The sequence below is a fragment of the Pteronotus mesoamericanus genome, unplaced genomic scaffold (assembly GCF_021234165.1).
Source record: "Pteronotus mesoamericanus isolate MK-2021 breed Mesoamerican mustached bat unplaced genomic scaffold, CSHL_Meso_final scaffold_167, whole genome shotgun sequence".
Classification (NCBI taxonomy): Eukaryota; Metazoa; Chordata; class Mammalia; order Chiroptera; family Mormoopidae; genus Pteronotus; species Pteronotus mesoamericanus.
Genome location: NW_026555308.1, coordinates 22,168,357 through 22,274,721, shown reverse-complemented (window position 1 = coordinate 22,274,721; position 106,365 = coordinate 22,168,357). Strand labels below are relative to the sequence as shown.

The window sequence follows — 106,365 nt, the reverse complement described above, 5'->3', positions numbered from 1 at the left end:
CTGCGGTGCCTACCACCTTGTGTGCCTTCTGACTGTCAGAGCCGGCCATAAGCTGATGCTTGGCTAACCTGAGCCTTCCTGTTCCCCTTTCAAGCCTCTACAGCAGTTAACAGAAAGCAGCGAACAGGGCAATTTTTGCACCCTCCATTGCCCCCACGCATTTCAAGGGTCATCAATGCACATAAGCCGAGGCTTCACCTTCTACCTAAATCTCAACTCAATCATAGGCGAGAGTATTAGTAATCATGTAACTGTTGCATGCCAGGCGTTATCACCCACCCACTTGCCCTTTGTGGGGCGGGGTCGGGGGGGCGGGTCCTCACTGCAGCCTGACCGCTGAGTGATCCAATCCCATAATCCCACCCAAGGGACTGCTTTTATGAGTCACTTCCCAATACCAACTATCTCAGCCTGGGTTCCCTCCAGAAGTGTGAGTAGTTTATTTTGGGACGTGATCCCAAAGGGACAGAAAGTAGAAGACTAAGAAGGTTGAAATAGCGAAGGGGGGAAAAAAAGCCAATACAAGAAGTAATTATTGAGCTGTTCACTGCTATGAGCATTCTTGGGCTCAAGCCAGCTGACACCCTCGGAGAAGCCATGTAGAAGACGTCTCAGAATTTTCCACCCAGGGAGGGGGAGAGAGAAGCATTTATCCACCAATTCCTGTCCCCACTGGTTAAGCGCCCCACATGTAACGCTCACTTCCTTGCATGGCTGGCTCTGGGCGTGTGTGAATACCGAGTGGGCCCCAGGGCACAAAGCAAGAGATGTGCAGTGCACCCAAAGCAAGGTGTGTTAGAAATACCCGGAATAAAAGTTGGATTGAGATTTGAAGTGAAACACAAGAGCAATGAGGAAAGGCAATTTTTTCAATAAATAGTTCTGGGGCCCTGGCCAGTGTGGCTCAGTTGATTGGGCGTCACCCAGAAAATCTGGAAGGTTGCTCATTTGATTCCTGGTCAGCACACATGCCTGGGTGCACTGTGAGAGGCAAACAATCGATGTTTGTCTCCCTCTCTTTCTCCCTACCTTCCCCGCTCTCTAAAATAAATACATGACATCTTTCAAATAAATAAATAGTCCTGGGAAAATTAGATACAGATATGGAAAAAAATGAAATCAGAGGCTTACTTTATACCAAACCCCCAAAACAACTTGAGGTGAATTGTACATCTTGATAAAATTGGGTTAAGAAAAGATTTTTAAAACTAGAATACAAAAAGCTCTAAACAAAGGAAATGGTGATAAATTTTATTACGTTCAAATAAAGAGCTTGTTTTTGGAGGACAGGTACTAGTAAGAGAGTAAACAGGTTAGCCACAGAGTAAAAGGAAGATATTTAAAAAGCATTCTGATCGAGTCCAAGTATGTAGAGTTCCCAAAACTGGACAAACTAAATCAGCTTTAGAGATGCATGGTTAGGTGGTAAACATATAAAAACATAAAGAAAAGCAAGGAAACAATTACCATTCGAGCCGGGAGAGTGGCTGCCTCTGGAGGAACGGCGCGGAGCAGCTGTTTTGGGGTCCGGGGGGGGCTCCGGGGGCAGGCCATTTCGCTTCTCGACCAGAATGGTTTTACACTGGTGTTTGCTTGCGGTCATTCATTGAGCTATCTGCTTTGTTTTTGTACATTTTTCTAAATGCACCTTTCACTCATGACATAAAAGTTTAAAATAGCATCTATCTCGTAAAATACTGTCTATTACATAAGTATCTATCTCATGAGATCGTTCATAGGATCCAGCTGCAAAGAGCCTGACATGTGAAAAGTGCCCGCTAAAGCTCGTGACTTTGATTACCATTGGATTGGGGGCATTTTGAATATGATCTGCTCATGCGTGTGGAACTCAGCAGAGGATTTGTGGGTGGCCCACATAATCATGGGAGGTCACCCAGGGAGGGTGTGTGAGGCACAGGTGAGGTACACAATGTCAGGGGCTGAAAGGACTGGGCCAGCCCAGGCAGGGCGATGCATCTCTCCCACTGGCTCTTTCAACCAGCAGACCGCAGAGTCCCCCACACATGGGGATCCAAGTTCAGGGATGGGGGCGTGTTTTAGTGAGTCAACCTGAAAGTTCTGGAGGATGGGGTCATGCCAGTTGTAGCTCTAATCCCCTCCTACCATTGCTCAGTGAGGCCTGGGTCAGAAACAGCCCTGGCCTGTGAGTGCTAACCAGCCTTGGCCAGAACAGCCGGGCCCCTGTCCTGTGGGGGTGGGGGGTCCAGAGGCAGAAGTGTGGGGACTTTATCCACATTAGCCTCTATGCTTCAGGAAGCTTCTCACTGCCACCCCACACTGGATAGTGCAGGGCAGGGCAGATTTACAGAGTGTGAGCCACCTCAGGCAGGCACCTCAGTGGGCCAATGGCTGGTGGTGCTCCCCAAAGCCACTCAGGCAATGAGGGGTCGGCTCCCCTGCAACCTGGCCAGACAACCTTTATTTATTATGTCAAGGGTACTGCGGTATAATTTTTATTCAATTAAATACACCCTTTTAAAGCATATAGTTTAATGAGTTTGACAGATATGCATGTTCACACACCACCATAATCCAGGGGTATATGTCTGTCACCCAGAAATTTCCCTTGGCTCTTTACAGTCAGTCCCCTCCTCCTACACTTGGCCCTTGGCAGCTGCTGATCTGTGTCCTGTCCCTATCATTTTGTCTTTTCCAGAGTGTCAAGTAATGGGATCATTTGGGTTGCAGCCTTTTGAATCTGGCTTTATTCACTAAACACATTTGCTTTTAAGAATGATCTGTGTGGTTGCAAGTATCAATAATTCCTTCCTTTTTATTACTCAGTAGTGTTATCACTGTATGTATATATCACAATTAGGTGGACATTTGGATTGTTTCCAGTTTTGGCAATTATGAATCAAGCTGCTCTATTCATGCACATACAGGTCTTTCAGTGGACACATATTTTCATTTCTCTTGGGTAAACACCCAGGAGTGAGATCGCTGGTTTGTATGGTACATGTGTGTTTATGTTTTGCCAAAGTGGTATATCCATCTTTGTTTTTATTCCCATTGGTAGAGCCGAACTCCCGTCATCAACAGCAGGACCGCTGTGGAAAGACCACTAACTCACTAATTCAGAGAGAAACTCAAGTTATGAAATAGTTGTAAAAAGTTTTGCTGTTTTAGTACTTTAAGTACCAACCCGAGCTCTAAGGATTGAGGTAGGAGTACCCACCCTTTCTGGGTGACAAACTGTCCCTGTTTGCCCAAGACTCTTCTGGTTTTTAGCCCTGAAAGTCTTATGTCCTGGGGAACCCCTCGGTCCTAGGACCAGACTGGGACAGGAGGTCACTCCACTATTGGGTGTCAGGTGCTGTGCCAGGCACCGTACCTCCCTCACATCATTTTATTGATAGGCTAATGTCAAGGGTAGGGTTTCTTGTCCCATCCTGAGCATAAGGAAATAGTCTCTGAGAGGTTAGGTTGATTTTCTAGCCCACATTCCAGAATGGGTAGAGCCAAATATTGGCAACAGGCTCACCAGACTCCAAAGCATCGGTGTCTTTCAGCACAGGAGACCTCATTCCCCAGGGGCTAAGATATGGGCCGCCGGGGTCTGGGCCAGCAGGTAGGCCTGGGTGGAGCTTTGCTGCCCTCTGGTGGCAGATATGGTGGCACTCTGGGTCTGAGTCCATTCTTGTGAGGCAGAGAGGCTAGGGAGGCATCCTTTCCCCCCAGGGAGCAGGACCTCAAATCTGGCCTCAGCCCTAGAAGGGTGCCACGGGGATGGCTCCCCCCAGTGTCTGCTGAGGGTCTTGGTCCAACCATCCATAAGTCACATCATCACTTAGGGCCTCACAGACCTAGGGCCAGACTGCTGGGTTTGAGTCTGTGACTCCGCCAGTCATTGACATCTCTTGGTCTCAGTTCTTTATCTATAAATAAGGATGACAATTATGCCAACACACTTAGACTAGGCTTAGAATGAGGGTATTACCAGTTCCTTCATACTCACATGGCTTAACTCTTCCCCACCTTTATGCACTCATTCACCTCATTCATTCGCTTGACTTCCATCCCGCAGCTGGTCTCTTTTACCAAGCATCACCTCTGTGCCACACCCTGAGCTGAGGGTGCCAGGGAGACCGCTGCCCTCCTGGCTCTGTAATTTTCCACTAATGGTCTCATGTATCTATTCCTTCCTTCTTTCATTCATTCACCATGATGTATCCATTTATTTATTGAATGTTCATTTTTTTCAATTACAATTGACATTCAATATTATTTTATAGGGTGTTCATTCATGTCTCATATTTTCACTCATTTAACTTCCTTATTCATTTTTGATCATCTCATTTACATGTTCCTTCATTATTTTTTCCGGCAGTTGTTGAGCGCCTCCCTTCCTCTCGCCTCGTCCCCTCCCCCATATCCCATCTGCCACAGCAACCCACCCCCCTCCCACCCACCCCCAGTTCTGCAAGCATTCTGGAAGCACCACTGTACTCTAGGCCAGGATTAGATGCTGAGATTTTGACTCAGCTCTCCCCTCAGACTTGTGGATAGGCAGATGATAAGGACATACCTGCCAGCCATTGGGACTCAGAGCAGAGGAGAGAACCAAAAAGAAAGCAACTGTTGCCGGGAGGAAGGGGCTGGGGCAGTCAGAGGATTCATGGAGGAAGAAGCATTTAAACTGAACTAAGAAGGGTGTGTGGGAGTTCTCCAGGGAGGAAAGGACACTCCTGGTAAAGTGTGTGTTTGTTTTGGTGTGTTTGGATAAAAACGAGGTGCCTGGGTGGCTGGAGTCAGTGAAGATAGAGTCATGTGTCCCTGAGCACACCCAGGCCAAGCCTTCCCTAGGGTACAGTGACAGACCTGGGCCACTCTAGACCTTCCTCTAATTTGTCACTCTTGGCCCCTGGAAAACCACCCACTACCAGGCAGCCAAGAATGGTCTGGTAGTGCTCAAACAGCACCCCGTCGCAGGAGCCAGCGGTTCCACCCCTGAACGCTCAGTGGGCGAACCACCCTGGGCTGAGCGGGCTGAGCAGGCAGCAGCACTGACAGTACCTGAGATGCCTGGCCCCCAAGATCCCATGGTCACCCTACAAATGTTTGAGTGGCTTTCTGGGAGCTCGGCCTTGCCGCAGACATTGGGAATACAGTAGTTTCAGACACAACTTCCGCTCTCTAGTGGGCAACAAATGATAAACGAGAAAACCAATTGTGAAGACCACCAAGAACTTACCAGTGGGTGAACAAGTTGGGTTTACTACCTCTTTCTAGGATGACTGCACTAATTTTAGCAAATGGGTGTTAAAGAGGATTTATAGGATTTAGGTTTAGGTTAAATGATTTGGGGGAGGGTTCAAGTACCTGGGTTTCTATTCTGGATTAGATGCTCCCAAGAAGCAGAGACAATTCTATGATTAGATGTCTTAAATATTTAAAGCAGGAGGAATGAATAAATATTTACAGCAGGAGGCCAACGCTGTAAAGTAGCAGCAGTTACTCATTATTAGCCAGAGAAGCGAAAATGTGCAGTCTTTTTCTAGTTCCAGAGATATTCTCGTTTTCGTTTGAGTTCAAACATGATTACAGAACATTCTTGTTTACATCTTGCTCCATCACGGTCACGGAATAGCCTGATGTGATGTTGGTGTTCTGGGAAATTGTTGATGTCCAACAGGAGAGCGCCAGCACCTAGCTGTGAAGGCCAGGTCAGCTCCTAGAAGTGAGGAACAGCTTTTCTCTTTCTCATAAACAAGTCTCATTCACTTGGCATGGGTATGGCGAGGTGCCAGATGCAGAGTAATTCAAGGTGGGCAAAAGAGATAGGCCCCAGTCCTTAGGGAGTTGTTTGCGCTCTCCTAAATAAAGATAGTCAGAAATAGATGGGGGAAGTGGACCAGACCCAAGGATCAGAACAAAGGCCGAGGGAGGGAGGGGAGGCTGAGAGACAGCATGGGAGCCAAAAGAGCGCTGAACCGCACGCAACTGGAGAAGCCGGCTGGGGAGGCAGGGCCTCTTCTCGCCCCGGGTTGTGGGCGTTTCGCTGCCGGGATTTGCCCAGAAACAGGAAATGAAATCAAGCAGCGAAGATCAAAACAACCCACCGGACTCGGGTTCATTACCCGAAAAAATTCATGAATATTCAGCAGCCTGGTTCCAGTTTGAGATTCCGTCCCAGTCCCGCCCAACTGGGAGACTGCGCTTGCGTAGCTGGCTCTCGGCTCTGTCGTCATACGTGTGCGCCGTCGTCGCCGCTGCTCGCTAGGAAAGCAGGAGAGCTGTCATGGCGAGTTCGGCAGCTTCCGCGGTGCGACCGCCGAGGCCGAAGAAAGAGCCGCAAACGCTCGTCATCCCCAAGAATGCGGCGGAGGAGCAGAAGCTCAAGTTGGAGCGGCTCATGAAAAACCCGGTGAGACAAGGCGCGGGCTCGTCGGCCCCTCCGAGTCCCACGCCCTTCCATTCCGGCTACTCTGGGCCTGCCTCCCCCGCCTCCAAACTCAGGAACTCAGTGCCCGAACGCCAGCGCCAGTCCTTAGTAAAGGGTAGGCTGCTCCGGAGAGAGTGAGCTTCTTTCTGCCCTTATGTTACAGCCCAGCCAGGATTGGGGGGTGGGGGATGGGGGGAAAGCGCTGTGGAGCGGCTTTCCGTGTTCGAAGACCTTTTCTAGTTAAACATTTTGGGAACAGGAGCGTCAGAAACATTAGACTGAAAAGATAGAACCCTTGAATTAGCAAAGGGTTATTTTTTTTTTCTAAACAGTATCTTGTTGGAGGTATTAGCACAAGGCGCTCCCCCCGCCCAGGCTTCAGCCCCCTCACTCATAAAAACAGTTGGATGAGGTCTCATCCTTCAGTAGACAGAGCTGACTTTGATCGTGTAGCAGGGTTTAAGTTGGAGGCGTCCAGCCATAAAATATGGTAATTAACGTTTCTGAGTTCTTCTCTGGAAAGTTAGTGTAGCTTTGACAAAGCTGTGGGCTGCGATAGACCTCAAAGTATACAGGGTGAAGTAAAGAAGATAAAAGTCAGCTTTGAGTCCGAGCAGCGAAGCAGCCCCACTATATTGTCTATTAAAATTCTTTGGTTATAAGAGATGTCACGTTGTCAGTAGGTTTATACTTACAAATGCTTTCCTGTTTAAATATTTCAGGACAAACCAGTTCCAATTCCAGAAAAAATGAGTGAATGGGCGCCTCGGCCTCCCCCAGAATTTGTCCGGGATGTAATGGGTAATGTCTTCTGGGAGATATGTGTGCATGTAAATATAATTTTTGAAATATAGATATAAAAACCCTGCAGTCAGTATATGTTAATTAGATCTCAAATAGGAAAAGCTGTTCACGTGACCAATATTTTGCTTTCACAATGAAGGGATTTGTCATTAGAGTATTTTCTTATGCATTGTTTTTAATAATGTCTCATATTGGTTATTCTAAATGGAAACAGTTTTATTTTGTTGGGTTGTAAATTAACATATGCTAACTGTAAAGAAAAATAAATAATAGAGGCATTAAGAAAGTTGGAACCACCTGCAATTTCATTGTTCGACTTGTAACGTTCTGATAGAGCCTTCTAAACCTCTTCATAGTCAAAGCCACCGCTGCTTAAGAAGAAATTTTCTTAGAAAAATATGATTGTTCTACACATACTAGTAATAGTCAAATTTTTTCACTTAATACATCATGGGCATCTTGAGCTTAGTAGAAATTTAGCATGTCAGCCCTGGCTGGTGTGGTTCAGTTTGGATTGAGTGCCGGCCTGTGAACCAAAGGACGGCCAGTTCACTTCCCAGTCAGGGGCCATGCCTGGGTTGCGGGCCAGGTCCCCAGCTGGGGGCATGTGAAAGGCAACCCCCACATTGGTGTTTCTCTCCCTCTCTTTCTCCTTCCCTTCTCCTCTTTCTAAAAATAAATAAATAAAATCTTCAAAAAAAGAAAAAGATATTTAACATGTCATATGTGAGATTATCTGGCAGGGAGGGAAAGGACAGAGGCTCTCAACTAGGTTTTCAGTCACTGAACTGCATTATGTTTGTCCTCTTATTAGTGCATTAGGGTGAAATTTTTAGTGACTTCACATTCACCATTCATGCAACAAGTATTTAATGGGCTAGATTCTGTGGTACAGTAGGGAATAGGACAGGCCGCCCATTGCATTATTTGAGTTTCTTTGGTCACTTTTATTTTATTTATTTGTTTTACTTATTGACTTTTAGAGAGGAAGGGGGAGAGAGAGAAACACTCATTTGTGCCCCCACTTATTGATGCATTCATTGGTTGATCCTCATGTGTGCCCTGACTGGGGATCTAACCCGCAACTTGGGCCAGGTAGATGCTTTAACCAACTGATCTACCTGGTCAAGGCCCTCTTCGGTCACTTTCATTTATTTTTTATCTTATTTTTATTGATTTCAGAGAGAGAAACATCTCTTTGTTGTTACACTTATCCATGCATTCACTGGCAGTCTTATATGTGTGCTGACCAGGGATCGAACCCACTACCTTTTTGGTATACAGGACAGCGCTCCAACCAGCTGTGCCACCCTTCCAGGGCTCTTTGGTCACTTTTAATTAAAGTTAGTCTATGTTGATAGCTGGAGCTCATCAAGAACTCAACTGTCTTGGCTATAGGTTCAAGTGCTGGGGCTGGAAGTGGAGAGTTCCATGTGTATAGGCATCTGCGCCGGAGAGAATATCAGCGACAGGACTACATGGATGCCATGGCTGAGAAGGTCAGTGAGCAAGGAGGCTGGCTGAACCCTTGTGTTTGGGCAATATGTACATACAACTTTTAGGAAAAAAGCATTTGAGTAGATACACCTGTTTTGGGTAAGAGCTACCTTTTAAAGTCAGCACCAGAAACAAACATCAGGTAGAGTCCTAGGTCAGACTCAGCACAAGATAATCACACTAGTTGATGAGTGAGGGGAGGGAGGGTCCCCTTCCCCATCCAGGTCATTTGTCATGAAGTGGAATAGAAAGCAAGGTCTCCTGCATACCATTATTCTTTCTCTTTTTGGCTGCATGCTGCTAATTCAGTTAGCAGTGTTTTTTGTGAATAGTAGTGTGCTCATCCGTATCTGCTTTTTGTTTTCTAGCTTGGAGGCTGGCTATTTTTCATGATGAGTGTCAAATAGTAATTGATTAAAAATTGAGAATTGCTTTAGAAATTGTACTGTAAGAACTGTTAAGCTTTCTGTTACTTGACTGGAAGAGCCAGACGTCTCCTGTTCAAAAAAATTCTCTTTTGAACATATCACTTTTTTTGTTTTTCTAATTAAATTTTGCGGTTATTTTATCCACACCAAAAATCTTGTTGGGTTTTTTACTAGAATTGAGCCTGTAACTTAACTTGAATGAGAATGGACGTTATAGTGTTTAGTCATCCTTTCAAGAAGCTTTATCTTTTTCATTTGTTTAAATCTTTTTCTGTCTCTCTGTGATGATTTATGAAGATTTTTTATATATCTCACCACAATTGGTTCAAAGATTTTAAGTCTTTTGATTGCAGTAATGCTAGGTGGTCTTCTTATTTTATTATTTGATATTAGCAAGATGCAGAAAAAAAAATACTGACTTCTGTATCGTGTTCCTATATTTGCCCACCTTACCATTAATAAAAATCCAATATTATTTGGTTTCTTTGTGATTTTCCAAATCTGATTTTGTCCCTTAACACTGTCCATGAGAGATTGCCCCTTGTTCTAAATCTTAGAGCATCACTGGAAAAGTCCTTTTCCTCAGTCTTATAATGTTGTCATTTCATGGAATACATTTGTACATGTAGAGAGACTCAGATACTTCTAAATGATACTAATTTGTTTGCTTTTTAATGAAAGAGGAGATTACCCAATAGTATTTGATTTTCCAGTAATTCAGTTTTTAAAAACTAGAATCTTTGTAGAATTTATTTCTATACAAAGGAATAAAATACTTTTAAAAAGTAAAACAGCATTCATTAAAAATAGAATACTATTTAGCAACAAAAAGGAACAAATTACTGATATATGCAGTACCATGGATAATTCTTTAAAACATTATGCTAAGTAAAAGCAGTCTTGCACGAAAGAGATCATACTATATGATTCCACTTACATGGAAACCACTTTGTGCGGGGAAGAAGCCTAATCTGTGGTGGTGGGGGGCTCAGAACAGTAAGCCGTCTCGGGGGGTTGGATGAGGGGTTAGCTGGGAAGAGGTGTCAGGGAGCTTTCTGGGCTGGTCAAATTGCACACTCAAGATTTAGGCATTTTGTTGTGTGGAAGTATTACCTTCATGGAAATAGACAAACACTACACTCTAGTCAGTGATGCGTCTGCTTAAATCCTTAGAAGTGAAATGCATTGATGACTGCGACTTACTTTGAAATGCAGCAAAAAGATGGACTGATGAATGGATAGACATGCAGATTGGTAGGTAGATATGTGATAAAGCAAGTAGCAAATGTCAATGGTAGGATCTAGGCGGTGGGTATATGCACTGTATAATTCTCTCAACTTTTCTGTGTTTGAAATTTTTCAATATGACACACTAGGGAAAATATTAAACCAAAGGGGCAGGCAAAATATAGGAAAAAATGTGAAAAATTATTGGAATGGGGAAAAAATGGTTCAAAAAAATATCTTCATGGTTTTGGGATTATCGTGCTGCTTTTCAGCTGGTATTTGCCTGTCCCGCAGCCTTTCTCAACCCCCAAATATTGGTGGTTCTTCTCCGGCTCCTGTTGTCCCCTGGTTGTAACATTGTTAATTTTAGTAGGAAGTTTCAGGTGGCTGGTCACACAGCTATACCAGGTCACTGTGATGGATTTGCCACTGTCAGAAATAAACAAATCTGTATAAAGAAAGTATCAGAAGCACTTTTTTATTTTTAAACTATTTTAGAGGGGAGGAAAGAAGTAGAGCATAGAGCAGGCTGTTACCTCAAATGCCATCAGTTAGTCTGAAGTTCCCATACGTTGCTTAAAGTCCCAGAGAAAATAAAGAAAATGTTTACAAACCTTGAAACCATGCAGATGCAAAGGTTTTTATTTCACATGGTGAAAGACAGGCTCTGGGATAAAGAAAAAAAGAAAGAAAAAAAGAGGCAAGAGTACCTTCATCAGTCACAGTGACCTGTGACAGAGCACGTCTCGCTTCCACCCTCGCCACAGCCAGGGTCAGGCAGCCAGTGAGGCCTCTGTTTAGTTCACCTGGTCAATGCAGCTGCTTTAGCAGCACAGAATAAGACGTTTACAGCTCAGCTTCTAAATAAACCCAGTTCTTGTAGCTTTAAGTCCTTTGCTTTCTAGTTGTCCTCTAATTAAAGCTAATTTTCTCCTTGGAAAAAAGACCCTATTTTATTTTATACTTTCTTTATCACTCTAAGTAGATCCACAGAGGCTTGGCAGTGCAGACCAGCAGAGGTGTTGCCACCTCTTCCTCCTTTGCCGGCTCCTTTATTGCTCCATTGATCTTTATGGCTATGACTAGAAGAAACAGAGATGACACTTTATATCAGTAGATGTCTTCATAATTTATAAGTGCTTTCCTGTAGGTTATCAACTGCATTTCATTATTCTTCCTAAAGGCCCTGGGAGAGAAGTTTTGTTCTATTTTGTTTTTCCCATTTTATAGATCATGAAATTAAGACTTAGAAACAGGAAACTTCTAGGAGGAATACTAGGGATGGGGGGGGGAGAGAACGAGAGAACTAGCAGGTGATGACAATATGTGTCATGCCGCTTTAGAATCAGTCATGATAACCAAAGCTGGTTAGGACTTGAAAATTCCATGGTTCCAGGCAGAGAGGCCAATTCATCTAATGAGTCCCTGTCACTGTAAAGAAAAAACACACTCCTTTGTGTCTCTTCTATTCTCAGTATCTACTATACTTCTGACACTTATGATCACCAGGTATGTGAGAGTTTTCCCACACCAGGCAATTCTGTGCAACCAGCTAGGAGTCGTACAATTTAACTTAATTCCACTACGGTCTACCTGGAGATAGTGGCAGGTCCCTCAGGTTCAGGGCCCAGTCCCAAAGACAGTCCTCCCCCCCCCTTGAGGAGCCTATCAGAAGTCCAGGTTGTCGTCTGTGCTTCTGACCAGCTGGGAATCCGAGGTTTCCCATGACCTGCTCCTCGAGTTCAATTAACTTGCTTAAAGGGGCTCACAAAACTCTGGAAAACATCTTATTTACTAGATTAAAGGTGTATTACAAAAAAGATAGAACTCAAGAACAGCCCAATGGAAGGAACGAGGAGCTTCCATACCCTCTCCCAGCATTTCCACATATTCCCCAACCTGGAAGCAATCCAAACCCTATTCTTTTGGATTTTTTGGAGGCTTCATTATGTCGACACCCTTGATCGAATCATTGGCCTTTAGTGTCTGATTCAGCTTCCAGCCCCTCTTTCCTTCCTGGAGGTCAGGAGGTGGGCCTGAAAGTTCCCCTGTCAACCAGCCCTCTCCCTCAAGGGTTTTCCAAAAGTCACTTATTAACATAAACTCTTGTGGTTGAAAGGGGCTTATTATGAATAACAAAAGACACCCTTTCACATTTATCTCTTGAGTTCTTTTTAAGAACTAGGAACAAAGCTAAATATTAAAAGATATCCCTGTGGCCCTTCTGTGGGAAATTTATGAATTTCTATGTGTCAGAAACAGTGGATGAAGATCAAATAAGTCAAAATATTGCACTAAGGCCCTGGCCGAACCGCTGGTAGTGCTGCCTCTTCCCTCAAGGAACAGTGCGCTTTCTCTTAGCTTTATATCAGCAGGTAATTGTAACCCCACCCACCATTCTTTTGACAGAGTTTCTGTCAGTACAGACTCTGAGTAATGGTTAGTTTATAGATAACATGTTTGTATAAGAATCCTAGGAACTAACCTCAAAAGATACAGACTCTGACTTTCAGACATCCCAGCTCTGGAAGATTTGCGGACCTCCTACCATGGAGCCAGAATGATGTAAAACCAGGATGGCGTGAAGCCAGGATGCCTAAACCAGGATGATGCGCACCAGACCATCACTTTCCCTATCGGAACGCACTGTGCTCATCTACGTGTAGAGAACTTTACAACCCCCTCCCTTGATCTCTTTGTTCTGTCCCCTTTCCCTCATAAAAACTTCTGTGCCACCTTAGCTGGTAGGGCTCAGTGGATTGAGCGACTCAAAGGGTCGCTGGTTCGATTCCCAGTCAGGGCACATGCCTGGGTTGCAGGCCAGGTCCCCAGTAAAGGGCGCTCGAGAAGCAATCACACACTGATGTTTCTCTCCCTCTCTTCCTCCCTTTCCCTTCTCTAAAAATAAATAAAATATTTAAAATCAACAACAACAAAAACAAACCTCTGCATCTACTGAGAAGTGCAGGTGGACTTTAAGACAGGAGTCCCCCATATTCCAGATGGCTGACATCTGAATAAATCACTTTGCATCAGCACCTACCTGTTGAGTATTGGCCTCCCTAGCAGCAGGCAGCCAGACTTGGCGTTTGGTTACAGTTTCTCCTAAATTTTGTTGTTCACAAGTAGTACTGTTAACAGACCGCTTCCATGCCGGGGCTTGCTCTGCCCTTCCGTGGTTCAGAACCTTTTGTATGTCAGGTGACCTCCAGGTTCTTGACTCATGCAGGAACAGTTTCAAGACACGAGTCCAGGTGAAAGTGAGAGTAACTTTATTAAAGCTTGGGGTAGTGAAGGAAGGTAAAGGGTCCCCATTGGCAGGATCAGGGGGTAAGCCCGGGGCGAGCTGCTGCTACCCATTGCGCTCCTGGGTGCAGGTCCCATTGGGATCCTTAGCGCTTAGGCTAGAAGAAGCAAAGTACTCACCTGAGGAAAGTGGGGGTGCAGATGTGCTCAGAGAAGAGCACATTCTGGCAGTCTTCATCCTGGGGGCTTTATCTGTTTTCTATAGGTGGGAATTTTAAGGAAGTTTCCAGGAGAATTCCGGTGTGTCCTTAAGTCTGCTGATGCATTAAAATGAGTATAATGGGGTCTGGATCATTTTCTGGTGTTTTTTACCTTTATCTTGGATTAGTCTGGCTCTAATTGGTTGTTATCTGGCTCCCTGAATATGGTGATTTAAACCATCTGCTCTTAGGCATCTTCAGTTAGGGAGGATAGGGTCTGGTGATTTATTAGCTGGCTGTTAATTGCTCAGCCATTCCCACCATTTGTTCAACTGTCTGTCTTAGTTTCCTCATTCAACTTGCCAGGGAATTTTCCTAGAGTCTTGCTAACCTTCCTTAATACCTTAATGAATTAAAAGAGTTAATTCATCAGAAAGTCCTGTGTTGATTTCCCACCCCTACCTGTGGGGCAACCACTTAAAGTGGCTCTGGAGACCTAGATATGCTTGTAGTATACCACTTGTGTGATTTCTCTAGCTCTCATAGCCCACAGTGTTTCTAAATGCTGTGGGATTTTTTTGCAGCAAAAACTGGATGTAGAGTTTCAAAAGAGACTGGAAAGGAATAAAATTGCTGCAGAGGAGCAGACTGCAAAGCGTCGAAAAAAGCGGTAAGGGCCTTGTGCCATCCCATAACTAATGAGACTTAAGGGCAGGAGACTTAAGGGAAGGTAGATGGTTGATGAATGGTCCTTGCCGTCAAAAGCTGACCTCTGTAACCTGTAGAGGTCTTAGTGGTTACAGTCCACCATGGAGCCGTCCAGTAGAGGAATGGCTTTTTTCCCTGTACCTGGGGAGAAATCAAGTCACTTATTGTGCCCCTCCCCCAGCTTGTTACAGATTCTCCAAAGGGTGGAGGTCAGCACTTCTGTGATCAGGTGGATTTCTGTCTTTTTCACTTCTGTATTTTAACATCAGGTTTCATTAAGTGCTGTGAGTGAACTTCTTGATTTAGCTTCTTCCTAGGGTCTGTGACTTCCCTAGGTCACTGTATGAGTATACAGGCTGCATGTGTGTGTGTTTTATTTAATAATGCTCCCTTGTAGATGTAAGCAACATCCCAATCTGTAGAGAATTTTTATAAGAATTTATTTGAGCCAAACTGATGACAGTTGCTGGGAAGCAAGATCTTAAATGCTCCCCAGGATGGCAGTTTGCAGCTTCTTTTATGCATTTGAAATGAAGGAGGTAAGGAAGGTTAAATGAAGGTTGAAGAAAACAAGGTAGAGACTGGATTGATAGCAGGATAGTTCACCAGATTGTGTGCTCTCTTGAGCCTGGATTACTTCTAAAAAGAGTCATTTCAAAGTTACGTTAATTTAGATGCACTGAAACACTGGACAGGACTTGGTTGAGACAAAGATAAACCTTTTACTAAAGAAGTTACATGCCTGGGGCATGACTACCTGCCTTGACCTACACAATTAGGAATTTATAATCAGATCACCCTGTGATGTGACTTTCAATAGAACCCCTTTTTATCTACTCCCATAACTTCTAGGGAGCTGAACGGGATTCTTTAAAATAGTGCCTACGTATCTTGGAATGAAGAAGCTTCTCCCAGTATTTCTAGATTGTTTTAATCACCTTAGGACTCCTGAGGATTTATCTTGATTTTTGAAGAAAACAGCCTGATAATGTTGATGTTGGAGTAGCAGAATCAAAAGAAAGTATTTCTTTCGTTTTATTATTTGTTTGTGTCCTTATAAAGACTTTAAAGATCCTATAAGTAGATGTTCCTAAAATACACAATAAGGTATCTAAAGAACTAATGTATTTATATTACATTTGTAGCCAAAAGTTAAAAGAGAAGAAATTATTGGCAAAGAAGATGAAACTTGAACAGAAGAAACAAAAAGAAGGTGAGTGGCACCTACTTTTCTTGGTTGTGACCTTTGTTGGTGTTGATCACAGAAGCAGGAATCTGTCAGGAATGAGATCTGGAATTTAAAACTGGTTGGCTGACCAGTGAAGAAATGAGGGCTATTTCTATTAGTTAGGGCTCATTTAATTGCAAGTGTCAGAAAGCCAAACTGGGCTAAGCACAAAAGAAAGATACTAGCTCACGTTAAGTCCAGACAGACCTTTTTTCAGGCAGGACTAGTAAAAGAGTTTCATTTAGATCTCCCTCTGTCTCCTGGCACCCTGTCCTCAGGGGGTCCTCCCTGTGATTGTGAGGTTCCCAGGGGCTGCAACCATGTCTTATTCTTGTCCAGGAAGAACAAGTAAGGGGGTGTCCCTAGCAAATGTGGTTTTTTTGTCCCTTTGTCTCTGATTGAGTCATGCGGCAAATTAAGAATGCTTTTGGCAACAAGAAACGGAAGACTAAACTGCCAGGTAAAAAGGAGTTCATTTTTCTTACATAACAGGAAACCTGGTTGTAGGTGCCAGCCTGGTATGGTTCAGCAGTTCAGTAGTGTCAGGCCCAGCATCCCTCTAGCTCTTTTGGCCTTTATCCTATGGGCATGATAGGGCTGCTGCAGTTCCTGGCATCATACCTATCTTCAAAACAGGAAGGAGAGGGAAAAGAAGTGCTGCTTGTCTGGTGTGTCTGTCTGTGTGTGTCCCCTCCCCTCCCCTCCCCTCCCCTCCCCTCCCCTCCCCTCCCCTCCCCTCCCCTCCCTCCCCTCCCCTCCCCTCCCTCCCCTCCCCTCCCCGCCCCCCCCTCTTTTTTAAGATTTTATTTTCAGACAGAGGAGAAAGGAGGGAGAAAGGGAGAGAAACATTAGTGTGTGGTTGTCTCTTTTGCGCCCCCTACTGGGGACCTGGCCCGCAGCCCAGGCGTGTGTCCTGACTGGGAATTGAACTGGTAACTCTTTGGTTCACAGGCCAGCACTCAATCCACTGAGCCACACCAGCCAGGGCTGGTCTTTTTCCTATCTGAAGAACAAAACTTTCCCAGAAATGCTCAGCAATTGTTATCTTATGTCTTACTCATCAGTACTAGGTCACTTTGCTATGTCTTGCTGCCATCAGGCCAGATGAATAGAAAATAGAATTGTTATGACTGTGTTTAACCTGTCATGATCCATCACTGGGAACTGGGCACGTGGCAACCCAAGACACAATTGAGACATGGTTAACAAGGAGGAATAAAGGGTGAGTAACATGGCAGCATCCCACAGTGCTGCCAGTCTTGCCTACCTCTGAACCCATCATAAGGCCAGAGGTGCCAGTCACTTTCTTGGGAGCCCCTGGGCTGAGAATCAGGGACGGGGAGCCCCAGATAGGAAGGACCAAAGATGCTAAGAGACCAAAAAAAAAAGGGGGGGGCAACTCTCCACAACATTACTGAATCTGGCAATTCCCTAGGCATAATTTCTGATTGGACCATTGTGATTTTGGGTTTTAAGATAAAGTCAGACTGTCACTGACATACTGGAATATGATTGACCCCTTCCAGGACCAGTTTCCTTATGAGTTGTAAATGCACCGTGAGACCCCCTAATACAGCGTGATTTTTATTTTCCCACCATTTCCTAGGAGAAATTACAATGTCTGGGGAAAAAGCAGTTCTACACCCAGTCAGGTGGAATAAAGAAAATCCTTGCTGAGTGTAAGTTTCCAGGGAATTAACACTTAGGTCCAATAAGGACAGACCTCTGTGTGGAACTTCTGAGAAGCCCTCCACCCCCTTCCTTTACCTCCAGTAGTTGGTAGGCTAATAATTTTCATAGCTACTGTGAATATGAGGCTGTTGGTTTTAGGGGCTGCCTTGGGTCTAGGGAGAGGGTAGGGAATAGGGCAAGTTAAAATACCACAGAGCTTGCTGTCCTGACCAGGATTCAGCCATTTTCCACAAACAATCCAAAGAACATTTCTAGACTTCTGAAAAAGTTGATTTTGATGATTATTGTCAGTGTTCATGATGCTTTCATAGAGGAGCAGATGTTGACAATATCTTATTGATATGTTTGGATTTTATTTGATTTTTTTTGTTTCCTCTGTTTCCCCTTTTCTGTCTTTTTTGGAGAGAGGGGATTATTTGAATGATTTTATTCCATTTTAATTCATCTATTGTGTTTTTAACTACAGTTGATGCTTCAATGTGGAGGTTAGGGGTGCCAGCACCTCCATAGGCAGTAAAAAATTCATATATATATCAATATAATTTCAGTCAGTCCTCCACATATGCAGGTTCCCATCCTGGGATGGAAAATACTATTTCCAATCTGTAGTAGGTTGAATCCACAGATGTGAAACCCAGGGGATACTTGGAAAAATCCATTTATAAGTGGACACTGTGTAGTTCAAATTCATGTTTTTCAAAGGTCAACTGTATATCCCTTTTTGTAGCTTTTTAATTGTTCCTTTAGAGCAGCAGTTTTCTACTGGCGTGCTGCAAACATTTTTTAAACATGCAGTACCTATTTAGTCAGGGGCACTGACCTATTTTCCATTAGATTGTAAAATTGAAAAATGACAACAGCCAACACAATAGATGTCCAGTATGAATGAATCAAAATTGTACCTATTTGTTTTTGTCAGATTGGCAAAAATATATTTTTTGGTGTGCTACAGATTTTTAGTAATTAGTTTATGTGTGCCATGAGATGAAAAAGGTTGAAAATCACTACTCCAGAGATTACTGTATATGTATTATTTTCACAGTCTACTTAGAATCAGTATTTTACCACTTTATTTGGAATGTAGAAACATTTTGCTACACAACTTATTTTACCCTTTATGTCGTAGCTGCTTTATATATTGCACTTACATACATTGAAAACCCCATCAGATATTATTATTTTTTAAATTATATTTTATTGATTATGCTATTACAATTGTCCTGATTTTTTTCCCCTTTGCCTCCTCCACCCAGTACCCCCTACTCCCTTAGGCAACCCCTCCACCATTGTTCACGCCCATGAGTCATGCGTGTAAGTTCTTTGGCTGCTCCATTTCCTATACTGTGCTTTTCATTCCCATGGCTATTCTGTAACTACTTATTTGTACTTCTTAATCCCCTCACCTCCTCACCCATTCTCTCCCTCACTCCTCCCTTCTGGCAACCTCCTGGTAACTACCTTTTCTCTTGCTTTAAGAGTCTCTCTTTATCTTTATCCTCTGGCTTTTAAATGATATATCTTGGAGTGGGCCTCTTTGTACGCATCATAATTGGGACTCTCTGGGCTTCCTGGACTTGCATATATATTTCTTTCACAAAATTAGAGAAGTTTTCCTTCACTATTTTTTTTCAGGTAGATTTCCAATTTCTTGATCTTTCTCTTCTCTTTCTGGCACCCCTATAAGGCCAATATTGGATCTCTTAAAGTTGTCCCAGAGGCTCTTCATGCTATCCTCATTTTTTGGATTCTTTTTTCTTCTTCTTGTTCTGTGTGGTGGTTTTTTGCTTCCTTATTTTCCAAATCATTTATTTGATTCTCAGCTTCATCCACTCTACTGTTGTTTCCCGGTGAATTGTTCTTTATTTTAATTAGTGTATCCTTCATTTCTGACTGGGTGTTTTTTTATGCTGCTTTTTTATCCTAAGTTCCTTGAGAATCCTTATAAACAGTGTTTTGAACTCTGCGTGTGATAAATTGCTTATCTCCATTTTGTTAGCTCTTTTTCTGGAGTTTTGACCTGTTCTTTTTTGGGGGCCATATTTCTTGGTCTCATTTTATCAGCCTCCCTGTGTTTATTTCCATGTATTGGGTAGAGCTGCTTTGACTCCGTGTCTTGTTGGTATGGCCTAGGGTGGTAGGTGTCCTGTAGGGTCCAGTGGCACAGCCTCCCCTGTCACCCAAGCTGGGTACTTGAGGTGCACCCTATGTGTGGGCTGAGTACACCCTCCTCTTGTAATTGAGCCCTGGTTGCTTTTAGCAGATCAATGGGAGTGATTTACCCAGGCCAGTCAGCTCCAAGGACTGGCTGTGACCACTGATCACCTCCACCCTCAGTGGAGGATCAGCTGTGCAGGGGCAGGGTGGTGGTGCTCTGACGTGGTCTGTAGCTGCCCACTCGGTGCACTGGCCCTGGGGATTCCCAGGTAGTGCAGGCCAAGGGCAGCCCCGACCTGTGTTTTGGCCAGGGTACCCTGCCTAAGCTATGAAACAATCTGAGATGACTGCTACTTGTGCTGGGCTCAGAGATTCCCAGGTGAAGCCAAGCTGTGCATCTATCTAATCTGGCTGCCATTAGGGCTCACTGAAGCCAGCTGTTGCTTGTTTGATAGGATTTAGGAGCCAGAACCAGCCATTCTTAGGGGAAAACAGCTTAGGTCGGCCGGTAAGTTGGGTGGGATAGAGCTTCTGTGGATCTCCGAGGTGGGCCACACAGTGTTAGCCAGGTTGATGGAGTCTCAGATACTGTACCAGCCTACTGGCTCTATGAGGGGAGGGCTCAGCAAAGGGACAATGGCCTCTGTTCACCCTGATGCCAGACACTTCAGCTTTTCCCTGTGCACCACTGGTGCCCTTCAAGCTGCCACCCTGGTGCTGGAGCTCAGGAGGAGTGAGTGTGAGTAGGTGCGTCTGTGTGTGGGTTCCCCAAGAGGAATGCTTAGGGCTCCAGCAGCCTCCTCCACCAACTCAATCCCCACTGGTTTTTGCATCTAGAAGTTGTGGGGACTTATTTTCTTGGCCCTGGAATCCTGAGCTGGGAGGCCTGGTGTGGGTCTGGGACTCCTCGCTTCCCAGATACCCCTCCTGAGTTTTTATCCACATGGGTGTGGGGCCAGCCCATCCAGTGTCCATGCCTCTCCTACCAGTCTGGATGGATGTGGTTTCTTCAATTCTCTAGCTGTCAGAATCCCATTCAACTCAATTTCTGACATTCCTGAGTGATGGTTGTTCTATACTTTAGTTGTAATTTTGATGTGGTTGTGCGAAGAGGTATGCCTTGTCTGCCTACGTTGCCACTCTGACTAGAAGGCCCAATGTTACTATTTCTGTTTTCAGTCATCAAGTATATTTTAAAGGTCTCAAGAGGAGAATAATTTACAACAGAAAACAAGATAATTTCTGTTGTTCTTCCCTTGTTCCTAATGTTCCAACCTTCCCTCTGGTATCATTTCCCTTATGTGTGAAGAACTTCCTTTAGTCATCCAGTTAGAACAGGTCTGCTGGCTATGAATTTTCTTAATTTTTCTTTCTGTGAGGCTGTCTGTATTTCACCTTTGTTCCTGAAGGACATTCTCACTAGATATAGAATTCTGGGTTGGCAGTTATTTTTTTCTTAGCACTTTAGAAATGTTCTATTTCCATGGTTTCTGTTGAAAAATATATGTTCATTCATATTCTGTCGTCATTTTTCTCTGGTTGCTTTCAAGATTTCTGTTTAGATGTCAGCAATTTGATTATGATGTATCTGTACATGGACTTCCTTGGGTTTATCCTGTTTGGAGTTCACTGGGCTACTAGAATATGTAGGCATACATCTTGTGAAATTTTTTCAGTCTTTTTTTTTTTTCTCTTGTTCATAATAATTTCCTGTTGATCTCACTTCAGGCTATTTCTTTCCCGTGTCATCTCCATTCTGTTATTGATCCTATCCAGTGAACTTTTTTCTCAATTATTGTGTGTTTCAGAAAAGGTCTAAAATTTTCATTTGAGTCTTCTTTATACCTTCTATGTCTTTTCTGATGTTCCATTTGTTTCTAGATTATTCACTCTGACCTGAGTGGCGTGGCTCAATGGATTGAGTGCTGGTCCACAAACTGAAAGGTCACTGGTTTGATTCCCAGTCAAGGTACATGCCTGCATTGCAGGCCAGGTCCCCGGTTAGGGGCCTGTGAGAGGCAACTGATGGTGTTTCTGTTGCACATTGATGTTTCTCTCCCTCTTTTTCTCTCCTTCCCCATAAGTAAGTAAGTAAGTAAATAAATAAAACCTTTTTTTTTTTTTTTTTTTTTTTAAATAGTGTTCTCTTTTACTCCCTGGAAAATTTTTTAAATAGCTCCTTTGAAATATTTGGTAATTCCAACATCTGGGTCATCTCAGCCTTGGCATTTGTTGGTTGTCTTTCCCCATGCAAGTTGAGGTTTTCCTGATCCTTCATATACCACGTAATTTACTATTTTATCCTAGACATTTTGAAAATTACATTATGAGGCTCTGATCTTGTTATTTGTTTTAGCAGGCAATCATCCTGGTTGTGTTTGGAGTGTAGATTCTGACCAGCCTTCTGTGGGTTGTGGTTCCAATGTCATTTCAGTTTTCAGAGCTTTTGTTACGCTCTCCAGGCGTGTCCTGCACATGCCACCCAGTGTCCAGTCAGGGTTTAGTTCTTTAAGTTTGGTCCTCAAAGTGTTTGGTATGATGATTCGGCCATATTCATGCGTGCACCGTCAGGGTGAGCCCAGGAGTTCATAAACAGCTCTGTCGTGTCTTTTCTAATCTCCTCCCTATCCCTGATCTCCCCTGTAGTTTCTGGTCTCCGGGAGCCAGTCAGAAAACGGGGGCTTTAGTTACTCTGCCACACACTCTGCAGCTGCGTTGGCACCCAGGGCCGAGCAGTGGGTGGCAGAGAAGAAAAGGCAGCCAGGGCTTGCCCAGCCACCTTGGGACCACGGCTCCTTTGATGAAGGTTCCCCTCCAAAGTTTGTGTGCCTGCAAGCTCCTGTTGCTGTGGCAGCTGCTGTCGTCGCTGCGACCCCAGTGGGACTGCCTGGCGGCCCAGGGTGTGAGAGAGTGGAGAGAAGAGAATCAGCACGAGGATTTCCCTCGCTCTGAGCATTGAGTCCCCCTTCATACTTGCCAAACCAGAACTAGAGAGTTTCTCTTGGAGCTCTGCCTGTCTGTGCCCAGCCTCCACTTCTGAGTGTCAGTCTCACCCTGAGTCCAGGCTGGGGGACAGTGGAGGGGAAAAACAAAAAACAGCAAATGCAGTGCTGTTTCTGTGACACTTTGTATTCTTGTTTGTCTCCAGTCTGCCTACTTTCTGGAATCCATGCTTTCTGTCCAGGTTCTGCAGTTGTATTCAGTGGAGAGACGGGGTTGAATGTGCTTCCTGTATCTTACCGGGAATCCAGTTTTTGGTTTTTGAATCCAAATACCGGACTTTACATTTACCTCTTTTGCATTTGAACCTGATGTTATTGACTCCTGTGACTCAGGTTTCCAAAATCCTTTTGAATTCCGAAATTCAGCCTGTTAACCTTATCTTTCTGATGTGATGGATAGCTTCGATAAACATACTTCCAAAATGTTGAGCCAGAGTGGGCCAGGGCCAGAGCCCTCCAGCATCTCCTAGGGAGCTGAGTCTAGGCCGGCACAGACCTTTTCATTAAACTCTTTTGGTGGAGTTACTCTCCAGGTAAGAGTCAGCCAGACTCACTTACTTCACCTTACCCACAGAGGTGTCGTAAGAAACTAAGAGGGAATTTGAGGTAATGGATAAGTGTAGTAGGTGTAGTCTGGCTCACCCTGGCTGCTTTTGTTTGCGCAGTTTTGGTTTTTTAGGGGTTTTTGTTTTTTAGCTTATAAAATGGTAAGTTCTTTTTAGGTCTAATATTCTGCATTTGGTAACTTCGCTAAATGCCCTGCTGTAATTAAGATATACCATGTTGCAGAGGGACCTTCCCTGACCAGTAGATCTAACACCCCTTTCAGAACAAGAAACTGAGGTTATTTTGCTCTGAGTTTGTGCTTAGCCTGTTTTGGATCTTTGGAAGTGCACGTTAAACCTTTTAGTAGTTGGCTCTAGAATTGAAAGAGACAGGTGGCAGCATCGCAAAATGGGGGTTTCTTAAATTCTCCTCTCCTAATCCTTTTTAGAATCAATTTGCCCAAGGATATAAAGAATATTTGAGATCATACAACAGGTTTTAGTACTTTCAGATACATTTTATCCAGAGCCTTCAGCTTGTTTAAAATGGCCATGCACCCTTTCACGGGGTCTCTCCCCTGGTCTAAGTTTCACTTGTATCAAAGAGACTTGTTTGTGCCCATATCACATCATGGAGCCCCACCATGGTAGCGTAGTGCTGTTTTCAGACTGAGTGTTGTGATCCTTTGCTCACCGGATCATGAAATCGTTTTAGAGGTTGCAGCTATTGTTTTTTCCAAACGTGAAATAGGTAAGAAGAAATCAGAGTACGTTACACTCGGAATAAGTATTTTGTGAAAAATTCAGTTTCTCAGTAGGCTGTGGGCTATGGGCCACAGTCAAACAAATTTGAAAATCATTGGAGTAGTGCATGGGCCCTTCCTGCTCTTATACTCAGGTGTGAAGTTAGCACCTGTATGTATTTTAAAATGATTAGTAATCATACATGGTTGCATGTGCCTCTTAAAATGAGCAAGATAGAGAATGCCATAGGGAGAACTGTCATTAAAAAAGGTTTGTGTGCTTTTTACCTCACCTTCTTAGTTTCCTTCCTTAGTTTTTGTTTTGTGAAAGAGAAAATAGATTTTCTAGCTGTCAGTTTGAAATGAATAGAAACTTAATGTCATGATACTCCATTGTGCCACAAGGTGGCTTCTCTGTGCTGCTGGGTTCTTGATGGCCTCGGATGTAAATCACTTGAGCTTTTTTGGCTCTTCTTTTTTTTTCCCTTTTCCTCTTTTTCTTTTTTTCTTTTTTCGCTGTGTAACCTGCTTCAGGGCCTGCGGGCGGAGGCCAGGCCCTGGTTCGCGGCCACAGGTTGCTCTGGCATGGGGCACTATGAGAGACCCATGGGAACGGGGCTTTTTTGGCTCTTCTAAAAAGCAGTAAGGGGCAGCTGGCTAGGAGTTCTGTTCTGTTGTTGGAGAGGAAGTATCCCCACTTGTTGTTGGTGCTGGTCCAGCAATTCAGTGAAGACACCATGTAGCACAGGGCTCATGTCTGAATGACACCATGGGATTGCATTAAGCCAGTTTGGATTATTGTGAAGGCTTGAATTCCCAAAACGACGTATTCTAACACCAGTGTTATTTATCCTAACAGAGGCCTGCCTACCAAAGAAACCCAGGGTGACCTTAAGGTGATTTGTTACCAGGTACATTGAGAGCAGTTTCACAGCCTCAGCACTAGTGAATTGACATTTTGGCCCAGCTCATCCTTTGCTGTGAGGGGCTATGTTCTGTTCATGATAGTATGTTTAACAACATCCTGGCCTCTATCCACTAAATACCAGTAGCACCCATCCTCGCCTCAGTCATTGACAGGCAAAAATACCTTCAGACGTTGCCAAATGTTCCCTCGTGCGGGGAGGGAGACAAAATTACCTCCAATTAAAACTCATCTCTATTGGTATCTGGAATTCAAAAAGCACTCAATAATGTTTTAGATAGAACTGTTTCTTTTTTTTTTTTTTATTGTTCAAATACATATGTCTCCATTTTCCCACCAAGAACTGTTTCCTTCAATGACAAAATTATCATATATGTTGAAAAACTATTCCTGTCCTTTGTGTCTTTTGAAAATAAAGGTAATAATGATCACTTGGTAATTTTTTGAATATGCAGCAAACAATAAAATAAAATATAAAAATTATCCATAATTCTTACTAAAAATAATCACTTCAATATTTTAATGATGTTATGTCAATTTTCAAATATGTTATATAAACTTTATATATAAATACTATTTATGGTTGTACTAATTTTATCATAAAACATTGTATCACAAATATTTTCCATTTCCTTGCAATTCCATAGTACAAGAAGGGATTTTGTTTTAGTCTAGTCATTCATCTGTTTGTTTTTAAGAAAAACGTTAATATCAGTTTCAGTTACATTCAGTGGTATTTTACCTAGTATTCCTGTAATCTGTGAATAAAATTTCAGATTCTTGGATTTGAAAACATGTAAACAATAGTATAAAAGTAATGGGAAGTCCTGATCCATGTGGCTCAGTTGGTTGGAGGTCATTCTGCAAAGGGAAGGGCCACCGGTTCGATTCCCAGTCAGGGCACACACGAAAAGCAACCAGTTGATGTTTCTCTTTCACAATAATGTTCTTCTCTTTGACCCTCTCTTTGCCCTGTCTCTCTAAAAAATAAAATGAAATCTTTTTTTTTTTAAGTACATTAGTCACCAAATACAATAGAAAATAGCTTTAAATAAATAAGTGGAAAAGCTCAAATATCATTCAAGTAGATTACCTTTCTGTCTTTTAATCTTTTCATATGCATACATCATTTGTATATAGTTATAACATGTATGAACAGTTTTCCATTTTGTTTTAATTTTATTTAACAGTATAAGCGTATCCGGTCCTTTATAATTTTTCGAGTGACTGATAATATCCAGCAATTGACATAATTGTGATATACCGAACCTTTTCCTTTTTGTTAGGCATTAGATTGGTTCCAGTTTTTGTCTCCTTTAGAAGACACTTGAATGACTAGTATGTACCTGTCTCCCTTCCCCTTTTCTGGATGTTTTCCTTAAGATAAATTTCCAGCAGTGGGAATGGCTAGATCAGAGTATAAAAAGGTTTCAGGGGTCTCGAAATGTAGTACCAGTTTCTTGTCAGAGAAGTAGTACCAATTTTTACTGCCACCAGCAATATGCAACTGTGTACACTTTTACCATATCCTTGCCAACATTGGCTTTTAAAAGTTATTCGTCCACATGGATAAGAATGTGACTCTAGGGGAAGTTACAATCTCAGTGAGGACTTAGTAAAAACCTTACAAAAATATGGATTCACTCACCCTGGCCAGGTATCTCAGCGGTTAGAGCATTGTCCTGAGAAGCCAAGGTTGCGGGTTTGATTCCCTAGTCAGGGCACATATAAGAATCAACCAATGAATATATCAATAAGCTGAACAACAAATCAATCTCTTTCTCTCCCTCTCCCCCATCTCTCTCTCTAAAATAAATTTAAAAAATATATATATATATATATATATATATATATATATATATATCCAGATCTGACAGGACCACGGTAGCTTCCACTGTCTTCCCACCTTGCCACCCCTCTGTGTACAGTCTCCAAAACTCTTTTTAAAACATAAACTGGATTGTCATTTGCTCTTTTGCTTATGTAGTAACAATAGCTAATATTTGTTGAACATGTATTAAGTACGTTCTCCCAGTTCTACATGTTTTGCAGAAACCAAGATCTGGGAACTAGATTAGGTAATGTATTTTTCACAGCAGCTCTGTGATAGTGGTGGTATCTCCATGGTGATGATACCTGCAGAGCTAGAGGTAGTAGCAAGGTGACAGGGTGGGATTTGATCCCAGGTAATGTGTCGCCACTGGCTTTGGCTTACCCACAAGGTGATTCTGCTTAAAACCTAGTCACCAGCCCTTGCATTTCTGACACTGCCTGTCCGGCCCTTTCTGGTCTCTCTCCCCCACCAGTTCGGTCTGGCCACTCCCTGCCGTGAGTCCTCTGCCCTTGCCAAGCTTACAGCTCTGCTCTTTCACTGCGCTGTGCATGTCCAGGCCTCTGTGCTCTTTTCATGCTGCCTGACTCTCCATCTACCTGGAGAACATCTGCTCGTCCTACACCTTCCTCTTGGGATGTTTTCTTTCTTTGTAAATGCTTTCCTGGCCTCCCTCCCCGCCCCAACCGATGCAGTCTGGCCTTTCCCTCCGGCCCTTGCTTCCAGAAGGTTTTGTTACAGAATCTGCTAAATCATATGACATTCTTATCTTTTCAACTTTAATGTCAGTTCCATGAGGGTAGGACAGTGTCTTCTTTCAATAAAAAGCTTTTTGTTTTAGAATGGTTTTTGATTTATAGAAAAATGATGAAGATAGTATAGTGCAAAGATTTCCCATACACCCCATTTATGCTAGTGTTACTATCTTAATATTGATCCTTTGTCAGAATAATGAACCAATATTAATACATGTATTAGCTAAAGTCAATGCTTTATTCAGATTTCCTTAGTTTTTACCTAATGCCTTTTTCTTGTTCCAGAATCCTATCCAGGATATCACATTACATTTAATCATCACGTCTCCTTAGGCTCCTGTTAACTGTGACAGTTCTTAGATTTTACTTATTTTTGATGACCTTGAGAGTTTTGAGGGCCAGGTGCTCTGTAGAATGTTCCTCAGTTGAGATTTTTCAGATGTTTTTCTCACGATTAGACGGATTCTGTATTTGTGGGTGGAAGACCGCAGAGATAAAAGTGCCACTGTCATCACCTCAAGGCTTTGTGCTTCACGGTGGCTCCGCACTGTTGTGTTGACCTCGATCACCTTGCTAAGACAGTGCTCATGAGGATTTTCTACTCAAATTCTGCACAAATTCGTTTCTTCTCCCGTTTTTTTATTTGTATCCATATGGGCTCATGGATATTTATACTTTAGGGTTAATCTAGTACTACTTAATTTTGTTGCTCAAATTATTCCAGCCTGGCCACTGGGAGCACTTTCATTTGGTTCTTGTGTTCCTTTTATGTATTCCCATCATTGTGGGGTTTTTTGGGAGGGAGTGAGGGCAGGGTTGTAGTTGTTTTTTAGCATTTCCTTACTCTGGCACTACAAGATATTCCAAATTTATCTTGTATGTTGCCTGCCCCAGATCTGAAAACAGCCATTTCTCCAAGAAGTCTTGGTTCCCTTTATTGGAGAGTGATGTTAGAAACCAAGATCTGGGAACTAGATGTACTCTTTATACTTCTAGGGTGGTGTTATTTTTATGCCCTCTTAACTGATAGAGCAAGGAAATAGATATTCCCATATATAACCATCATAAGCTAATAAGCATGAGTTCATACTGATGTCTCCAACTCTCCATTGCCACATGGATTCTAGCGTTTTTAGCCTATTTGCCTGCACCCTCCTACTCTGACAGTGAGTAACCTAGCTCCCACCATCCATCCATTTAATTGTCCATTTCCAGTATACATGGATGTTCGTTTCAGAATTGTTAACCTGTTAGCTGTGAGAAACAACTTTTTGTCAACTAGAATACAGTGCTCTGTACAGTTCTTTCTGCCTTAGTCTTACATGCTCCACTATTTCCCAAATTATGTAGGTTAGCATCTGTCCTCCAACCCCCTCACACAGGTTTCATCCATTTGTAATTCAGTAGGATTCATATATCACATTTTGCACTTCATCCTGGGATCCTTGACATCCTAGAATTTGCATACATCGAGGTTTGTTCTTTGTGCTGTAAAGTTCTGTGAGTTTTGATAAATTCATAGTATCATGTATCCACCATTACAATATTATGCACAATAGTTTCACTGCCTTAAAAAAAATACCCTGCGCTTCTGCATTCAGCCTTCTCCCTATCCCTAGCAAGCACTGATCTGTTCACCGTTCTTAGAATTTTGCCCTTTCCACAGTGTCATTTGATTGGAATTGTGCAGGATGTAGCCTTTTCAGACTGGCTCCTTTCACTTAGCAGAAGGCATTTTAAGATCCATTTATGTCTGCATGTCTCTGTAGCTCATTTCTTTTTACTGTTGAATAGTATTTCATTGTATTGGATATACTACAGATTATTTATCCATTCACCTCTTGAAGGACCTCTTGGTTGTATCCATTTTTTGGAGTTTCTGAATAAAGCTGCTACAAACATTTATGTGATGGTTTTTGTGTGAATGTAAGTTTTCTAATCTGTCAAATGTATATTCAATACCTAGGAAGATGATTGCTGGATCATATGATAAGAGTATGCTTAGCTTTGTAAGAAACTGGCAAACTGTCTTCCAAAGTGGCTGTACCATTTTGCATTTCTATCAACAATGAATAAGAGTTCCTCCACGTCCTTGCCAGCAATTGGTATTGTTAATTTTTTTTTAAATTTTAGTCATATTAACATGTCTGTTGTGGTTTCTTGTTGTATTTTGTGGCAGCATTTTTTAAAAGATTTTATTTATTTAGTTTTTTTTTATTGTTCAAATACATTTGTCTCCATTTTCCTGCCACCACTTTCCCCTGCCCCACCCACCCCCGCCTGTTTGTTTAGTTTCAGAGAGAATGGAAGAGAGGGAGAGAAACATCAATGTGCAAGAGATAGACTGATCAGTTGCCTCTCGCGTGCCCCCAGCTGGGGACCTTGCCTGCAACCCAGGCATGTGTCCTGACTGGGAATTGAACCAGCGACAACTTTCAGTTTGCAGGATGGTGCTCAGTCCACTGAGCCACACCAGTCAGGGCATGACAGCACTTTTTAAATACTATGTTCTCAACATTAAACATAGTAGTAGTAGTAGTAGTAGTAGTAGTAGTAAGCACTTTATTTATTTATTATTTACTTCTGTTGGAAGAACGAATAGGTGAAATAAGTCTGTTGAGTTACTGAATGATTTGAATGTGACCAGATGCCTAGGTTTCTTCTCTTTGAGAGTGATACTTCTAGGCCCTTACAGCATCTTTCCCACACACAGGAATCAATTTTGTTTACTACTGAGGTACTACATTTTCGGGGGATTTTCAGTCACAAGGAATGCTTTGAGCCCTCCTCTGTTAAGCAGCATCTCAGACATCTAAAACACCCCATTTCACAAACATCCACGTTAATATTTTGCTGTTTAAGATCAGAATTAAAGATCAAATCCTTTGCTCTGGTCCTGCTGTCTTCAGACTTCTGCAGGTGTGTTTGGAGGTTTTTAAGCTTGAGGCAGACAGAATATGCAAATTTATGGAATAAAAGAGAAATAATAATCGGTTTCAGCCTTAGATCGCAAGTTCTAGAGCTGAACTCCCCAGCTGGCATGTGGGTAATTAGCTGTGAGTGGCAAGACCTGGATCCCCTCAGCCCTCCAGGTGGAGATAGCACCCAAGGCCGTGGACCACTTGCCTCATGGACCAGAGAAATAGTGTCCTTCCCACGTGTGCCATGACATTGGAAAGCTTGGGGAGTACTTGAGTGCTCAGAACTAGGTTTTTGATCCCTCTCTTTTTCCCCTCTATCTCTCCATAGTATGCATTTTTTTATTGCGATATAAAACTTATCATCTTAACTATTTCATGTGTATAGTTCATTGCTGTCAAATTGTGCCACCATCACCAGCATCAATCCCCGTAACTCTTTTCATCTCGTAACAAAAATTATGCCTATTAAACAGTATCTCCCATTCTCCTTCCCCCAGCCTCTGGCAACTACACTTTATTTTCTGTCTCTATGTTTTTGACTATTCCAGATATCTCACATAAGAGGAGTTATACAATATTTATCTTTCTGTGACTGGCCTGCTTCACTAGCATAATGTCCGTAACATTCATCCATGTTGTAGCATGTGTCAGAATGTCCTTCCTTTTTTTTTAAATCCTCATCCAAGGACATGCATATTGATTTTAGAGAGAGAGGAAGGGGGGGCTTGAGAGAAATATCAATGAGAAAGAGAAACATCGATCAGTTGCCTCTCATACATGCCCCAACCTGGGACCAAAACTACAACCTAGGCATGTGCCCTGACTGGGTGGTTGAACCTGCAGCCTTTTTACGGCATGACACTCCAACCAACTGAGGCACACCAGCCAGGGCGCCTTCTTTTTTAAGGCTGAGTAATTCTCCATCATATGGCTAGAGCACATTTGCTTACCCATTCAGTATGATCACCTCCGTGCTGTCTCCACCTTGTTTTTCTTTTGCTTGAGTTTCCTTAGGTATTTCTGCAGGCACGGTGGTTAGAGGCCTAGAGAGTCAAATAGTCCGGGTCTGAATCCTGGATCCTTGTTTTATTGATTATGAGAGCCTTGTAATCAGTAATAATAAATAATAAATCTCTTTATTTCTCTTCTGTAAAATGGGTATATGGTAGTGGTACTTAGAGTTAAACAAGACAGTAAACAACACAGTGCCTGGCATATATTAGGTGTCCAAATATTAGCTATTAAAATATGCTCATCATTTGTACTTTTGAAACTTACTCTTTTTGGCATGAAGTTGAGGAATATCCTAAATTTATTAAATGAAAATTTAGAGATGATTTCACCCCATTGCCATTAGTGTGTTTTAGGTCTCATCCTAGTGTATGAACGTGATTTTTAGACTATACTTGTGCCTGGGCACCCCAAGGCCTCCTGCTTTGAAGCTCGTTGTCTGGCCTGGTGATGACAACGGAAGCAAATCTCTGGGGGCCCGTTAACAGGCTGGGGTGAACCCACTGTGCCTGCAGGTGGCCACCTGCGCTGGACTGTGAGCTGGAGGGCGGGTGCTGCCTTGTTCCAGCTCTCAGCCACTCCCCTGCTCCCAAGGAGAGGAAGGAGCTGGGAACAAGTTGTCTTCGTGCTCTGCTTTTGGCCAGCCCAGTGGCACTGTGGGTACTGGTAGTCACGCCGGGGAAAACACTGGAGTTCAGAGCTACACGTGGAGTGTCAAGAGAGGCCTTCTGGATCTGTGGGAAGAGCCGGGAAGGTAGCATATTGGTGTGGGCAGAGCCCACTGCTACACAGTTTTAGAAAATCCTTTTGCAGACTGCAGTGTGGGAGCTTGAGACAGCAGCAGCAGTATTGTCAGCATTAAATATTAAATCTTACAGACCTGGTTGAGGATATTGCCATGCCTTATAAAACCAGTGGAGCTCGATTTATGGGGCATCAGGCTCTTTGTGTACTGCTGGATCTTTTTAATAAGGATGAGAGCCACCCACAGGCAGCGGTGGGTAAGTTCTGTGACTAATGCTTTGATTTTAGAGAAAGGAAGGGGGAGAGAGAAACACTGATTTTGTTGTTCCATTTATTCATGCATTCATTGGTTGATTCTTGGATGTGCCTTAACTGGGGATCAAACCTGCACCCTTGGTGTATCAGGACAACGCTCTAACCACCTGAACTACCTGGTCAGGGCTGTGACTGACTCTTCATACTGGGCAGTGGCATTGAGGGCTGATGGATGTGAAGACGTCCTCTAGCTCCTCACTGTCCGGAAACTGTCTGTTCCTAATGTTTTCACATCGCTCCTCCTTTTCTGAAGCGCCCTAGATTATCTGAGTGAATTTGGGTATCTCTAATCTGAATGTCTTATGATTGCAGGATCCAGAGAGTCCCAAGAGCAGCCGTCCAGCAGCTCTGAGGAGGCATCCGGAACAGAGGAGGAGAAAGAGGAAGAGCCCAGCTTCATCATGGGGCGGTGACTGTTGGTCACAGTGGCTCTCTGGGGCCCAGGGCCTCAGAAGGCCTTCCACCTGACCCAAGGAGAAAGGAGGCTGTTTGGACTCAGTTTCTCTCCCAAGCCTCGCTGGGTAGAAGCACGTGGGAAGCCATGCCGACTGCTCGTGGCCCTGCCAACAGGCAGGACTCGGAGCCTGTGGGACAGAGAGGACTGTCTCCTGGACACTCAAGGGCCGTGCCATATAGAGTTTGTTCATGTTTCCACTAAAAGGGGGAAAATTTATAACCTTCTGCCTGTGGTGCCTGTTTTCACATATTTAGACATTAATGAACTTTGGGCTGATTTCCATGAAGGAATGTTTATTAGTAAAGAACAGAAAAACTTTAGGTTTTGTTTGGCCCTGTGAAATGTTGAAGCTGTAGGGAAGGCTATGAAAAAGAGGTGATGGGGGTGGGGCCTTTTCCCAGGGTCGCTGAGGGGAATGGCCTTGGCTCTGGAGCTGACTCCCTGCCCGGCGCCTGCCCTTCATTTCCTTCAGCTGAGGGTGCAGACTGCGCCTCAGAGCACATGCTCCCGCCCAGGAGATCCCAGTACGCCCATGTGTTTTGGGGAGCCCTGGGACGTGCACAAGAAGTTGTAGGACGCAGCCAGGGGCTGGGCCATAAAAGGGAACTGGGTGTGTGAAAAGAGCTTTAGGGAAAGTAATTGGAGATGAGAAAAAGAAGCAGGGGGGGCCTCCAGCTGGGCTGAACCAGAGGAGAGGGCCTGGGGAGCCCAAGCCAGCCCGGGAGGGGGGATCCATTGGCCGAAAGCTGCGTTTTCATCCTGAGGTCGAAGGACTTCTAAACAGAAAATTTGAGGTAGCCTTTCAGGCAACATGGGGGACAGAGATGGTTTCTAATTAGAGCCTTTGGTCACTTTTTGGATTATTTCTCTCCATCTCCAAATTTCTAAGAATATTTTGTGACTTTTATGGAATTTGATACAATTAAGGAAATCATGGTTTTGATTGGACATTTTACTTTTCTTTCACTTTTGAGGTATTGATTTTCCTGGTGCTGCCCTAGGCTAGGTGACATCCTTTGGTGACTTCTGTCCTTTCAGCAGTGAAGTCACAGGAGGGTTTTTTTAAACAGTTCCCTTAAATTGTGATGTATTGAAGTCCAGTTAATATTTATTAAGTGATTCACAGGAATTTTTCTTTCCCAGGAAACTGAAATGGAAAGTCAACCCTAATAAATTAGCACACACCCTGGCCGTACATTTTGAAACCGATGTTTCTCTTGGTCAGGGACTGGCTGGTTAGTTTGTGTTTTGTCTTTTGTTCCATCTTCGACTTGCTGGTTTCCTTATCCCCACCCCCACCCCCACTCGAATGTGCGTCACAACTCTTGGCCTTGAATCCAGCCTGGATATTGTGGGTTTTGTCTTTCACTGGAGACTGTGGAGCCAGGTCTCAGAGTGGGAAGACCTGGGTTCAAACCTTAACCTTCCTCTGATGAAAATTGGGAACTTTAGGCAAGTCACTTCCTGCCTCTGCCTGGTGCACCTGGCAGAGAGCCTAGTGAGACGTGTGTTGGACAGGTGGACGGAAAACTAAACGAATAGGATTCCAGGCAGGGTGTTTATGTTTTCTACCTTTACTAGATACCAGAAGATGATGTTTAGGTAGGAAACATCCTGTACTAGTTTCTGACAGTTTTCAAAGGGTCATGTATACCTTAGGGTGAATGACTCAGCCTTTCTTCTTCAGAGTATTTACTTGGGAAAGGGGAACAATTAGATGTCATCAGTGAGAAGGCAGTGGGCGATACTGAGAGGACAGCCCCCGCTAAAAAAAGCCACGACTGGGGAGAATCATTAAGTAATGCCCTTATTGATTAGCTTGTAGGTGAGGAGAAATTAAACAACAAACGTATACATAACCTTGTTGTCTCAGCAAACCTCAGGTATAAGAATTCTGACTCACCAGATATTAGATCTCTGTTCACTAAGTCACCAAATATTCATTGAGCACAAACATTTAGTGGCAGGCCTGTGCCTAGTTATTTGTATTAAAATACTGTTTGCCCTTTAATTAGAGGTCCAATATAGGTTAACCAAACAAGATTTATAAACACGGAGAGTTCTGGAAACTTGCCCAGGTCATCCAGCAAATAAGTAGTAGAGCTGGCCTTTGAACCCACTTACTGTCATTCCAGAATCCACCAGCCTCGCCCCCACACCGTGGTGCTGGGCCGCGCTGGGGAAGAAGCTGTGCACAGCCCCGCCTGGTGGGGCGGGGTTCCCAAGGGCTGCTTTTTTGATTCCAGGGCTGTAGGCTACAGGCCCCTCCTTCCATAAGCCCCCTGGTGTGTGTGTATAATAATATGTCATAAAATGTCATAGTTTTAAATATAACTGATCCTCATTTTTCACAAATTCCTTGTTTGCGACTTCACTGAAATTTATAATCCCAAAATTAATGCTTGTGCTTTTGTAGTCATTTTCAGACATGCACAGAGTAGTAAAAATTTGAATTGCCTGAAGCACGCCTCCCCAGCTGAGGTTAAACAAGGCTCTGCCTTCTTGTTTCAGCTCAAACTTTATTTAATGGCAGGTTATTTCCTAATTGGTGGTTGCTGTTTAAAATGGCCCCCAGTTTCACCATGTGAGTACACAGGAAGTGGGTTCCCCAGATGCCTACTCCGACAGCACCCTGATCTTAGACTTCCAAGCTCCAGAACTATGAAAAGTAAATTTCTGTCACTTAAAATAAATACATAAAATAAAATGGCCCCCAAATGTGCTGAAGTTCCATGTAGTGGTTTTGGGTTTTTTTTTTTTAAAGATTTTTTTATTTTTAGAGAGAGGGCAAGGGAGGAAGGGGGAGAGGGAGAGAAACATCAATCAGTTGCCTCTTGTGTACACCCTGATGGACCGGACCCCGAACCCAAGGCATGTGCCCTGACCAGGAATCAAACCAGAGACCTTTCACTTTTCGGAACAGAGAGAGAGAGTCCCTCCACGAGAGAGAGAGAGAGAGAGACCCTCCTTCACCTGAGAGAGAGAGAGAGAGAGAGACCCTCCACCTGAGAGAGAGAGAGTGTCCCTCCTTCACCTGAGAGAGAGAGAGAGAGAGTCCCTCCTTCACCTGAGGATATGTTTGTTGATTTTAGAGAGGGGAAAGACAAAAAATACATCTCTTGGGTGCCTCTTATACAGCCCCCAACCAGGACTGAACCCACAATCTGCGTAACCTGACTGGAAATCAAACCTGCAACCTTTGCTGCACAGGATGATGCTACATCCAACTGAGCCACCCTGCCAGGGCTATTTATTTATTTTAGAGAGAGAAAGGGCTGGAGAAGGAGAGAGACGTCGATTTGTTGCTCCACTTACTGATGCATTCATTGGTTGATTCTTGTATGTGCCTTCTCTGGGGATCAAATCTACCACCTTGGCATATGGGGATGACACTCTAATCAACTGAGCTACCTGGCCAGGACCACCCATCTAGTGTTCTTAAGTACAAGAAGGCCATGATAAGCCTTAGATAACCTTCATTCAGGAATGAGTTACAGTGCTGTTGGCTGTGAGTTCAATGTTAATGAATCAATAATAAAACCTTAAAAAACAAACAAACAAAAAACCTGGCTGGAGTGACTCAGTAGATTGAGTGCCGACATGCAAACCAAGAGGTCGCTGGTTCGATTCCCAGTCAGGGCACATGCCTGGGCTGTGGGCCAGGTCCCCAGTAGGTGGCGCACAAGAGGCAAACATCAATGTGTGGTGTGTTTGCCACACCACACATTGATGTTTGCCTCTATTTCTCCCCTTCTCTCTAAAAATAAAATCTTTAAAAAGTAGTATGTATTTATCATTGACAAAGGTGTCTTTAAACAAAAACATAAAATAAGGTCGTGTTGACCAACTAATGTGACTAGAGGTTCTCAGGAACCCAGCCCTCTTATTTCCTGATCAACAGTGGTTTGGTACTTGCAACTTCAGTGTTAGCAGTGACTTTATTAAACATAATTACTGTGAATAATGAGAATCAAATGTGTCTGTGTGTGGGGGGGGGCAGTGTGGGTGTGGAGAGGGAATGAATTCACATTCATGAGCAATTCTGGAATTACGGAGATGTGTTTTCTAAAGCAAGGAATTGTACTTTGTGGCTGTATTCCTGATAACAGTACTTTATTTCGCCTGGAGAATTGGGCGGTGGACTGAGCCATCCCACTTTGAATGCTGGATCACAGATGTCACATAGCACTCCTCACTTCTTAGATCTTCCCTACTATAATTGCCCAATGTTCTAAAATGCATTTTTACGTGTCCTCTCTCCTTAGGTGCCCCCCACCCGCCCCCTGCATTGGAGCCATTGCTCCCTGCCTTCTCTTCTGGCCCCGCGCAGGGCCCCTCCCAGTGGCAAGCATCTCAGGGGGCTCCCGTGGTGAAACAGCAGCACAGAAGCCTTTGTCTTCGTGTCCTCCTGTTACCACCCATTTCTCCCCTCCCTTCTCAGCCGCATACCCCAAGAGTTCTCTCTCCACTTCCACCTCTTCTCCCTCATCCCTCCACGTTTCCATCCCCGTCACTCCACTGAATTCCTAGTCTTGCCAACTCCAGCCTTTGGTGGCTGGCCGTACAATTTTCCAAACTCCTGCACGTTCTTGACAGTACTGCCTTTCCCTTGCTTGCTTCTCTGCTCAAACTCCAGATGTTGGGGTGACCCAGGGGGCCGTCTTATGTCTTTTGTCAAACTCAGGCTCCAGGAAGTCTTAACTAGTCCATGGCTTTAAACACCATCCTTGCTGATGCCTTCTGGGTTCGTCAACTTCCCTTTGGAGTCTCAGACTCGTGTCCACCTGCCGTCTTCGCTTGGATGTCTAATGGGCACCTTGCAGTTGGTATAAGAAAAAAGTTCTTCTCCCCTAAGCACATTCCTCTTCCTTTTTCCTACTTGGTAAATCGTGCCACCATCCACACAGTTGCTCAACGCCCTAACCTATGAGTAAAGGTCATCCTTGTTTCTTGTTTCTCTCATCCCCTCCCCGCACCCATCCATCAGCAGGTCCGGGGCCGGCTCGCTCTCATAGTTCCCTGTTCACTCCCAGTAGAGATAGGTGGTGTAGAGTTACTTCACCACTTCGCCACCCGTATCTCTAGCTTGGATGGATGCCATGGCCTTTTTCTACTTACGCACCACCACCGCCAGCCCTCCGTCACACACACACACAAAAAATTTTAAAAAATTCTCCTCACACAGCAGCCAGAGTGATCTTTTAAAAGCAGAGACCGTATCTTGTCACCCCTCTCTCATGCATTAAGTCCCTGATGGCTTCCCTCACACTTTAAATAGGAGCTGCAAGGCTCTGCTACCCAGCCCTGCCTCCTCCCTTATGCCTTGCTACCCTCCTCCCGCTTCCAGAAGCCCCATGTTGAAGCTGTTCCTGCCTCAGGAACGCTGCACTTGTTCTGCCTCTTTTTCTCATGTCAGGCCTCAGCTTTCTGCCCACCCACCACCACTGTTTTGGTTCATTTTCTTCCATAGCACCCATCACTTGTTTACTTATCCTCACCCTGCCCCATCTGCACCCCTGCATTCCCAGACCCAGCTCTGAGTTCATGAGAGTGAGGACCTGCTTGTCCAGCTCTTTGCTGCATCCCTAGGGCCAGCACAGTGCTTGGGCCATAACAGATGCTCAGTAAGTGTCACATGATGGAACAAATTCCAGTGACTGAAATAAGTTGTTCATGCCTGAGAAACTGCTTCTATGGCAGGAAGATCCTGCGGTTAGATGTCTACACGTTAGTTGTGTTTGCTGGAGAGGGCTAAAGTGGGCCCCACAGCGCAGGAGTGCCAGACGGGGAGCCTGCCTGAAAGCTCCAGACTCCCTGCCCATACATTTTATTCTTTTTTTTTTTTTTTAAAGGTTTTATTTATTTATTTATAGAGAGGAGGGAATGGAGGGAGAAAGGGAGAGAAACATTGATTGGTTGCCTCTTACATGCCCCCAACTGGAGACCTGGCCCACTACCCAGGCGTGTGTCCCGACCAGAAATTGAACCAGCGACCTTTCAGTTCACAGGCTGGTGTTCAATGCAGCGATCCACACCCGCCAGGGCCATGCCCGTGCATTTTAAACAGATACCCCAGGAAATTGCACTACGAATCCCCCCACCCCATACCTTGAGAAACACTGGTTTGGAGCATATTAAATATCGTTACTATTTCATTTTATTTTTTAAATATATTTTATTGATTATGCTATTACAGTTGTCCCATTTTTTTCCCTCCCCTTTACTCCCCTCTGCCCTGTACCACCCCTTTCCCAGCATTCCTCCCCCTCTCAGTTCATGTCCACGGGTCGTACATAAAAGTTCTTTCACTTCTCCATTTCTCATACTATTATTAACCTCCCCCTGCCTATTTTGTACCTGCTATTTATGCTGCTTATTCCCTCTGCCTTTTCCCCCATTCTTCCCCCTCTCCCCACCCCATCTTCATTTCTATCATTCTGTTCCTGCTTGAGTTGTTTACTTAGTTTTTAGGTTCAGTTGTTGATAGCTGTGAGTTTGTTGTCATTTTACTGTTCATAGTTTTTATCTTTTTCTTAGATAAGTCCCTTTAACATTTCATATAATAAAGGCGTGGTGATGATGAACTCCTTTAACTTTTCCTTATCTGGGAAGCACTTTATCTGCCCTTCCATTCTAAAGGATAGCTTTGCTGGATGGAGTAATCTGGAATGTAGCTCCTTGCCTTTCATGACTTTGAATACTCCTTGCCAGCCCCTTCTTGCCTGCAAGGTTTCTTTTGAGAAATCAGCTGATTGTCTTATGGGAACGCCTTTGTAGGTAACTGTCTCCTTTTCTCTTGCTGCTTTTAAGATTCTCTCCTTATCTGTAATCTTGGGTAATTAATTATGATGTGCCTTGGTGTGTGCTTTCTTGGGTCCACCTTCTTTGGGACTCTAAGAGCTTCCTGGATCTCCTGGAAGTCTATTTCCTTGGCCAGATTGGGGAAGTTCTTCATTATTTTTTCAAATAAGTTTTCAATTTCTTGCTCTTCCTCTTCTCCTTCTGGCACCGCTATGATTCAGATGTTGGAACATTTAAAGTTGTCCCAGAGGTTCCTAAGCCTCTCCTCATTTTTTTTGAATTCTTATTTCTTCATTCTGTTCTAGTTGAATATTTATCTCTCCTTTCTGCTCCAAATCGTTGAGTCCCAGTTTCCTTCTTTACTGTTGGTTCCCTGTTATTTTTCTGTTTCACTTTGCATAGCCTTCACCTTTCCCTCCATTTTGTGACCATAGTCAACCAATTCAGCAAACATCCCAGATGACCGGTGTTTTGAACTATGTCTGGTAGGTTGGCTATCTGTTCATCACTTAGTTCTATTTTCAGAGCTTTGACCTATTCTTTCATCTGGGCCATATTTCTCTGTCTCAGCGCGCCTCTTACGTTGGAAAGGATGGAGCCTTAGGTATTCACCAGGGCAGGGCAACCCAGGTCACTGCGTTCTGACGCTGTCTGTGGGGGTGGGGTCCGAGAGGGAACAGTGCTGCTTGCTTGGCTGTGAGCCGGCTTTCAGTCACTACCCACAAGCAAATTGGGCCCTTCTAGTGCTGATTCCCAGGTGGGTGGGTTTGTGTACATTCTAGGACCCTGTGGGTCTCTAATGGACTCTCCTGTGAGGCTGGGAGTTTCTCCTGCCATCATCGCAACCCCCACAGGTTTTTACCTCCAGGGGTTTTGAGGCTGGCTTTTCCCCCGCACTGGAACCCTGGATTGCACAGTCTGTCTTGCTCCCCAGCTGTTCCTCCCAGTTATCTGCACACAAATGTGGGACCACCTGGGCCGCCAGCTGCCTCCTTGCCATGTGTCCTCTCTGTCCCTCCTACTGGTCTGGGTGAATGTTTCTTCTTTAGCTCCTTGGTTGTTGGACTTCCATACAGTTCAATTTTCTGGCAGTTCTGGTCACTTTTTGTTTCTAAATTTGGTGGTCTTCTTTTGGTTGTGCGAAGAGGCAAAGTGCATCCATCCATCTACGCATCCATCTTGGCTGGAACTAAATATCATTACTATTTTAAATTTACTTTTCTGCTCCAACATTTATATTTTGGGAAAAAAATTATTAAACTGAGTTAGAGGAGGGATGTTCTGTTGTTGACTTTTGGAAATAGGAATATAACTAGATCTTGTTTCCAGGGTACATGGTAAAAGAGCTGTGTGGAAGTATTTCCTTTGGAATCATTACTGGAAAAAGTCATGTTTTCTCCTTCCCTTTGTAAGTTGATTTATGTTTAATGTTAAGCATACTTGATTAAAGTGGGCTACAATTACCATATATTAACATCTCATTGAAGAAAACATCCTTAGAAATTAACTTGGGGCAGATCCTGTGAGATAGTGTTCAGTCTTCTGTAAGATTGTATTTATTCATTTTTAGAGAGAGGGGAAGGGAGGGAGAAAGAAAGGGAAGGACCCATTAGTTGCCTCTCACAAGCCCCCAACTGGGCATGTACCCTGATTGGGAATCAAACCCAGGACCTTTCGTTTCACAGAATGACATCCAATCCACTGAGCTATACCAGTCAGGGCAAGTTCAGTGTTCTTATTCCATAGAATGTAGCAAATGTTTATTGAACAACTACTAAATCCAAAAGGATCCCTAAGTGCACTTTGCTAGGCAATGGGAATGATGGCAAGCAAGACACAGCCCTTGCCTTCACGAAACTCCAGATCTGATCAGAGGCAAAAAGGCCAATACAGGGTAGCACACGGTGCTGTGTGGGCATGTGACTCAGGCCTCTGGAATGCCAGGCAGCTGAGATAGCAAGCTGAGGAGGGAGCAGATGCTCTGCCTCTAAATCACATTAAGGGGCCAAGTGGATCCAAGGCCCCAGGGACACTGAAGGGCTGCGGGTAGCGGGGGGAGGAGGGAGACACAGGGGGATTTTTCACTTTGCAACGTGAAGAATAGATTGGAAGGGGACAGGCGGAAAGCTCTTACTATAATGTAGACTGGAGGCGATGGTGGCCTGAATTAGTATAGAGGCCCCTGGGGACAGGGGGAAATGGGGGAAATTCTGGAGACATGTAGGCAGGAGAATTCACAGCACTTGATGGGAAGGGGAAGAGTCAAGAATGACACTAGATCTATAGTAGTGTCACCCGCTGGGTGGTTGACAAAAGCCCCTGAGACAGGCGATCCAGGAGGTGCGTAAGGAGGATTCAGCTGTGGGCATGGTGAAGTTGGGGCGCCCCTGCCAAGCTAGGAAAAGATGAGGGCTGGGGGCGATTTGAGAGTCATCAGGCTCCTGAAACAAGGGAGGTAGGTGAGGCCAATCGGGAAGAAGTACAAAGAGGGGGACCCAGACGACCCTCAGAAATACCCACATCTGGGGGGGACACAGCAAAAAAGCCTGCACAAGGAGAAAAGGGAGTCAGGTGGAGTCACCAGGGCAAAAAAAAAAAAAAAAAAAAAAAGTGTGTTTCCAGGTAGAGGGAGAAATGACAGGAAAGGCAATGGCTGAAATATCTCCTGGGTGTAACACAATGTCAGTGGGTCACAGAAATGAAGGAAGTGACGATGATGGCTCCCTTGTGAAGTTTGCCCTGACTTCTCTTGGGGAAAGATGGAGGCAAGAAGGGGTCGGGCTGAAGAGGAAAGGAGGCTGAGAGGGAGAAATGGGGGTCTCCGCAGGGTGGAGGAAGAAAGGCGATGGGTTTAGAACTAAGTGAGAAAAGGTCAGAAAGCAGGATATTTGAAGTTAAGATTTCACTGAGGGGCATGACAAGGGCTAGGCCGTAACAGTGAACGGCCCAGGGGACACCTGGTGTGTCAGAGGACTGGACCCATTGTTCCCGCCAGTTGTGAGGCCAGGCTGGATAATAAGATCTGGGGCGGAGAGGAAAGCAGGGACCACGGTCTCCGCTGAACGCAGGGCATCCGTGGGTGAGGAAGACCAGCAGATGGTTGACCCCAGGGCTATGCCTCAAAGAATTGGTCTGTTTAAAGTGTGGGGTAGCTTGGGCCTTGGGGGAGGAAGTCACTTGCTGAGGTGAACCAACTAGGAAAATAACAGCACAAACTGTAGCCCAGACGACTGCTGAGTGGCTGGTGCTTGTGGACCTTTATTCGAACCTCTCAACACCTTGTGGAACTCTCACTCAGCTACCTGGGCGCCTCCAGCCATTAGTACTGTGATCATTCCATCTCTCTCCTTTCAACATGGTACCATCGCCTTCCTTAATCTTCTGGGGGTGGGGAAAAGCCATTTTCTCTTTTATAGGAAACTAGCACTGGCAATTATGACACATTTTGCTTCTGCTCAGACATGCTGGATAAAGGTGCTTGGGGTGGAGGCATCGTTGACTAGCACAGGAAGCTTTGTGAAGAATGTGCTCTCAGGCTTCAAGGCTGAGAACTCAACCAAGCAAATGACCACTGCTGAAAGAATCCTCATCTATGACACAACTACTGTAGTTTACAGTGTTTTTCTTCTTGTTCCCCAGGTTGTTTAATGAAGAGCTTTGAGGTTCGAAAGCCACAGTGTGCTTGCTTTCTGAGGATTTTGCCCTCTGAAATTCAAATAACCCCTTTCCTGTAACCATGGAGGCGGGGCAGTAATCAGACTCCAGGATTTTCCTATAACCTTTGTTAGGGCAGTAACCAGAGGGGGAACTGGCTTAGTCTGTTTTGTAAGTGTCCTCCTGGATGGAAAGGTATCCTTTTTGGATAAATGTGTCACGGTTCAGTGCAGTGACAGATGGAAAAATCCTATGTAGGGCATGCAGGAAGGACTCTGCGGGGCCGTCTGGTCTCACCCCGTAGTGAATCATGCATGTGCACTTCCTGAAAAGAACGCTCTTGTTTGAATGTCTCGGTTGTAAAACCGGAGAGTTTACCATTGCGGGCGCGAGAGCTTCCCTGCAGCAGCGGATGGAGGGCGCAGGAGCACCGCAGAGACACGTTCACCCCAGGTGCCATCTCTCCGTGCGCGTTCACCAGGGTTAGAACTCCGAGTGCGCGCGGCACTCGGGTTAGATCCCCAGCGGATTTCAAGGAGCCTGGGAGAGGGGCGTGTGCTTTGGGCGATCACTTGACAGTTCCAGCTAGCGATCTGCGTAGTGTCACCGTCCACCTAGGCAAACTCGCCCGTGGCTGCCTGGGCCCTTCCCAAAGAGCCTGCCCTTTCATCCATTTTCCCCACCTCACTCCCACCCTCCCTGCAGTCAGATAACAGGAACCCTGTTCCCTCTCTTCACAGGACGCGCCCTTTTGGCCTCTCTCCACTCCTCGATAGGGACAGTGATCGGTTTTGGACATCTTCTGGAACTCACCCTGGACACCCCGTGGTCCCATTCTGGTCTTAGACCGTCACACATCGCGTTGGGCAGGGCCTGTCTTACCCTGGACTTGCTACCCAGGCCTAGGCTGAGACCACACGGCTTAACAGCTCTGTTAGGACGGGGCCTAGGACGGCTGCGCGGCTGGCCAAGGAGCCAGAGAACGAGGGATGCCCGGGCTTCCGGCTCCCGTGGCAGCAGCCGCAGCAATCCCTGTCCAGTGCTACCTGAGGCGCGCCTGGCGACAGGAGAGGTGTGGACCTTTTGAGGGTTCTTGCACCTGGCCAGGGCCAGGGTCTAGCCGGCACGGCGTCCCTGGACCCCCAAGGAGGGCCGCGAGCCCCGCCCCTCTGGGCCCACCGGGTCACGTGGCCCGCAGCGCCCCCGCGGGCGAGTCACGTGAGGGTAGCGGGCGGTTGCCTTGGCAGCGGCTGCGGCCTGCTGGCTGGAGCAGGGCACCCGGAGAGGGCGGGGCCGAGGGGGACTCTGCGGGACCGGAGAAAGAAGGGAGGGGGCCACACTCTGTGCCCTGGCTGGGACACCAGGCAGCGCTATCGCCGCCACCGGCTGCGAACCCGAGCCCAGTCGGAGCCGAGAGGGACGAATGGGCAGAGAAGCTCGGTGAGTGCGCGTCGCGGGGGGTCTAGAGGAGGCAACTGGCTCCCCGCCTCATCTACGGGACTGGAATTGCACCAGGAGACTCGACGGGGTAGGGCTCCGGCTCTCCTTTGGGCAGGCTCGGAATGGGACGGCTGCAGGGTAGGGAGGCGGGCAGGTAACCCCAGCCCCACTAGATCCCCGGGTGGGGAGCGGCGTGGAGAGGACTGGGAGGTTGGGGGCACGGGCCGAGTCAGGGTCCTGCGGCCGCTGGGGCTTCCCTGGCTGGGGGAGGGACGTAGATGATGATGGATGCCTCTAGGAGACCCCTGTGGGAGCTGCTGGGCCCCCCGCAGCCGCCGCAGCGCGGGTATGACAAAGAGAGAATGAGAAACAGACGTTTCTGCGGGGCGCTCACCATTGCTCACGCCCCAGATGTTTAAAGGAAGTTAAGATAGGCAAACCCACCCCCTGTCTGTGTTTCAAACAGGCCTGCCAAGGAGGGTAACTAATGCAGAGGGAGTCCCCGTAAGCGTACTAGACCTCGTTTCTCTGACTTCCCTTATATAGAAACAAACGAAGTCCCTTAAAGATTCCTCCAGGAGAGCATCCTTTAGAGCCTCTGCCACCTGACTGAAATGTCGGGCTCCATCTTGTCCCTCCCTACCCCCAGCTCGAGTTGAGTGTGAGGACTAAACTCTGCGCCTCTTCGGACAGGGTACGCCTGGCACAAGGGAGAACAGTGGGGCTGGTAGAGGGATAGGATGAATTTGAATCAGGTCTAGGCTGCTCCCTCCGCAGGAAGTGAATTTCCTATCTTCAGGATCCAGGCTCCGTGCAGACAGGCAGCCCTTATTCCTTCCCTCCGCAGTCACTCTGAGGATGTTTACAGGGCTTCTGGGATTGCCCTGGCCACTCCCAGGAGGTCACCATAAGACCTCACTGCCGTCAGACCCCGCTGCCTCGAAAACTCTTCATCACCCTCCGGAACTTGGGCCCAGCCGCCTGCTCACTGATGGCCCCAGGGCTTTCCTCTTCTTCAGCACTGCATGCCTTTGTCTTTTGGGAGGCCACCAGGCCCTCCTGCCATTTCATTGGGCAGACAGACTAGACTGACCCCAGATTGTTCCCTTCCCCTCATTAACTCCTTCCATGACTCACGCCAGGCACCGTCAGAGAAAGTCCAGCCCGTGCTGCCCTGGAATCCAGCACCACCTACGTCCTGTGTCCCTGCTCCCTGTTTTCTTGACTCTCTGCAGCCAGCCTTCCTGCCATGTCCCCTGCCTCTCAGAACCCTCCCGCAGAGGGAGCATCTTGTCTTTGAGGGAGGTTCCCTCTTTGCCAATATTGCCTTCATTACCCATGGCCTTGTCCCCTATCCTAGCTCCCTAAAAGGACCTTCTCCCTGCCCAAAGCTGAGGCAGGCAGCACCTCCTCTGCTCCCTTGGCCCTCACACCCCTCCCCCAAAGCATTTAGCTCATTGGATGAGATTCACACCCTTATCTTGCTCCCACAGTGGGCACAGGAACTCACAGGATCCTCAGCTTTTTCATCTTTGATGCCTAGATACCAAATGCTGTCTTACTTTAGGGCCCAGTAAGCATCTCTTTGATGCAGGATGTTGGGTGGAGAGACAGGTGCTCTGAGGGGGCAAAAGTTATGCCTTTCACCCCTCCACATGCAGTACACTGTCTTTATCATGCCTGTAGGCCCACTTCTTTTACATATGGAAAAAAGAAAGAAAAAAAATGCATTTTCAAATGACGCCATTCTAAATTAGTTGGAGCTAACCACGGGATTGGTTAGTGAGCAACATTACTCAGAATTCTCCCCCAGGGAAGGGACCTTCCAGTAATTAAGAAAACAGTGCTGCTGGCTGCAGATGCGGGCAAGGGGGCAGTGACCAAGGCTTCCAAGTAGGCCTTCCTGGTAATTGACCTAGTAATTGACATCCCTAGCAGAAATAGGAGAGCACAGAACTGTTCCCCAGGGTCCAGCTGGCCAGTAAAAGCTGTGCCTCCACAGCCTGGCAGTGAACAAAAGAGGAAAGCACACTGAAACGGAGCCCTTCCGACCTCCAGGACCTTCCTGTGGAGCCCTTTCAGGGACTGGCATGGACGGACCGGGTGCCGGGCATTTCCTCAGCTGCTGGCCCTGGCAGACACTCCCGACCGCACCCACCCATCCCCAGCCACGCTCCTTGGTCTGTTGTAAGAGCTTTAAGTAGGCTTTTCATGGGGCCTTTTTGGGGGCCTAACTGCACAAATTAATATCTGATGCCAACTGAGCTGTGAGGTGCCCGTGCCCTTGAAGCTTGCCCTGCATAATAATTACAGCTGATCCCCATGTGCAAGCCACACAGGACCAGACCCTTGGGCCACAGGAGACCACCAATCCTATTTGAATTAGTAGAGATTTGGGTTTAAATTCATAATTCTTGACAGATCAGTTTTTCTGACCTTCATTCCGTGTTACTGTCACACCAGATGTCTACCTGGGATAGCCCCAGGGATCTCCAGTCTCCATTCTTCGTAAAACATTCTCGTGTCAGTTGGGGGATTTAATTTTTTTTTTAAAGATTTTATTTATTTACTTTTGGAGAGAGGGGAAGGGAGGGAGAAAGAGCAGGAGATAAACAGCAATGTGTGAGAGATACATCCATGCCCGCATCTGGGCACCTGGCCCACAACGCAGGCATGTGCCCTGACTGGGAATCGAACTGGTGATCTTTCTGTTCACAGGCCAGGGTTCAGTCCACTGAGCCACACCGTCAGGGCTGATTTTTCATTTTGCTAAAGGTTTCAAATTCAGTCTGCATGTGGCTGTACTTTAGGTATACAACCAAGTATTTTTTAGGGTGAGCCATGCTGATTAAAATTTAAGTTGGGTTTGAAAAACTAGCAGCTGCTTGGAAAGGTATATTTCACTGGCGACACTTGGACATCAAAATACAGTTCTGAGTTCATTACTTTGTTTAAGAGCCCTGTAGGGCGGGATGTCCTCATTTGAAGATGAATGAGGTCAGCAAGGTCAGGTGTCATGCCCAGCATCACACAGGTCAGATCCAGACTTGGTAATGAGGTTCTGGGATCTTTCTAAATGGTACAGCTCCCTAGTCCCCGATGATGGGTGCAAATTGGAGAATCATCTTAGGTGCTCTCAGCCAGCCTTGGAATTCCATTCACCCAAGAGCTTGGGATGGGAGCCTGAATTCCTGCTTTGCAGAGGAACAATGTTGGATACTGTGGCGGTTCTTGGAAATGCATCCCTGACCCTCCTCTCCTATAGCTGGTGTGGGGGGCTGCATCAGAGACCAGGGCCCCCCACTCACACTGGTCTCTGGTCCCCAAAGCTCTAGTGTAAGGTGTATTCAGCGGGCCCCAGAGAAGATTAACTGGGCTTGGATTCTGGATTTTCCAGGCCCCAGGAGCCATTTGGGATGCCTGAGTGTGTCCCTCTCCTGCCCCCAGTCTGGCTCCCATCATGAGTGCCGAGCTCAATGTGCCTGTGGACCCCTCCACTCCTGCCTGCTCTGAACCAGGCCACAAGGGCATGGATTACCGGGACTGGGTCCGCCGCAGCTACCTGGAACTGGTCACCTCCAACCACCACTCCGTGCAGGCCCTCTCCTGGAGGAAGCTCTACCTGAGCAGGGCCAAACTGAAGGCCTCCAGCCGCACCTCCGCCCTCCTCTCCGGCTTCGCCATGGTGAGTGCAAACACTTGGTGGGAATGTAGCCTGTAAAATGGGCTGGCTAACTGATGTCCCGTGATGCAGCGGGGAGCAAAGTACTCCCTTTGGGCCCCCCTGGCAGCCAGGATGGACCATTGGGAAGTTTCCCCACATGCCGTCTCCTCCACGGTGAGTGCTCCATCAACCAGACAGGTTGCTGGGGGACACAGGGGAGTTCCCAAGCCTCAGAGCCCACAGAAAGCATCACTCTCACATGTACATAAAACGATTGCTTGGCAACGAAGTTAGAGTGGTAATTAAAATAGCTTCAGGGCATAGGGTTTCCTGGAGAAAAGGACCCACATCTGCCCATGTCAGGCACCACCCCAGAGTTTGAAAATCTCAAGGACTTGAGCAGGAACTGTGGGATTGATTGGGGTTCGCACAGTGTAGCCCACCTGGGGTGCAGATGCCCTCAGACTCGGCCTCTGGGGTGACTAAGCGGAGCCTCTGACTTCATTCCCAGCCGCCCGGCTGTGACATTCCTTCTGAGTCATCTTCCAGGACAAGAGTCTTTCTCAGGCACTGTTGACTTTAAAGCCCTCAGCCCACATCCCTTTTGGGAGTTGCCCTAAAGTTGCAGATGTCAGGGGTCAGAATTCCTGGGGCTGCAGCCACTTCTCTGTCTTGTAAACTCAGAGGTCATTTTGGGCCGGAAGCAGGTTTTTTTAAATGCAAAAACAATTGTTTTTCCACAGTCCAGGGCCTCAGTTGTCAAATTGGTAGTGCAGAAAATAAAAAGCTATCAGAGTGAGCGCCTGTGGCCACTCTGACAAGGGCCTGCCTGGTCACTGGTAGGGCCACCCTTAGAAAAATGACATCCTACACCGTGAGGGTGTGACTGAATCCAGGGTGGGCAGAGGTCCCCAAACTGAGAAGTGATAAATTTGGGTTTAGGTCTAGGTTAAAGCAAAGCTTTATTTAGACCTTGCATTTTCTTTTTTAAAAATGTTATTACAAAAGTGTACAATCACATGGCATCCAACTTTGGCTCATAGTGATTTTCTGTCTGTGGTTTTCATCACATGAAAAAGAATTTTCTCAAGCTTCATTTTAAGGAATGCGTGTGAGAAGTTTAAACATCACTATTAAAATGAGAGCTTGTTTTTGACACTACAGAAGAATTACAGTATTGCATTACATTTTGCTGGCCTGTATTTAATTATTTTTTTAACTTTGGAGAAACACTACCTGTGAGAAGTACTGCGTGACACAATGCAGTGGAGTTTCCTTTTTGTGTGGGGCTCTGATCGGAAATCGCTTCCTGTCTGCAGCTGTCTTTTTAGACCCCGGCCTTGCAAACCTAGGGCAACTTGCCTGTTTTCCGGCCAACAAAATGCTCGTCCAAGTTGAAGGTTTTAAAACCACTTATTCAATATTTGAAAATAAGCCCTTGAATAAAGTTATCAAACAAAGAGTAAATTCTAGAAGAGTAGTTTGAGGTGCACTGGCAGCCTTCAGGGGCATGAAGTGAACTTAGACTGAGAATAGTGACCGCTGAGAGACGAGGATCCCCGGATGGGGGCCCCAGGGTGCTGTCTGTCCTTAGCTTAGCAATGGCAGTTATACTTCCCAGTAGGAATTCATTTCTTCAGCATTGATGGAGTGTCTTCTGTGTACCAGCAAGTTCTTCACTAAGCAGCCTGGGGATACATTTTAGAAGCCACACAGTGCCTTTGCCTTCTCTTCTAGACGGTCCCTCTTAGGGAGGCTGCCCCAGCCTCATGTGTACCAGAGATTCCGCCATAGCAGTGAAAACTGGGAAGCAAGGGAAACAGCACGGAGCCAAGACGGGGCGGTGAAAGCAGCTGTGTCACTTGATGAGTTTCACAGACCACCGGTCAATCAGACAACTGTTCAGACTGTGGTGCAGCTTGGGAGAAAGAAGTGACCAGTACTGATTGTCCGGTAGCATTTTGGCCATGGGAACCCTAGCCAAGCAAGGGCTGGGACTTGGAGAAAAGAGGCAGTTTGCTAGGTGGAGTCCCCTCTTTATATTATGTATTCCCTAATTAGAATTGCAAAACTGTTTCTCTGTCCAAGAGTAAGCACTTATGCCTAACCTTAAGTGTATTTCCTCCTGTTTAACTTTTATAACACAGAGACCCAGAGATCTGAGACCCTCTCTTAAAATCTTCACTTAAACACAATGAAAAATGGCCTTTTGGACTTTTCTCCTCTTGAAGCAGAATAAAACTGCTTCCTAGTAGGCCTTTTAACCATCTCTGTTTCTTATCTCAGTGCCCTCTGTGGTTTGCAACATCCTTTGGTTGGGCCATATCCTTTGTGGTAACAAGAGCCTACCCAGGCCACAGGGGCACCAAGAAAAGACCACCCCTCGACTCCTGGTGTTGGCCACTGTCTTTTTGGAGCAATGATCACTGCCGAGTTTCTGTTCAGGTGGCCCGCTAGGATGGCCGTGTCTTCTTGGTAACTACCAAACGTTCCATCTCCACCGAGGGGATGAGGTGCTCGCTCTAAGAGGTGGCAGTTGCTAGAAGTTGTGAAATCTTTCTTGGTAGTCGTTAAAAACAGGGATGGCTCAAATCTAGAAGGCAAACACAGTGGGCGGAAAAGCCTTCCTCCGGCTTCTTTCTGCCTTCCCACCCCTTTCCTTGTCTGGTTTTTTACCTTCAGGTACTTGGGAGAAGGCCCTTGGTGAGCCCCAGAGCCCTAGCTGGGCCTGGACCACACCCTCCGCTGGGCAGGTCCACAGTGCTGAGTGCTGGGATGGGGTTCTAGGCGGGGCTGGGCCTCAGAGGGGGCTATTCTGGGTGAATGGAGTCTGGCCCGGCAGGGGCAAGGGCAGAAGGAGGAGCAGGCGCATGTTGCTTGGTCTGCAGCTTGGGAGCCTCGAGGCCTGGGGTGAGCAGGTGCTGCCTAAATGGCTACAAGCATTCGCTGCTACAGAGCTAAGCTCGGGGTTCTTCTGGTTCCCCCTGTGGGCCCTCCTCCTCCTTTCATTTAAAAATAATTTTTGTTTTGTCAGTTATGACATGTTTAAAAACTAAGTACAGTTGACCCTTGAACGACATGGGTTTGAACTGCACGAGCCCACTCACACACGGTCGGTGCCCCTAACACTCTCGTTGCTATTCAGGGGTCAACTGTACTGCGACAAGACTTATCACAATGCCGGCAGAGCCGTGTTCCCCACTCCCCGAGGCAGCCTCTTGGTGCTTTCTCAGTCCTAATGTTTCCAAATAACATGCGGAGACGGCTGTTTCTTGATTTATGCATTTTAGGTGTTGCCTGTTGGCATCCTGTGCCTGTGGTTGATGATTCAGCTCACCCCCCTGCCCAGCCTCCTTCCCACAGCTGCCCCTTCTCACCCCGGCCCTCCTGTCCATCCCCATTCCTGGCCCTGAGACATGTCGATTTCCCTCGCTGGCTTTTGGTGTCACCTGAGAGATGCACCCTGTGGCCTATGTGAGGCTGTCTAGGTGCGCAGTTCTGAGTCTGGGCACCATGAGGAACCTCAGTTTTCACTTTTTTTCTTTTTACCTTTTGAAAGGTCAGTTTTAATTTTTCTAAAAGAACACTTTTTTTGCATCTAAGCCACACTGCAGCCTGGCTGCGATACCGACAGTATCCCCCGGGAAGTAGTGGCTCATAGCTCAGCACCTCAGATACACCCTGCATTCTGTGTCTGCGAAGGCGTCTGGAGGGTGGCCTTGCCCTGCCCCGTGCTTCCTTTAATCTCTTCTGTATTTTAGATTCTTTTTCCTAGTGAGATCTTCTTTAGCTGCTCAGAAAAAAGAAAAGTTCAAAATATTTTTTTAAACGGAGTTTTTTTTCAATTATGAAAACATTTTATTTATTTATTTTTAGAGAGAGAGGGGAAGGGAGAGAGAAGGTGAGGGAGAAAAACATCATGTGGTTGCCTCTTGCACACCCCTAACTGGGGACCTGACCCGCAACCCAGGCATGTGCCCTGACCGGGAATCAAACCGGCAACTTTTTGGTTCATAGGCTGGTGCTCAATCCACTGAGCTGCACAAGCCAGGGCCAAAATAGTTGAACAGCAAGGAGGACGCCCTGTGCGATGCAAGGGTCTGAAAGTGGGTGCCCAGCCCAGTAGCACCCGCTCTGCCTTACAGGTAGCCATGGTGGAAGTGCAGCTGGAGACACAGTACCAGTACCCAAGGCCTCTGCTCATCGCCTTCAGCGCCTGCACGACAGTGCTGGTGGCTGTGCACCTCTTCGCCCTCCTCATCAGCACATGCATCCTGCCCAACGTGGAGGCTGTGAGCAACATCCACAACCTCAACTCCATCAGCGAGTCGCCGCATGAGCGCATGCACCCCTACATCGAGCTGGCCTGGGGCTTCTCCACTGTTCTCGGCATCCTGCTCTTCCTGGCTGAGGTTGTGCTGCTCTGCTGGATCAAGTTCCTGCCTGTGGATGCACGCCACCAGCCCGGCCCCGCACCTGGCCCCGGCAGCCACACGGGCTGGCAGGCTGCGCTCGTGTCCACCATCATCATGGTACCCGTGGGTCTCATTTTCGTGGTCTTCACCATCCACTTCTACCGCTCACTGGTGCGCCACAAAACTGAGCGGCACAACCGTGAGATTGAGGAGCTGCACAAGCTCAAGGTGCAGCTGGATGGGCACGAGCGCAGCCTGCAGGTCGTGTGAGGCCACGGCGCCCCGGGGGCTGGGCGCCGACAGAAGCAGCCTGCCTTTGAGGGAGTTTCAAAAATGTAAATTGCCGGGAGGCTGTCTGGACACTGTCAGGTAGTTCAAGACCAAAGTTTTACTTCTGTCTTAATGCTATAAAACCTGGATCATTTTCCTCAGGAAATGGAAACCCTAAAATGAGAGACCCTGTTGCAAAGAGTTTAGGACAAAGAAAGGCTGAGTCGTTGGCCCTGGGGAATCCTGAGACAGGAGGCAGGGCTCTAGCACCGTGATCATTGCACAGACGCGGAACCAGCGGCCAGCACTGCAGGAAGCCTGGCGAAGGCCTGGAGCATCAGGGTAGGGCTGTGAGTTCAGAGGAGGATCGCCCCATGACTGAGGTGAGCTGCGTGGCAGCTGGGTGGCACATCTGATAGTGGCAGCCTGCTGTGATTAGGTGGGGACTGTAGCGATCAGATGGGCACAGGATTGCAGCTGGGCCTGGTGCTTCCCTCCTCTGCTCTGGAGGGCATTGGGTGGCCTGGCTTGTGGGAAGGGCCGGAACCAAGGGCACATGTCAGCTCAGCGGGTGTGCTGGGTGCTCCAGGAGGTGATAGACTTGTCCGGGCCTGGGGGAGACTTCCAAGGGTGGAGGCCTGGCAGGGCCGGTGGCGGGGGAGGGGCAAGTCTGGGAGCAGCCCACTTGAGGAGGCTGTTAACTGAGAGGTGCTCTGAAGGACACTGGGCTCAAATTCTTTCTTCCTAGCCAGCCTGGAGCCCTGGCCACATTGACCCAGCAAGGCCACCAGGTTGAGAAGGGCCCACAGTCCAGAGGCCTCCATCTCTTGGCCACAGAATGCCCTCTGAGCCTGAGGCAGCTGATCCTCGGGCTGGGCTGGGGCACTTGCTCAGGTGGCAGAGCCTGATCTCCCTGCTACCTGGGGTGCCAGGCAGCAGAAGGGGCAGCTTGGGGGACTTCCTATCTGTGGGTGGTGGCACCAGGGTCCAGCCCTGGCCGCATACAGGTCTCACTCATGACATAGAACAATTACAGAGAAGGCACAACCCTCCATAGTGCTTCCCCTGGGCCCCCAGGCTCTCAGCCTTACGCCAGGGCCCAGCTCACACGTTTACTGCCTCCGCAGTGTGGGTTCTGGTGTTTGCACCCAGGGCATCTGGCTGTCCTAGCTCGTGTTGTTGGGCTGTTCACATGCAGGCTACAGCTCAGCTTCTGTGTGAGCATGCTATACCCAAGCTGCTTTTAAAAACCATGTTTACCACATTGGCCAGCAGCCACCTGGAGAAGGGGACCTTTTTATTTGTTTTCACAAATTGTCGTTGTACTTCGTGCTCTGATGGCATTTCTGTCAACAAGCCTAATACCTCTGTGGGGTCTGGGTTGCCTGTGTCAAGAAATCCTGACTGGCCTGGCTGAGGTTTCTGGGAATGCGACCTACTGGTGAGAACATAAACCTTAACCTGTAACTTGGAAATGCCAAGGGGCCCTCTGGGAATTGTGCTGAGCATCAACGGTGTCCGTGGTGACACTTCCAGGGAGCCTGGATGTGGGGTCCTGCTCGGCCTGAGTAGAGCCCTGGCACCTTCTAAGGGTTGTGTCTCTTGCATCTCCTGCCGACATCTGTTGCGACTTCCTTGCTCTCTAGTGCATGTTTCCTCTTTTCCGCAGCCTCGTTGAAAAGGCTTATCTGGTTTATTATCTTTGCTTTGCAAAAGAACGTCAGCATCCCCGCAAGACAGCTGCTTTGTGCCCTGGCAGTGACAAGCAAACTGGCGTTTCCCCACAGCTGGGAGCAGGCAGCAAGCCCTTACTCTGGCCTGAGCCTTTTGAGGGGCCTGACGCACCCCGGCAGCCACTTTCCTGGGCCATCTGGTAGCCCTGCCCCAAGTGTGCCAGCCCCGTGATGTGCTCCCTGGACTGGAAAGCTCGCCCGCAGTGCCAGCGGGCCCATTCTGCTGACCTGTGAGTGGAGCTTTTGGCCGCAACAGGGTCTGGTAGTAGGTGCCCAATGCGTGAATAGGAAAGATGCCACAAACCATGTTTAAACACTCAGTTCTTATAGTTCCTTGTTCTCTCATCTGCAGTGCTTTCCCAGCTCCAGCCTTCCAAAGAATTTCTGTGGGAACAGAGAGTACGAGGGGTCTGGGGACTGGCAGTGGGTGGGGGTGGGGGACTGACAACCTCAGGGTAGACCTGGAGCTGGTCAGGAGATGGAGGATAAACTGCGAGCTAGAGCAGCAGGAACAACTCAGCAGGGCACTGTAGGGAAGGGGCTGGCAAATTACAGGCTAGAAATTTGGATTCTGGAGGTTTAATGTGATTGTGGAGTGGTCCGGTACAGCGGCAATTCTGTGGCGAGGTGCCGTGGGCCACCCTGGGGCCAGTGTGGACTTGCCCTATTTCCCTCCTAGCAGAGCCTTCCTGGTGCTCATAAAACAATTGCCTGAAAATACTTGAGGCCCATTCCAAAGTGGAACACAGTCTCCATTTAGTACCTGACCAGAAGTTTCAAAACTCAAGTGTTTCTATTTTAGAAACTGTGAGGGCAGAATGTATTTTCGTGTCTTCTAGGAAGGTCTGTGGAGGATAAAACGGCAGAAGCCCGAGTGGATGGAGGTTCATCTGCAGTCTTACCTGTCTTGTGCTAATTAGTTCATTATGCATGACTCTGTGCAGATCATGTATGGTGTGCAGAACTGTCCTGTGTACAGATTTTTAAAACAGTTGCCCTGGATTGAATAAAAGAACTCTCTCTTCTTGATGGAATGCTGTGGGTGTTCCCTCCTTCTTCAATGATACTTGCTGCATCCTGGATCCTTAAGCCCCTCCTGCCTCCTCCTAATTTTTGGTCACCAGCCAGTGTCCCAACAGGCTTCTCAGGTGAGGGACTTCTCTGATGGGGCACTAGGCCCCAGACAAGCCTCAAGGCTCCTGCCAAGTGGGGGGCCCCCTCCCTGCAGCTTTTCTTCCCAAGCAGGGCTCTCTTTCCAAAAACACAGCAAAGGACAGCCCCACGTATAGCCGAGGGCCAACAGGGCCATCTGGACAGGGGCAGCTAGGCGCCCTCCAGGAGAGGAGCCATAGAAACTCTGGTCCCACGGGGCTTTCTGCAGCCCCGGGAACCTGTGGCTCTGGGCTGAGGCCAGGCGTCCAGCTGGGTGGCCTGGTGATACTCAGGAAGAAACTCCCAGACTTCCTGTTTTCTAACAGTTGCCCACTGAGGTAGAGGCCCCATTCTAGGAAAGAATTTTCTGTCCATTATTGATTTTCTGGCACTTCAATCCAGATGCTCCTAGGAATTAGGTGTGCAGAGCAGCTGGCAGAACTATATGGAAAAGTTCTGCCAATACAGGGGGCCTACCTGCCTCTATAGCCCAGGGCAAAGACTGCCCAGGCCCTAAGGCACCGGGGCCAGCCAACTGGCTCTGTGGACCAATTCTCCAGTGAGTCTAGCAAACCCACAGTGGCCAGGCCCACTTACCATCCAGCTGACCTGCTGAGAGAGCTCATTCCTGACTCAGATGCTTCCAGAAGGTTGAGGGGTGGGGTCCACAGAGCCCGGGGTAGGGCCCAGCAGGGTAAGGTGCGATGGGACTGAGCCCACTCCATTCTAGGCCCATTTGGAACATGCTAAATCCTTTCTAGCCCCTGCTGTCCCAAGGTGCTGGGGACACGGTACAGGCAGTTTCTGCAAAAGTTTGGCAGAATTAACCCAGAGAGTTCTCCCTAGACTGAGTTCAGCCCCGTTAGGACCAGCCTTGGCCTCACCAACCCTGCAAACAGATAACTGGCCCTAAATTTCCTCAACATCTTTCCAAAGCAGGGTGGGCTGAGGAACGTCAGCCAACTCCCCCCAACTTAGGAAGAGGATGCTGCTGTCGGGATGTTCCCATAGGCTCCTGCCTTCTACTGAGACCACAAGATCATTAGCACAGACCAGCCTGCACAACAAACATCTGGTGTTTAAGGAAAACAGGAACAGCTACGTAAAATATGGGTGTTAAGCAGACACCATACCCCAGGCTGTGGCTTCTGGGCTGGTGCCTGACGGTCTTCACGTAGCAGCCTCAAGGACGAACTCATCTTGGGATCACCAACTTTACTGTGTGATGGGGCATTTCCTAACCTGTGCTCTGCGGGATTGTAGGAAGGGCCAAATGTCAAATATCTGGCAAGCACTAGGAGATTCCAGGAGAAACGAGCTCTGTTGAGTGGCTCCCCAGCCTTAACAGGCCTCTCCCTAACAAGTCTTGGGTGCAGCATTTCCCAAACATCCACTCCCACCTTTATTGGCTGAGCATCTTGCAGGCTCCTCCCAGGGGTGGGTTGCTCTAAGGCCCGGCCTCCATTGGGCCCTGGGGAGCAGACCACCTTGCCTGCACGTCTGCTTAGCTGCTAGTACGCAGCAAGATCAGCTGGAATTCCGGCCGGACTTGGACCTAACTGCCCAGTATTAGGGACCCAGAGTGGGGTCTACGAGGGCTTGCATGGAGGTTACAAGACCTGGGAAGAAGCTGTCCTCCACCCTCCTACTGAGTGAATTGACTCAGAAAGTGGCAGTTAAGGCATCTGGGAGCCCACCAGCCCCCACCCAGCAGCTAGGCTCACGCAGCCACTAGAAGCCCTCGCAGCCTCTCCATGGGGTCTTCACAGGGTTCTCTCATCCCAGCCAGTGGCTCAGCAGCTGGATGCCACTTCACAGGCACTGCGGTGGCCAGTGGCTCCCCCAACCTCCCATCTCTTAGAAAGTTCCTGAGTCACTATGAAGACCAGTGCTGCCCATACTTTCCAGGCTGTGACAGGGCTCTGGTCCTTCAAGTTTGGCTCCCAGCATGTGGCGGGCAAGCTGTGTGTACTCTGTCACATCAGCAGTAGGAGAGGGCTGGCCATGCAGGCCCAGGGAACACTGCCCTCTCCCCGCACCTCCCTGGGCTGCACGCTGGGCCACAGGCGCACAGGGGCAGCCGCCCACACAGGCACAGCACCAGCCGGCGAACCACCTTGTGCTACCGTGGGGGCTGAGGAGAATTTCCCCCCTACTTTTTCACACCATTATGTGGGGCAAGGGTGAGGTGGGCTATATGTGTATTAAAGTCTCAGATTCCCCTGTCCTCACTGCACCCCGCACCCCGAGGTTGGGTCAAGCATGACCCTGGCAGAGTCTGACCCGGAAGCTGTCACCAGCTCTGAAATTTGCAACAGTAATACTTCAATTCTTCTACCAATTCCATTCTCCAATCCAACGTGCTACCCAAATGGAGGGACTGCAGGGTGGGGTATTGGGAAACCTCACTGAGAGAGATGGCTAAAGGAGAAAATGGTTTTAAGTGATGCCAATATTTTTTAAACTCAAATTATGCCACTTCCCTCAAACTGTGACAAATTAAATAACCCAAACAAGTGACGACAGTGCGGCTCAAAGGGGCTGACCCGAGGCACATGCCCATCAGAACCAGGTCCCAGCAGGGCGTGCGCTACCATGCGCGGGGTCAGCAGTCTTCTCTGGAAGCCTGATGAGCTGGGGAGAAAGGCCCGTGTGCCGGGCTCCCCGCTGCAATCCTGACAAGCAGTCACCTCTGGAGCCGGCACTCAGGCCAGGCCCAGCGCCAGCTCCTGTCCCTGGGGAGGCAGCTCACAAGGGTCTCCCCTGGAAGGAGAGAGAGATTTGCAGGAGCTCCTGCCCAAGTTCTTGCTGCCTCCCACCAGGACAGAACTCGGCTGACAGCTCCCTGAAGGTGACGCACACACGGCGGGCCTCAATGTGTCTGCGGTGGATGGCATGCTTCCACTGGTGCCGTGCGGCCCCGCTGAGCACGAGCAGGGAGCGGCGGGGTAAGGGGACGGCCACCTCTACCTCCTGGCACAGGACAGACCTGCTGGGGGCCATCACACCTTCCACCAGGGCTTCCGGGAAGCCGGACGGGGCCAGGCAGAGGAGCAGGCTGCCGGGCGCCTCCCGGGACATGGACAGCACGGTGGAGGACAGGAGGTTGAGGCTCACCAGCCGCTCCCCCCACAGCCAGGTGTCGTCCAGGTGGGGGTCGATGGCTGAGCCCCGCTCTGGGCAGTAGTCCAGGTTACACTGCTCCACGGGCCGGAAGTCCTCCAGGATGGGGTAGAGGCCCATTCTCCGCACCACCTCTCGGCTGAAGCTGGGGAGGCCTTGGAAGCCAGTGGTCTTGAGCTTTTGTTTCCGAAAGTTGACTTTGGGACCATAGTCCTGAAGGATGAGGACAAAAAAGAAGTGGAGTACTGTCTGAGTTTACAGAAATGTTATCACACACTAGGTCTAAAGGATTCAATCACAGTGACCAAGAAAAGCAGAAGTTTCTGACTTCATGGGTCTGACATTCCAGCAGGAAGAGGCCGACACCATAGAGACAGAAAGAGCCAACAGATGACAATAAATACTAAGGAAAAAAATAAAGCCGGGAAGGGGGATATGAAGTGCTGGAAGATGTCTTAGGCTAGGTACCCCAGAAAGCAGAGCTAGAGACAAAAGGCCCACGTGCAGGTAGTGTATCCAGGACATGATGCCGAGGAGTGGGGATCTCAGAAGAATGAGCAGCAAGGGAGGGAAGGCCAATCCAAGGTAGCATTACCAAGGTGGGCAACACTGGGCCCAACTGGGGTTCAGAACTGTGAGGGACAACAGTTATCATGTGACCCAGCAGCTCTACCTAATATATATCCAAGAGAAATGAAAAGTCCACACAGAAGCTTGCACATGAATGTTCACATCAGCACTGTTCACAATGGCCAAAAACTGGAAACAACCCAGGTGTTCACCAGCAGATGAATGAATAAACCAATGGTGGCATATTCATACAACAGAATATAATTCAGTCACAAAAAGCAGTAAAGCACTTTAACACGCTGCAAAGTGATGAACCCTGAAAACATTATGCTAAGTATGACACCAGACACAGAGGTCATATACTGTATAATCCCATTTATATGAAATGTCCAGAATAGCCAAATCCACAGAGACAGAAAAAGTAGATTAGTGATCACCAAGGGAAGGGGGAATAGGGAGGGACTGCTAATAAGTATGGACTTCCTTTGGGATGATGAAAATGTTCCTGAACTAGCCCTGACCATTGTGGTTCAGTTCGTTGGGCATCATCCCACAAGGCGAAAGGTCACTGGTTTGATTCCCAGTCAGGGCACATGATTGGGTTGTGGGTTCAGTCCCTAGTCAGGGTGTGCATGAGAGGCAACCGATCAATGTTTCTCTCTCATGTCGATTTTTCTCTCCCTGTCTTTCCCTATCCCTTCCCATCTCTCTAAAAAGGTAAATAAAATCTTAAAAAAAAAAGTTCCAGAACTAGACAGTGGTAATGGTTGCACTATATTGTGACTATACTAAAAACCGATCCACTGAATTGTACATTTTAAATGGATGAATTTTATGGTATATGGCTTCTATCTAAAAAACAGCAAAACAAAAACAAGGGAGGAGGAGCCTTCTGGAATATGCCTCAGATTTTTGGCCTGAGGTATGAGAAAGGGGAGCATTTATCTGCCGACTCCTGCCCTCTCTGGTCTCCCTACAATAAATAGTGGCTCCATCTGGTGGAACTTTCTCCTTCCAGGCACGTCTCACAGTGCACAGGTGAGCGCCTCCTGCAGGGCAATGCTAGGCAGCGGCAGGCAGAAAGCCTGAGATGGGGGTGCAGCCTGCAGAGGGACCAGGAGCTGGAGCCCTTAAGGAGCACTGAGGAGGCTGGTGTGACTGCTGTAAGGGACACCAGAGGGCAGCCGTGAAATCAAAGGTCGCCCTTACGGCCAGAGCAGGGCCTGCCAGGGCACTGGAAGGGCTCTGTGTGTAAGCTGGGATGGGAGCACGGGAGGGTTTGTAACAGAGCAGTGACAGGACCTAATGAGGCTTCACTGAAGTCACTTTCCTCTCTATTGGAAACTGACTGAAGAGGGGTGAGGGCTACCCCAGGGAGGGAACCAGGGGCTGGCATGCATGCGGTGGCAGCGGTGGGGAGGGTGTTCCCGGAGTCAGATAGGTTTTAAAGGAAGAAAGAGCTCACAGGAATGAAAACAAGAGACAGAAACCTGGAGAGATCCATGTTTCCAGCTGCACAGGTGGAAGGTGGACGGAGCCTGAGAACTGGCTGCTGGGTTTAGGGCTTGGAGGTCAGTGATGGAAGCAGTTTTTGAGTGGATTAAGCAGAAATGGGAGGAAAGGAACTGAAGACAGAATAAACAACTCTTTTGAGGAATTCCACTGCAGAGACGAGAGCTTACTGGGAGGCTGGTAGAAAAGATCTAGTTGAGGCAAAATTCATCTTGCGGGGAGAGGGGAGCAATGCTGAACATTGCTTCTGAGTAGAAGGGACCAGCACACAGCTGGCATGGGGCTTGGAGAAGCCCTGGGCCCGGCGAGAAGGGAACAGCACCCCCTCACGGCAGGCAGGTGTGCTGATACGTCTCTGCTTTCTCAGAGAGGCAAAGCCATCAGCCCGAGAGTGAGGAGGGGAGAAGAGGTTTGGAAGGACAGCAGCAAAGCGATGACCTGGGGGAGGCAGGTACGACTGCAGGAGCAGGGAGACCTACTAGCAGACTGCACGTGGGTGCGAGGGAGGGGGAAGCTGGACTTGACGAGGGCTGTGGTTGAGCGGAAAGAGTATGAAGTGAAGGACAAAAGGTCGAGGGGGCACCCAAGGAAGTAACTGTAATAAAACTGTAATAAGGGTAAGGAAAGACGATGGGAAGGGGCAAGAAAGTGAAAATGTGGCCGGATGGATGGCTCACGGGTTCTGGTGGGGACAAGGATTGTCGGAGATGAGGAATGGAAGGAGCGACCTAGACAGGGAGGAGCAGGACTGAGGGGACAGGGAGCTGTGATCCCGGAAAAAGAGGCGGCCTGGGACTTGAAGTCTGAAAATGAGCGAGACTGATGGGGAGTGGACTTCAGACAGGAAGGCACCTGGCAGCCTTCAAGAAACCCTCCCTGACAGTCACCAGCACCAGGCCAGTGAGGCGAGGGCAGGACGCTGCGGGGCCCTCTGCTGTAGAGTCCCGGCTCACTGGCGTCCTGTGGGGAAGGTGAGCCGGCCAAGCAGGCTGGGCACACCCCTGGTATGGCTCCGGAGGGGGGTGCTGAGCAGGAAGTGAGCAAAGGGACCCAGCGAGTGACTGTCCTCTTAGACAGCCCCAACTCTCCTCCCCGGCTCTGGGCCACCCTACCTGCTTCCTCCGTCCAGACTGTGAGAGCTTCCAAGGCTCACGGTCCATCAGCTGCACCATCTCAGCTTCTTCCTCTTGGGTCACAAAGTCCTCTATCAGTGTCACACCAGGGAAGGGGAAGGCCCAGCCTTCAAAGTCAGACTCCTCAGCCCCCACCGCCCAGCCAGTGTCCGAGTAGTAAACAAAACGGTGTGTTTTCTGTAAAAAAAAAACAGGGGTCCTGGAGCCATTGGAGCCTGCCCTCTGGAGATGCTCTTGGGAGCAGGGCCTGCCCAATTTCTCATCCACCCCTGAAGCCACTTTGGAAGCAGTGAGAGTTAAGAGGGAGGCCAAACCCCTGCTTGGGGCTGCCTCCCGGGAAAGGCTCTCGTTTTCCTCACCCATGAAAGGGAAGTGCATCTGCATAATCATTCTTCATTCTCCATTTTATAGCTGAGGTGACCAAGGCTCAGCAAAATTAAGGAACTAGCCCGAGGCCGCACAGCTGGGGAACAGCCTGCGAGTGCACAGTTTGTGTGCCCCTATCGGGTATTTTCTGTCCTCAGCCTTGTGAAAATTAAAGAAGACAGGTGTAAAAACATCCAACCTAGACCAGAAGTCTGAGAAATAACCCACCCCTAAAGCTGAGGCCCTGGGGCTGCCCAGGGGGTGAGCAGCCCGAGCTGGAAGGCGAGAGGAAAGACGCCCTCTCCAGGGCAGGTGCGGCTGTCTCTGGGTCCTGCCCCCTTCTGTGGCGGCCAGAGACACCGCCCGAGTTTCCTTCACTGAGAGGAGAGCTGGGCTGACTGTCTCCTGCTGCAGTGCCCCAGGATCTGCCCCAGGTTGTGAGGGGCAGCCATCCTCGGCCTGGCAGCTCCCAGCCGGGGGCTCAGCATGGGCCAGGCCCTTTCTGCCCAACATGGGACCCCTCTAACGGGCAGTGTTTGCTCGGGAGCTCCCACTGGGTTGGCCATGACGTTGTCCAATTTACATGGCGGTCTGACGTCCTCCCCGACCAATTAATTCTGCTTCTCCCTCCTTTATGTTCCACAGGCATTGCTACCACCCCATCTCTGAGCCACCATGCCCTCTGTCTCTGGCACCTCACAAGGGACATGTTAAAAGTGGGAGTTGTCTTGGACCTTTTGCTCATCCCTCAGCCATCAGATTGGGAGGGTGCTACCCCCAGAGTGTCCTGCGTCTCTACACCCACAGCCACAAACACAATTCAGACCTTTGGTGCTTTTTACAAAAAGTTTTTGTGGTAAAATATACGTAACATAAAATTTACCATCTTTAATAATTTTTCCTGTATCCAGTTCAATGTGTTAAGCACATCCACTCTGTTGTGCAACCAATCTCCAGAGCTTTTTCACCTTGCAAAACTAAAGCCTTGTACCCTTTAAACAACAATTCCCCTTTCCCTCCCCCAACACCTGGCAAACACGGTTCTAGTTCCTGTCCCTATGATTTTGACTACTCTAGGTAGTGTAAGTGGAACCAAGTGGCATTTGTCCTTTTGTGACAGACATCTCACTCAGCATAATATTTTCAAGGTTCACCCACATTGTAGGATATATAAAAATTCCCATTTTTTAAGGCTGAATAATATTCTATTGTACGTATTGCTTTTGTTTACCCATTTATCCATCGGTGGACACTCGGGATGCATCCACTATGGGTGTGCAATTATTTCTTCAAGACCCTGCTTTCCATTCTTTTGGGTATATCCCCAGAATTGTTGGATCATATAGTAATCCTACTTTTAATTTTTTGAGAAACCTTTACACTGACTTCCACAGGATCTTCCACACTTTTACCAGGGACAATGCAACAGTTCCTTCACTGGCTTCCCAGCCTTCATACCTTCCTACCAGCTCCGAGGAGTGTTCTAAAATTCACGTGTAATTTCCTTTAAAACCCTTCATTAGCTCTCCATGCCCCCAGGACAAGTTCCGGCCTGCCCAGTGGCCACACACAGGGCCCTCTGCGGCCAGGCCCCACCGACCTCCTCTCCCTCACGTTGAAGCATCACCCACCTTCTAAGCACACGCCTGTGTCCCAGGCCTATACTCAAGCAGTTTCCCCCGCTGGAACGCCCTTTCTACCAATTAAATTCTTGCAGGCCCAGTTCGAAGGCTGAGTCGGTTTTCGTTAATTAATTGGGATTAATTTCCTCCTTGCTCATTTCCGTCCAAGGCCTCTGGGCACTTTTGCCCTGGTTTTCAGCACCCTCTACTCTTTCCATATCGTCTCGCCACGTCCCCGTGAGGCTCCCGGGCCCAGACGGCGCGGGGTGGGGGTGGGAGGTGGTTATGTACAGGTTTCCTGTCAGACCTCCCCCAGGTCCCAGAGATGAGGTGTGGTCAGACTGCACCCACGTCCCAATCCCTTCTCCACTCCAAGCCCACTCCTCAAAACCAGCGTCTCCTTACCCCTGCAACGTCCTCACGGCGAGGGCCCCCCAACACGGTTTGATCCAGGACAGTATTCATGGGCAGTCTGGGCCTCAGGTTCCTCAGATGAAGAATAAAGTTGTGGGCAGGCCTCCTCATCCAGCCCTTACCTGTGGGGAGTGCTGCCAGGGTGGGTCACCTCCACGCTGCCGTTCGCAGATTAGACAGGTCCGGATGCCCTTGCAGCCGCATTCCCGAAGGACCTCGGGGGCCGCCACCACCGCAGCCGCCATCGCTGTGTCCTGGCGGCCAGCGCGCAGGCGCGGGGTCGTGGGGACCAATGGGACTTGTAGTCTGCACGCGGTGCACGAGGCCTGCTGGGCCACTTCCTTCCGGTCATCGGCAGTAAGAACTCGCGGGGCGCCACCTTCTGGGCTGCGCCAGCCGCCTGCGCCAGCAGCTGACTCCGAGAGTCGCGGGCTACACAGGACGCTGGTATCCCCGATACGCCGAGCGCGGCCCGGGCCTCCTCGCCATGGGCCCCCTCTCGGCGCGGCTGCTGATGGAGCGGGGGCGACCCAAGAGCGACCGACTGGGGAAGATCCGGAGCCTGGAGTAAGAGGCTGGCCGGGGGCGAGCAGGGGTGCGGGAGCGAGGCTGAGACCCTTGCCTGGTCCGGTTATCTCCCGGTCGGTTGGGCGGAGTCTGTAATCACTCAGGCCAAAACCCCGTCCTCTCGTCAGGAGATGGGCCTGGTTGGCCCCGAGTGGCTTCATCCCTGGGGAGGGCCCGGGCTGCTACGAACAGTCGTGCGGAAAGAGAATTGAACAACCTGTTGAGATAGTTACAGAGGGCCTGGGGAACACAGTGGAGTCTCCTCCAGAGGATCAGGAAAAGCATCCTGGAGGGGGCCAGCAGCCCGGAATTCTAAAGTGGTTACAAGATTTTAAAAAGTTGGGTGTTGGGGAGAGGCCATGTTTGCACAAGAAATGCCGGGTGAAAAAGCCTTTGGAGGCACCCCCGGCTGTCATAGTGTGGGGCTGGAGGCCTGCCTGCCTGCCCGCTGAGCTCTCCCCGTCTGTCCTCACCCCAGCCTGTCAGGGCTGAAGCTGCTGTCAGAGCACTTGGACCCCAAGCTCCTGAGCCGTCTGAAGAAGCTTCAGGAGCTAGACCTGTCCAACAACCAACTGGAGACACTGCCTGCCAACCTGGGCCTGTCCCATCTGCGCATCCTTCGCTGCGCCAACAACCAGCTGGGGGATGTCACTGCCTTGTGCCAGTTTCCGCAGCTCGAGGAGCTCAGCCTGGAGGGCAACCCCTTCCTGACAGTAAGTGGGTTTTCCTAGCACCCTGTGCCTGGGACCAGCATTCTGTTGGCCTTGGGCTCAGCAACCCCGGAGCCATTCTTCCCTTGTTCCCCAGGTCAGCGACAACCTGAAAGTCTCCTTTCTCCTGCCCAAGCTGCGTAAGGTCAATGGCAAAGATGCTTCCTCCACTTCCTCGCAAGTGGAGAACCTGAACCGGGAGCTAACCAGCAGAGTAAGGGGGCTGGGAGGTAACTCCGGGGCTTGGGAATAGTTGGGAGCCTTCAGAAGCGAGCAATAGGCTTGGACACTTAGAGGACACTGAGGAAGGTCACAGGGGCTCTCTTCCCTGACACCTAGTGGCCCTTAACCTTAATGTTACATGTTGCTCTGAGCCTGGTTGTGGTGCGAGGCCTCTTGTCCATGGGTGGTGTCCTGCCCTCCGTGTGAGCAGGGCCTAGCAGGGGAGGCTGAGACACTCTCACAGTAACTTTACCCTGGATAGACCACTTTCCCCATTCTGGGGCTGTTAGCCGTGTGTGTGTGTGTGTGTGTGTGTGTTGCTTATATTTGTGCAACATGCAGTTAAGAAGGCTATGGTTTAGGGAGGCTTGAGGTTGAGGCACCTGTGGCCATGAGATTGGGGGCAGAGAGGCCATGGAGGGTCCGGGGTTGGGCTGGGCCTGGATCTGTCCCCTCTTGTCCCAGGTCACAGCTCACTGGGAGAAATTCATGGCCTCACTGAGCCCTGAGGACGGGGCTGAGAAGGCCCAGGAGGACTTTGTGAGGTCTGCCATAAGGGATGTCCGCTACGGGCCCGAGTCCCTCAGCGAGTTCACCCAGTGGCGGGTATGTGCTCATCCCACTGTACTGAGAGTCACCCCTGCCCTGCAGCCTGACGCCTCAGTGGTCCCTCCCTGGGATGGTGGGGGACTACTGTAGCTGGCGGTCTCACTCCAGGCTGCCAAGATTGGCTCCGGCCACAGGAGAAGCAATGCGACTTTGTGGACAAAGCTCCCTGACAGCTCCCTGCCAGCTCCCGTGCCCTGAGCTGCCCTGCAGGTCTCTGGCCCTGAGGCACTGTGGGGAGTGGGGCAGGTCAGGAAAGTCACCACTACTGGTTGGAAAGGCCCTTCCCCAACTCAGGAAGCACAAGCTCCCTCCGACTGGGTGCCAGAGGCAGGCCTGCGGGGCCCCAGGACTGTGCCCAGCTTCTTAATGGCCTGGCCCCAGCAGGTCCGGATGATATCTGAGGAGCTGGTGGCCTCTGGTGGGACCCAAATGCATGAGGCAGACATCCCGGAAAAGTCCCTAAAAGCCACAGCTGCCCAGGAGCGCAGGGTGAGTGTGGTTCTGTGTGACCCCTGTCTTGGCCCTTCCTACCTAGGGAGGCCGCAGGGAAGCAGGGGTCCTGGGAATGAGCCAAGGAGACGGCCTGCAGTTCTCGAGCTGATTCCCTCTGACCTTGGGCCAGTCCTGGCCTGCCTCACCCATGGTCGGGTGCAGGTCAGCCTGTGATAGGGAGGGAGGAAGCCCTGGGCAGATGATCTCATGGTCACCAGCTCTCAGCGACTCCTTCCCCCACACAGGCCAGGCCAGCAGCCTCAAAACGGCCAGATGATGCCCCACCTAACCTCTCTCCCAGCAAGCGGATGTGCAACTCCCCTTTGGCCCAGATGGAGGGCCGCCCCATGGGCTCTGGCGGCAGCCAGGTAAGCTATAGCAAGGTGGCAGGGAGTGTGGCTGGGAGCAAGGGTTAGGCCCAAGTATGACCCCCTTCTCCCTGACAGCCTGCCCTGAAGCTGGAGCCCCTGCACTTCCTGCAGTGCCACAGCAAGAACAACAGTCCTCGGGACCTGGAGACCCAGCTCTGGGCCTGCGCCTTTGAGCCAGCCTGGAACGAGGGTACATCCTTGGTGGGCAGGCAGGGCAGGGGCCACAGGGAACAAGCAGACAAGCTTTCCACATGGGGGCCACCTGGAGGAGGGCTGCCTGGGTGATGGGGAAATCAGAAGGGACAGAGGGCTTAAAAATGTCCAGGCACCCTGACTAGTGTGGCTCGGTTGGGCATCATCCCGCGAACAACAGGTCACAGGTTCAGTCCCCAGTCACGGCACATGCCTGGGTTGTGGGCTCAATCCCTAGTTGGGGCACGTGCAGGAGGTGCCCGATCGGTGTTTCTCTGTCACATCAATTTTTCTTTATCTCTCTTTCTCCCTCCTTTTTGGAGCCACTCTCTTAAAAATAAATAAAATCTTAAAAGGAAAAAACAAAACATTGTCAAGGCCAGGAGGAGGGAACTGCAGGGAGGAAACTTTACAGAAAATGTTCTTACTAGACTAACCCCTCAAAACAGGGCATACAAGGGCCACATCCCAGACCGTGGCCACGTGCGGTGGAGAGGCTGTGTGTGTGATAGACTGCCAGACGGGCATCGTATTGCACAAGTACAAGGCACCTGGCGAGGTGAGTGCCAGGGCCCTGCTCCTGCAGGGCGGCGGGCAGAGCCCTGGGGGCGGGAGTGCCCTCTGTTCACCAGGGACCATTTTTTTTGATGCTGGCCTCAGTTTCCCAGATTTGATCCTGCAGGTATGTGCACAGAGGTAGCTCTGCCCCTCGGTGACTGCTGTATCCCCCCCGACTCCCGCAGGAGTTCTTCTCAGTGGCCTGGACAGCCCTGACAGTGGTCACACAGGCAGGCCACAAGAAGCGCTGGAGCATATTGGCGGCTGCAGGCCTGCGGGGCCAGGTCCGGCTGCTGCACGTGCGTGCTGGCTTCTGCTGCGGGGTCATCCGGGCCCACAAGAAGGCCATCGCCACCCTCTGCTTCAGCCCCACCCACGAAACCCACCTCTTCAGTAAGATCCTCTCTGCACACCCTCAGGGGTCCCCTAGCACCCCTGCCCTGCAGCCTGACGCCTCAGTGGTCCCTCCCTGGGATGGTGGGGGACTACTGTAGCTGGCGTTCTCACTCCGGGCTTCCAAGATTGGCTCCGGCCACAGTAGAAGCAATGCGACTTTGTGGACGAATGATGGCTTCGGATCCTGGCTTTCCCCCTAACTTGCTCTGTAGCCTTGGAGCTTTCTAACAACCTGGGCCACTGTTTGTGACCAGGGCGGACACCCCTGGCCCTTCGGTTGCGGTGCACCAATGAGGGTGACGTGTGAGCAGAGGCCTACAAAAGATGGCTGCTGGGTGTGGCACACGTTAGGTTAGCGTAGATAGTGATTGGAGGCGGTGGCCCTCTCTCTCTGCTGGCGAGAGGTTGGCTCTGGAACCACGGTCTCAGCTTTTTAGGAGGGAGCAGGGCCTCCTCAGAGCCACTCTCCCCTCGTATCTCTTCCTCAGCGGCCTCCTATGACAAGAGGATCATCCTCTGGGACATCGGGGTTCCCAACCAAGATTACAAGTTCCAGGCCAGGTGATGACTCGGGCAGGGCTGGTGTGCAGAGGGCCGGCTGCCAGGGTGCGTGGACATCTGGGCCCGTGGCCTCATGCTCTCCCGTTTACCTGCTGGCAGCCAGCTGCTCACACTGGATACCACCTCCACCCCCCTGCGCCTCTGCCCTGTTGCCTCCAACCCAGATGCCTATCTGCTGGCTGGCTGTGAGGGGGGCTGCTGCTGCTGGGACGTGCGGCTGGACCAGCCTCAAAAGAGGAGGTGAGGCGGATGGGGGGGCCTTGAGAGCCAAGCCTTGGAGCTGGACAGCTGCCAGTCCAGATCCCTGACCCCAGGCCTGCCTGCCAAGGTGCTGCCGAACCTAGGCACGCCGCCCTGGCAGCCACAGAGGTGGTTTTCAGGGGCCTCTTTACAGAGCTGGCCTGTCCCCACCTCCTGCGAGTCTTTTGGGTAAAGGTCCCTGGGACCCGTTCCTTCCCTAGTGTGGCTGTGGGACTTTAGCTGAGTCAGTTCCCTCTCTGGGCTGTGATCGCCTCACCTTCAACCTGGGGCTTCACTGCAGCCCATGTCCTGTCGCTTACCAGCATTGTGACATTCCTGTCGTAGCATAATTTCCTCACCTGTAAAGCTGGGAGAGTAACTTGCATCTCAGGGTTAGTGGAGGACAAGGGGGATGGTGTCTGGGTAGGGACAAGGCCCTAGAAGGCCAGGCTGAGGCTTGTGGCTCATCCATGCCACCTGCAAGGCCCGAGACAGTGCTCAGCACGGAGTCCCTGCCTTCTTGGGTCCCACAAGCCTAGTGGCAGAGACACATTAAACTAAGGTAGCCAATTAAAACCCCACAAAGTGCCGTGCCAGCCATGAAGGAGAATCAGGTGCTTTGAGAGGGGAACAGGAGGGCCAGGGGACTCTGAAGAGGGGACCAGTGGCAGATGGGTAAGTTCTCAAGTTCTTGCTCTCCACGTGAGCCCTGTGAGTGAGGTGGGTGGGGAGAGAGGGAAAGATGCAAACATGGGGAGCAGCGTGTGCAAAGGGCCAGTGGTAGGAAGAACTGGCTGACCAGGGGGGTCTGGCCACAGCTTGGTGCAAGATGAGGTGGTACACTGGCTTTGTTGGCCATGGTAAGATTTTGAATTTTACCTTAAATACAGTGATAGAATTTTAGGATTGGGAGGCAGTAGTGAAGTGGCTGCTACATGGAGCGAAGTAGTGGAAGCCTTGGCAGACTTGTGGCAGTTGTCCAGCCAAGTGTTGGTAGTGGCCCTGTGCCACAGCTGGGAACCAAGCCCTGCGCCTGTCTCCTTCCTCCCTGTCCGCTCACATCTGCCTGGTCCCCAAGTCCTCTGGCATTTCTTTCCCACATCTTAGCTGTGTCTTCTCCTCCACATGGTTAGTACTTGGCTGCTTTCCTTGCTTCCAGGTGTCCTCTTGTCCTCTCCAGGACTCAGGGCAGCTGCTCGGTGGCCTTTCCAAGCAGCGTGCTGCTGTACACACTCAGAAACATTCGGCAGTCACTCCCCTGTCCTCAGAGTCACAGCGACCCCCTTCCCAGTCCCCTTCCTCAGGCCCCCAGCACTCAGCTGGAAATGCCTTCCTCCTGCTCCTCTCTCAGTCCCAGAGGCGCTGTCTCTCTCCAGAACCTGCCCTGGCCACGCTACCCCACCCTGGAAGAACCAGCCCCTAATGCCCCAGAGTTCCCACCACCTGTGGCGCAGTGTACTCAGGTGCTGGCTCCCACTTCCCCGGGCGAAACTTAACCCCTCCAGGGCCCAGAACAGATATTCGTGGTTGCGTCTTCTGGCTTCCACACAGGGCAGGGCCCAGAGTAGGAGCCCAATGAATGGTTCTCATTGAGTGAATGGGAAACTCTGTGTATACGTAAGGAATAGTCGATGAGCATCTTCCGTGGCCCCACAGGGTGTGTGAAGTGGAGTTCGTCTTCTCTGAGGGCTTGGAGGCATCTGGTCAGAGAGTGGACGGGCTGGCATTTGTGAATGAGGACGTCGTGGGTGAGTAAGCCCTGCTTGGGACAGCCTGGCCTCCTGGGACCCAGATAGACCCTGGTAAGGCCTTCATGGATTGTTTCTCCGTGGGCCAGGATTTAGGTCTGAGAGCCTCTGAGGGGTCCCCATTGTGGAACAAGAACTGCCTGGAGAGGGCCCCCCAGACACACTTCCTCATTTCCCCCCATAGCCTCCAAGGGGAACAACCTGGGCACCATCTGCCTGTGGAGCTGGAGCCAGACGTGGGCGGGCCGGGGCAGCCGGTCCACAGTGGCGGCGGTCGTCCTGGCTCGGCTGCAGTGGTCACCCACGGAGCTGGCCTACTTCTCACTCAGCACCTGTCCTGGTGAGCCACCTACACAGCCCATCCCACCTGCCAGCGCCTGGAGCTCCGCCCCACCTCAGATTCCAATCTCTGTGCCCTGGCAGATGAGGGGATCGTGCTCTGTGGAGATGAGGAAGGCAACGTGTGGATCTACGACGTCAGGCACATCCTGACACAGCAGCCTCTTCTGCCGGCAGTGCCGCAGGCCCCCACGCAGGTATGCACAGGTTGCTCCTTGCCTCCCCGCCAGGGACTGGTGTGGCATGAGGGGCCTGGTGTCCAGGAAGGAGCCCAGCCTCCCTCTCTCTTCCCACCAGATCCTTAAGTGGCCTCAACCCCAGGCCCTCGGCCAGACAGTGACCAAGACTATGGTGAACACGGTGGTGGCCAACCCCACCTTTACCTACCTCACCGCTCTGACAGACTCCAACATTGTAGCCATCTGGAAGAGACACTAGCCTCCAGCAGGAGCTCCTGCCTCTATGCAGAGTACCAGGGATACGACTTAACTTATTCAACTTTTGGGCAAAGAATGGGGATCTTTCTATGAGTGAATATTTTTATTAAATTCTCTACTATGTGAGAGAAGCCTGGGAGAGGTCTCTGTGGGCCCCATCTGGCACTGCTAACGAATAGGACAGGCTGAGCGGCAGCTGGGGCTTCTGCGTAGCGACCAGGGGAGCGCGTGGGTTTGGGCAGTTCCCCTCTGTTCCAGGCTGCCTTCCCTGCAGCCCCCCAGGTTCCCAGTTGGTTCAGAACACACTTGTTCCTGCTACCTCCTCAGGTAGAAATCTAGATCCCTGGGCCAGTCCACTCTGCACTGTGGCCCCAGAGGAGCCTTAAGACAGGTCATCTACCTCCACTGAGCCTGCAAGGCCATTTGCTGTGAAGTCACCTCTGCCACAATGCCACATTTTATTAGGAAGGCGAAACAGAATCTAGGTACAGGACACAATGGTGTCGGGGGTGCGGGGCTCTCCGGGATATCTCCAAAGAGGGCTGCAGCTGGGAGAAGCTGCTGTCTTCTACTTGGCGCCAGGAGAAGGGCCCGGCGCAGGGCAGGAACTAGCCAACTGAGACCACTTCCAGCCCACTATTCGATTCCTTCTTGCTTGTCTTTGATGGCCACCTGAGAGAAAGGAAAGGCAGTGTGCTTAGCTGCAATGTCTGGGTGAGGGTGCTGGAAACGCAGCCCCAGCATCCCCAGTCAAGGTCTGCCAGGAAACTGCTTCCATGGCTCCAGAGTGCAGCTGCGAACTGGAGAGAAGCAGGGAACTAGGCCCTGAACAGGTGCCAGGGGCTGGGCAGCCAACCCAAGGGACTCTCTGAGCAGGCCCCGCCCACCCCATCACTTCTCCGCAGTGCACATCTTGTTGCCTGGGAGGAGTCAGTTAGAGCAGAGGTGCTTCCTGGTGAGCATGTGACAAGCTGAAATCTGACAGACTGTGGATCTTTCCCACTCTAAATGGTCTAGACTTTGCAGCTTCCTGCCTGAACATGTGTGACCCCGCCCTAGGATGAGTTCCCTCTATAGATAAACACCCAGGACACAGCCAGGCCTTGCAAACCACAGAGCAGCCAGCACCCAAAAACAGACTTGGAGGAGCAGCACTAAGAGGCAGCAAGCCCCTTGCTTCCACAGGGACCATGAGAGGGCACAAGGAGACCCTAGGGCACTAGGTAAGATTCCTGCCCATGGATGCAGACAGCCGGCCCCAGGCCTCAGCTCCATAGCCTTATCCATGCTCCCTGGAGGCTACGGTGGAATTCCCTGCTCTCTTATCACCTCTGTCCCTTCCTGCCAAATAAGAGAAAAAAACTCAGGGGTCCTCCTATGTGTGAGCATGAGAACCCATATCTCTGAGGCATACAGGATGGTGCCCAGACCAACCCGCCCCACCCCACCCCACTCCTGCACAGCTGGCTCCTCACCCGGAATCGCTCTTCCAGCAGGGAAAGCTCGCTAATGAGGTCTGTGATGGCATTGGTGAAGGCCTCCTGGGGGCTGTAGTCTGGTGTGGTCTGTACACGGATGATGATCTTGTGTTCCAAGGGGTGGGGAACTTTGTAGCCAGCAAACAGCACCTGTGGGTCCTTCAGCAGCTGTCTGAGATACAGGGGTGAGCAATGTAAGAAGGCTGATCCTGGTGTCCTTGGAGCTCTGGCCCCTTGTAGTTTACCAGGCCTTCCAGCCAAAGGGTCTTCCCATTGCCTATAAGCAAATGCAGCTGGCAGCTGACACCAGGTGGTTCCCTGGTCTTAATTTTTAGTTGTCCCCCCCCCCAATTCAAGTAAAACGGGTATTGTGGAGAAGATACACCATATATGGATTCCTCCCACACACATCCCCTATATCCATAAGGATCAAGAACCTTAGCTGGTAAAAAGGATCTCCAATAACCTCTTCCCTTAGGGAAAGTCAGGAACTCTGCAATGCTATGAAGAGACCTCCCTAGGCAGTAAAAATCCAGCCAATGTTCAGTAAACCAGAACACAAAAGCCCCATTCCCAGTCCAAAAAGCCTCTGGCACAGCAAATAAAGGCAGCAGGGGGACAAGGCCCAGGCTCTGAGCAGTTAGGGAAAGGGAAGTCCTCTAGGCAACACAGCCTGGCAGCTGCTGTCCACTCTGTGGGGTCCTGTTCTATGTGGCTGTGGGGAAGTGAAGCCAGTGTTGTTTGCTGGGCACACGAGGCTCTTCTCCAGAGCAGCTCAGTCAAGTGTCAGCTCCTAGAGGGAGGGCCCTTCCATGGGCGGGGACACAGCTCATACAGCAGAGGAACCGCAGGGCCCCAAAAGAGCCTGGGTGCACCACTGGCTTGGTTCAGGGTGGGAGTCACCCAAACAAAAGATGGACAATGCCATCCTCTACTTATACCAGCAGACCAGGCAGGCCTCACCCAGTCTCACACACACAAACCTGGGAAGAGCCTGTTTCACTGATGGTCCTTTCCAACAGTGAAATGACAAGTCCCTGGGCCAAAGCATCAATCACGTTGCTAACCACCCAGCTGGCCAGGACCTCACTGGTGTAAACAAGCACCCGCCAACCAATGTCGGGTGCCCACCAGAGGCACTGGATAACCGCCATCAAGCCCCTCTTACCTCTTCCCCTTACTCTACTCAGTTACAATCTCTGGCATATACATCTTAGAATGCCAGGTGTCACGGAGGTCACTGCCACAAACAGGCAGGGTAGGTGGGAGCCAACCTTGACTACTTCCCCATGCTCATTAGCACAAAAACACAAGTAGGCTTCCTTTTCTGTGGCTCCCTGCATATTCACTTACTACGGTCAGATAAATGAGCCAATACAGAAATGTAGTAAGTGAAGCGGTACCTCAGCGCCATTCTGAAGAAAACATACTGGAATGAGTGAACTGCCAGAGCACGTAACCAGGATTTCATGTAGCTCAGAGGGACTTAAGAAAACCTTCTGGAATTTGTACTTTGCCTCAAAGAGCCCCATTAAACATAGCACCTGAAAGCCTTTGACTTTAAACTTACGATTTAATAATGTTTCCTAGTGTATGATCTTCTTTGTTGATGGTAAACAAACAGGCATTGGGTACCTTGGTGTCCTTGTTAATGGTGATCCTAGGAAGAGGCAGAAGCAAGAGATGGGGGATGGGGGGCTGGGGCTCCCTTTCTCCCTGAATCTAAACCCTACCCTTTAAGGCAGGCTCAAATCCCACCTACTCCTGGAAGCCTTTCTCAATCTTTCCATTCTAGAAAGACCTGCCTGACTCAGCAGCAGTGTGTCTATACCGTGACCCCAGTTACGCCAATTCTGTGGGACCCTCGCCTACTTGAACTGCTCCATTTTCCTAAAGCAGAGTTTCTCAGCCTTGGCATCACTGACATTTTAGGCTGGATAATTCTTTTTGGTAGGGGCTGTCTGTACATTTTGGGATATTTAGCAGTATCCCTGGCCTCTACCCACTGGATGTAGCACCCCCTTTATGACAACCAAAACTGTCTGCAGACATGGCCAAAAGCTCCCCAGAGCAGAGGTTAGGAGGGTGGCAGCAAAGAGTCCCCAGTTGAGAACCCCTGCTCTCAAGGGAGACTGTTGAAGTGGCTGGCAAGGGCTGGACCATAGCGTGCTGCATAACCAATCTGTTTTGAAAAGCCAATCTTTAAGAGGGTCTTCTAGGTGCTGAGCGCTTGACTAAGCACTTTATGTAAATTACTTCATTAAATCTTCCCCTGATTTAATACAGTAATAAGCCCATTTCCCAGAGGAGGAAAGTAGGCCTCAGGCAGATTAAGTCACTTGCCCGAAGATACAGAATCCTTAAGTGAGGGATGCCAGAGCCAAACCCGGGCGGTCTGACCACTAGACTACATTTTCCTTCACCCTGCAAGCAATGAGGAGTCACCTAAGGTTTTACACAGGCGGATGAAGATCGGACATGAGTCTAAGAACCATCTCTGGTTGCAGCAAGCAGGATCGCGGTGGCGGCCCAGGAGACAAATGCGAAGGCTTCCAGACCCAAAGGAAAAGGCATTTGGAGCCAGACATTCCGGGTTCCAAAACAGACCCACCACTTCCCACGTGCCCAGGGAATCTCTCTAAGTCTCAGTGTCCTCATCTCCAAAGGGGAGATTCGCCACCGCCTCGCAGGGCTATCTTAAGTTTGGCAGGCAGAGGCGCGAAATGCTCTGCGAGCGGACGCTCAGGCAAAACCTGCTTCCCTACCCGCCCCCCTCCCCGGCCGCGGCAGAGGAAGGCAGAAGCCCCACAATCTGCAGGAGCTGATGATCGACAGTTGAGGACCCGCGACCCTCGACCGCCTCCCCGGCTGGCTCCACTTACTTCTTCTCGCCTTCGAACAACAAGAACGACTCGAAGGCAGGAGGGGCGTTCATCTTAGCGCCGCAGCCGCCTCCAAAGTCTCAGCTGCCAACACCACCGCCTCCAGAGCACTTAACACAACCTCTTCCGGGTTAGCGCGGGCTCGTGCGTTCGCCGACGGTGCCAAACCCGTGTGAGGACTGGCTCGTTGCCCCCTGTCGGACTGGAGGATATTGCGCAGGCGCTAGAACCAAGGGAGGGACTGCGGGAGGCTGGGAGCTCTCCACTTGCTGGAATCCAGACCATCCTTTCGTGGACGCGCGTGCGTGAGTCCAGGAGGTCCCTTCGTGGGTGCTCTTTGTCGCGTGCTTGGAGAGCCGAGAACTACTCTGTGTAGTGAGATAGCCTCGTCCAGACTAAGTAGCAACCCTGAGCGCGGCCTCTCTCTCTGCTCCCCACACCCTTTGATCCGTCTTTGGAAATGTGCCCTTGGCTCAAGAAGCCCCTGAAAAGAGAATTGGAGCCATGGGGTATGGCGTAGGTGTGGCTGGCCGAGGCGGAAGAAACCTCGTGGGCTCATGGGCGTCCATTCCTTGAATTAGACGACTGCGTAAGGATAAGCCCCCTGCCACGGCTGCCTGGGCAATTTGCTGCAAGAGCCCCGGCTGTATTGTACTGGTTTACCAAGTGGGCTTGCGGCTTAGTGAGCTTCCTGTTACGGGGATAATTGTGCGAGGGCTGGGGCAGGAGGCGGGTGTGTATACAGCTGTGAAAGAGGCTCTGGGAGGGATGAGTGCCTGACTCCCAGTTTTGATTGGTTGATATTATGCAGGCTATAGCTTAAGGTATAGCCTATGTAAGTATAAAGGCCCTACCTGAGCTATTCGGAACAACAGGGACTGGAGTCTCAGATTAGCTTCTGGAGTCCTGACAGCTTCTTAGCTATTTATCTAGGTCTGGGCAGCAGCCAGGGTGCCCCAGAAGAAATCTGAGCTCCCAGGATACTGTATCCTGGGAAGGGCCATTTCCTACTTGAGCCCTGAGCCCTGGGGAGAGGAAGTGTCATTTATAGAAGACCCACACCAACCTTGACCCTCCAGGTCCAGCTGGTGGGCGCCTTTTTAACTGCTGAGGAGTAGGAAGCAATGAAGGTAAAGATGCCCTAAGGATATACCTCCCACTCTTACGAGCCATCCTGGTAAAGTTAGGGCCAGGGATACTACCTTTGTCAGGACTGCATGTGCCTGAACACGCCGAGACTGGCTGTCCTCAACTGGGCTAGGGTAGGGGAGATAATTTTTACCCAACAGGGGCTTCACCCTCCTTGCCACTGTGAAAGTGTGCCCTCTCTTGGGAAGTTCTGATCACACTCGTCTTTCGATTCCCAAACCAACAGGAGATCCCCAAAGAGTCTTCAGAGGCTTGGTTTTGATGTGCCCCAGGAGGAAGCCAAACGACCATTCCCACCTTCCGAGAAGACAAGCCTGCCTGGCACAACTGGGAAAGGGGCTACTGAGTCGAGGAGGGTTAAACATTATCCAAATAGAAACAGACTCAGAGAGAGCAGGCTGACAGCTGTTGGGGGCAGAGGCAGGGCACTGGGGGTGAGGTGGAGGGATTGAGCAAAAAAGAAAAAAAATCATGGACGTAGACAAAACAGCGTGGTGGTTACTGGGAGGAGGCGGGTGGAGGGAGGTGGAGGAGCATATGGATTCGGGGGAATAAATGGTGATGGAGACTTGACATGAGGTGGTGAACACACAACACGGGGTATAGAAGATGTGTTGTAGAATTCTGCACCTGAAACCTGTATACTTTAACCAGTGTCAGCCCAATAAATACAATAAAAAGGGAAAAAAATTATCCAGCCTTGGGAATAGGTGCAGGGGGAGCATGCAGCATGTTCTGCCCATGTCATACTGGAGCACTGTTGGACAGGGGTTATGTGTCTAGGGCAGGGAGCCTCAAACTGTGAGGGCTTGCAGACCAAGCCTGTCACCTGTTTTTATAAATAGTTTTATTGGAATAAGCCAAGCCTATTTGTTTATTGTCTGGGGCTACTTCTGTGCTCTGAGAGTAACTGTGACCAAAACTTGGGTGCCTGGTCCTTTTCAGAAAGTTCGCCAATCCACCCTGACAGGTGTGGCTCAGCTGGTTGAGCTTCATCCCACAAAGCAAAAGGTCCCCATTTTGATTCCTTGTCAGGGCCCAGTCCCTGGTTGGGGCACATGCAAGAGGCAACCAATCGATGTTTTTCTCTCACATCAATGTTTCTCTCCTTCTCCCTCCCTCCCTCCCCCCTCTCTCTTTCCCTTCCACTCTTTCTCCCTCCCTTCCCTTCTCTCTAAAAATAAATAAAATCTTTTAAAAGAAAAAGAAAGTTTGCCCTGGCTGGTGTGGCTCAGTGGATTGAGCACTGGCCTGTGAACAGAAAGGTCACCAGTTTGATTCCCAGTCAAGACACATGCCTGGGTTGCAGGCCAGGTCCCTGGTTGGGGGTGTGCAGGAGGCAACCAACTGATTTCCTCTCCCTCTCTTTATCCCTCGCTTCTCCTCTCTCTGAAAATAAAGTATTAAAAAAATTAAAAAGAAAAGAAAAAGTTTGCCAATTCCTGATCTTGGGGAATGGACCTATGTTTGACTTTGATATTTATTATTCAGTTACAACTCCGACATTGCAGTTACTTATGAACTTGTACATTTCTAACCCATAGAGAACATCACAATCTTACTCTAGTATTCTTTTCTCAGAATGCTTACACATACCTAGCTTCTCAAAACGTTCTCTGAACCAGCCTTGCCAAACACTCATTTTCTCCTTGATGCGTAATGGACATTTGATATATGTACATTCTATATTTGTATGAGTCATTTTAAAATATATTTGAAAATTATACTTTGACAGGAATTTCCAAAAAGAAGTTGGTGGGCATTTGCCCAGATTTCCTGGGGGACAGCTCAGACGGGGAGAGTTGCCTGCACTGTGTGAGCGGGACCCACTCAGGGCTTCCCGGGGTGCCTGTCCTGGGCTGACTGCCAGCCCCCTGGAATGCAGGCCTCAAGACATCTGGCCCTGCCCCAGGCCCTGGGTAGATTATAGGCCTGGCAATCCTGAGGGGTATGGTGTTGGTGTAGAGTCCCTAGGCAGGTGGCAAGCATGACCTCTGGCACTTTTCTGTGCCATTGGCAGACAGGAGTCTTTCCTGTCGCTTTTTCCCAGGCGACTTCCGAAAAGAACGCAACATCTGGGGCTGTAGGCAGCTCTGCTCAGAGCCTGAGAAGAGACCCTGGGGGTGGGGGCAGTGCCAGGCACTTACTTTAACTCCCCTTCTGGCTGTGGTGGCCGTGTCCACACCAGGAGTCACTAAAGACAGTGGTGGGTGTGCCAGTGGGTGGCTGTGAGCAATTAAAATCCAGAACTCTACTTGTTGCAGCCCTAATAAGTGCACATCTCTCTTTCCTCTTCATTCTCTGTGCTAGGGCTCTGGAGACCCTGGGGTCCACATTTCCTGATCATGAGGTCCTCAAAACCCAAGACGACCCAACAGACATGAGGATCTGTGTGAGGCTCTAAGGAAGTAGCCAGAGAACCAGGTGCTCCTGACAGGATAGGCGCAGAGCAGGCTCAGCCACCCCTGGACCCAAGCCGTGACCCAGGAAGGGAGCAGGGTCACTTAGCCCTGCAAAGAGGCTCATGATGTCCATAGGATGGTAGTATTACAACCAAGAGGTGATGAGCATCCAAGGGGTCAGGCTGGTGGGCTTCATGTGGGGGACGCTGCCAGGAGGAAAAGGTCAACGTTGCCCCAGAAGCTATGGGGTAGAGAGAAGGGGGCAGCCCCTGTTCCTTCATCCCCTCTGTGTGTCCTCTGCCATCCTTCAAAGAACCCGCTATGCAGCCTGCCCATGTGGCCCTGCGCCAGGACTGGCTGGTCAGCTGGGTCAGGGGTCCTACCTGCATCTCAGCCCTTGGGGACTGTCCTAGGCCTAGGATTCACAGACCTGGCTCTGAGCTTAGTTGGATGAGTTTTAAAGAATGTGCTGGAAGCCCCCGCCCCTCCCCCATCTTAATGATGCAGAATGTTATCATATGCCTACAGATGGATTGGAATGGGGGCAGGGAGGTGATGCACAGAGGGAGCCTTGCTTTGATGGAAGGGATTGGCATAAGAAATGCTGCCAGGGCCTGGCCACATGATTTAAGGTTCTGAAGCTGCCCCTGCTGTGCAGTCTTCAGGACACTTGGAGCCCGTTTGGGGGCTGCAAGGAGAGGATAGCTGGTGAGCCCAGTGAGACTATATAGCCTGTGGGAGATGGAGGAGTGGGACCCAAGGGCATGGTGGGGACAGCAGCTGGGAGGAGAAAGGAGCCCCCCGGGAGCAGGGAAAGCAAAGAAGGGATGGGGGTGCAGAGGTTATGCTGGCCAGTCCTTGGCCACCCCCGCCGGCAGCCACTGGCATCCCCTGGCCCACTCCCTCTCCTGACACCCCACCCCCATCATGAGACCCCAGGGCAGCAGTCACAGCAGGTTTATTGTTGGCAGTAGAGCACCGCGAGGCTCTCCCAGGGGCACAGCCAGTGGCCATGAGGAGAGCACGCAGAGTAGTGGCCGAGAGCAAAGTGGACGCTGAGGCCAAGGTTTGGTCTCCTGGGCCCTGTGTGCCCTCCCGCCTCTCTGGGTCCAAGGAAGTGTCAGTCCACGTGGGTGTGGGCCATCCATGGTATCTGCCTCGGGCAGGACTGGAAGGTCCCTGGAGAGTCTGGACTAGTGGCAGTGATAGCTGCGGGGACTGCAGGCAGCAGCGGGGCCTCGCAGAGGAGCGGGAGCCCCCAGATTCCTCTAGAGGCTTCATGTGGGCGGTGATGGGCCAAAGCCCTGTCAGCTCTGGATCCCCTGGTCCCAACTCACCCAGCGCAGGAGAGACCCAGGCCCTGCACCCCAATGAGGGACTGAGGTGAAGAGCCGAGAGCGCGCTAGGGTATCCAAGCACCTGGCAGGGGGCTGGATGGGGGAGTGTGCGGCAGGCCTCACGTCTGCAGCTCCAAGAGGCAGCTCAGCTCTGACGGCGGGGAGCTGGCTGGGCTGCAGCTATGTGCCTCCTGGAGGTCCTGCAGCACCTTCAGCAGCTGGGCCAGTGGGCCTTCCGGAGCTGAAAGCAGGTGCAGATAGAGGGTGGAACAGACTGTCTCCTGCCAGTGCCTGTCCAGGTCAGGGGTCCCCCGGAGGTGGGCCTCAGGAGCCCCACCCACAGCATCCCTGAAGGGGGCTCAGACCGCCAAGAGAGCCCAGATGGGAGGGACCTACCTTCAGCAGGGCCTGTGCGCCCGGAGCCTGCCTCTGTGCCTGCACTCAGCTCCCGCTGCTTCTCCCTGCGGGGAGGGCAGTGAGGACTCCTATTGCCCCTGCTGGGAAGGCTGGGTGACCCCGTGTGGGCCGCCTGAACTGGAGGGCCTTCTGGGGATACAAGGCTGACTCCCTCAATCCACGGGGAAAAAACATGGGCCCAGGTCTTGGCCCCTGGTTACCTCCTGCTCTCCTCCTTCTGGCCTCCTCCTCTAGTCCTCACGCCGCACCCCCCCACCCCACCCTCGCCAACTGTGTCTCAGCAGAAGGCACTCTGGAAACCAAGCTCGAACCATGTCACTCCTGTTTTGGATGGCCCTTGGGAAAAGAGCCAATGGGGCCTGAAAATCTTCTACTATTAACTGGCCATGGAACCGGAGGCGTTTTAAGCACCGTTCCTAACTGGGTTCGCAGAAGGTCCCCAGGCCCCTTGGGTCTGATCCCGTGTGCCTGCATGGAGGGAGAGGAGCAGCCGCATGGACACAGTACTTGGAAGCTCCTTATTTAGGAATTCTTCTGGCTCAGCCCTTTTGATGGTCTCCCTGATCTATTTTGGGAGAGACGTGTCCCTCTGCTACAGTCTAGGCCCCTCCTCCTCCTCAGACGCCTCCTTGGCCATGTGGGGGCACCTTGCCTGCTTCCCTGCTCCTCTCAGTGCAATCACTTTGGCCCTTGTTCAACGTTGCCCCCACTGCCCAGAATGCCCTGCCCTGCCTCACCCTCTGCGAGATCCTGTCATATCTCACAGACCAGCTCCAACATCATTCCCTACTCCCCCTCTCAGGTTCTTATTCAAATGACTGAGGGGCTGGACTGTGAAAGGCACTGTTTTCAGTACTGGGATCAGAGCAGGAATACCACAGGCCTGCCCTCAGGAGGCCCAGTTTAACTGAGACAGGCAAGGAGTAAACAGCACATACTGATGAGTTCCGGAACATTCTAGAGTCACAGTGGTCAAGGGGAGGCCTCTCTGATAATGGCACTTGAGCAGGGGCCTGAATCAGGTGAGGGAACAAGCCATGTGAACACCTGAGGGACAACCGTCAAAGGACACAGCAAGTGCAAAGGCCCTGTGGTGGAGACGCAGAGAGACAGCAAGAAGGCAAGGACAGCTTTGGCAAGCTTGGCGCAGAGGGCCACTGGTGGCAGGTGAGGCTGAGAGGGTCGGCCAGCGCACTTGGGCACTGTAGCCCAGACAAAGGCTTTGGATTTCAAGGACACAGAAAGCCATTAGGGGCTTTAAGTAGGGGAGAGATGCAATCTGTTTTATGTTTGAGAAGATCACCCTGGGGGCTGTGTGGAGAACAGATCCTAGGGAGGCAGGAGTAGAGGCAGAACGGCCTGTTAGGAGGCTCCTGTGTCATCCCCACAATGGGAGATGTGTGAGGCTCAGGCAGGGAGGGTCACAGTGTAGATGCGAGAAGGGGGTGGGTCTGGCCTTATTCTGAAAGTGAAGCCAAGGGGTCGGACTTGCTGAAGGGCTGGATGCGGGGCTGGGGGAGGTGAGGGGACGTGAGGAAAGTGGGCCCAGCACAGTCACAGGTGGAAGCAAGAAGGTCAAAGGAGGATGTGGGCGATGTAATGATGGAGCAGAGACTAGAGTGATAATGCGCTTTGATGATGGAGGAGGGGCCGTGAGCCCCTCTGGCTTTTAGCCCATTGAGACGGATTTCTGACTTCTGACCTCTAGAACTGTAAGAGACTAAATCGGTTGTTTTAAGCCACCAAGCGTGTGGTAATTTGTTACAGCTGCCACAGGAAACTAACGCAGCAGGGGGTTGGGTCAGCTGGCCTATGGTTCTGCTGGGCAGAAAGTCTGCTGGCACTGGTCACCAGGGGAAGTGAGCCGGAACCAGACGAGAGGTGGCCGGGTGGTCCTGGAGTGGCGAAGGCTCTTAAGGCAGGTTGTGGTGGTCACAGGGCCATGGGCATGAGTCCCATGGCGGGACCCACCTCAGCCCAAGTTGGCTTGGCTTCAAATCTTCGCTCCACTGCTTCCTGGCTCACTGGGGATAACAAAAGTGCCTACTTGGTTCAGTGGCTGTGCACGTTAAATGTATTTACACATGAAGTGGAATTTAAGTGGAGCCTAGAAAATGATGAGGAGGAGGAGGCGGCGGCGGAGGAATGGGAGGTTTTAGGGTGTGGCCATGGGAGTGAGGGTCCAGATGGGGAAAGAGTAAGACTCTGGAAGTCTGGAGTTCAGAACAGAGCAGACAGGGTGGTGGTGGCCGCATCCTCTAGGGGGAGGATGAAGTCACGGAGCGACGGAGCCGGAGTCGGGTGGACAGAAAGCTGGTGACAGAGACACACTGTCAGAAAGGAGGTGGCTGCAGAGTGACCTGGAGGCCACTGATGACTACAATTCACAGGAAAGTGAGTGGTCCCAGCCTGACGGCATGGACTTTGAAGGATTTTGATGAGATAAACCCTGGAAGAGTAGATTAGGGCAGGGAGGACAGCCAGCATGTAGGAGTGCAGGGGCTAAAACTGCCCAGGGAAGCAGTGCTCTTAGGGAGCATCGGATCTCTAAAGTATTCCTATGTGGGGCCCCGCACCCAGAGATTCTAGTCAATGGGCTAGGGTCTGGATATCCTGCTTTTTAAAGTTGTTTTTGAAAAGCATCCTGTTTTTTCTACACTGGAGCCAAGGCTGAGAACCACTTAATTAGTGGAGATGGCCGAGGAACTCTGGGAGTTGGCTGAGGACCATCCCTGTGCTCGGAGGGCACGCGAGAAGGCTGGGCAGATGGGGGCGGGGGCTGCGTCAGCCTGGGGCAGGAAGCAGCCATGGCCCTGACCCTGGGCTTCTGCAGCCCTTGGGGACTTCGTCCTAACAAGAGCTGGCCTCATGTTGCAGAGATCCAGGTGCCCCTCCCCAAGTGTGGCTGCCAAAGGCCACAAGGCACTGGGCCTGATTTGAAGGGAGGTGATCAGCTACCTCAGAGCAACCATGAGCCTGAACCCCCGCTCTGGCCCCGCCTGGCACCTTCCCCACGATGCATGAGCTCTCCCCTGTAGGACTCGCTGCCCCGCACAGGCCTCCTCACCGCAGTGCAGCCTCCATGCCCAGCAGGTGCCGGTAGATGAGTTGGGCCTCCAGGTCGTGGTCAAGAGGGTCATTCCATTCCTGCAGCATCACCCGTGACCGGGTCTTATCACAGCCCAGATCTGGGGGCAGAGAGAAGGTAGAGAGGCGTTGTGGGAGCTCATGTCCAATTTCCTGGTAGTTCAGATGGGAAAATTGAGGCCTAGAGAGAGAAAGGGATGGATGCAAGGGCCCCCAGCGTGGGGCAGGGCTGGGAGCACAGCCTGGAAAGTCTGGCCCAGGGCCTGCCTGTGGCTCCCCACACTCTGGGGGGCAGTGGCCCGTCTCTCGGGTTCACTCCTATGCCATGGGGTACACGACTGCAGAGCACGGGAACCGCACAGGGCACACCTTAGAGAGCTGGACCACTTTCTAGAAGTGCCTGCCCGGAAGGAGGCAGAGAGCATCCTGGATTGTAACATCATGGCGGGGACACCAACAGGGGGTGTGTGCCCTGGAATGGGATGGCCCTACTGCTTGCTGGCTTCAGCACCTTGGTAGAGGCATCAGCCCTCACTAAGCCTCAGTTTCCTCCTCCATAAAATGGGGCTACCAGGCTCTGCCGCATAGGGCCCTGGGGAGCCCCACTTCACCAATGTCAAGGGCTCTCGCTGTGATGGGTATAGTCTGAGGCTTCAGGAAGGCCGACCAGCCAGCGACACCCTTGTGAAGAGCCACCAGTTTGCACCCACTGTTCAACCTCAAATCCAGGACTGGGCTTGAGCAGGTGGGTCCTGTCCCAATGGCCTCTAGCTGCACTTAAATAAGGCTATTTAAATTTAATTAAAATAAAATTTAAAAATACTTAAAATTCAGCTTCTTGGCTGCCCTATCCACATTTCACGTGCTCAACAGCCACTCGCGCCCCTGGCTAGGGTACAGAAACGCACCTTTTCCGTCATCACTGAAAATCCTAGTAGAAGCTCCTCTGTGCCATCCTTCTAGTGCCCAAGGCCCAGAGTCCCTGCCACCCCCAGCTCCGGTACCAGGCCGCCTGCTGTGGACAGATGCAGCCCAGCGGGGCCCTGGCCTTCACTCCCACCTGTCTTATCCTTCTGGTGGCAGCAACTCCACTTGTCCCCGCGGAAGACGCCAGGATGGTAGGAGCCCAGCAGGCCCGCATTGTTGATGCTCACCTTCTGCAGTGCAGACAGCCACTGGTTCAGCTCGTTCACACACTGCAGGGGCCAGAAGGCGGGGGGCAACGGGGCTGATCAGAAGTCACCCCCTCCAGGAAGTCCTCCCTCCCTGGAGCTCCTGTGCCACACGGAATGACATGTTCCCCGCTGGCACACTCAGCAGCTTTGGGTGAATTAGGAAAGACTGCCCTTTCTCCCAGTGGCCACAGCCCACGCCTGCGCACCTGGCGTGGTAAGCAGAGCACGGGCTGGGTTTCAGCTGCCACCGGTCCCCTTGGTCATGCCCTTGGGCAGTCTGCAACCTGCCAACCATGTGCTGCGGCCCTGCTGTCACCACTGTTCCCCTGTGGCTCTGTACTCCGACTCAACAGGGATCCCGTAGAGGGCAGGACCCCATGGGACAAGTCTGTGACCTCCTAACACCTGTCCAGGACAGTCACTCCTCCTGGGGTCAAGCCAGACCCCCACCAGCCTTCCTGCACGTGTTCTTCCTGCACACGCTCTTCCCCTGGATGTTCCACCCTCACCTTGTCCCCCCTGCTCAAGTGCTGCCTGTCGGAGGCCCTCCTGACCACCCTTTACAAAGCAGCACCCCTCCCTGCTGCACCCTATTTGTCCCCTCCCTCTCTCTCTCAGTCTCCTTTGATTTCCTGCAAGGCACTACTTGCCATTTGACATTGTAAATAGTTATTATTTATCAGTCCATCTTCTTCCCTGGAGTATAAGGTCCATTAGGGCAGCAACGCTGTTTTGTCTGCTGCCGTACCCCCACCACCTAGAACAGCGCCTGGAACCTAGCAGGCGCTCAGTAAGTATTTTTAAAATGAATGAATGATTTAATACATGAACAGAGAAAGGGATGTGAGAACATGCTCCCATAGCCACACACATGCATAAACATGATTGTTATTTGTTGATAGGCACACACACAGAAACACACAGACACAAACCAACTCAGACACTTGGACATATGGTTCCCACAAACATGCTCCATATGAAGCACAGGCCTACATGGGGGTCCCTGGGACACACACGCTGCACTCACATCCAATCTCACATACCTTGCTGTGCCTGCTGTGGCCAAGAAGGGGGTGAGAGACCCACTCCTCATCCCAGCCCTCCCCCAGGGGACTCCCACAGCAGCGCCCCCTGAGGGCGCCCCCACCACACTGCCGCACCTTGCACTGCAGGTAGATGGTCTGGGGCCTGCCTGCGTCATCCGTGTAGATGACCTGCATGACGTGCGAGCTGCCGAAGCTTTTCTCCTCCACCTTTTCTGCTGCCCGGATGTTAGCCAGCTTGATCAGGGCACTTTTCTGGGAAGGGGAGGGGAAGGGAGGCTCAGGGTCCCAATTGACGCCATGCCCCTTCCTACCTTGGGGCTTCAGTCTCCCCTTCTACAAAACCAGGGGCTGGCATGGGCACTCAGAGTGCTTATCCCTCCAGGAGCCTGCTTGCTCTGTGAATGACCTCAGCTGGGACAGAACGCAACAGATGGTGTCCAAGTGCCTGGCCTCTCAGGGACTCTCCTCAGTCCCGGGAGGTCTGAATTTTAGAGAAGCCTCTGGACACCCAGTGTTCCCCGGGGCTGGAAGGTGAAACCTGCCATGGACCAGGCCCTGTGCCTTCGCAGTTATTAATTTCCCAGCTCACCTTTATTTTCCCAGGCTCTAAAAGTCATATCCTACCTCCTAACCCCTCCCCTACTCTCACCATCATTAACTCTAGTAAAATACAAAAGGGACAGAGAAAAGCTCGGAACGTAAAATAGCCACATCCCTGAGAGAACCCCAGTCTGCTCAAGATGAATCTATGCTACCGGCCCCCAGACCTTGCGCCCCTTGCCTCTTGAACACTCCCATCAGAACCCAGCAGGGCCGCTCATCATCCAAATGGACCAGTCCTACGGCCCTTGGGATAACGCCTACTCTGCCCAGCCTGGTATCTAAGCGCACCACCTTCACTGGCCTCAGTGACAAGCAGAGAGGGGCAGTGTCACCTCTTGGAGAAGCAGGGAGCCCTGGGGACACACGGTCTGAGCCGTCTCAGGGTGGGGCCTCTGAAAGGACCAAAGGGACCTCCCAGAGGATGTGCTGCCTATGCTGGGAGGTGCTTGCTCGGAAGGGAGCAGAAAGGAGGCAGCGGGGGTGGCACTGCCCAGGGGGATAGACCGATGTGCCCACAGAAAGGCAAGCTCTATGCCAAGGAACAGAAAGGGGCCCAGAGCAGGGCGAGAGAGGGCCTTGCCAGGTGGCCAAGCTTGCCTGAGGCTGCAGAAAATGCTGAGGGGACCTGAGTGCTAGGCACCTGCCATGAGCAAAAGAAGCTGGAAAGGGTGAGGCAGAAGCTGAGGGGCCGCCCCAAGGAGCTCCTTCACCCCCTCAGTATCCCTCAGCTGCTCAGGACTGAGTTGGGTAGCCCTGGCAGATCACCCCCGGAGCCTGGCTGACAAGGGGTCAGGTTGGCCCCACTAGGGGTCAATAGGACCATCCAGAAAGTAGGCACTAAGCCCTTCTTGGGAGAAGAGCATTCAAAGGAGGCCAGCCCAGGGGGCATAGTCTTTAGTTATACCATTGGTTTAGGTCTTGCTCTGTGCCAGATCCTGGCTCTGGACCCCGAAAAAGATCATCTCCTCTAATCCCCAACAACCTGTTAAGTAGGGACCACTATCTCCAATTTACAGGCCAAGACACTAAGGCCCTGAGAAGTTGAGACACTTCCCCAGGTACGCAGGGCTGGAACCCAGGACTCCTCTTAGCCCCTCTCTGCTTCCCTGCTCTCCCAGAAGCACCCGTCGGCCCCTACCCAACTCACGCAACTGACCAAGAAGCCAGAGTTGGACACCACAGCAGCTGCCACGCCCCCTTGGCAGAGGAGCTTCTTCCTCATGGGTCTTACGGGACTTTGTAGCCAACATCAGAAAGCTAGTCTTGCCTGGCTTTCTTCTCTGACTATGGTGGACCCTGGGATGGCTCTGAGGAAGGCACAGGTGCCTGCAGGGTATTGCAAACCCCTCAGAACCCTACTTGGCGACCTCCCTCTTTACCTACCTTGGAGTTGGGTGTCTTGGCAAAACTGAGGGCCTCAGTGGTGAGACAGAAGTGGAGCTTCTTGAAAGAGGAGGATATGAGGGGGCTCTTTCCCTTGGTCCTGTGGATGAAGAGTGGCCCCTCCTTCACTGGCGGTGTCTGCAAGCTTAGCGCCCTCTGCAAGTCCAGTTCTGCCAGGTCAGGGAGGAAGGGCAAAAAATAAGCTCAGTTGCAAGCTTGAGGTGGGGCAGAGCAAACAGCAGCAGCAGGCTGTAGATGGAGCTTCCTGAGGCACTTGCAGGTGGCTGGGGCCAGGGACAGGGAGGAGCAAACGTGATTAAGAGCTGTGGGCACAGCCAAAGAGGCATCCAGGTAGATGGGGCCATCAGACAGTTGGCAGGACAAGCACAAAGAGGAAACTCAGAGGAAGTGCTCACCTTCCTTCTCTTCAATGTCCACCAGCTTGGTGATGAAGTCCTTCAGCTGCGCCACACCCTGGCACACAGTGGGCTGCAGTGGCTCCATCCAAGCCTCCTTGGCCCTGGAAGCTAGTGTGTCCATGTTGCCCACATTCTGGACTGCCTGGAGATGACAGCAGGAAGGGCCAGGCTGTGTTCGGTAGGGGCCCAACCACTGAAACCCGATCCGCCTCCCCCCCTCTCAAGTCTGTGCTACTCCCGCAGTAGAAATGGAAGCAGAGGCAGCAGAGGCTCTACTCACAGGCCCACTCCATCCCCACCAGGGATCAGAAGTGAACAGATCGCTGAGCTGGAGGCATCTGAGGACCTGATAGTTAAGATTACTGAGCCCCCAGCCTATTTCCCTCCTGCTGCAGGCCTCGTATCAGACTCTGCCTCCCGAGGCATGCCGGCTGAGCCAGTGCTGGGCAGACAGGCACCGCCTGAGAGCTGGTCAATCTGGGGTTGAAAGGCCCAGGATTCACCACCACCACTGTACAGCCTTGGGCAACCTCTTGCCCCTCGCAGACCTGTTCCCTTATCCATGAGACTGGCTAACCGTGACAAAGCTTTGTAAACTGTGAAGTGCAGTGCGATGTGAGAGTATCAGTGGCCTAGTCACAAGGTCTTTCTGGAGCTAATTGGGAACACCATGCATTCCAGACAAGGACCCCTTTTCAGCACCCAGCTGGGCATCCCCATCCAAGACTGCAGCCACACCTTGGCCAGCAGGAGCAGAGTGCGACTGCTGCGGGCGTCTGCGTGTCGCTCCCGTAGGTGGAAGAGCTTGGGCGCCATAATGGCGGGAGAGAAGAAGCGCAGGCACAGGAAGCTGGTGACAGCGATGAATGGCACGTTCTGGAGGAATGGGGGAGGGCGGTGGGCTGTATTCCCCCAAATCTGAGTGAGCTCCTCACAACCCCTCCCCTTTGGCACTGTCCCTGTTTCTCCCCATGACCCTGCCCTTCTTCCTGCCCTTGGCTACTCATTCCACAACCACCACGACCCCTGAAGCCCGTTTCTACTGGGCCTTGGGGCCCCACTGCTCCCCTTTCCCTCTCGCTTCTTCCCTCTCCCAGCCCGGCCTGCAGAGGGCGCACCTCATGCTGGGCGCTGGGGAAGCGCTCTCGAACGCGCCGAAAGAGCTGGCGGAAGGTGGCGCGGACCACCGCTGGGCATGCGCGAACAGAGCGACAGAGCGCACTCAGAAGTGCCCCCAGGTAGGTGCGCAGCATCTGTGCGCTGTGGTCCAGCACCTCAGCCTCGGTCTGCGGGCGGTGTAGCCCGGAGCACCTACGTGGGCCAGAGGCATACAGCCAGAGAGGGTCGTAGTCAGGGTCCGCATACACGACTTGGGCAGGGGCTCCCAGAGACAAAGGTGCAAAAAGATACCAGCCGAGATAGGGACACAGAGACAACACACGAGTGAGCAGGTAGACAAAAGGTGGAGCCGGGCAGAAAGAATTATAAACATATATTTGCAGACATGGCTGTCCCCTTACACCCCAACCCCTTGTTCCCCCAGGGATCGCCCCCGATCTCACCCTACATCCTTGACCTCCACTTTGCTGGGATCCAGCTCCACGTACTTCTTCTCCTCAAATACCCTGTCGATGATGGGGCCCAGGACGCCGTGCAGATACCGCATCCCAGCCACCTAGGGGGCACCACAAGCAGCAATGGTCCTGTCTCCCACCTCCAGCTGAGTCATCTCCCCACAGCTGGCCTCCTACACTCCGTGTACCATCTACCTGCTGTGTCCACTCACACAGACTAGCCAGGCACACAAGGAATGCAGCTCAAACATGAATGAATGGATGGATGAATGAATGAATAAACGAATGAACAAATGAATGAAGGAATGGAAAAAGTTCTTAGCCTGAAAGGGCCCTAGACATGGAGACATAAGACTTGAATTTAAGTTCTGTCTCTCGGCCTCTCTGAACCTTAGTCTCTTCATATATAAAAAACAAAATACAGTGCAATCTCACCTTCAGAAAAGACTCCATGGACTTTGAGGCCAGAGAGTTGCTCCGGAACAGGGTGTTGGCCTCACCTATAATCAGAGGTTTTAGTGCGTAGGGGGCTGGGAGAGGAGTAAGGCTTTGGGGAAAAGGACAGAGGACCACAGGGTTCTAAGCTGGCCCTTCAGTGAAAAACCTCCTTGCCACCCCAACACATTGCCCCACCTCTGCCTCTTGCCTCCCAACCTGAACCTTTCTCTCCTAACTGGATTCATCAACTTCCTACAAGAGGACCTCCTGGATTTCCCCCATGCCAGTGTTTCTAGAGTCCTTGGCTCCCTGCTCCACTCTCCACCTCACCCTCAGACAGGCCACTCCCTCCCAGGCCTCACTGGTGCGACTCAGCTCCAGCTGGAAGAGCAGGTCCAGAAAGTCTTTGGCCAGGCCCTGCCCTAGGAAGAGCTTGAGTAGATTGGTGGCGACTTCCTGGCGGCATTCGGTGCTGGTCATCTCCTCAATGAGGGGGATCAGCTGTCCTGGACCCTACAGGAGGTGGCAAGGAGAGGCGGGGCTGCAGGACACGCGAGGGAAACCGAACCCTTCACTCTGTGGACCTCGGAGGGCCATGGGGAGAGTGAGGGGGCTTTCCCAAGAGATGGCAAGGGCCCCTGGACACTAGCTAGTTCCTTACCATCCTGAAAGCTGTTTTTTGCTCTTCAGAGTGGGTTTAGATGGACAGTGGGTTTAGATGGTTTCCTACGATCCCTGGACCCTTGCTCCTTCCCCAGAGGCCCCTCTCACCTGGGCGCCCAGCTTCACCTCATGGCACAGCAGCTGCACCAGAGGCTGGTAGCAGCTGGAGGGGAGCACCGTCTCGTCCCGCAGTCTCACCTCCAGCTGCAAGGAGCCCAGGTTGCCCCTGGAATGGGAAGCATGTGACCGCTCCACCAGGGACCCCTGGGCCATGCCCCTCCCCACTGCCTCCATCTTCCCTGCTTGGGGCCGGCCCCACAGCCTCTCTGCCAACACCCCCCACCTTGGTTCCCTGCGCTGTCCCACTTCCCATTCTCTGGCCAAGCTCTTTTCTCTGTTTGCAAAACGCTTCCTGCCTCCATATTCATGGAAACTCCATCTGTCCTCGACGCCTTGCTCACTGCCACCTTTAGACTCCTGTGGACTCTTGAGCTTGACCCACGTGCACGTGTTAGGCTCTGCAGCCTCAAGTCTGTAAACTCCCAGAGAACAGCTCCTTCACTTACATACTTTACACAGGAAGCAGATTCCCAGCCCTCCTAACAACCTACCAAGGGAAGTGGGGTCCCAGCAGGTTAAACAACTTGCCACATTAGACCTAACTTCCAAGCTCTCCTGCTCTGACTGCTCCTGATGAGGGCACCAACCGAAGCTTCACAGTCGCTAAGGCCCCGCTGCCCACAGCACAGCACAGTTCACTGAGCGATGCTGCTCAGTGCTGTTTCACATGCAGTAGAAGCCGTAAGACAAAAATGCCCTGGTGCTGGATACAGCCACCTGCCCTGTCGTGTTGAGTGTGGGGAGGCGGGTGTGGGGCCTGCTGCAGAGAGACAGAGCTGAACCATCCAGGCAGGGCCAGTGCTGAGCCTCTGTTTCTGGGCTGGGCGGTGGGCAAGGAAGCCAGAGCACTTTCTGGGTAGGGCTGCCAGATTTAGCAAAGTAAAAATGTAAGACGCCTAGTTAAATATGAAAAGTCTAGTATAAGCTTGTCTCAAATATTTCATGGGCATACTTACACTAAAAAAATTATTTATTGTTTATATGAAGTTCATTTTTAACTGGACATCTTGTATTTTATCTGACAACCTTATTCCTTGTAGAGCAAGTCAAAGCTGTGGTTCAGGGACACTGACTCAGAACTCTGGGGACTTGAACTCTAGTCTGAGATCTGCAGAGAAGCTCTTAAAGGGAAAAGGTCTTGTTCCAGGCACTCCCAGAAGGCGGAAAGCAGACCACCCGTCCTGCCTCCGAGCTCAGAGGACTGAGCTGAGTCCAGGACTGTGGGAAGGGAGAGGCAGCAGGATCCAGCCTGGATGGAGCAGGATCCTCGCCTCATGGGTAAGAGCTGAAAGAAACCTGGGGCCTGCATCACCCACCCCTACCAGCTCACCTGCCTGCCTGCTGGGGCCAGCTCTCAGCCTTCCCCAGGCCCACAGCCCACCATCCCAGCCCCCCAGTTCCAAGCACTCACTCTTCCCTCCGACTCTTGGACTGATCGGGCTGCAGCCGGAACCAACCCTCCTGCTGGGCGGCCCATAGTCTCTGGACGTTGACCACCACCTGGAGGCAAGCAGATGCAAGGTGGTGGGCCACGCCAGAGCCACTGAAGTCTCTCTCCCTTGCCAACTAGTGTACTTTTGGAAGGTCCCTGAGCACCAGTGGCAGTTGGAGACAGGGTAGTTGCTGGTTCTGGGGAGGCCCGGGTCCTCTGAGTGCCCCTCTCTGGGGAAGCTGGAAGGATGGGATGGCTGGGAGGGAGGATGGGTGCAGAGGGCAGTAGGTGCAGCCTGGAGGGGTAGGGTGCTCACTTTGCCCAGGAAGTCATTGCGGCTGACAAGGTCCCAGTCCCAGGCCTCCACGCACAGTGCCTCCTTGGCCCCCTCCTCCAGCTCAAACTCGAATGTCTCATTCCAGCGTGGATAGCATGATTTCTTAACGACCTGCCCAGAAAGTGGGGGGCTGTCACCATGGGCTACCCAGGCCCAGCCAAGGGCAGAGCCACCCTGAACAGTTTCCCTGGGTTCCCCGCAGAGGCACCGCCTCCTCTCCTGGGTCCAGGCAGAGGCCCTGCAATAGCAGAGGTAAAATCTTCCCACCTCTCCAGTGGGAAAACTGAGGTCTGGAGTAAGGCACTTGTCCATGGCCACACAACAAAAAAGTAGGAGGCTGCACTGAGAACCCAGGCCTTCGTGACCTCGCCTGCAGGGCTGTGCCCCCACCGGGCTGTCCCCCCCAGGCTGTCCCTGGAGGTGAGAAAAGCACTGGGGGCAGCGGGTCTGGGCTGAGGCGACAGGGGGTGGTGCCAGAAGGGCTGGGACCAGCTGAGTGCCCTCAGAGAGGTCACCCTGCTTTTCTGGGCCGCCTCTGTCAGAGGGCAGTTCTAGCCTGGCCTCCCAGGCGATGGTGAGGAGGAGGTGAGGCGGTAGGGCCCAGGTGGGGCCCTCAGCCCCCCTGCCCCCTCCCTAGCCCGCAGGCCTTCTCACCGAGGTCTCCTGTGTCTGGCCATTGTAGCGCACACGGACAAAGGGGTCAGAGGCACCATTCCGGTCCTTGGGGGCTAGATCCCTGGGGGAGGGAGTTCAGCAAAACAGCCACTGTCACCCGAGCTGCCCCAGCGGCAGGACAGCCACAGCAGCCCAGGAAGTCCTGAGCTCCCCCTGTGAGCTGGCTGACTGTGGACAGCATCCCTCCCTTTTCTGGGCCTTCATTCCCACCTCAATCACCACAGGGGCCCCACACCAGGCCCAGGGGCCCCACAGCAGGCCCAGGGTCCCCCAAGGTGGAACCCACAGCTCCATCTGACGTTGCATCTGTTGTGGTGAAAGAGGAAGCAGCCGCAGCTGTGAAGCAGTCCGGGCAGTGGGCCCCCCTCCTCCCCCTCTGCCCCCAGGGCAGCCCTGAGCAGGAGCTGCTCCTCTGAGCCTTGGTTTCCTCCTCAGTAAAGGGAAGACAACGAACCCCATTACAGAGACAATGAGCTTTCAGAAGGCCTGCCTTGACATGTTCCCCTATTTGAGAGGGTCTTGGTGAGGAGTCTGATGGATCCTCCTCTGTCCATAGAAGGTCCCTTCCAAAGCTCACATCTAGGCACAGCACCCTCAGCACAGAAGCTTTGTGGGAGAACAGAGCCCACCCCTCTTCCATTTGCTATAGATATTTCCTGCTGTTTTCCATATTTTGTTTGAAGCCTATCACGCCTGCTATTCTTTCTTCCTCCAAATCATCTAATAGAATTCCAGAGGCTGGTCTTGAGATTCTGCCCCGAAAGATGAGGAGAAAATGTTGTCTCTAAGCAAAGGCCGCTTCTTGGGCTGTCTGAGAGCTCCAGCAGGGGTCTGAGCTGAGGACAATGGGGGACGAGTCCCCCTCCCACCCCACACACACATGCTAAAGAGTGACCTGGACAGACCACTCTCCAATCCGGGGACTTGCTAAGAGGAGGCCAGACTGGCCCGGCCACTGTGTCCCCAACAGTCTCTGCAGTGTGTGTGAGTGTGAGCGTGTGTGCACATGTGCGCCCTGGTGCCACACAGAGCCTGGTGCCAGTGCAGCTGAGGAAGAAGGAAGTGGGTGCGGAAAGGAATGGATGGCGTGTGAGAGAATGACTGAGCACGAGAGGCATGACCGTGACTCTGCCCAAGTCCAACCATTTTCCATCTGGCTGTGCTCCTTCCACATTCCAGCCCCAGGACAGAAAATAAAGCCAGGGAGGCCACAATTCTCATTTTCAGAAAAGAGCTCTTCCTCTCCGAAGGGCCAAGCACTCCACAGTTGGGGAGTGCTCCCGGGCAGAGGCTGGGGGCCGCCCTCCCGCCCCAGAGGCAGGCAAGGACCCCTTGGAGGTGGGTTGGAGCCAGAAGGAAGGCGCTTCTCATGGAGTGTGTGTGACTCACACTCGGGCCCGCAGCTAAAAATACTCTGGGGGAGGGGAGCGTCCCTGTCACAGGTGACAGGCCCACCTTCCCACCCAAGTCACTGTCCCTCCTCAGGAGAACCCCAGCCTTCCCACTGGAGATTTTTGGCAACTTCTTTCATATCCCCCAACAACTCCCACACCAAGGACCCTCCCCCCACACATACCAGGCCAAGTGCAGAACGATGTAGGGAAAGCCCAGTCTTGGCATCGGGGCTGCATGGTCACAGTTCAGGGCCCCTCCCACTGTTCTATGAGGCCTGAAGTTTCGCCTTTAGAACATCACCCCTTCCCCTAAGGGTCATACCCTCCTGAGTGGGGCCATCCAGGAAACACCTGCAGGTCAGGGAAACCTCTCCGGTCTGCCCGAGGGCAGGCTTTGATGGAGGAGGCATGGGGCCAGGGGGGTGGGGGCAGAGGCGGCCCACCGTCCACAGCGGTTTTCTCTTGTTCCATGGGGCCCACTGCCCTGCGCCCCAGCCCCTCACATCTCACCTGGCCTCCAGCACGGAGCAGCGCAGCCGGCCGGCCCGGGTCCCTGGCAGCACCTCCAGCCGCAGGTGGATCTCGCCCTGCACCTCCTCATCCGGGTCGACCTCCGTCAGGTGGACCCACCCACTGAAACCTGTGAGGCTGCGGTTGAGCCAGCGGCCTGGCTCTTTTCTTCCCACACCCTTCACCCTCAGCTCCATCAGGAACCACATGGCCCCTCCTTAATCCCCTTGGAATCCTCTCAAGCTCCTGTGAGGCAGGGGCTGTTGTCCTCAGTGATAGACGGGGAAACTGAGGCTCAGGAACTGAGAAACAGCAGTTAGAAGAGCCCAGATTGGAATCAAAGACGCGTGACCCTTGTATCCTCACTGCTGTGCCGCGCTGCATTTGGTGGACCTGGTTCATCGTGGCACTGCTCTCTGTCCTCAGTTTCCCTGTCTTCTTACGGGGGAGAGTGGCTCTCGCCTAGGGATGCTGGAAGGAGGCCTAAGCCCAGAAGGAAGAGTGACAGACAATGGATCACTGGGGCCACTGGACCCCAAGGGGCTGGCTGGGGCCTCTGGCAGGAGACGCCTGTGGCCTGGAAGGGGCCAAGAGGCTCCATGAGTCAGCAAAGTCGCCCCTGCCCCCACACGCCCGCCCCAGTCTCACGGACAGGAGCAGGTGTGTGCCTGGGAGGCCTCTGAGAGTCACAGGGGCTCGGCCGGCAGATCCTGAAGCATCCAAGAGCTTCTGCTCTGAACCCTCATGGATAGATGGAGACTCAGCCCAGAGAAGGCAACACCTGCCCCAGGTCACACAGCAAGGCTGAGACAGGGATGACCCCTCAAAGCAACATCAGCCTCCTAGGAACCATCCAAGGGGCTCTCCAGCCTAGCCCAGCTCCAGGCCAGCCCCTCGGACTTAGGACATAGTGGCACTGGCGCCCCGGCTGAGGCGGGCACAGGGAGTACAGAGGAGCCCGCTGGATTGGGAGGAGGAGTCCCTACATCTCAGGAGCTGAAGGAGGCCCCTTCCGGTGCTGGCAGAAGCCTCAGATCCCACCACTAGCAGCCCCTTTGCTCTAAGGGATGCGGTCCCAACCTGGGGGCAGAACGGGGCCCAGGGCACAGAGGCGGGTGTGCAGGACATGGCCACAGGCCCTTTGGGGAGGGCAGAAATGGCTTTCCCTGGGCACAGGGCCTGAAGGAGCCTAGAGGAAGGGTCTCTGAGTAGGGGGAAGGCTGCGGCCTGGGCAGACCAGTGAGGGGAGAGAGGCCAGGGCAGAGGAAGCAGGAGTGGGCTGTGGGCTTCCTCCTGAGGACCTTACCCTTAGGGTGAGCAGCCAGGGTGTCCCTGGTCAGGCAGACCTTCCCGATAACGTCATCTCGGCTGGAGAACGGAAAGGGAGCCAGAGATGGGCTGCGCTCTGCAGGGAGCCCAGGACCCCCCCTCCCACCCAGTTTAGGGCCCCTGGAGGGAGCAGGGAGGTTGACACTCCAGTCACTTACAGGGGTCTTTCTGAGCACAACTATGACCTGTCTGCATGTGGACCGACCACTGTGCCCACATACATGCCAAGCTCATGCTCTCTGGGTGCCCATTTCCTACCTCACATCCCTACACCCACATAGTGCACCTATGCCTGTATTCCCACACATGCACACCTATGACATAGCATGTGCTTGGGGAATCCACACACAGACACACGCACGCTCACACCCCACCCCCTTCCAGAGCCTCCTGGGCTCCCTCTCCCTCCAGGCTCTAAAGAGGCTGCAGAGCGACTAGCAGTTCCTGCCGTGAAATGGGCCAGGGAGGGGCAGATGGTGGGGTCCGGGCACCTGCCGAACAGTGGGGCCCACGCACCTGAGAGCATCCTCGTCCATGACATAGAAGGCCACGGCATGGAAGGTGGGTGGCAGGTGCACCTGATACTCCTCACCCCAGAAGGGGCACAGGGTCTTCCACACAGTGGCTGTCCTGTAGAAGAGGACGCTCAGCACCTGCCCAGCGCACCTGCACGCCGCAGGCTGAGGCGAGCTGGGGCAGTGTGACGAGCCCCGCTTTCCCCACACCCCCTTCAACTCCTGAGAACAACTGCTCTTCTGTTTGATTACTTTCCATGGGCCAGACCCCCGTCCACCATCAGTCATGCCCTCCCGATCTTGCTCTCCGCCCTGGGGCGGGGCACGGGACTGCGTCCTTCAGGCCATTTTACACCTGGAGAAACTGCGACTGCAGTTGGCAGCAGCACAGGCAACACGGCAGGACTCCCTGGCTCGCGATGCTGAACAGACTTGCTGAGGGTGGAGGCAGCGGGACGGCCGAGCTGACTCTGGAGCCGGACGGTCCGCCTGGGAGCCTGGGGGCCAAGGTCCAGGGCCTGACCCTGAGACACCTCTTCTGGGCAGGGCCTCACCCAGCTCTGGCCCAACCCCCTAGATCAAAGCCTTCAACTCAGGGGACGCAGCAGGGATGTGGGTCGGGGGAAGCTGACGTCCCCAAGGGCCCAGATTAATGTTCCAAGGACAACCTTCACCCAACCACTTCTCAGAGACGTCACTTGAACTCTGGGGCCTCAGTCTCTCTGTCTGTCATTGAAACAGAGCCATGGGGTCCATCTCTTCAGTTGGTGTCTGTGGTTGGGAAGGGACTCTGGAAAAAGGATGGGCCCTGCATGCAGGTGGGAAGAACTGCGAGTCAGGCGGCCTCGGCCGGCAGTCCGCGAAGGGCACTCACTCAGCTGGGCCGAACAGCTCTGGCCGCGGACTCTGAGGCAGAGGCCAGGGTGAGGGAGGGGGCAGCACGGCAGACACCCTGCCCAGAATCGTGAAGCCCATGGAGTAAGGGACGTCCAGGGGAACCGGGCTTGCTGGGTGCAGGCTGGGGACCCTCATCCTGGAGAGGGGGCCCCCAGTCAGAGCAAGGACCAGGGAGGGGAGAAGGAGCTCAGGCTTTGGGGTGAGCCGGACTTGGGTTCCAGTCTGGCTTTGCCACTTATTAAGTATGTGATTTTAGGCAACTTATTTAGTCTCTCAGAGCCTCAGTTTCCTTACGCATAACGGGTTCAATGATGTCATACACAGCTCATTGTAAGTGTTCAATGGGCTGGACTCATTTGGTACAGGGCTGGGGAGACAGCGCTCTGTAAGTGACAGCTCTTGTTACTAATCATTATCATCATCATCATCATGTCATTCTTGGGGGCTGTAAAGGCTACAGAAGAACAGCCGCAAGAGGCCCACAGCCACGCGCCCCGCCCACAGCAGATAATCCATGGGGGTGGTAAGGTCAGTAGTCAGCAAGATGAGCGACAGGCTGGTCTTCAGCGCCTCCTGGTCGGTGTGTCACGGTGTGGTGGGGGCTGAGGGGATTAGATGCGCACCTCCATACAAATTTCACAGCCTTCTGAGGTGTGTGTGTTGAAGCGGGATGGAGGGGTGTCGGGGCAGGGAGCCCACCTCCCTCGTCCTCAGTCCTGGGGGTGGGGGTGATACCTGATGACAGGCTCGTTGTCCACCTTCACGATGCAGTAGGGGTCACTGCTGCCATTGCTGCAAGACAGACAGGTGAGCCGAGAGGCTGATGGGTGATGCTGCAGGCGGTCCAAGGGCAGTGCCTCCCAGGCGGCTCCCCTCCCTCTGCCAGGGGCCCTCCCTCAGAGACCTCAGGCTGAGGCACCGGGTCCTGGGGCGGAGGCCCAAAGGCTCCTCAGGCCAACACTGGTGTCCTCACCCTCAGTCTGTGAGGGGGGTGGTTAGGGAAGGCAGGGACCCGCACCAAGGCTCCCAGCCCCACCCCTGCCCCACCTCAGGGAAGACGGAAACAACAGTCACAAGTCACAACAGCCCAGGCCAGCTACCAACACCCCTACCCTCAACACTACAGGCGGCCCCTTACTCTGTCCTCTCAACCTTTGCGCTCGCTGTTCCTCCTGCCTGGACTGCCCTACCGCCCTCCCAGCCTCAGCCTCTCCTCTAAGAGCCCTCTCCAGAGGCGGGGAACGAGGTCTCCCCTGCAACCCCACTGCCTGCTCCTCCTCCGCATGCTTCCCTCCATCCCAGGAAAGCTACTGATGTCCTGTCAGTTGCCTCCCCATTTGACTGAGTGACCTGAGGGTAGGGACCACTTCTGTGTCCCCAGGGCCTAGGACAAGGCTTGGCACAAGACAGGGTCCTGTGAGTGTTTGCTGAATGAATGGATGAATGAATGAACAAATACAACAGTCTGCCCTCAAGGTCCCAGCCATCTGGGAGCAAAGGACCAGGAAGGCAAACCTGTGACTGCCCAGTCCCACCTGTATTGCTGGTAGGGGATTTGTGGGGTTGAGGGCAGCCCCGGCCAGGCCCAGGGCTGGTAGTGGGCAAGAAGGGGGTGAGACTCTCTCCAGAAATGCCCTTCATGCCTGGTGTTCTTAAAAAGGAAGTGTATTTTCATACTGGAGGCTGGGGAATTCCAAGCCCTATTTCCCTTCTCAAAAGAGGCGTTTTTTTTTGTTTTTTTTTTTAAGGAAACCACTTGACACAAACATCTCCAAAGGCTCTCAGATGCCACCAGAGGATGTCTGTCAAGACGCAGCTTCCCCCATAAAGTACCTCCTGGGTAGCTGTCCTGGTCCCCCCACACAGGTGAGGGCCAGGCCCTGGGAAGTGTTTAGTCTCTGTCAGCCCTGCCCTAGACTCCTTGCCCCTCTGCCCGCAACCCTTCCGACCTCATTCAAGAGCCCCCTCCCCCAGAGAGCCCCTTGGGAACACCCTGGCTTGCATCCCACCCCCGCAAGGCAAGGGGATCCCAAGCCTCAAGTAGCAGACCCCTGTGTACCCCAGGTGCTGGAGTGAGCGGCAGGGCCCCGGAGCTATACAAGTGTTTGAGCAAGAAGTTCGGCAGGACCAGAGAGAGGCCAGCGCGGGTTGAGACCTCTGTGGGCTTCCCCCTACTCAGGTCCCTCTCTGCCCTGCTTCTGCCTCCTGCCACAGGCGGCTCGGGGTTTCCTGGGGGTAGGAAACCTCTTGTGTACCTTTGAGAGCCCAGCATTACCCACTGCTCAGCACTCCCTCAATGGAAGAATTGTAAATGCACAAGTGAGGTTTGGGGCTCCTGCTGCAGGCAGGGCAACGGAGGGGGGCCAAGGCCCAGAGGCAGGAAGAGACCCGGTGTGCAAGGGCAGCAGTAGGGATCAAGGGATGTGAAGGGGACAGTGTCACGACTGGGCTAGAGCCAGATGGAAGGACCCTGGCCCAATCATGGTCCCTGGCCAGCTGTTGGGACCTGTACCCTGCCCCGTCGCCTGATCCCCTCTCCCACTTCTCCTTCCCGAGCCACTTGCCACTCTGGCCCAGCCTGGCTACTTGCAGGGCCTCTATATTTAGGGCCTTGGCAGTTTCCAGGCTGTGGAAGAGGAAGGATCAGGGCAAACCCTGAAATAGCCCCGGGCCTGTCCCCAGGGTCACTGGGCGTGGGAGCCAGTGGGTCACCGGTCACCATGAGACGCAGCTCCTCTCTATCAGACCTAGGCATCCAAGGATGGGAGACAGCAGGAGGGAGCATGACAGGAACAGGGGGTCTCTAAGAGCTGTCCCCTTACCAGAACTAAAAAACTTTGAGTGGAAGTGGCAGGGAGACAGGTGGCAGCTGTGCTCAAAGGGCTTCCCTCCTCAAAGCTGTCTCAGTCAAGACGGGCCACTATGACAGGTGGTGAGCTCCCTGTCCTCAGAAGTGTGTAAGCCCTGGCTGGAAGGAATGCTGCTCAGGACACAGGCTGAAAGCTGATGAAGCACAATGAGGCAGGCTCACCACCACCTCTGTCTCCAGCACTCAGTGAGGGCTTCCTGTGATCCTCAAACCCCTGCCATTTGGAGCCAAATGCTTTGCATGACATTTGAGAGGCTCTCCCCACTGAGCCCCACAGCAACCTCTGTCCTGCTAGGGTTCCTGGCCTGCCTGCAGCGCAGAGCGCGTTTCAATCCTGGCTTCCCTACCTACCTATGTGGCCTTGGCAAACGACCTCCACATCCGGAGCCTCAGTTTCCCCATCTTCAAATTGAGCATATCTGCCTTATAGGGCTAAGGAGAAGATTAAAGGGGAAGATCCTCAACACCTCTTATTGTCCAGGTGTCCCTCAGGGCACCCAGAATGTCAGGACAAATGAGTCATGGTTCCTACCCTCCCAGTCATGTGGCACAGGCAGCCCAGGAAGGAGCAGTTGCTACCAACGGCCCTGTCCTAATTGCAGCTGACCCAAAGTGCTACAGGGCGCAGACCAGGGGCAATGAACTCTGCACAGGGCACCAGTAAGAGCCCTGGAGAGAAGTTTGAGAGGGGTCCTGAAGGATGAATAGGAGTTTTTCGAGAGAACTCTGAAAGGGAGTGCTTGAAAGCAGAAGGCCCCACATACATGGAGAAGCAGGACGCTTACAGGCAGTAGCCCAAATGTGAGGGGCTGAGGGAGCAGGTCACAGCTGGATTTAAGAGGTAGTTGACAGCTTAGAACTATGTATACCAGCCGCTGTAGGAAAAGCAGAGGAAAGGAGGTGAGGGGAAGTGAGGAGGGCAGGAAGTGCTGCAGGGCAAGGAAAACATATTTTGAAAGTGGAACCAGGGGTGGCTCCACCCCCTGGGAATGAAGGCACCTCAACCACTGTCCCTCAGCTGTGAGGAGGCAGGGCTGTGCCGGAAACCAGGCACCTTGGTTTCCAGGCAGGCACAGTCCACAGCTTCATCTCCCTGGGCTGGTGAGAGCCTGGAGCCAGGCACGAGGGCAAGCGCTTCAGGGATTGGGGAGGGAGGCAACAGACAGAGGGGCCGCTCCTCCCAGTTGCTCTTCTGAGCCGCCACAGAAGAGGAGGCCACGCTGACCTAGTTACCGGTGCCAGCACCGGGGGTGGGAGGTGGGGGGTGCTTAGAGGCCTGGTTTGGAGGCTGAGACCCTTCTCAGAGCTCATCTGCCTTCCCACCCCAGAAACCACAATCCCAGCTGCCACTCCATCTCCCCCCTGCACACAGAAACCCACCCTGAGATGGTCCTCCACCACCCTCCCTCACCCATTGCCATAGCAACTGCTGAGCCCAGCCTCATCAGGCCCAGAGGGCCGTGAGCTGGATCTGCTCCTGGCACTGAGTGTGCTAGGAAACTCAGAGGGGTCACTGTTCATGGAAGAGAGATGCCCGGACCCCTTCCTCCCGGACTGCCCACCCAGGTCACCTAGCCACCTCTGCATCCAGGAGCCCAATGAAGAGCCTGGGTGTATGGCGGCTCCAGCCCAGCAGACTTTGGACCCTACACTGCCTCTGGGCTCTCCTTCCTCCGCCCCCCTCCTCCAGGCTGCCAGAGCCCCTGGAGCTTTATGCTTTTCATTGCTCTATCTGAGATTTCTACCTACAGTTTGGGAAAGCGGAAACAGGCATAGGGGATGGTAGGCACCCTAAGGCTGCACATAAGGGAGTCAGGGGTCAAACGGGGCAGCTCAGCTCTGGGACCTACTGAGAAAGGAAGGGCAGGGGGCTCCTGAGAGCTCCTTAAACCTGGCCAGGGACAAGCGAAAGCCCTGGATGCCGGTGCTTGTTAGGAGCCCTAGCCTCAACACCTTGCTCTGCATTTGGAGCCAGCATTTCCTATCTCTGAGCCTAAGTTTCCTCCTCTGTAAATTGTTGTGATAACTGCCTTGCTGGGTGCTTGTGAAGATTAAAGGTAATGGCTCCTTTATGTAAAGACGTAAAGCAGAGGGCACAAGCAATATCTATTCCCGAGCCACTCCATCTTGCACTGGTCCTGGCGTCCTGCCCTATAGGTCAACTCTTCATGCCAGTATCTCCCGTCCCAAGTACACAATAGGAAGCTCCAGGACAGCCCCCGGCTCTCCGGCGTGTTTCAGGTGTACCCTCACCGGTACTAAGTGTTCAGAAACTACGAAGGAACACTCCTCATTTCTGGGGGCGGCGGCGGGGGGGGAGACCTCCACCCCTCCAGCCACATCCTCGGCAGTTGATTGAGACCTCGGTAGTTGACTGCAAGATCTCCCGTGCGATGTCGCCCCCACGCCCAGCTCCGGTCTATCAAAGTACCTTCCCCTCTTGAACTGCAGTTCACCTCTTATTGATCTTCGCCCCCTGCCCAGTCCATGGCCCTACTTAGTCACCCCCTGTCCGGGGCTCACAACAAATCTCACTGTCCCCATTTCTCTGCCAGTCTCCTACTGCGGATATACTCGCTACACCCTCGCCTCTGCTCTACTTGTGAGCAGGCCGTGTAGACCCCAGAAAGAGCGGGCAAAAGGAACAGCGCTCCTCCTGGGAAAGTTGAGGTTCCCACCCCCGGCCGCGCTCACATGTCCTTGGCGGGCAGGTTCTTTCCTTCCACGATGCGGATGGACAGCGAGCTGCGCTTGGCCATCGCGGTTCCGCGACGCGGGGTCCTGGCCCGGGGTAGTGAGACTCCCCGGTCCGGTGCAGCGCGCAGACCTGCTTGCGGACTGACACTCGCTGGACTGGGCGCCCGGGGGCGTGGGGTGGAGGGGGGGTGGGGGCCGCGCCCGGTGCGGGAGCTAAACGCGGGGGCGGAGGAATCGCTTCCACTTCATTTTCCCCGCCCCCGCCCCACGTGCGGGGGACACTGCACTCAGCCGGGCCAATCGTCGGCTGGGGCTCCCCAGGGTGGGCTGGGTCGGCTCGGGCTGCAGCGCTTATTGGCCGCCTATGGCAGGGTAGGGAGGGGCCTGTGGAGAGGCATTGACGCCCTGCGGGAGCAGTGGAAACAAGGGTACCCCCTACCCAGGCTAATGGGGACGATCTGCGCCGGGTGGTCTGCGCCACCGGTACGTGTGGGCGGCGGGCGTGGTCCTAGTGCCAGTACCCAGGCGCGCGGGGACTGTGGGCCCAAGGGTGTGTTCGGAGGCGAGGGCACATGCGAGGACGCGGTGGACTGTGGAGCGCAAGGAGGACCGTCCAGGCCACCCGAGGCTGGCGCTTGGGAGTCCTTGCATAGGTGCCAGTTGAATGAACAATCGGACGAATTTAACACACAATATGCGTGTGTGTGTTAGAGCCGCCTGGACCCAGAAGGAAGCTGCGAGCAAAGGCAGCCCACAGGTTTGGGGGACAAGCATTTGGGGCATTCGACCCTGAAAGACCTGGATTATTTTTGAGAACCTCCTTGGGAGGTGGGGGCTTTCTCAGTTATCATTCATTTACACCTCCTACATCCCCCACAGTGAGGACCTGGAGGAGGCACTCAGGTACAGAGGGAAAATTACTTGCTGCAGATCACACAGCTGGCTGCAGCCCCTGCCGGGCTTGGTCTCCTCAGTACTCCAGGAAGGCGGCCTTTCCCCTGCGGCACGATCCTTCTCCCAGGCGGCGTCCAAAGCTAAGTTCGTACAATTGTATCCCTTCCTAGTTCCCTCCCGCACCTAGAGGTCATAGTCCTGGGCCTGGCACAGGGGTAACTGGCGCTGGACAGCGGGCTTCCCAGGAGGACATTGCCCCAAGCTTGACCGCAGAATTGGGTCTCAGACCCAAATCCACCCCTCCCTTGCTGAGTGATGCTGGAAAGTTTTCTGAACTTCAGTGAGCTGGTTCCATTTCATCACCTGCGAAGAGGGAGCACTGGCCCCTGTCAAAGATACCCTGGAGACACTGAGGGGCGGTAGTGGGAACTAGCACAAATTCTATTTTCTGGTACTCTTTGTTTTCTTTTCCTATTTTGTTATTTATACACTA

At 51.2% G+C, this 106,365-nt stretch overlaps 6 protein-coding genes across 10 annotated transcripts; 3 read left to right on the top strand and 3 right to left on the bottom strand.

The window, feature by feature from the left end:
* Positions 1-6,229: 6,229 nt before the first annotated feature.
* PRKRIP1 (PRKR interacting protein 1) lies at positions 6,230-34,736 on the top strand. Its single transcript, XM_054589766.1, has 6 exons — positions 6,230-6,388; positions 7,129-7,207; positions 8,609-8,709; positions 14,393-14,478; positions 15,662-15,729; positions 32,695-34,736. Exons 1-6 carry the CDS (start codon positions 6,263-6,265, stop codon positions 32,793-32,795), a joined length of 561 nt encoding a protein of 186 aa, XP_054445741.1. The 5' UTR covers positions 6,230-6,262; the 3' UTR covers positions 32,796-34,736.
* Positions 34,737-44,608: 9,872 nt separating this feature from the next.
* Positions 44,609-54,771, top strand: ORAI2 (ORAI calcium release-activated calcium modulator 2). 2 transcript variants are annotated; one of them, XM_054589765.1, is made up of 3 exons: positions 44,609-44,734; positions 48,132-48,419; positions 52,544-54,771. In XM_054589765.1, exons 2-3 carry the CDS (start codon positions 48,195-48,197, stop codon positions 53,081-53,083), a joined length of 765 nt encoding a protein of 254 aa, XP_054445740.1. In that variant the 5' UTR covers positions 44,609-44,734; positions 48,132-48,194; the 3' UTR covers positions 53,084-54,771. The 2 variants fall into 2 exon arrangements, with proteins under 2 accessions (XP_054445740.1, XP_054445739.1); XM_054589764.1 differs by having other exon boundaries at positions 44,649-44,734; positions 48,182-48,419.
* A 3,634-nt stretch (positions 54,772-58,405) lies between these two features.
* On the bottom strand, positions 58,406-64,978 carry ALKBH4 (alkB homolog 4, lysine demethylase). 2 transcript variants are annotated; one of them, XM_054589272.1, is made up of 3 exons: positions 64,831-64,978; positions 62,286-62,483; positions 58,406-59,304 (listed from the first exon to the last, which is right to left on the bottom strand). In XM_054589272.1, exons 1-3 carry the CDS (start codon positions 64,951-64,953, stop codon positions 58,717-58,719), a joined length of 909 nt encoding a protein of 302 aa, XP_054445247.1. In that variant the 5' UTR covers positions 64,954-64,978; the 3' UTR covers positions 58,406-58,716. The 2 variants fall into 2 exon arrangements, with proteins under 2 accessions (XP_054445247.1, XP_054445248.1); XM_054589273.1 differs by having other exon boundaries at positions 64,700-64,960.
* A 105-nt stretch (positions 64,979-65,083) lies between these two features.
* LRWD1 (leucine rich repeats and WD repeat domain containing 1) lies at positions 65,084-72,281 on the top strand. Of its 2 annotated transcripts, none has more exons than XM_054589271.1 (15): positions 65,084-65,275; positions 65,754-65,988; positions 66,083-66,199; positions 66,673-66,813; positions 67,201-67,305; positions 67,554-67,676; positions 67,755-67,869; positions 68,321-68,430; positions 68,615-68,822; positions 69,314-69,386; positions 69,486-69,626; positions 71,283-71,374; positions 71,559-71,714; positions 71,798-71,910; positions 72,011-72,281. In XM_054589271.1, exons 1-15 carry the CDS (start codon positions 65,196-65,198, stop codon positions 72,149-72,151), a joined length of 1,950 nt encoding a protein of 649 aa, XP_054445246.1. In that variant the 5' UTR covers positions 65,084-65,195; the 3' UTR covers positions 72,152-72,281. The 2 variants fall into 2 exon arrangements, with proteins under 2 accessions (XP_054445246.1, XP_054445245.1); XM_054589270.1 differs by having other exon boundaries at positions 67,198-67,305.
* A 291-nt stretch (positions 72,282-72,572) lies between these two features.
* POLR2J (RNA polymerase II subunit J) lies at positions 72,573-76,665 on the bottom strand. The gene is made up of 4 exons (XM_054589269.1): positions 76,511-76,665; positions 75,199-75,288; positions 73,626-73,800; positions 72,573-72,822 (listed from the first exon to the last, which is right to left on the bottom strand). Exons 1-4 carry the CDS (start codon positions 76,561-76,563, stop codon positions 72,787-72,789), a joined length of 354 nt encoding a protein of 117 aa, XP_054445244.1. The 5' UTR covers positions 76,564-76,665; the 3' UTR covers positions 72,573-72,786.
* Positions 76,666-81,019: 4,354 nt separating this feature from the next.
* Positions 81,020-105,115, bottom strand: RASA4B (RAS p21 protein activator 4B). Of its 2 annotated transcripts, XM_054589267.1 has the most exons (21): positions 104,976-105,115; positions 100,148-100,204; positions 98,517-98,630; positions 97,978-98,039; positions 96,672-96,801; positions 94,747-94,828; positions 94,072-94,203; positions 93,735-93,823; positions 92,312-92,429; positions 91,903-92,053; positions 91,538-91,602; positions 91,091-91,203; positions 90,647-90,839; positions 90,267-90,404; positions 89,526-89,670; positions 89,110-89,279; positions 87,238-87,375; positions 85,963-86,098; positions 84,883-85,003; positions 81,795-81,859; positions 81,020-81,639 (listed from the first exon to the last, which is right to left on the bottom strand). In XM_054589267.1, exons 1-21 carry the CDS (start codon positions 105,038-105,040, stop codon positions 81,518-81,520), a joined length of 2,406 nt encoding a protein of 801 aa, XP_054445242.1. In that variant the 5' UTR covers positions 105,041-105,115; the 3' UTR covers positions 81,020-81,517. The 2 variants fall into 2 exon arrangements, with proteins under 2 accessions (XP_054445242.1, XP_054445243.1); XM_054589268.1 differs by lacking the exons at positions 81,020-81,639; positions 81,795-81,859 and adding an exon at positions 83,861-84,128 and having other exon boundaries at positions 104,976-105,105.
* Between the last annotated feature and the right edge of the window lie 1,250 nt (positions 105,116-106,365).

What these genes read in the sequence shown, in the direction of transcription:
- PRKRIP1 (XM_054589766.1), top strand. Translation starts at nt 6,263, where the DNA reads ATGGCGAGTTCGGCAGCTTCCGCGGTGCGACCGCCGAGGCCGAAGAAA. An exon ending in AGCGGCTCATGAAAAACCCG is followed by an intron (nt 6,389 to 7,128) that starts GTGAGACAAGGC and finishes TAAATATTTCAG; the next exon opens with GACAAACCAGTTCCAATTCC. An exon ending in ACAGAAGAAACAAAAAGAAG is followed by an intron (nt 15,730 to 32,694) that starts GTGAGTGGCACC and finishes TTATGATTGCAG; the next exon opens with GATCCAGAGAGTCCCAAGAG.
- ORAI2 (XM_054589764.1), top strand. An exon ending in TCCTCTCCGGCTTCGCCATG is followed by an intron (nt 48,420 to 52,543) that starts GTGAGTGCAAAC and finishes TCTGCCTTACAG; the next exon opens with GTAGCCATGGTGGAAGTGCA.
- ALKBH4 (XM_054589272.1), bottom strand. Translation starts at nt 64,953, where the DNA reads ATGGCGGCTGCGGTGGTGGCGGCCCCCGAGGTCCTTCGGGAATGCGGC. An exon ending in CCTGGCAGCACTCCCCACAG is followed by an intron (nt 62,484 to 64,830) that starts GTAAGGGCTGGA and finishes TTTTTTTTACAG; the next exon opens with AAAACACACCGTTTTGTTTA. An exon ending in AGTCTGGACGGAGGAAGCAG is followed by an intron (nt 59,305 to 62,285) that starts GTAGGGTGGCCC and finishes CTCATCCTTCAG; the next exon opens with GACTATGGTCCCAAAGTCAA.
- LRWD1 (XM_054589270.1), top strand. Translation starts at nt 65,196, where the DNA reads ATGGGCCCCCTCTCGGCGCGGCTGCTGATGGAGCGGGGGCGACCCAAG. An exon ending in ACCGGGAGCTAACCAGCAGA is followed by an intron (nt 66,200 to 66,672) that starts GTAAGGGGGCTG and finishes CTCTTGTCCCAG; the next exon opens with GTCACAGCTCACTGGGAGAA. An exon ending in TGTGAATGAGGACGTCGTGG is followed by an intron (nt 71,375 to 71,558) that starts GTGAGTAAGCCC and finishes TTCCCCCCATAG; the next exon opens with CCTCCAAGGGGAACAACCTG.
- POLR2J (XM_054589269.1), bottom strand. Translation starts at nt 76,563, where the DNA reads ATGAACGCCCCTCCTGCCTTCGAGTCGTTCTTGTTGTTCGAAGGCGAG. An exon ending in TTGTTCGAAGGCGAGAAGAA is followed by an intron (nt 75,289 to 76,510) that starts GTAAGTGGAGCC and finishes GCCTCTTCCTAG; the next exon opens with GATCACCATTAACAAGGACA. An exon ending in CTAGGAAACATTATTAAATC is followed by an intron (nt 73,801 to 75,198) that starts GTAAGTTTAAAG and finishes CCTGTATCTCAG; the next exon opens with ACAGCTGCTGAAGGACCCAC.
- RASA4B (XM_054589267.1), bottom strand. Translation starts at nt 105,040, where the DNA reads ATGGCCAAGCGCAGCTCGCTGTCCATCCGCATCGTGGAAGGAAAGAAC. An exon ending in AGGTGAAGCTGGGCGCCCAG is followed by an intron (nt 92,054 to 92,311) that starts GTGAGAGGGGCC and finishes CACCTCCTGTAG; the next exon opens with GGTCCAGGACAGCTGATCCC. An exon ending in GCGCACAGGCCCTGCTGAAG is followed by an intron (nt 81,640 to 81,794) that starts GTAGGTCCCTCC and finishes ACCTGCTTTCAG; the next exon opens with CTCCGGAAGGCCCACTGGCC.